Raw genomic sequence first — 144,179 nt, 5'->3', positions numbered from 1 at the left:
CTGGTCATCAGCGCAGACGAGCTCTACAGCATCCCGTCTCAGATCGTCGATAGTCCTGACATAAAGTAAGCATAAATCTGCACACACACAGAAATCTTTCTGTTGATTCTGTAAGACTGAGGATTGATCCACAACATGATCAGCCTGATCTTGATCTTCCAGATTAATCCGACTATATGAAAATCCAATAAACGGTCCGGATGAAGACATGAATACGATCATGGACGCAGAAGCTCAGGACGAATATGAGAAGGAGTTCATGAAAACATACATCGAGACTCTTCAGGACAGAGGTGAGAACGTCTCCATGCCATTTTACGTTACATTTAATTAAATCAAATATATGCATGTAAGTGTGGGTTTTGTAGTATCTGCATAAATGAAAATAGCTATAATTTAATTGTTTTTTTAGAAGTAATAAATAATGTGTTGTCACATTTTGTGACACTTCGTTTTTTTCATTCTAATTCCAAATATATGTCCCAAACAGAATGAATGACAGAATGTGGGAAAAGAGATTTGCAATGCTTCTAAAATGTTCAAATGTTCTCCTTACTCACAATATAACATTATTTGATCATTTAGTTGTAATATTCCAAAAAGGTTAATTAAGCAAATAATGAAGTTGTAAGAATCTTGTTTTCTGAACACTTTTTCTAGGGATGCACAGATATGAAAATTTTGCCAGATACCGATAACTCTTTATATTTAAAAGCCGAAAACCGATATATTGACCGGAATCTATATCCAAATTTTTATATCGTTTTTGAGAGCCTGATTACAAAAACAAAAAGCTCACCATTAAAATCCATGTTGATATGGTGGCCGATAATTATATAATTAAAAATGGTCATATATTGATACGGTGGCCGATAACATTAAAAATGATCATATATTGGTTGATACCGATATGGTGTCCAATAACAATAACATTAAAAATGATCATATATCTGCTGATACTGATATGGTGGCCGATGACATTACAAATGATCATATATCTGCTGATACTGATATGGTGGCCAATAACGATAACATTTAAAATGGTCATATATCTGCCGATACCGATATGGTGGCCGATGCCGATATGGTGGCCGATACCGATATGGTGGCCGATGACATTAAAAATGATCATATATCTGCTGATACTGATATGGTGGCCAATAACGATAACATTAAAAATGATCATATATCTGCTGATACTGATATGGTGGCCAATAACGATAACATTAAAAATGATCATATATCTGCTGATACCGATATGGTGGCCAATAACGATAACATTTAAAATGGTCATATATCTGCCGATACCGATATGGTGGCCGATACCGATATGGTGGCCGATACCGATATGGTGGCCGATACCGATATGGTGGCCGATGCCGATATGGTGGCCGATACCGATATGGTGGCCGATACCGATATGGTGGCCAATAACGATAACATTTAAAATGGTCATATATCGGCCGATACCGATATGGTGGCCAATAACGATAACATTAAAAATGAACATATATCTGCCAATACCGACATGTTGTTCGACAACATTAAAAGCGATTATAAATCGGCCGATAACATTAAAAATTATCATATATCTGCCGATATGGTGACCAATAATGATAACATTAAAAGTGAATATATATATATATATATATATATATATATATATATATATATATATATATATATATATATATATATATATATAATGCATCCCTAGTTCTCGCAACATCATGAGCCGCATATCAAATATTAAATATGTTCTATAAAATAACTTTACTTGTAACTTTAGTTACAAAACATAGTGAAGGTTGTGGAAATGTTGGGGCTGCGTTCTGGTAAACGGTTTGTTGATGATTTGCAGATATTGAGCTTTAAATGTTCCTCAAACGGCTCTTTTCAGACACTCAGCCGATGTACACCACCAAAGTGTCCCTGAGCTGCCTGCTGTAGAAGATGAAGAACCGACACCATCATCCTCAGCATGACTCCAGAGCCCAGTGTGATCCGTTTATTAGTTCTCTCATTCCGAGTGCAATCAAAATGAACATGCAGGTTACACTGCTGAGAAGCTGTTAAGAGTCTAAAAGGTTTAGATTTACTTTTTTAACAGCATTTCACTATTTTTTAAAACATGTTTCAGTTTTTTTTTCAGGCACAAATATCTAAAAAATGTTAAATCAAGACACATTTACTGGAGAAGAGAAATGGCTGAAGATATTAAGTCTTGTTTAGTGAAAGATCTGAAAAAAATTGGTTTTGCTTTAAATTAAGACTCCATTGGTTACAAACTCACTTCATTTTTCAGTCTTAATATCTTCAGTCATTTCTCTTCTCCAGTAAATGTGTCTTGATTTAAAAATATTACGATATTTGTGCTGGAAAACAAGACCGAGACACTAAATAGAAAACTATTTTTTGCAGTGTAGATCTGTAATGCTGTCAGCTAGTCAGGTTGAAGTTCACATTTTTATTTCTGACTGTATTTAGTTAAAATGCTGATGCCAAACCCATTTTGATCTGTTTTTCGCTGAAGATCTCCATTGTTTAGTTTGTTTTGATGTGACCAAATGTTTCCCAGCATGATTATAATCCTGTCGGGGTCGATGTTTGATAGAAGTCAGTGTTTTATAAGATGTGTCAGAAAAAAAGAAGTGCCATTTTAATGTATTGCAAATTAAAGCCTTTTCATCTATTTTGCCTTCTGACATTGATATATAACATGCAAACACCTGAAGTTTTTCCAACACCACTAAAAATCTTGTTCTTCCTCAGCGTTTGTTTCATTTTCCACCACAAATGTCTAAACATTCTTAAACCAAGACACATTTACTGGAGGAGAAGAAAAATTGAAATTTTTAGTCTTAAAAGTTAATTAAAATTAAGCGAAGTTGAGCCACATGCTTTCTATTTTAATTGAGTTTATATTTGCTCTTGTTAAGCACAAACTCACTTCTTTTGGATTAATTTTTTCAGACTTAATATTAACATTTTGCTTCTCCAGGACATGTGTCTTGATTTAAGAATGTTTAGATTGCAAAAATGCTTTCCTTACTTAGTATTTTTGTCTTGTTTCTAGACAAACCATCCAAAAATTCTTACATTAAGAAACTTTTACTAGACAAGTAAAAATTGTCTTGTTTTGGGGAAAAATAACTCAAAATGAAGAGAGTTTTTGCTTAAAATAAGATAAATAATCTGCCAATGGGGTGAGAGAAATAATCTTAATTCAAACAGAAAACAAGATTATTTTACTCACCCCATTGGCAGATTATTTATCTTATTTTAAGCAAAAACTCTCTTCATTTTGAGTTATTTTCCCCAAAACAAGACAATTACTTTTGCTTGTCTAGTAAATACTTCTTGTTTTAAGAATTTTTAGATGTTTGGACTAGAAACAAGACAAAAATACTGAGTAAGAAAAGCATTTTTTTGCCGTGTTGAAGACAAGACACGGAGGAGAACATCATGTTTTGAAGTGCATCAGGTTAAACCTGTCAATGGAGTTAATGGGAGAAAAGACAAATCCAATCATGGAATATGAAGTGGTTTATTGAAACATTGATCAACGAACAGCTTGTAACAAACGCCCGGTTGCAGTCATCAGCAAACGAATGATTAATAAACGTTTCAATAAAATCTCTACAAACCAAAGAGCGTCACACTGCAAAAAATGCTCTTCTTACTCAGTATTTTTGTCTTGTTTCTAGTCCAAACATCGAAAAATGATTAAAGTATTTACTAGACAAGCTAAAGTAATTGTCTTGTTTTGGGGAAAATAACTCAAAATGAAGAGAGTTTTTGCTTAAAATAAGATAAATAATCTGCCAATGGGGTGAGAGAAATAATCTTAATTCAAACAGAAAACAAGATTATTTTTCTCACCCCATTGGCAGATTATTTATCTTATTTTAAGCAAAAACTCTCTTCATTTTGAGTTATTTTTCCCCAAAACAAGACAATTTGCATTGTCTAGTAAATGTTTCTTAATGTAAGAATTGTTAGATATTTTGACTAGAAACAAGACAAAAATACTAAGTAAGAGCATTTTTTGCAGTGCACATCTGCACAGACATGAGGAATGGCACCAGTAGCCGAGACATCATTAAAAAACAAAGTGCAGTTCATTGAAAAACATCTAAAATGACTTCAGTGGGGCTACGAGCTTCTCGAGTCAATGCCATTGCATAAATATAGTCCCGTCTACACTTCATTTTCAAGTATGCATCATAATCAGGTCCCTAAGATTGGCATTAGAAATGTTTGTGTGCTGCGGAAACACATCTGTAACGCCACAGACGTGCAGATTCAGGCATGTAGTTCATGCGGTTATTGCTGCAGTATGATACATGATATAACGCAACCAATCAGATCATCTTCAGCTAATGATGCAATGAAACTCAAACTCTGCGTTTAACATGCTAAACACTGATTAAATAAATCACATAAAAGTCTGTTAGGAAGTAATGATAAATCAGTAAAGCGTGACTACTGGACATCATTAAATCAAGCAGATGTTAAATCGTGAGGTAGCAGCTCCGTGTCGAGTAGCTGGTGCATGTATAAGAGTTTAGATTCGTAATAGTTTATCCAAGCTGCATCTGACCTAAAGACAATGATTATGTCCGTTTTGTGCAGTTTCTTCTGATAAAAGATGTCGCGCTCATCACTGCAAAACAATTTTCCTGCGCAAAAATCTCAATATTCCTAAATCAAGACATTTACTGGAGGAGCAGAGAAGACTTGTTTAATGAAAAATTGATCAAAATTAGTTTGTGCTTAAAACAAGAGCAAATATCTGCCAATGGAGTCGGAAACACTTTAGATTACAGCCCGGAAAGCACTGCGTGAGTAAAGAAAATTTACAGCATAATTTTCGGTAATTATAGTGTAACTATAAATTAAGTATGAGTAGGTATAAGGAAACAATATGTAATATTGGGGAATGAACTATCAGGAAAATTAACAAATTATACTGTAAGTATTTTTTAATTAAGAGGTAATTATCCATGTAGTTACAGCGCAAGTGTGAATCTGCTGTTGTGAATTAAAGTGGTGTTTGTTCCCCTCTTGTTTCGTGTAATTACAGCGTAAGTGTGAATCTGCTGTTGTGAATTAAAGTGGTGTTTGTTCCCCTCTTGTTTCGTGTAGTTACAGCGCAAGTGTGAATCTGCTGTTGTGAATTAAAGTGGTGTTTGTTCCCCTCTTGTTTCGTGTAGTCAGGGTAAGTGTGAATCTGCTGCTGTGAATTAAAGTGGTGTTTATTCTCCTCTTGTTTCGTGTAGTCAGGGTAAGTGTGAATCTGCTGCTGTGAATTAAAGTGGTGTTTGTTCCTCTCTTGTTTCGTGTAGTTAGAGCGTAGGTGTGAATCTGCTGCTGTGAATTAAAGTGGTGTTTGTTCCCCTCTTGTTTCGTGTAGTCAGAGTAAGTGTGAATCTGCTGCTGTGAATTAAAGTGGTGTTTGTTCCTCTCTTGTTTGGTGTAGTTACAGCGCAAGTGTGAATCTGCTGCTGTGAATTAAAGTGGTGTTTGTTCCTCTCTTGTTTCGTGTATTTACAGCGTAGGTGTGAATCTGCTGCTGTGAATTAAAGTGGTGTTTATTCCCCTCTTGTTTTAGCGTAGGTGTGAATCTGCTGCTGTGAATTAAAGTGGTGTTTATTCCCCTCTTGTTTCTGCGCAAGTGTGAATCTGCTGCTGTGAATTAAAAGTGGTGTTTGTTCCCCTCTTGTTTTAGCATAAGTGTGAATCTGCTGCTGTGAATTAAAAGTGGTGTTTATTCCCCTCTTGTTTTAGCGTAAGTGTGAATCTGCTGCTGTGAATTAAAAGTGGTGTTTGTTCCCCTCTTGTTTCGTGTAGTCAGGGTAAGTGTGAATCTGCTGTTGTGAATTAAAGTGGTGTTTGTTCCCCTCTTGTTTCGTGTAATTACAGCGTAAGTGTGAATCTGCTGTTGTGAATTAAAGTGGTGTTTGTTCCCCTCTTGTTTCGTGTAGTTACAGCGTAAGTGTGAATCTGCTGTTGTGAATTAAAGTGGTGTTTGTTCCTCTCTTGTTTCGTGTAGTTACAGGGTAAGTGTGAATCTGCTGTTGTGAATTAAAGTGGTGTTTGTTCCCCTCTTGTTTCGTGTAGTCAGGGTAAGTGTGAATCTGCTGTTGTGAATTAAAGTGGTGTTTGTTCCCCTCTTTTTTCGTGTAATTACAGCATAAGTGTGAATCTGCGGCTGTGAATTAAAGTGGTGTTTGTTCCCCTCTTGTTTCGTGTAGTTACAGCGTAAATGTGAATCTGCTGTTGTGAATTAAAGTGGTGTTTGTTCCCCTCTTGTTTCGTGTAGTTACAGCGTAAGTGTGAATCTGCTGTTGTGAATTAAAGTGGTGTTTGTTCCCCTCTTGTTTCGTGTAGTTACAGCGTAAGTGTGAATCTGCTGTTGTGAATTAAAGTGGTGTTTGTTCCTCTCTTGTTTCGTGTAGTTACAGGGTAAGTGTGAATCTGCTGTTGTGAATTAAAGTGGTGTTTGTTCCCCTCTTGTTTCGTGTGGTTACAGCATAAGTGTGAATCTGCGGCTGTGAATTAAAGTGGTGTTTGTTCCTCTCTTGTTTCGTGTAGTTACAGCGTAAATGTGAATCTGCTGTTGTGAATTAAAGTGGTGTTTGTTCCCCTCTTGTTTCGTGTAGTTACAGGGTAAGTGTGAATCTGCTGTTGTGAATTAAAGTGGTGTTTGTTCCTCTCTTGTTTCGTGTAATTACAGCGTAAGTGTGAATCTGCTGTTGTGAATTAAAGTGGTTTGTTCCTCTCGTTTCGTGTAATTACAGCGTAAATGTGAATCTGCTGTTGTGAATTAAAGTGGTGTTTGTTCCTCTCGTTTCGTGTAATTACAGCGTAAATGTGAATCTGCTGTTGTGAATTAAAGTGGTTTGTTCCCCTCGTTTCGTGTAATTACAGCGTAAATGTGAATCTGCTGTTGTGAATTAAAGTGGTGTTTGTTCCTCTCGTTTCGTGTAATTACAGCGTAAATGTGAATCTGCTGTTGTGAATTAAAGTGGTTTGTTCCCCTCGTTTCGTGTAATTACAGCGTAAATGTGAATCTGCTGTTGTGAATTAAAGTGGTGTTTGTTCCCCTCGTTTCGTGTAGTTACAGCGTAAGTATGAATCTGCTGTTGTGAATTAAAGTGGTGTTTGTTCCCCTCGTTTCGTGTAGTTACAGCGTAAGTGTGAATCTGCTGTTGTGAATTAAAGTGGTTTGTTCCCCTCGTTTCGTGTAATTACAGCGTAAATGTGAATCTGCTGTTGTGAATTAAAGTGGTGTTTGTTCCCCTCGTTTCGTGTAGTTACAGCGTAAGTATGAATCTGCTGTTGTGAATTAAAGTGGTGTTTGTTCCTCTCGTTTCGTGTAATTACAGCGTAAATGTGAATCTGCTGTTGTGAATTAAAGTGGTGTTTGTTCCTCTCGTTTCGTGTAATTACAGCGTAAATGTGAATCTGCTGTTGTGAATTAAAGTGGTTTGTTCCCCTCGTTTCGTGTAATTACAGCGTAAATGTGAATCTGCTGTTGTGAATTAAAGTGGTGTTTGTTCCCCTCGTTTCGTGTAGTTACAGCGTAAGTGTGAATCTGCTGTTGTGAATTAAAGTGGTGTTTGTTCCCCTCTTGTTTCGTGTAGTTACAGCGTAAGTGTGAATCTGCTGTTGTGAATTAAAGTGGTGTTTGTTCCCCTCGTTTCGTGTAGTTACAGCGTAAGTGTGAATCTGCTGTTGTGAATTAAAGTGGTGTTTGTTCCCCTCTTGTTTCGTGTAGTTACAGCGTAAGTGTGAATCTGCTGTTGTGAATTAAAGTGGTGTTTGTTCCCCTCTTGTTTCGTGTAGTTACAGCGTAAGTGTGAATCTGCTGTTGTAAATTAAAGTGGTGTTTGTTCCCCTCGTTTCGTGTAGTTACAGCGTAAGTGTGAATCTGCTGTTGTGAATTAAAGTGGTGTTTGTTCCCCTCTTGTTTCGTGTAGTCAGGGTAAGTGTGAATCTGCTGTTGTGAATTAAAGTGGTGTTTGTTCCCCTCTTTTTTCGTGTAATTACAGCGTAAGTGTGAATCTGCTGTTGTGAATTAAAGTGGTGTTTGTTCCCCTCTTGTTTCGTGTAGTTACAGCGTAAGTGTGAATCTGCTGTTGTGAATTAAAGTGGTGTTTGTTCCTCTCTTGTTTCGTGTAGTCAGGGTAAGTGTGAATCTGCTGTTGTGAATTAAAGTGGTGTTTGTTCCCCTCTTTTTTCGTGTAGTTACAGCGTAAATGTGAATCTGCTGTTGTAAATTAAAGTGGTGTTTGTTCCCCTCGTTTCGTGTAGTTACAGGGTAAGTGTGAATCTGCTGTTGTGAATTAAAGTGGTGTTTGTTCCCCTCTTTTTTCGTGTAGTTACAGCGTAAGTGTGAATCTGCTGTTGTAAATTAAAGTGGTGTTTGTTCCCCTCGTTTCGTGTAGTTACAGGGTAAGTGTGAATCTGCTGTTGTGAATTAAAGTGGTGTTTGTTCCCCTCTTGTTTCGTGTAGTCAGGGTAAGTGTGAATCTGCTGTTGTGAATTAAAGTGGTGTTTGTTCCCCTCTTTTTTCGTGTAATTACAGCATAAGTGTGAATCTGCGGCTGTGAATTAAAGTGGTGTTTGTTCCCCTCTTGTTTCGTGTAGTTACAGCGTAAATGTGAATCTGCTGTTGTGAATTAAAGTGGTGTTTGTTCCCCTCTTGTTTCGTGTAGTTACAGCGTAAGTGTGAATCTGCTGTTGTGAATTAAAGTGGTGTTTGTTCCCCTCTTGTTTCGTGTAGTTACAGCGTAAGTGTGAATCTGCTGTTGTGAATTAAAGTGGTGTTTGTTCCTCTCTTGTTTCGTGTAGTTACAGGGTAAGTGTGAATCTGCTGTTGTGAATTAAAGTGGTGTTTGTTCCCCTCTTGTTTCGTGTGGTTACAGCATAAGTGTGAATCTGCGGCTGTGAATTAAAGTGGTGTTTGTTCCTCTCTTGTTTCGTGTAGTTACAGCGTAAATGTGAATCTGCTGTTGTGAATTAAAGTGGTGTTTGTTCCCCTCTTGTTTCGTGTAGTTACAGGGTAAGTGTGAATCTGCTGTTGTGAATTAAAGTGGTGTTTGTTCCTCTCTTGTTTCGTGTAATTACAGCGTAAGTGTGAATCTGCTGTTGTGAATTAAAGTGGTTTGTTCCTCTCGTTTCGTGTAATTACAGCGTAAATGTGAATCTGCTGTTGTGAATTAAAGTGGTGTTTGTTCCTCTCGTTTCGTGTAATTACAGCGTAAATGTGAATCTGCTGTTGTGAATTAAAGTGGTTTGTTCCCCTCGTTTCGTGTAATTACAGCGTAAATGTGAATCTGCTGTTGTGAATTAAAGTGGTGTTTGTTCCTCTCGTTTCGTGTAATTACAGCGTAAATGTGAATCTGCTGTTGTGAATTAAAGTGGTTTGTTCCCCTCGTTTCGTGTAATTACAGCGTAAATGTGAATCTGCTGTTGTGAATTAAAGTGGTGTTTGTTCCCCTCGTTTCGTGTAGTTACAGCGTAAGTATGAATCTGCTGTTGTGAATTAAAGTGGTGTTTGTTCCCCTCGTTTCGTGTAGTTACAGCGTAAGTGTGAATCTGCTGTTGTGAATTAAAGTGGTTTGTTCCCCTCGTTTCGTGTAATTACAGCGTAAATGTGAATCTGCTGTTGTGAATTAAAGTGGTGTTTGTTCCCCTCGTTTCGTGTAGTTACAGCGTAAGTATGAATCTGCTGTTGTGAATTAAAGTGGTGTTTGTTCCTCTCGTTTCGTGTAATTACAGCGTAAATGTGAATCTGCTGTTGTGAATTAAAGTGGTGTTTGTTCCTCTCGTTTCGTGTAATTACAGCGTAAATGTGAATCTGCTGTTGTGAATTAAAGTGGTTTGTTCCCCTCGTTTCGTGTAATTACAGCGTAAATGTGAATCTGCTGTTGTGAATTAAAGTGGTGTTTGTTCCCCTCGTTTCGTGTAGTTACAGCGTAAGTGTGAATCTGCTGTTGTGAATTAAAGTGGTGTTTGTTCCCCTCTTGTTTCGTGTAGTTACAGCGTAAGTGTGAATCTGCTGTTGTGAATTAAAGTGGTGTTTGTTCCCCTCGTTTCGTGTAGTTACAGCGTAAGTGTGAATCTGCTGTTGTGAATTAAAGTGGTGTTTGTTCCCCTCTTGTTTCGTGTAGTTACAGCGTAAGTGTGAATCTGCTGTTGTGAATTAAAGTGGTGTTTGTTCCCCTCTTGTTTCGTGTAGTTACAGCGTAAGTGTGAATCTGCTGTTGTAAATTAAAGTGGTGTTTGTTCCCCTCGTTTCGTGTAGTTACAGCGTAAGTGTGAATCTGCTGTTGTGAATTAAAGTGGTGTTTGTTCCCCTCTTGTTTCGTGTAGTCAGGGTAAGTGTGAATCTGCTGTTGTGAATTAAAGTGGTGTTTGTTCCCCTCTTTTTTCGTGTAATTACAGCATAAGTGTGAATCTGCGGCTGTGAATTAAAGTGGTGTTTGTTCCCCTCTTGTTTCGTGTAGTTACAGCGTAAATGTGAATCTGCTGTTGTGAATTAAAGTGGTGTTTGTTCCCCTCTTGTTTCGTGTAGTTACAGCGTAAGTGTGAATCTGCTGTTGTGAATTAAAGTGGTGTTTGTTCCTCTCTTGTTTCGTGTAGTTACAGGGTAAGTGTGAATCTGCTGTTGTGAATTAAAGTGGTGTTTGTTCCCCTCTTGTTTCGTGTAATTACAGCGTAAGTGTGAATCTGCTGTTGTGAATTAAAGTGGTGTTTGTTCCCCTCTTGTTTCGTGTAGTTACAGCGTAAGTGTGAATCTGCTGTTGTGAATTAAAGTGGTGTTTGTTCCCCTCTTGTTTCGTGTAGTTACAGGGTAAGTGTGAATCTGCTGTTGTGAATTAAAGTGGTGTTTGTTCCTCTCTTGTTTCGTGTAGTTACAGGGTAAGTGTGAATCTGCTGTTGTGAATTAAAGTGGTGTTTGTTCCCCTCTTGTTTCGTGTAGTTACAGGGTAAGTGTGAATCTGCTGTTGTGAATTAAAGTGGTGTTTGTTCCCCTCTTGTTTCGTGTAATTACAGCGTAAGTGTGAATCTGCTGTTGTGAATTAAAGTGGTGTTTGTTCCCCTCGTTTCGTGTAGTTACAGCGTAAATGTGAATCTGCTGTTGTGAATTAAAGTGGTGTTTGTTCCTCTCTTGTTTCGTGTAGTTACAGGGTAAGTGTGAATCTGCTGTTGTGAATTAAAGTGGTGTTTGTTCCCCTCTTGTTTCGTGTGGTTACAGCATAAGTGTGAATCTGCGGCTGTGAATTAAAGTGGTGTTTGTTCCTCTCTTGTTTCGTGTAGTTACAGCGTAAATGTGAATCTGCTGTTGTGAATTAAAGTGGTGTTTGTTCCCCTCTTGTTTCGTGTAGTTACAGGGTAAGTGTGAATCTGCTGTTGTGAATTAAAGTGGTGTTTGTTCCTCTCTTGTTTCGTGTAATTACAGCGTAAATGTGAATCTGCTGTTGTGAATTAAAGTGGTGTTTGTTCCTCTCGTTTCGTGTAATTACAGCGTAAATGTGAATCTGCTGTTGTGAATTAAAGTGGTTTGTTCCCCTCGTTTCGTGTAATTACAGCGTAAATGTGAATCTGCTGTTGTGAATTAAAGTGGTGTTTGTTCCTCTCGTTTCGTGTAATTACAGCGTAAATGTGAATCTGCTGTTGTGAATTAAAGTGGTTTGTTCCCCTCGTTTCGTGTAATTACAGCGTAAATGTGAATCTGCTGTTGTGAATTAAAGTGGTGTTTGTTCCCCTCGTTTCGTGTAGTTACAGCGTAAGTATGAATCTGCTGTTGTGAATTAAAGTGGTGTTTGTTCCTCTCGTTTCGTGTAATTACAGCGTAAATGTGAATCTGCTGTTGTGAATTAAAGTGGTGTTTGTTCCTCTCGTTTCGTGTAATTACAGCGTAAATGTGAATCTGCTGTTGTGAATTAAAGTGGTTTGTTCCCCTCGTTTCGTGTAATTACAGCGTAAATGTGAATCTGCTGTTGTGAATTAAAGTGGTGTTTGTTCCCCTCGTTTCGTGTAGTTACAGCGTAAGTGTGAATCTGCTGTTGTGAATTAAAGTGGTGTTTGTTCCCCTCTTGTTTCGTGTAGTTACAGCGTAAGTGTGAATCTGCTGTTGTGAATTAAAGTGGTGTTTGTTCCCCTCGTTTCGTGTAGTTACAGCGTAAGTGTGAATCTGCTGTTGTGAATTAAAGTGGTGTTTGTTCCCCTCTTGTTTCGTGTAGTTACAGCGTAAGTGTGAATCTGCTGTTGTGAATTAAAGTGGTGTTTGTTCCCCTCTTGTTTCGTGTAGTTACAGCGTAAGTGTGAATCTGCTGTTGTGAATTAAAGTGGTGTTTGTTCCCCTCGTTTCGTGTAGTTACAGCGTAAGTGTGAATCTGCTGTTGTGAATTAAAGTGGTGTTTGTTCCCCTCTTGTTTCGTGTAGTCAGGGTAAGTGTGAATCTGCTGTTGTGAATTAAAGTGGTGTTTGTTCCCCTCTTTTTTCGTGTAATTACAGCATAAGTGTGAATCTGCGGCTGTGAATTAAAGTGGTGTTTGTTCCCCTCTTGTTTCGTGTAGTTACAGCGTAAATGTGAATCTGCTGTTGTGAATTAAAGTGGTGTTTGTTCCCCTCTTGTTTCGTGTAGTTACAGCGTAAGTGTGAATCTGCTGTTGTGAATTAAAGTGGTGTTTGTTCCTCTCTTGTTTCGTGTAGTTACAGGGTAAGTGTGAATCTGCTGTTGTGAATTAAAGTGGTGTTTGTTCCCCTCTTGTTTCGTGTAATTACAGCGTAAGTGTGAATCTGCTGTTGTGAATTAAAGTGGTGTTTGTTCCCCTCTTGTTTCGTGTAGTTACAGCGTAAGTGTGAATCTGCTGTTGTGAATTAAAGTGGTGTTTGTTCCTCTCTTGTTTCGTGTAGTTACAGGGTAAGTGTGAATCTGCTGTTGTGAATTAAAGTGGTGTTTGTTCCCCTCTTGTTTCGTGTGGTTACAGCATAAGTGTGAATCTGCGGCTGTGAATTAAAGTGGTGTTTGTTCCTCTCTTGTTTCGTGTAGTTACAGCGTAAATGTGAATCTGCTGTTGTGAATTAAAGTGGTGTTTGTTCCCCTCTTGTTTCGTGTAGTTACAGGGTAAGTGTGAATCTGCTGTTGTGAATTAAAGTGGTGTTTGTTCCTCTCTTGTTTCGTGTAATTACAGCGTAAGTGTGAATCTGCTGTTGTGAATTAAAGTGGTTTGTTCCTCTCGTTTCGTGTAATTACAGCGTAAATGTGAATCTGCTGTTGTGAATTAAAGTGGTGTTTGTTCCTCTCGTTTCGTGTAATTACAGCGTAAATGTGAATCTGCTGTTGTGAATTAAAGTGGTTTGTTCCCCTCGTTTCGTGTAATTACAGCGTAAATGTGAATCTGCTGTTGTGAATTAAAGTGGTGTTTGTTCCTCTCGTTTCGTGTAATTACAGCGTAAATGTGAATCTGCTGTTGTGAATTAAAGTGGTGTTTGTTCCCCTCGTTTCGTGTAGTTACAGCGTAAATGTGAATCTGCTGTTGTGAATTAAAGTGGTGTTTGTTCCCCTCGTTTCGTGTAGTTACAGCGTAAGTGTGAATCTGCTGTTGTGAATTAAAGTGGTGTTTGTTCCCCTCTTGTTTCGTGTAGTTACAGCGTAAGTGTGAATCTGCTGTTGTGAATTAAAGTGGTGTTTGTTCCCCTCTTGTTTCGTGTAGTTACAGCGTAAGTGTGAATCTGCTGTTGTGAATTAAAGTGGTGTTTGTTCCCCTCGTTTCGTGTAGTTACAGCGTAAGTGTGAATCTGCTGTTGTGAATTAAAGTGGTGTTTGTTCCCCTCTTGTTTCGTGTAGTTACAGCGTAAGTGTGAATCTGCTGTTGTAAATTAAAGTGGTGTTTGTTCCCCTCTTGTTTCGTGTAGTTACAGCGTAAGTGTGAATCTGCTGTTGTGAATTAAAGTGGTTTGTTCCTCTCGTTTCGTGTAATTACAGCGTAAATGTGAATCTGCTGTTGTGAATTAAAGTGGTGTTTGTTCCTCTCGTTTCGTGTAATTACAGCGTAAATGTGAATCTGCTGTTGTGAATTAAAGTGGTTTGTTCCCCTCGTTTCGTGTAATTACAGCGTAAATGTGAATCTGCTGTTGTGAATTAAAGTGGTGTTTGTTCCTCTCGTTTCGTGTAATTACAGCGTAAATGTGAATCTGCTGTTGTGAATTAAAGTGGTGTTTGTTCCCCTCGTTTCGTGTAGTTACAGCGTAAGTGTGAATCTGCTGTTGTGAATTAAAGTGGTGTTTGTTCCCCTCTTGTTTCGTGTAGTTACAGCGTAAGTGTGAATCTGCTGTTGTGAATTAAAGTGGTGTTTGTTCCCCTCGTTTCGTGTAGTTACAGCGTAAGTGTGAATCTGCTGTTGTGAATTAAAGTGGTGTTTGTTCCCCTCTTGTTTCGTGTAGTTACAGCGTAAGTGTGAATCTGCTGTTGTGAATTAAAGTGGTGTTTGTTCCCCTCTTGTTTCGTGTAGTTACAGCGTAAGTGTGAATCTGCTGTTGTGAATTAAAGTGGTGTTTGTTCCCCTCGTTTCGTGTAGTTACAGCGTAAGTGTGAATCTGCTGTTGTGAATTAAAGTGGTGTTTGTTCCCCTCTTGTTTCGTGTAGTTACAGCGTAAGTGTGAATCTGCTGTTGTAAATTAAAGTGGTGTTTGTTCCCCTCTTGTTTCGTGTAGTTACAGCGTAAGTGTGAATCTGCTGTTGTGAATTAAAGTGGTGTTTGTTCCCCTCGTTTCGTGTAGTTACAGCGTAAGTGTGAATCTGCTGTTGTGAATTAAAGTGGTGTTTGTTCCCCTCTTGTTTCGTGTAGTTACAGCGTAAGTGTGAATCTGCTGTTGTGAATTAAAGTGGTGTTTGTTCCCCTCTTGTTTCGTGTAGTTACAGCGTAAGTGTGAATCTGCTGTTGTGAATTAAAGTGGTGTTTGTTCCCCTCTTGTTTCGTGTAGTTACAGCGTAAGTGTGAATCTGCTGTTGTAAATTAAAGTGGTGTTTGTTCCCCTCTTGTTTCGTGTAGTTACAGCGTAAGTGTGAATCTGCTGTTGTGAATTAAAGTGGTGTTTGTTCCCCTCGTTTCGTGTAGTTACAGCGTAAGTGTGAATCTGCTGTTGTGAATTAAAGTGGTGTTTGTTCCCCTCGTTTCGTGTAGTTACAGCGTAAGTGTGAATCTGCTGTTGTGAATTAAAGTGGTGTTTGTTCCCCTCTTGTTTCGTGTAGTTACAGCGTAAATGTGAATCTGCTGTTGTGAATTAAAGTGGTGTTTGTTCCTCTCGTTTGGTGTAGTTACAGGGTAAGTACAATAATAATAAATAAAAAAATCGTTTTTCAAATAAAGGTTTCTGAGTGATATCAGATTTTGTACGATTTTTTTATTGTAAACAAGAGGGGAACAAACACCACTTTAATTCACAGCCGCAGATTCACACTTACCCTGTAACTACACCGATAATTACCAATTAATAAAAAAAATACAGTATAAATGATTTGTTAATTTTCCTGATAGTTACCCCTTTATTCCACCAACATTACATATTGTTCACTTATACCTAAACATACTTACTTTATAGTTACACTATAATAACCAAAAGTTATGCTGTATATTCGCTTTGCTTGCGCAGTTTCCGGGCCGTAATACCAAATAAACTTAACTCAAAGGGAAAACATTATTTTATGACTCCATTGGCAGATATTTGATGTATTTTTCATTAAGCAAGACTCAATATCTTCAGTCTTTTTACTTCTTCTTCGTCTTGATTTGAGATTATTTAGATATGTGACCCTGGACCACCAAACCATTTTTTTTTTGATTGAATAAATAAGTTGAATAAATAATATTTCCATTAATGCCAAAAAAGTCAAAATATTTCGAAAATCTCCTTTAGAGTTGTCCAAATGAAGTCCTTAGCAATGCATATTACTACTAATAATAAATTTATTATATATTTACGGCAGGACATTTACTAAATATCTTCATGGAACATGATCTTAATATCCTAATGATTTTTGGCATAAAGAAAAATGTATAATTTTGACATGATGTATTAACATGATGTATTCTTGGCTATCGCCACAGATATACCAGTGAGATTATGACTGGTGTTGCGCTCAAGGGTCACATTTGTGCTGGAAAACAACAAACACTGAGGAAGAACGTCACATTTGCAGTGTTTTTAAATGCTTCCTGCCGTCAGATGAAAACTTATGACATTATTATTGCAGTCTTTACACGTTTAGCGCAGAGGTTAAAGTTCATCAGTAATATATTAAAGGACATCGGCTGACTACATTTACATTCAGATACACTGCAGCACATGAACTATATGCCAAAATATGAAGAAGGCACATTCTCTTTCAAAGACAGGATAAAAAAATAAGACATAACGACACACAGCTGGAATCAAAACCTCGCTCAGTCGTTTATAAGCTGCTGTCCTGTAAAAGAGGCTCGTTGTCCTCGTCGCTCACAGGAACGGAGCCGCTTTCAGGGTTTATTTCTCCGCTTATGGGCTCCGTCATGACCCGATTGCTGCACGTCTTCACGACCGGATCCTGTTGAGTCGGAATGAAAACCGCCACCAGAAGCGCCAGCACAACCGTACACGCGCCGAACAGGAAGGGAGGGCCTGGAATAACAGGCTTCTGGAAGACAAAAGATGGAGGAGCTGCAGGAATACTGTACACACTTTGTCTTGTTTATAGTCTAAATATATACAAATTCTTACATTAAGAAAAATGTACTAGACAAGTACAAATTATTGTCTTGATTTGGGGGAAAATAACTCAAAATGAAGAGAGTTTTTGCTTTAAATAAGATAAATAATCTGCCAATGGGGTGAGAAAAATAGTTGTTTTAAGATGATTTTGCTTATCCCATTGGCAGATTATTTATCTTATTTTAAGCAAAAACTCTCTTCATTTTGAGTTATTTTTTCCAAAAACAAGACAATTACTTTTGCAGTCTAGTAAATGTTTCTTAATGTAAGAATTTTTAGATACTTAGACTAGAAACAAGACAAAAATACTGAGTAAGAAGAGCATTTTTGCAGTGTACCAGACTGAATGACATTTAAATGCTCATAAACACTACCAAAACACACACACTGATGTCTATAAAGCGCAATAACAATCCTTTCAGACAGTTATAATTTAACTACGTGTCTTATTCATATCCGATACACATTATATAAGTAACTATACCCCTCACCCGTCACTTCCATGTATTTCGTGAGACGAGGATGAATTTACGTGATGTAAATCCGACAGATCTGGTGAGGAGGAAACTAACATGGCGCATTATAGATCAACTAACATGATCCTTGTGACAAACACATTCACTGACACATATTTGAAAATATGAATGCCAGATAGTTCATGATATAGTTAACATGTTATATCTTAAATAAAAAAGAAATAAATACATCTGTGATACAGCAGTGTCATGTGAGAAGCACGTCGCCATCGAAACAATAAGGCGATGAGTTCCTAAATATTTAGTCAGAGAATATGGTCATGTTTCAGCTAAATAAAGCTGAACCTTGAAAATGGTTTAAAAATAAAAATAAAATTGGAATAAAAAGCCATTCTCTCTCTCTCTCTCTCTCTCTCTCTCTCTCTCTCTCTCTCTCTCTCTCTCTCTTTAAAAAAAAGTAAAAGCAGCATCTCTGACCTCTTCGGTGCCGGGTGTGATGGGGTTTGGGACGGGGCTCATCTCCTTCAGCTCCACATTGAAGAGGAAGAATATGAATCCGAACATAGCCGGACCGAGTCCATTACAGAGACCTCGGATCCCGGTGATCATTCCCTGAACCGCTCCTAAAACAACACAGACTCCAATCATCAAATCACTGACGGATCCAGAGTTTGATGAACTTTTATGACGGACAGATGCACTTTTATGATGATAGATGCACTTTTATGATGATGGATGCACTTTTATGATGGACAGATGCTCTTTTATGATGGACAGATGCACTTTTATGATGGACAGATGCACTTTTATGATGGACAGATGCACTTTTATGATGGATAGATGCACTTTTATGACGGACAGATGCTCTTTTATGATGATAGATGCACTTTTATGACGGACAGATGCACTTTTATGATGATAGATGCACTTTTATGACGGATAGATGCACTTTTATGACGGACAGATGCACTTTTATGATGATAGATGCACTTTTATGATGATGGATGCACTTTTATGACGGATAGATGCACTTTTATGATGGATAGATGCTCTTTTATGATGGATAGATGCACTTTTATGACGGATAGATGCACTTTTATGACGGATAGATGCACTTTTATGATGATGGATGCACTTTTATGATGGATAGATGCACTTTTATGACAGATAGATGCACTTTTATGATGGATAGATGCACTTTTATGATGGATAGATGCACTTTTATGATGATAGATGCACTTTTATGATGGACAGATGCACTTTTATGATGGACAGATGCACTTTTATGACGGATAGATGCACTTTTATGATGGATAGATGCACTTTTATGACGGATAGATGCACTTTTATGACGGATAGATGCACTTTTATGATGATATATGCACTTTTATGATGGACTGATGCACTTTAATGACGGATAGATGCACTTTTATGATGACGGATGCACTTTTATGATGACGGATGCACTTTTATGACGGACAGATGCACTTTTATGACGGACAGATGCACTTTTATGACGGACAGATGCACTTTTATGACAGACAGATGCACTTTTATGACCGACAGATGCACTTTTATGACCGACAGATGCACTTTTATGACGGACAGATGCACTTTTATGATGATAGATGCACTTTTATGATGGATAGATGCACTTTTATGATGGATAGATGCACTTTAATGATGATAGATGCACTTTAATGCTGGACAGATGCACTTTTATGATGACGGATGCACTTTTATGACGGACAGATGCACTTTTATGACGGACAGATGCACTTTTATGACGGATAGATGCACTTTTATGACAGACAGATGCACTTTTATGACGGACAGATGCACTTTTATGACGGACAGATGCACTTTTATGACAGACAGATGCACTTTTATGATGGATAGATGCACTTTTATGATGATAGATGCACTTTTATGATGGATAGATGCACTTTTATGATGATAGATGCACTTTTATGATGGACAAATGCACTTTTATGATGGACAGATGCACTTTTATGATGGACAGATGCACTTTTATGATGATGGATGCACTTTTATGATGGATAGATGCACTTTTATGAGGGATAGATGCACTTTTATGAGGGATAGATGCACTTTTATGACGGATAGATGCACTTTTATGACGGATAGATGCACTTTTATGACGGATAGATGCACTTTTATGACGGATAGATGCACTTTTATGATGGATAGATGCACTTTTATGATGGATAGATGCACTTTTATGATGGATAGATGCACTTTTATGATGATAGATGCACTTTAATGCTGGACAGATGCACTTTTATGATGATAGATGCACTTTTATGATGATAGATGCACTTTCATGACGGACAGATGCACTTTTATGATGATAGATGCACTTTTATGATGGATAGATGCACTTTTATGATGATAGATGCACTTTAATGCTGGACAGATGCACTTTTATGATGACGGATGCACTTTTATGACGGACAGATGCACTTTTATGACGGACAGATGCACTTTTATGACGGATAGATGCACTTTTATGACGGACCGATGCACTTTTATGACAGACAGATGCACTTTTATGACGGACAGATGCACTTTTATGACGGACAGATGCACTTTTATGACGGACAGATGCACTTTTATGACGGACAGATGCACTTTTATGACAGACAGATGCACTTTTATGATGGATATATGCACTTTTATGATGATAGATGCACTTTTATGATAGATAGATGCACTTTTATGATGATAGATGCACTTTTATGATGGACAAATGCACTTTTATGATGGACAGATGCACTTTTATGATGGACAGATGCACTTTTATGATGATGGATGCACTTTTATGATGGATAGATGCACGTTTATGAGGGATAGATGCACTTTTATGACGGATAGATGCACTTTTATGACGGATAGATGCACTTTTATGAGGGATAGATGCACTTTTATGACGGATAGATGCACTTTTATGAGGGATAGATGCACTTTTATGACGGATAGATGCACTTTTATGATGGATAGATGCACTTTTATGATGGATAGATGCACTTTTATGACGGACAGATGCACTTTTATGATGATAGATGCACTTTTATGATGGATAGATGCACTTTTATGATGATAGATGCACTTTAATAGATGCACTTTAATGCTGGACAGATGCACTTTTATGATGACGGATGCACTTTTATGACGGACAGATGCACTTTTATGACGGACAGATGCACTTTTATGACGGATAGATGCACTTTTATGACGGACCGATGCACTTTTATGACAGACAGATGCACTTTTATGACGGACAGATGCACTTTTATGACGGACAGATGCACTTTTATGACGGACAGATGCACTTTTATGACAGACAGATGCACTTTTATGATGGATAGATGCACTTTTATGATGATAGATGCACTTTTATGATGGATAGATGCACTTTTATGATGATAGATGCACTTTTATGATGGACAGATGCACTTTTATGATGATAGATGCACTTTTATGATGATGGATGCACTTTTATGACGGATAGATGCACTTTTATGATGGATAGATGCTCTTTTATGATGGATAGATGCACTTTTATGACGGATAGATGCACTTTTATGACGGATAGATGCACTTTTATGATGATGGATGCACTTTTATGATGGATAGATGCACTTTTATGACGGATAGATGCACTTTTATGATGGATAGATGCACTTTTATGATGGATAGATGCACTTTTATGACGGATAGATGCACTTTTATGACGGATAGATGCACTTTTATGACGGATAGATGCACTTTTATGACGGATAGATGCACTTTTATGACGATGGATGCACTTTTATGATGGATAGATGCACTTTTATGACGGATAGATGCACTTTTATGACGGATAGATGCACTTTTATGATGATAGATGCACTTTTATGACGGATAGACGCACTTTTATGACGGATAGATGCACTTTTATGACGATGGATGCACTTTTATGATGGATAGATGCACTTTTATGATGGATAGATGCACTTTTATGATGATAGATGCACTTTTATGATGGATGGATGCACTTTTATGATGGATAGATGCACTTTTATGACAGATAGATGCACTTTTATGATGGATAGATGCACTTTTATGATGGATAGATGCACTTTTATGATGATAGATGCACTTTTATGACGGACAGATGCACTTTTATGACGGATAGATGCACTTTTATGACAGAAAGATGCACTTTTATGATGGATAGATGCACTTTTATGATGGATAGATGCACTTTTATGATGGATAGATGCACTTTTATGACGGACAGATGCACTTTTATGACAGATAGATGCACTTTTATGACGGATAGATGCACTTTTATGACAGATAGATGCACTTTTATGACGGATAGATGCACTTTTATGACGGATAGATGCACTTTTATGACGGATAGATGCACTTTTATGATGGATAGATGCACTTTTATGACGGACAGATGCACTTTTATGATGGATAGATGCACTTTTATGACGGATAGATGCACTTTTATGACGGACAGATTCACTTTTATGACGGATAGATGCACTTTTATGACGGATAGATGCACTTTTATGATGATAGATGCACTTTTATGATGACGGATGCACTTTTATGATGACGGATGCACTTTTATGACGGACAGATGCACTTTTATGACGGACAGATGCACTTTTATGACGGATAGATGCACTTTTATGATGATGGATGCACTTTTATGATGATGGATGCACTTTTATGACGGATAGATGCACTTTTATGATGATGGATGCACTTTTATGATGATGGATGCACTTTTATGATGATGGATGCACTTTTATGACAGATAGATGCACTTTTATGATGGACAGATGCACTTTTATGATGAACAGATGCACTTTTATGATGGATAGATGCACTTTTATGATGGATAGATGCACTTTTATGATGGATAGATGCACTTTTATGATGATAGATGCACTTTTATGATGGATAGATGCACTTTTATGATGATAGATGCACTTTTATGATGGACAGAAGCACTTTTATGATGATAGATGCACTTTTATGATGATGGATGCACTTTTATGACGGATAGATGCACTTTTATGACGGATAGATGCACTTTTATGATGGATATATGCTCTTTTATGATGGATAGATGCACTTTTATGACGGATAGATGCACTTTTATGACGGATAGATGCACTTTTATGATGATGGATGCACTTTTATGATGGATAGATGCACTTTTATGACGGATAGATGCACTTTTATGATGGATAGATGCACTTTTATGATGGATAGATGCACTTTTATGACGGATAGATGCACTTTTATGACGGATAGATGCACTTTTATGACGGATAGATGCACTTTTATGATGATAGATGCACTTTTATGACGGACAGATGCACTTTTATGACGGACAGATGCACTTTTATGACGGATAGATGCACTTTTATGACGATGGATGCACTTTTATGACGGATAGATGCACTTTTATGACGGATAGATGCACTTTTATGACGGATAGATGCACTTTTATGACGGATAGATGCACTTTTATGACGATGGATGCACTTTTATGATGGATAGATGCACTTTTATGAGGATAGATGCACTTTTATGATGGATAGATGCACTTTTATGATGATAGATGCACTTTTATGACAGATAGATGCACTTTTATGATGGATAGATGCACTTTTATGATGGATAGATGCACTTTTATGATGATAGATGCACTTTTATGACGGACAGATGCACTTTTATGACGGATAGATGCACTTTTATGACAGATAGATGCACTTTTATGATGGATAGATGCACTTTTATGATGGATAGATGCACTTTTATGATGGATAGATGCACTTTTATGACGGACAGATGCACTTTTATGACAGATAGATGCACTTTTATGACGGATAGATGCACTTTTATGACAGATAGATGCACTTTTATGACGGATAGATGCACTTTTATGACGGATAGATGCACTTTTATGACGGATAGATGCACTTTTATGATGGATAGATGCACTTTTATGACGGACAGATGCACTTTTATGACGGACAGATGCACTTTTATGATGGATAGATGCACTTTTATGACGGATAGATGCACTTTTATGACGGACAGATGCACTTTTATGACGGACAGATTCACTTTTATGACGGATAGATGCACTTTTATGACGGATAGATGCACTTTTATGATGATAGATGAAATTTTATGATGATGGATGCACTTTTATGATGACGGATGCACTTTTATGATGACGGATGCACTTTTATGACGGACAGATGCACTTTTATGACGGACAGATGCACTTTTATGACGGATAGATGCACTTTTATGATGATGGATGCACTTTTATGATGATGGATGCACTTTTATGACGGATAGATGCACTTTTATGATGATGGATGCACTTTTATGATGATGGATGCACTTTTATGATGATGGATGCACTTTTATGACAGATAGATGCACTTTTATGATGATAGATGCACTTTTATGATGAACAGATGCACTTTTATGATGGATAGATGCACTTTTATGATGGATAGATGCACTTTTATGATGGATAGATGCACTTTTATGAGGATAGATACACTTTTATGATGGATAGATGCACTTTTATGACAGATAGATGCACTTTTATGATGGATAGATGCACTTTTATGATGATAGATGCACTTTTATGACGGACAGATGCACTTTTATGACGGATAGATGCACTTTTATGACGGATAGATGCACTTTTATGACGGACAGATGCACTTTTATGACGGACAGATGCACTTTTATGACGGATAGATGCACTTTTATGACAGATAGATGCACTTTTATGACGGATAGATGCACTTTTATGACGGACAGATGCACTTTTATGACGGATAGATGCACTTTTATGATGGATAGATGCACTTTTATGATGATAGATGAAATTTTATGATGACGGATGCACTTTTATGATGACGGATGCACTTTTATGACGGACAGATGCACTTTTATGACGGACAGATGCACTTTTATGATGACGGATGCACTTTTATGACGGACAGATGCACTTTTATGACAGACAGATGCACTTTTATGACCGACAGATGCACTTTTATGACGGACAAATGCACTTTTATGACGGACAGATGCACTTTTATGATGGATAGATGCACTTTTATGATGATAGATGCACTTTAATGCTGGACAGATGCACTTTTATGATGACGGATGCACTTTTATGACGGACAGATGCACTTTTATGACGGACAGATGCACTTTTATGAGGGATAGATGCACTTTTATGATGGATAGATGCACTTTTATGACGGACCGATGCACTTTTATGACAGACAGATGCACTTTTATGACGGACAGATGCACTTTTATGACGGACAGATGCACTTTTATGACAGACAGATGCACTTTTATGATGGATAGATGCACTTTTATGATGATAGATGCACTTTTATGATGGATAGATGCACTTTTATGATGATAGATGCACTTTTATGATGGACAAATGCACTTTTATGATGGACAGATGCACTTTTATGATGGACAGATGCACTTTTATGATGGATAGATGAACTTTTATGAGGGATAGATGCACTTTTATGACGGATAGATGCACTTTTATGACGGATAGATGCACTTTTATGATTGATAGATGCACTTTTATGATGGACAGATGCACTTTAATGACGGACAGATGCACTTTAATGACGGATAGATGCACTTTTATGACGGATAGATGCACTTTAATGACGGATAGATAGACTTTTATGAGGGATAGATGCACTTTTATGATGATAGATGCACTTTTATGAGGGATAGATGCACTTTTATGACGGATAGATGCACTTTTATGATGGACGGATGCACTTTTATGATGGACGGATGCACTTTTATGATGGATAGATGCACTTTTATGATGGATAGATGCACTTTTATGATGATAGATGCACTTTTATGATGGACAGATGCACTTTTATGATGGACAGATGCACTTTTATGATGGATAGATGCACTTTTATGAGGATAGATGCACTTTTATGACGGACAGATGCACTTTTATGACGGATAGATGCACTTTTATGATGGATAGATGCACTTTTATGAGGGATAGATGCACTTTTATGACGGATAGATGCACTTTTATGAGGATAGATGCACTTTTATGATGGACTGATGCACTTTTATGATGGATAGATGCACTTTTATGAGGGATAGATGCACTTTTATGACGGATAGATGCACTTTTATGACGGATAGATGCACTTTTATGACGGATAGATGCACTTTTATGATGGATAGATGCACTTTTATGATGATATATGCACTTTTATGATGGACAGATGCACTTTAATGACGGATAGATGCACTTTTATGACGGATAGATGCACTTTAATGACGGATAGATAGACTTTTATGAGGGATAGATGCACTTTTATGATGATAGATGCACTTTTATGATGGATAGATGCACTTTTATGATGATAGATGCACTTTTATGATGGACAGATGCACTTTTATGATGGACAGATGCACTTTTATGACGGATAGATGCACTTTTATGATGGATAGATGCACTTTTAACGGATAGATGCACTTTTATGACGGATAGATGCACTTTTATGATGATATATGCACTTTTATGATGGACTGATGCACTTTAATGACGGATAGATGCACTTTTATGATGATAGATGAAATTTTATGATGATGGATGCACTTTTATAATGACGGATGCACTTTTATGATGACGGATGCACTTTTATGACGGACAGATGCACTTTTATGATGGACAGATGCACTTTTATGACAGACAGATGCACTTTTATGACCGACAGATGCACTTTTATGACCGACAGATGCACTTTTATGACGGACAGATGCACTTTTATGATGATAGATGCACTTTTATGATGGATAGATGCACTTTTATGATGATAGATGCACTTTAATGCTGGACAGATGCACTTTTATGATGACGGATGCACTTTTATGACGGACAGATGCACTTTTATGACGGATAGATGCACTTTTATGACGGACCGATGCACTTTTATGACAGATAGATGCACTTTTATGACGGACAGATGCACTTTTATGACGGACAGATGCACTTTTATGACAGACAGATGCACTTTTATGATGGATAGATGCACTTTTATGACAGACAGATGCACTTTTATGATGGATAGATGCACTTTTATGAAGGATAGATGCACTTTTATGATGATAGATGCACTTTTATGACGGATAGATGCACTTTTATGATGGATAGATGCACTTTTATGATGATAGATGCACTTTTATGACGGATAGATGCACTTTTATGACGGACCGATGCACTTTTATGACAGACAGATGCACTTTTATGACGGACAGATGCACTTTTATGACGGACAGATGTACTTTTATGACAGACAGATGCACTTTTATGATGGATAGATGCACTTTTATGACAGACAGATGCACTTTTATGATGGATAGATGCACTTTTATGATGATAGATGCACTTTTATGATGGATAGATGCACTTTTATGATGATAGATGCACTTTTATGATGGACAAATGCACTTTTATGATGGACAGATGCACTTTTATGATGGACAGATGCACTTTTATGATGATGGATGCACTTTTATGATGGATAGATGCACTTTTATGAGGGATAGATGCACTTTTATGACGGATAGATGCACTTTTATGACGGATAGATGCACTTTTATGACGGATAGATGCACTTTTATGATGGATAGATGCACTTTTATGATGATATATGCACTTTTATGATGGACAGATGCACTTTAATGATGGATAGATGCACTTTTATGACGGGTAGATGCACTTTAATGACGGATAGATAGACTTTTATGAGGGATAGATGCACTTTTATGATGATAGATGCACTTTTATGAGGGATAGATGCACTTTTATGACGGATAGATGCACTTTTATGATGAACAGATGCACTTTTATGATGGACAGATGCACTTTTATGATGGATAGATGCACTTTTATGATGATGGATGCACTTTTATGATGATAGATGCACTTTTATGATGATAGATGCACTTTTATGATGATGGATGCACTTTTATGATGGACAGATGCACTTTTATGATGACAGATGCACTTTTATGATGGATAGATGCACTTTTATGACGGACAGATGCACTTTTATGATGATAGATGCACTTTTATGACGGATAGATGCACTTTTATGACGGACAGATGCACTTTTATGATGATAGATGCACTTTTATGATGATGGATGCACTTTTATGACGGATAGATGCACTTTTATGATGGATAGATGCTCTTTTATGATGGATAGATGCACTTTTATGACGGATAGATGCACTTTTATGATGGATAGATGCACTTTTATGATGATGGATGCACTTTTATGATGATGGATGCACTTTTATGATGGATAGATGCACTTTTATGACGGATAGATGCACTTTTATGATGATAGATGCACTTTTATGACGGATAGATGCACTTTTATGACGGACAGATGCACTTTTATGATGATAGATGCACTTTTATGATGGATAGATGCACTTTTATGACGGATAGATGCACTTTTATGATGGATAGATGCACTTTTATGATGATAGATGCACTTTTATGACGGATAGATGCACTTTTATGACGATGGATGCACTTTTATGATGGATAGATGCACTTTTATGATGGATAGATGCACTTTTATGAGGATAGATGCACTTTTATGATGGATAGATGCACTTTTATGATGATAGATGCACTTTTATGATGGATGGATGCACTTTTATGATGGATAGATGCACTTTTATGACAGATAGATGCACTTTTATGATGGATAGATGCACTTTTATGATGGATAGATGCACTTTTATGATGATAAATGCACTTTTATGACGGACAGATGCACTTTTATGACGGATAGATGCACTTTTATGACAGATAGATGCACTTTTATGATGGATAGATGCACTTTTATGATGGATAGATGCACTTTTATGATGGATAGATGCACTTTTATGATGGACAGATGCACTTTTATGACAGATAGATGCACTTTTATGACGGATAGATGCACTTTTATGACGGATAGATGCACTTTTATGACGGATAGATGCACTTTTATGAAGGATAGATGCACTTTTATGACGGACAGATGCACTTTTATGACGGACAGATGCACTTTTATGATGGATAGATGCACTTTTATGACGGATAGATGCACTTTTATGACGGACAGATGCACTTTTATGACGGACAGATTCACTTTTATGATGATGGATGCACTTTTATGATGATGGATGCACTTTTATGACGGATAGATGCACTTTTATGATGATGGATGCACTTTTATGATGATGGATGCACTTTTATGACAGATAGATGCACTTTTATGATGATAGATGCACTTTTATGATGAACAGATGCACTTTTATGATGGATAGATGCACTTTTATGATGGATAGATGCACTTTTATGATGGATAGATGCACTTTTATGAGGATAGATGCACTTTTATGATGGATAGATGCACTTTTATGATGATAGATGCACTTTTATGATGGATGGATGCACTTTTATGATGGATAGATGCACTTTTATGACAGATAGATGCACTTTTATGATGGATAGATGCACTTTTATGATGGATAGATGCACTTTTATGATGATAGATGCACTTTTATGACGGACAGATGCACTTTTATGACGGATAGATGCACTTTTATGACGGACAGATGCACTTTTATGACGGACAGATGCACTTTTATGACGGATAGATGCACTTTTATGACGGATAGATGCACTTTTATGACGGACAGATGCACTTTTATGACGGACAGATGCACTTTTATGACGGACAGATGCACTTTTATGACGGATAGATGCACTTTTATGACGGATAGATGCACTTTTATGACGGACAGATGCACTTTTATGACGGACAGATGCACTTTTATGACGGATAGATGCACTTTTATGACGGATAGATGCACTTTTATGACGGATAGATGCACTTTTATGACGGACAGATGCACTTTTATGACGGATAGATGCACTTTTATGACGGATAGATGCACTTTTATGACGGACAGATGCACTTTTATGACGGATAGATGCACTTTTATGACGGATAGATGCACTTTTATGACGGATAGATGCACTTTTATGACGGACAGATGCACTTTTATGACGGACAGATGCACTTTTATGACGGACAGATGCACTTTTATGATGGATAGATGCACTTTTATGATGATAGATGAAATTTTATGATGACGGATGCACTTTTATGATGACGGATGCACTTTTATGACGGACAGATGCACTTTTATGACGGACAGATGCACTTTTATGACGGACAGATGCACTTTTATGACAGACAGATGCACTTTTATGACGGACAGATGCACTTTTATGACGGACAGATGCACTTTTATGATGATAGATGCACTTTTATGATGATAGAAGCACTTTTATGATGATAGATGCACTTTAATGCTGGACAGATGCACTTTTATGATGACGGATGCACTTTTATGACGGACAGATGCACTTTTATGACGGATAGATGCACTTTTATGATGGACAAATGCACTTTTATGATGGACAGATGCACTTTTATGATGGACAGATGCACTTTTATGATGGATAGATGCACTTTTATGAGGGATAGATGCACTTTTATGATGGATAGATGCACTTTTATGATGATATATGCACTTTTATGATGGACAGATGCACTTTAATGACGGATAGATGCACTTTTATGACGGATAGATGCACTTTAATGACGGACAGATGCACTTTTATGATGGATAGATGCACTTTTATGATGATAGATGCACTTTTATGATAAACAGATGCACTTTTATGATGGACAGATGCACTTTTATGATGGATAGATGCTCTTTTATGAGGATAGATGCACTTTTATGACGGACAGATGCACTTTTATGACGGATAGATGCACTTTTATGATGGATAGATGCACTTTTATGAGGGATAGATGCACTTTTATGACGGATAGATGCACTTTTATGAGGATAGATGCACTTTTATGAGGATAGATGCACTTTTATGATGGACTGATGCACTTTTATGATGGATAGATGCACATTTATGAGGGATAGATGCACTTTTATGACGGATAGATGCACTTTTATGAGGGATAGATGCACTATTATGACGGATAGATGCACTTTTATGATGGATAGATGCACTTTTATGATGATATATGCACTTTTAGGATGGACAGATGCACTTTTATGACGGACAGATGCACTTTTATGACGGACAGATGCACTTTTATGACAGATAGATGCACTTTTATGACGGATAGATGCACTTTTATGACAGATAGATGCACTTTTATGACGGATAGATGCACTTTTATGACGGATAGATGCACTTTTATGACGGATAGATGCACTTTTATGAAGGATAGATGCACTTTTATGACGGACAGATGCACTTTTATGACGGACAGATGCACTTTTATGATGGATAGATGCACTTTTATGACGGATAGATGCACTTTTATGACGGACAGATTCACTTTTATGATGATGGATGCACTTTTATGACGGATAGATGCACTTTTATGATGATGGATGCACTTTTATGATGATGGATGCACTTTTATGACAGATAGATGCACTTTTATGATGATAGATGCACTTTTATGATGAACAGATGCACTTTTATGATGGATAGATGCACTTTTATGATGGATAGATGCACTTTTATGATGGATAGATGCACTTTTATGAGGATAGATGCACTTTTATGATGGACAGATGCACTTTTATGATGGACAGATGCACTTTTATGAGGGATAGATGCACTTTTATGACGGATAGATGCACTTTTATGATGGACAGATGCACTTTTATGATGGACAGATGCACTTTTATGATGGATAGATGCACTTTTATGATGATAGATGCACTTTTATGATAAACAGATGCACTTTTATGATGGACAGATGCACTTTTATGATGGATAGATGCTCTTTTATGAGGATAGATGCACTTTTATGACGGACAGATGCACTTTTATGACGGATAGATGCACTTTTATGATGGATAGATGCACTTTTATGAGGGATAGATGCACTTTTATGACGGATAGATGCACTTTTATGAGGATAGATGCACTTTTATGAGGATAGATGCACTTTTATGATGGACTGATGCACTTTTATGATGGATAGATGCACATTTATGAGGGATAGATGCACTTTTATGACGGATAGATGCACTTTTATGAGGGATAGATGCACTATTATGACGGATAGATGCACTTTTATGATGGATAGATGCACTTTTATGATGATATATGCACTTTTAGGATGGACAGATGCACTTTTATGACGGACAGATGCACTTTTATGACGGACAGATGCACTTTTATGACAGATAGATGCACTTTTATGACGGATAGATGCACTTTTATGACAGATAGATGCACTTTTATGACGGATAGATGCACTTTTATGACGGATAGATGCACTTTTATGACGGATAGATGCACTTTTATGAAGGATAGATGCACTTTTATGACGGACAGATGCACTTTTATGACGGACAGATGCACTTTTATGATGGATAGATGCACTTTTATGACGGATAGATGCACTTTTATGACGGACAGATTCACTTTTATGATGATGGATGCACTTTTATGACGGATAGATGCACTTTTATGATGATGGATGCACTTTTATGATGATGGATGCACTTTTATGACAGATAGATGCACTTTTATGATGATAGATGCACTTTTATGATGAACAGATGCACTTTTATGATGGATAGATGCACTTTTATGATGGATAGATGCACTTTTATGATGGATAGATGCACTTTTATGAGGATAGATGCACTTTTATGATGGATAGATGCACTTTTATGATGATAGATGCACTTTTATGATGGATGGATGCACTTTTATGATGGATAGATGCACTTTTATGACAGATAGATGCACTTTTATGATGGATAGATGCACTTTTATGATGGATAGATGCACTTTTATGATGATAGATGCACTTTTATGACGGACAGATGCACTTTTATGACGGATAGATGCACTTTTATGACGGATAGATGCACTTTTATGACGGACAGATGCACTTTTATGACGGATAGATGCACTTTTATGACGGATAGATGCACTTTTATGACGGACAGATGCACTTTTATGACGGACAGATGCACTTTTATGATGGACAGATGCACTTTTATGATGGACAGATGCACTTTTATGATGGATAGATGCACTTTTATGATGGATAGATGCACTTTTATGATGATAGATGCACTTTTATGATGGACAGATGCACTTTTATGATGGATAGATGCACTTTTATGATGGATGGATGGATGCACTTTTATGATGGATAGATGCACTTTTATGATGGATAGATGCACTTTTATGACGGATAGATGCACTTTTATGACGGACAGATGCACTTTTATGACGGATAGATGCACTTTTATGACGGATAGATGCACTTTTATGACGGATAGATGCACTTTTATGACGGACAGATGCACTTTTATGACGGACAGATGCACTTTTATGACGGACAGATGCACTTTTATGATGGATAGATGCACTTTTATGATGATAGATGAAATTTTATGATGACGGATGCACTTTTATGATGACGGATGCACTTTTATGACGGACAGATGCACTTTTATGACGGACAGATGCACTTTTATGACGGACAGATGCACTTTTATGACAGACAGATGCACTTTTATGACGGACAGATGCACTTTTATGACGGACAGATGCACTTTTATGATGATAGATGCACTTTTATGATGATAGATGCACTTTTATGATGATAGATGCACTTTAATGCTGGACAGATGCACTTTTATGATGACGGATGCACTTTTATGACGGACAGATGCACTTTTATGACGGATAGATGCACTTTTATGATGGACAAATGCACTTTTATGATGGACAGATGCACTTTTATGATGGACAGATGCACTTTTATGATGGATAGATGCACTTTTATGAGGGATAGATGCACTTTTATGATGGATAGATGCACTTTTATGATGATATATGCACTTTTATGATGGACAGATGCACTTTAATGACGGATAGATGCACTTTTATGACGGATAGATGCACTTTAATGACGGATAGATAGACTTTTATGAGGGATAGATGCACTTTTATGATGATAGATGCACTTTTATGAGGGATAGATGCACTTTTATGACGGATAGATGCACTTTTATGATGGACAGATGCACTTTTATGATGGACAGATGCACTTTTATGATGGATAGATGCACTTTTATGATGATAGATGCACTTTTATGATAAACAGATGCACTTTTATGATGGACAGATGCACTTTTATGATGGATAGATGCTCTTTTATGAGGATAGATGCACTTTTATGACGGACAGATGCACTTTTATGACGGATAGATGCACTTTTATGATGGATAGATGCACTTTTATGAGGGATAGATGCACTTTTATGACGGATAGATGCACTTTTATGAGGATAGATGCACTTTTATGAGGATAGATGCACTTTTATGATGGACTGATGCACTTTTATGATGGATAGATGCACATTTATGAGGGATAGATGCACTTTTATGACGGATAGATGCACTTTTATGAGGGATAGATGCACTATTATGACGGATAGATGCACTTTTATGATGGATAGATGCACTTTTATGATGATATATGCACTTTTAGGATGGACAGATGCACTTTAATGACGGATAGATGCACTTTTATGACGGATAGATGCACTTTAATGACGGATAGATAGACTTTTATGAGGGATAGATGCACTTTTATGATGATAGATGCACTTTTATGAGGGATAGATGCACTTTTATGACGGATAGATGCACTTTTATGATGGACAGATGCACTTTTATGATGGACAGATGCACTTTTATGATGGACAGATGCACTTTTATGACGGATAGATGCACTTTTATGATGGATAGATGCACTTTTATGACGGATAGATGCACTTTTATGACGGATAGATGCACTTTTATGATGATATATGCACTTTTATGATGGACAGATGCACTTTAATGACGGATAGATGCACTTTTATGATGATAGATGAAATTTTATGATGATGGATGCACTTTTTTTTAATGACGGATGCACTTTTATGATGACGGATGCACTTTTATGATGACGGATGCACTTTTATGACGGACAGATTCACTTTTATGACAGACAGATGCACTTTTATGACGGACAGATGCACTTTTATGACAGACAGATGCACTTTTATGACCGACAGATGCACTTTTATGACCGACAGATGCACTTTTATGACGGACAGATGCACTTTTATGATGATAGATGCACTTTTATGATGGATAGATGCACTTTTATGATGATAGATGCACTTTAATGCTGGACAGATGCACTTTTATGATGACGGATGCACTTTTATGACGGACAGATGCACTTTTATGACGGACAGATGCACTTTTATGACAGATAGATGCACTTTTATGACGGACCGATGCACTTTTATGACAGACAGATGCACTTTTATGACGGACAGATGCACTTTTATGACGGACAGATGCACTTTTATGACAAACAGATGCACTTTTATGATGGATAGATGCACTTTTATGATGATAGATGCACTTTTATGATGGATAGATGCACTTTTATGATGGACAAATGCACTTTTATGATGGACAGATGCACTTTAATGATGGATAGATGCACTTTTATGACGGATAGATGCACTTTTATGATGGATAGATGCACTTTTATGATGATATATGCACTTTTATGATGGACAGATGCACTTTAATGATGGATAGATGCACTTTTATGACGGGTAGATGCACTTTAATGACGGATAGATAGACTTTTATGAGGGATAGATGCACTTTTATGATGATAGATGCACTTTTATGACGGATAGATGCACTTTTATGATGGACAGATGCACTTTTATGATGGACAGATGCACTTTTATGATGGATAGATGCACTTTTATGATGATAGATGCACTTTTATGATGGACAGATGCACTTTTATGATGGATAGATGCACTTTTATGATGGATGGATGGATGCACTTTTATGATGGATAGATGCACTTTTATGATGGATAGATGCACTTTTATGATGGATGGATGCACTTTTATGATGGATGGATGGATGCACTTTTATGATGATAGATGCACTTTTATGATGGATGGATGGATGCACTTTTATGATGATAGATGCACTTTTATGATGGATGGATGCACTTTTATGATGGATGGATGGATGCACTTTTATGATGATAGATGCACTTTTATGATGGATGGATGGATGCACTTTTATGATGATAGATGCACTTTTATGAGGATAGATGCACTTTTATGATGGACTGATGCACTTTTATGATGGATAGATGCACATTTATGAGGGATAGATGCACTTTTATGACGGATAGATGCACTTTTATGAGGGATAGATGCACTATTATGACGGATAGATGCACTTTTATGATGGATAGATGCACTTTTATGATGATATATGCACTTTTAGGATGGACAGATGCACTTTAATGACGGATAGATGCACTTTTATGACGGATAGATGCACTTTAATGACGGATAGATAGACTTTTATGAGGGATAGATGCACTTTTATGATGATAGATGCACTTTTATGAGGGATAGATGCACTTTTATGACGGATAGATGCACTTTTATGATGGACAGATGCACTTTTATGATGGACAGATGCACTTTTATGATGGACAGATGCACTTTTATGACGGATAGATGCACTTTTATGATGGATAGATGCACTTTTATGACGGATAGATGCACTTTTATGACGGATAGATGCACTTTTATGATGATATATGCACTTTTATGATGGACAGATGCACTTTAATGACGGATAGATGCACTTTTATGATGATAGATGAAATTTTATGATGATGGATGCACTTTTTTTTAATGACGGATGCACTTTTATGATGACGGATGCACTTTTATGATGACGGATGCACTTTTATGACGGACAGATTCACTTTTATGACAGACAGATGCACTTTTATGACGGACAGATGCACTTTTATGACAGACAGATGCACTTTTATGACCGACAGATGCACTTTTATGACCGACAGATGCACTTTTATGACGGACAGATGCACTTTTATGATGATAGATGCACTTTTATGATGGATAGATGCACTTTTATGATGATAGATGCACTTTAATGCTGGACAGATGCACTTTTATGATGACGGATGCACTTTTATGACGGACAGATGCACTTTTATGACGGACAGATGCACTTTTATGACAGATAGATGCACTTTTATGACGGACCGATGCACTTTTATGACAGACAGATGCACTTTTATGACGGACAGATGCACTTTTATGACGGACAGATGCACTTTTATGACAAACAGATGCACTTTTATGATGGATAGATGCACTTTTATGATGATAGATGCACTTTTATGATGGATAGATGCACTTTTATGATGGACAAATGCACTTTTATGATGGACAGATGCACTTTAATGATGGATAGATGCACTTTTATGACGGATAGATGCACTTTTATGATGGATAGATGCACTTTTATGATGATATATGCACTTTTATGATGGACAGATGCACTTTAATGATGGATAGATGCACTTTTATGACGGGTAGATGCACTTTAATGACGGATAGATAGACTTTTATGAGGGATAGATGCACTTTTATGATGATAGATGCACTTTTATGATGGATAGATGCACTTTTATGATGGACAGATGCACTTTTATGATGGACAGATGCACTTTTATGATGGATAGATGCACTTTTATGATGGATAGATGCACTTTTATGATGATAGATGCACTTTTATGATGGACAGATGCACTTTTATGATGGATAGATGCACTTTTATGATGGATGGATGGATGCACTTTTATGATGGATAGATGCACTTTTATGATGGATAGATGCACTTTTATGATGGATGGATGCACTTTTATGATGGATGGATGGATGCACTTTTATGATGATAGATGCACTTTTATGATGGATGGATGGATGCACTTTTATGATGATAGATGCACTTTTATGATGGATGGATGCACTTTTATGATGGATGGATGGATGCACTTTTATGATGGATAGATGCACTTTTATGATGGATGGATGCACTTTTATGATGGATGGATGGATGCACTTTTATGATGATAGATGCACTTTTATGATGGATGGATGCACTTTTATGATGGATGGATGGATGCACTTTTATGATGGATAGATGCACTTTTATGATGGATGGATGCACTTTTTTATGATGGATGGATGGATGCACTTTTATGATGGATGGATGGATGCACTTTTATGATGGATAGATGCACTTTTATGATGGATAGATGCACTTTTATGATGGATAGATGCACTTTTATGATGGATGGATGGATGCACTTTTATGATGATAGATGCACTTTTATGATGGATGGATGCACTTTTATGATGGATGGATGGATGCACTTTTATGATGGATAGATGCACTTTTATGATGGATGGATGCACTTTTTTATGATGGATGGATGGATGCACTTTTATGATGGATGGATGGATGCACTTTTATGATGGATAGATGCACTTTTATGATGGATGGATGCACTTTTGTGATGGACGGATGCACTTTTGTGATGGACAGATGCACTTTTATGATGGACGGATGCACTTTTGTGATGGACGGATGCACTTTTGTGATGGACGGATGCACTTTTATGATGGATAGATGCACTTTTATGATGGATGGATGCACTTTTATGATGGATGGATGCACTTTTATGATGGATGGATGCACTTTTATGATGGATGGATGCACTTTTATGATGGATAGATGCACTTTTATGATGGACGGATGCACTTTTATGATGGATAGATGCACTTTTATGATGGATAGATGCACTTTTATGAGGTGCACTTTTATGAGGGATAGATGCACTTTTATGATGGACAGATGCACTTTTATGACGGATAGATGCACTTTTATGATGGACAGATGCACTTTTATGATGGATAGATGCACTTTTACGATGATAGATGCACTTTTATGATGGACAGATGCACTTTTATGATGGACAGATGCACTTTTATGATGGACAGATGCACTTTTATGATGGACAGATGCACTTTTATGATGGATAGAGACACTTTTATGATGATAGATGCACTTTTATGACGGACAGATGCACTTTTATGATGATAGATGCACTTTTATGATGATAGATGCACTTTTATGACGGACAGATGCACTTTTATGATGATAGATGCACTTTTATGATGATAGATGCTCTTTTATGATGATAGATGCACTTTTATGACGGATAGATGCACTTTTATGATGATAGATGCACTTTTATGATGATAGATGCACTTTTATGATGATGGATGCACTTTTTTGATGGATAGATGCACTTTTATGATGATAGATCCACTTTTATGACGGATAGATGCACTTTTATGATGATGGATGCACTTTTATGATGATGGATGCACTTTTATGATGGACAGATGCACTTTTATGATGATGGATGCACTTTTATGATGGATAGATGCACTTTTATGATGGATGGATGCACTTTTATGATGGACAGATGCACTTTTATGATGGACAGATGCACATTTATGATGATGGATGCACTTTTATGATGGATGGATGCACTTTTATGATGGACAGATGCACTTTTATGATGATGGATGCACTTTTATGATGATGGATGCACTTTTATGATGGATGGATGCACTTTTATGATGGACAGATGCACTTTTATGATGATGGATGCACTTTTATGATGGATAGATGCACTTTTATGATGGATGGATGCACTTTTATGATGGACAGATGCACTTTTATGATGGACAGATGCACTTTTATGATGGACAGATGCACTTTTATGATGGACAGATGCACATTTATGATGGACAGATGCACTTTTATGACGGATAGATGCACTTTTATGAGGGATAGATGCACTTTTATGAGGGATAGATGCACTTTTATGAGGGATAGATGCACTTTTATGACGGATAGATGCACTTTTATGATGATAGATGCACTTTTATGATGATAGATGCACTTTTATGATGATGGATGCACTTTTTTGATGGATAGATGCACTTTTATGATGATAGATCCACTTTTATGACGGATAGATGCACTTTTATGATGATGGATGCACTTTTATGATGATGGATGCACTTTTATGATGGACAGATGCACTTTTATGATGGATGGATGCACTTTTATGATGGACAGATGCACTTTTATGATGATAGATGCACTTTTATGATGGATAGATGCACTTTTATGATGGATGGATGCACTTTTATGATGGACAGATGCACTTTTATGATGGACAGATGCACTTTTATGATGGACAGATGCACTTTTATGATGGACAGATGCACATTTATGATGGACAGATGCACTTTTATGACGGATAGATGCACTTTTATGAGGGATAGATGCACTTTTATGAGGGATAGATGCACTTTTATGACGGATAGATGCACTTTTATGACGGATAGATGCACTTTTATGATGGATAGATGCACTTTTATGATGATATATGCACTTTTATGATGGACAGATGCACTTTAATGATGGATAGATGCACTTTTATGACGGGTAGATGCACTTTAATGACGGATAGATAGACTTTTATGAGGGATAGATGCACTTTTATGATGATAGATGCACTTTTATGAGGGATAGATGCACTTTTATGACGGATAGATGCACTTTTATGATGGACAGATGCACTTTTATGATGGACAGATGCACTTTTATGATGGATAGATGCACTTTTATGATGGATAGATGCACTTTTATGATGATAGATGCACTTTTATGATGGACAGATGCACTTTTATGATGGATAGATGCACTTTTATGATGGATGGATGGATGCACTTTTATGATGGATAGATGCACTTTTATGATGGATAGATGCACTTTTATGATGGATGGATGCACTTTTATGATGGAAGGATGCACTTTTATGATGATAGATGCACTTTTATGATGGATGGATGGATGCACTTTTATGATGATAGATGCACTTTTATGATGGATAGATGCACTTTTATGATGATAGATGCACTTTTATGATGGACAGATGCACTTTTATGATGGATAGATGCACTTTTATGATGGATGGATGGATGCACTTTTATGATGGATAGATGCACTTTTATGATGGATAGATGCACTTTTATGATGGATGGATGCACTTTTATGATGATAGATGCACTTTTATGATGATAGATGCACTTTTATGATGGATGGATGGATGCACTTTTATGATGATAGATGCACTTTTATGATGGATGGATGCACTTTTATGATGGATGGATGGATGCACTTTTATGATGGATAGATGCACTTTTATGATGGATGGATGCACTTTTATGATGGATGGATGGATGCACTTTTATGATGATAGATGCACTTTTATGATGGATGGATGCACTTTTATGATGGATGGATGGATGCACTTTTATGATGGATAGATGCACTTTTATGATGGATGGATGCACTTTTTTATGATGGATGGATGGATGCACTTTTATGATGGATGGATGGATGCACTTTTATGATGGATAGATGCACTTTTATGATGGATAGATGCACTTTTATGATGGATAGATGCACTTTTATGATGGATGGATGGATGCACTTTTATGATGATAGATGCACTTTTATGATGGATGGATGCACTTTTATGATGGATAGATGCACTTTTATGATGGATGGATGCACTTTTTTATGATGGATGGATGGATGCACTTTTATGATGGATGGATGGATGCACTTTTATGATGGATAGATGCACTTTTATGATGGATGGATGCACTTTTGTGATGGACGGATGCACTTTTGTGATGGACAGATGCACTTTTATGATGGACGGATGCACTTTTGTGATGGACGGATGCACTTTTGTGATGGACGGATGCACTTTTATGATGGATAGATGCACTTTTATGATGGATGGATGCACTTTTATGATGGATGGATGCACTTTTATGATGGATGGATGCACTTTTATGATGGATAGATGCACTTTTATGATGGACGGATGCACTTTTATGATGGATAGATGCACTTTTATGATGTATAGATGCACTTTTATGAGGTGCACTTTTATGAGGGATAGATGCACTTTTATGATGGACAGATGCACTTTTATGACGGATAGATGCACTTTTATGATGGACAGATGCACTTTTATGATGGATAGATGCACTTTTACGATGATAGATGCACTTTTATGATGGACAGATGCACTTTTATGATGGATAGAGACACTTTTATGATGATAGATGCACTTTTATGACGGACAGATGCACTTTTATGACGGACAGATGCACTTTTATGATGATAGATGCACTTTTATGATGATAGATGCTCTTTTATGATGATAGATGCACTTTTATGACGGATAGATGCACTTTTATGATGATAGATGCACTTTTATGATGATAGATGCACTTTTATGATGATGGATGCACTTTTTTGATGGATAGATGCACTTTTATGATGATAGATCCACTTTTATGACGGATAGATGCACTTTTATGATGATGGATGCACTTTTATGATGATGGATGCACTTTTATGATGGACAGATGCACTTTTATGATGGATGGATGCACTTTTATGATGGACAGATGCACTTTTATGATGATGGATGCACTTTTATGATGGATAGATGCACTTTTATGATGGATGGATGCACTTTTATGATGGACAGATGCACTTTTATGATGATAGATGCACTTTTATGATGGACAGATGCACTTTTATGATGGACAGATGCACATTTATGATGGACAGATGCACTTTTATGATGATAGATGCACTTTTATGATGGACAGATGCACTTTTATGATGATGGATGCACTTTTATGATGGACAGATGCACTTTTATGATGGATAGATGCACTTTTATGATGAATAGATGCACTTTTATGATGGATAGATGCACTTTTATGATGGATAGATGCACTTTTATGAGGGATAGATGCACTTTTATGATGGATAGATGCACTTTTATGATGATAGATGCACTTTTATGATGGATAGATGCACTTTTATGAGGATAGATGCACTTTTATGAGGATAGATGCACTTTTATGACGGAGAGATGCACTTTTATGACGGATAGATGCACTTTTATGACGGATAGATGCACTTTTATGATGGATAGATGCACTTTTATGACGGAGAGATGCACTTTTATGACGGATAGATGCACTTTTATGACGGACAGATGCACTTTTATGACGGATAGATGCACTTTTATGATGGATAGATGCACTTTTATGACGGAGAGATGCACTTTTATGACGGATAGATGCACTTTTATGACGGACAGATGCACTTTTATGACGGATAGATGCACTTTTATGACGGACAGATGCACTTTTATGACGGATAGATGCACTTTTATGATGGATAGATGCACTTTTATGACGGATAGATGCACTTTAATGACGGATAGATGCACTTTTATGACGGATAGATGCACTTTTATGACGGACAGATGCACTTTTATGACGGATAGATGCACTTTTATGATGGATAGATGCACTTTTATGACGGAGAGATGCACTTTTATGACGGATAGATGCACTTTTATGACGGACAGATGCACTTTTATGACGGATAGATGCACTTTTATGATGGATAGATGCACTTTTATGACGGATAGATGCACTTTAATGACGGATAGATGCACTTTTATGACGGATAGATGCACTTTTATGACGGACAGATGCACTTTTATGACGGATAGATGCACTTTTATGATGGATAGATGCACTTTTATGACGGAGAGATGCACTTTTATGACGGATAGATGCACTTTTATGACGGACAGATGCACTTTTATGACGGATAGATGCACTTTTATGACGGACAGATGCACTTTTATGACGGATAGATGCACTTTTATGATGGATAGATGCACTTTTATGACGGATAGATGCACTTTAATGACGGATAGATGCACTTTTATGACGGATAGATGCACTTTTATGAGGGATAGATGCACTTTTATGACGGATAGATGCACTTTTATGACGGATAGATGCACTTTTATGATGGATAGATGCACTTTTATGATGATATATGCACTTTTATGATGGACAGATGCACTTTAATGATGGATAGATGCACTTTTATGACGGGTAGATGCACTTTAATGACGGATAGATAGACTTTTATGAGGGATAGATGCACTTTTATGATGATAGATGCACTTTTATGAGGGATAGATGCACTTTTATGACGGATAGATGCACTTTTATGATGGACAGATGCACTTTTATGATGGACAGATGCACTTTTATGATGGATAGATGCACTTTTATGATGGATAGATGCACTTTTATGATGATAGATGCACTTTTATGATGGACAGATGCACTTTTATGATGGATAGATGCACTTTTATGATGGATGGATGGATGCACTTTTATGATGGATAGATGCACTTTTATGATGGATGGATGCACTTTTATGATGGATGGATGGATGCACTTTTATGATGATAGATGCACTTTTATGATGGATGGATGGATGCACTTTTATGATGATAGATGCACTTTTATGATGGATGGATGCACTTTTATGATGGATGGATGGATGCACTTTTATGATGGATAGATGCACTTTTATGATGGATGGATGCACTTTTATGATGGATGGATGGATGCACTTTTATGATGATAGATGCACTTTTATGATGGATGGATGCACTTTTATGATGGATGGATGGATGCACTTTTATGATGGATAGATGCACTTTTATGATGGATGGATGCACTTTTTTATGATGGATGGATGGATGCACTTTTATGATGGATGGATGGATGCACTTTTATGATGGATAGATGCACTTTTATGATGGATAGATGCACTTTTATGATGGATGGATGGATGCACTTTTATGATGATAGATGCACTTTTATGATGGATGGATGCACTTTTATGATGGATGGATGGATGCACTTTTATGATGGATAGATGCACTTTTATGATGGATGGATGCACTTTTTTATGATGGATGGATGGATGCACTTTTATGATGGATGGATGGATGCACTTTTATGATGGATAGATGCACTTTTATGATGGATGGATGCACTTTTGTGATGGACGGATACACTTTTGTGATGGACAGATGCACTTTTATGATGGACGGATGCACTTTTGTGATGGACGGATGCACTTTTGTGATGGACGGATGCACTTTTATGATGGATAGATGCACTTTTATGATGGATGGATGCACTTTTATGATGGATGGATGCACTTTTATGATGGATAGATGCACTTTTATGATGGACGGATGCACTTTTATGATGGATAGATGCACTTTTATGATGTATAGATGCACTTTTATGAGGTGCACTTTTATGAGGGATAGATGCACTTTTATGATGGACAGATGCACTTTTATGACGGATAGATGCACTTTTATGATGGACAGATGCACTTTTATGATGGATAGATGCACTTTTACGATGATAGATGCACTTTTATGATGGACAGATGCACTTTTATGATGGATAGAGACACTTTTATGATGATAGATGCACTTTTATGACGGACAGATGCACTTTTATGACGGACAGATGCACTTTTATGATGATAGATGCACTTTTATGATGATAGATGCTCTTTTATGATGATAGATGCACTTTTATGACGGATAGATGCACTTTTATGATGATAGATGCACTTTTATGATGATAGATGCACTTTTATGATGATGGATGCACTTTTTTGATGGATAGATGCACTTTTATGATGATAGATCCACTTTTATGACGGATAGATGCACTTTTATGATGATGGATGCACTTTTATGATGATGGATGCACTTTTATGATGGACAGATGCACTTTTATGATGGATGGATGCACTTTTATGATGGACAGATGCACTTTTATGATGATGGATGCACTTTTATGATGGATAGATGCACTTTTATGATGGATGGATGCACTTTTATGATGGACAGATGCACTTTTATGATGGACAGATGCACTTTTATGATGATAGATGCACTTTTATGATGGACAGATGCACTTTTATGATGGACAGATGCACATTTATGATGGACAGATGCACTTTTATGATGATAGATGCACTTTTATGATGGACAGATGCACTTTTATGATGATGGATGCACTTTTATGATGGACAGATGCACTTTTATGATGGATAGATGCACTTTTATGATGAATAGATGCACTTTTATGATGGATAGATGCACTTTTATGATGGATAGATGCACTTTTATGAGGGATAGATGCACTTTTATGATGGATAGATGCACTTTTATGATGATAGATGCACTTTTATGATGGATAGATGCACTTTTATGAGGATAGATGCACTTTTATGAGGATAGATGCACTTTTATGACGGAGAGATGCACTTTTATGACGGATAGATGCACTTTTATGACGGATAGATGCACTTTTATGATGGATAGATGCACTTTTATGACGGAGAGATGCACTTTTATGACGGATAGATGCACTTTTATGACGGACAGATGCACTTTTATGACGGATAGATGCACTTTTATGATGGATAGATGCACTTTTATGACGGAGAGATGCACTTTTATGACGGATATATGCACTTTTATGACGGATAGATGCACTTTTATGATGATAGATGCACTTTTATGACGGATATATGCACTTTTATGACGGATAGATGCACTTTTATGATGATAGATGCACTTTTATGATGGATAGATGCACTTTTATGACGGACAGATGCACTTTTATGACGGATAGATGCACTTTTATGACGGACAGATGCACTTTTATGACGGATAGATGCACTTTTATGATGGATAGATGCACTTTTATGACGGATAGATGCACTTTAATGACGGATAGATGCACTTTTATGATGGACAGATGCACTTTTATGATGGACAGATGCACTTTTATGACGGATAGATGCACTTTTATGATGGATAGATGCACTTTTATGACGGATAGATGCACTTTAATGACGGATAGATGCACTTTTATGATGGACAGATGCACTTTTATGATGATAGATGCACTTTTATGAGGGATAGATGCACTTTTATGATGGATAGATGCACTTTTATGATGGATGGATGCACTTTTATGAGGGATAGATGCACTTTTATGATGGACAGATGCACGTTTGTGGACTTCAAAACAGAAACAGCCATTCACTGCCATTATATAGCTTGGAAGAGCTAGGAGATCTTTTTTTAATAAAACGAATTGAAATCGTCTGAAAGAAGAGTGTCATATGCCCCTAGTATGACTTGAGGGTGAGTAAACCATAGGCTAACCTTCAATTGTGTGAACTATCCCTTTAAGACAAAAGCAATCTTCTTCAACAGCAGGATGGACGGTATCGTCGATGCTTTAATGTCCTTTTAACGCCCATAATGTTATTAGTTTTATTTTTCACTAAAACTATAACACTAAAATGAATCCAAGTTATTCAACTAAACAAATAAAATTAATTAATTAGGTCTTATTTAATTCTATAAACTATAATACTGATCTGCCAACATTGTGGCTCTATGACAAATTAAAGGGGCGGTGAAATGCTGTCTCATGCATTCTGAGCTTTACACTGTTAAAGACTTGGATTCCCATCCTAAGCATAGACAAAGTTTCAAAAACTAATGTTGGACGTTTGATGGAGTATTTCTGTGTTAAAAATACTCCTTCCGGTTTCTCACAAGTTTCGGAGAGTTTTTTTCGAGTATGGGTCGGCTTGACGTTAATAGAGCGGAAGGTCCTTGTATGGGCCGTACGGGCTCTTCTCCCGGTAGGGCGCGCGCGCGTGACTAGAGCGAGAGAGGAAATGCACGCCCATACACACTCTCAGCTGCAGATCCAGTCGTCCGTGAACACTTCTGTCGTTATAGTCCGCGCCGCGCTCCACTTTATTCCTATGGGTGACGTCGAGCGACTTCAACGCTTCAGCACAGCAGTCCGGGAAGGCAGCGCTGCATTTGAACCGATTTGAACGCAGAAATGCTTCAGTCGCATCGCAAAGTGGATCTCCACACTCCAAGAAGTGTGTTTCTGACGGAGCGGTCCCAGCGATAAAGGTTCGGTCCTGCTTTGGAAGCAGCCGGTGAGTTAAACTGCTTCAGATGTCTGTGCTGTCGGCTATCGTCGCGTGAGTAAACATCAGTAAACGACACGATCGCGTGCTTCGTCATTCATATGCGCTAACGGACTCCATTGTTGTTCTCTGTATGACGTTACACTAGTCTGACGTGCAAAACCGTTTTGCTTGCTACTAAGGTTTGGTCGCATTCAATAGTCCATAAACCGAATCATGTCCTCATAAACTGAGAGTAAAGACACACAAATGTTGACAGGCCACTAAATACAGTCCATACCACAGAGACGGACGTCCTGCTGCTGCTGTTTCTATTTCAGCCTCCGAATAAGATTCTGGATCATATCTATTAGCTGAGATCGATAGCATGGGCTTCTCCACGCTTGAGGACGTCACCGCTTTGCGCATTCGTCGTTCTTTAGCTCCGCCCACACGATACGCCTCCAGCCGCTCGTTTTTTTCCGGAAAGACTCGGTACAGCCCATATTTCTTTTACAAATATAATAAAACTAAAGACTTTTCGGAGATATGAAGGATGCAATACTACTCTATAGGTACTCAAGATTGACATTAGATTGACTGAAACTGAGTTTTTCACCCCCCCTTTAAAATAAGCTGATAACATCACTGTTTACTCCAGAACGACTGTACAGCCAAATCTAATTCTGCTGCAGTATTATCCTGTTTAACACTGAAGCTGCTCTGACACAATCGGCATTGGAGAAGAGCGATATAAATAAAGTAGCTTGATTGATTGTTGTGGATTGTGTCTTACCCTGCTGGTCGTGATCCGTGCAGCGGGACACTAGCGCGCTAACGGCGGGAAACGTGATACTGGACATGGCAGCGACGGCTCCGGCCGCCCACATCATCCTGCCATCCAGAAACACAAACGCTATTTTAAACCCACACTGCAAAAATACTAAGTAAGAAAAGCATTTTTTTGTCTTATTTCTAGTCAAAATATCAAAAAAATCTTACATTAAGAAACATTTCCTAGACAAGTACAAATTGTTGTCTTGTTTTGGGGAAAAATAACTCAAAATGAAGAGAGTTTTTGCTTAAAATAAGATAAATAATCTGCCAATGGGGTGAGAATAATAATCTTGTTTTCTGTTTGAATTAAGATTATTTTTCTCACCCCATTGGCAGATTATTTATCTTATTTTAAGCAAAAACTCTCTTCATTTGGAGTTATTTTTTCCCAAAACAAGACAATATTTTTTTCTTGTCTAGTAAATGCTTCTTGTTTTAAGAATTTTTTGATGTTTTGACTAGAAACAAGACAAAAATACTGAGTAAGAAAAGCATTTTTTGCAGAGCAGCGACTCGCACTCCGCTAATCCCTTTACAATAGTGCTGACGTCACGTTCAATCTCTTTTCCATTACAGACAACGCCAGACTATACAGATCAAAATAAACCTCCATCATGGGAAAAACTCACCATGGTTCTGACCCAAAGCCATACCAGGCCAGCTGGAACAGCTGAAATCCAAGTCCCAGTAGCACTGTGCTTTTATTCCCAATTTTCTTCATTAGAACGCTTAACAGTAACGTCTGCAAAGAGACAGTAATGGTTTCAAGATTGTCAACGGAGGGACAGAAATCTCTTCGAAGATGAACGAAAGTCTTACAGGTTTAGAGGCAATGACAACAATTTACATTTTCGAGTGAACTTTAAATGTTGAATTTGCCTCAGGAAAGTTATACAATGCTCACAGTTCATTAGTTAGCTATTAACAAACACTGGAGAGGAGCTGATTTACTGTTACTTATACACCGATCAGGCATATCATTATGACCACTGACAGATGAAGTGAATAACACTGATGGATCTCTTCAACACCTGTTAGTGGGTGGGATATATTAGGCAGCAAGTGAACATTTTGTCCTCAAACAGCATCTCCAAAACTGCAGCTCTTGTGGGCTGTTCCCGGTCTGCAGTGGTCAGTCTCTATAAAAAGTGCTCAAAGGAAGGACCAGTGGAGAACCGGCCACAGGGTCATGGGCGGCCAAGGCTCATTGATGCACGTGGGGAGCGAAGGCTGGCCCGTGGGGTCCGATCAAACAGACCAGCTACTGGAGCTCAAACTGCTCCAGAAGTTAATGCTGGTTCTGATAGAAAGCTGTCAGAATACACAGAGCAGCTCAGTTTGTTGTGTATGGGGCGGCATAGCCGCTGACCAGTAAGGGTGCCCATGCTGACCCCTGACCCCGCCGAAAGCACCAACAGTGGCACGTGAGCATCAGAACCGGACCACGGAGCAATGGAAGAAGGTGGTCTGAGGAATCACGTGTTCTTCTACATCACGTGGATGGCCGGGTGTGTGTGTGTGGCTTACCTGGGGAACACATGGCCCCAGGATGCACTATGGGAAGAAGGCGAGCCGGCGGAGGCAGTGTGATGCTTTGGCCAATGTTCTGCTGGGAAACCTTGGGTCCTCCATCCATGTGGATGTTACTTTGACACGCTCCACCTACCTAAGCATTGCTGAGACCATGTTAAGCCTTTCATGGAAACGGTATTCTGGTGGCTGTGGCTCTTCCAGCAGGATAATGCTCCTGACACAAAGCACAAATGCTTCAGGAATGGTTTGAGGAGCACAACAACCAGTTAGAGGCGTCGACTCGGCCTCAAGATTCCCCAGATCTCAATCCAATCGAGCATCTGTGGGATGAGCTGAACAAACAAGTCCGATCCGTGGAGGCCCCACCTCGCAACTTACAGGACTTAAAGGATCTGCTGCTAACAATTTGGTGCCAGATACCACAGCACACCTTCAGGGGTCTAGAGGAGTCCATGCCTCGACGGGTCAGGGGGACCAACACAATATTAGGTCATAATGTTATGCCTGATTGGTGTATAAGCATAATACAGTTGAATACATTTTTCATGAATACAAGGGTTTGTGAAAAATGTGCAAGCTGAAGGTCTTTACCTGTGCAATGATGGACAGGATTCCCACCATCGCAATAAACCCTGCAATTGCTTGTGATGAGAAGTTAATGACCTGAAACATCAACACACAACACACAACAAACGGGAACACAAGGTTATGAACATTTACTTAAAGGAATTGTATGTAAGATTGTGGCCAAAACTGGTACTGCAATCCCTCTCAAATGACTGTAGAGCGGTGTTTAATTTATTTGTTGTTTTATATCCAGTTCCATTCGGTCAGACGCCACATTGTGGAAGTAAATTGGGTAGAAATCAAAGCGTTACGCACCTGGCCCAGGTAGAGGAAGAAGCTGGAATACTGTCCGGCCTCCGGCAGATACGACAGGAACACTGTGACGCAGATGAGGAGCACTGTGGAGTCTTTCCCAACCTTCCTCAGAGACTGAAACACACACACACACACACACACACACACACACACACACACACACACACACACACACACACACACACACACACCTCAAAGTATTGATTCATATTCATCAGGGAATCTTGAATTCATAACTGAAGGAAAGCATCTATCATTCACTATGACAGGGACAGGTGTGAAACGCTACACAAAACTGACAGCAGGGGAGAGAAAACTACATATAAAATTGTGTTTTATTTATTTTTATTAAACATTGGATTACTGAACAAATTGTCTGACATAAAATTAATTCAATTATACAAAAAAGTTTCTTAAAGATAATGCTGTAAGCTATAGGGAGCCCTTACTATATTAAAGGTCAACAACACAGCCAAATTAGCCTACATTTAGGAGCGATTTATCTTCAGATATAATAATCAACACTCACATAACACATTGTGTGCAAACGTGAACTTCACATAAGGCAGTTTTTGCATTAACTTCTAAAGCTAATTATAGAATTATGGTTATACTCCAATTTGCTGAAATATAATAATTTATACACAGTGGCAGAATTACTTAAACACCCATTAATAACCCAGACATCTGAAACAGGTTCAGTAGAATATAATGAATATATAGGCTAATATAGCGAATATATAGGGTAACGTAATGAATATATAGGCTAATATAGCGAATATATAGGGTAACGTAATGAATATATAGGCTAACGTAATGAATATATAGGCTAACGTAATGAATATATAGGGTAACGTAATGAATATATAGGGTAACGTAATGAATATATAGGCTAATATGGTGAATATATAGGCTAACGTAATGAATATATAGGCTAATATAGCGAATATATAGGGTAACGTAATGAATATATAGGCTAACGTAATGAATATATAGGCTAATATGGTGAATATATAGGCTAAAGCCCCGTTTCCACCACAGGAACTTTACCCAGGAACTTTGGGTGGTACTCGGTGTGTTTAGACCGCATGAACCAGGGTCGAAATAAAGTTCCGGGTAAATATTTCCCCCTCCAAACGGCCCTGCTCGCGAGGTAGTACGTTTTCAAAGTTCATGAACTTTTGAGGGCGGGACTTGGGCGCTGAGCATGCTGATTGGTTTAGCTCACGCAGCCTTTTATTTCAACTCGGCATTTTTAAAAGTCTTTTGCGAGGTTCGGTGGGTCTACGTTCAGTAAATAAGCACTCTTGCTCTCTGTCTGATGGCACCAATTCGTCTCAGCCATCTCACGTGCAATGTCCGTAATAGCTGATAATAATATACATTGTCATTTTAAATCTAGCTTTACAAGCTTTCTGAATATGCTGCATGCTGCTGAATCTCCATATTAGTGCTCTTTTCTGTCGTTGTTAATTACCTTAGTAAACCTATACATAACCAGCAAAAGCAGCACAGCTTGAATCTCTTCCATACTTGTTATTAATTTTTTTTCACCATGTAACTTAAACGACCTGACCGATTACTTTTAAGTGTGCGTCCTTACATGTGACAGCGCGCGCCGCGCTCATGTTGACAAGAGAGGAAAGCTCATTTTTCTGAGGGGTTATCTTTTTATTTCGTACAATGCCGTCATCTCCAACAGCTGGAATGTGTTTACGGATGCCAAAGCAACTCTCAACGGCCACCAGGACTTACGGTTTTATAAAAGCTAATCATTTGTTGTAAAGTGTAATAATAATCATCTCAGAAAAAATACATTCTAATGTCAGGCGCAGTTAAAGTTGATTGTTTGCTTACATAGGCTTAGGGACAGTGTCATTATTCCAACATTATCTTCATAACTTCTTATGAAATAAAAAGTTTATCCCTCAGAAAAATGTATTTTCCTCTCTTGTCAACATGCTTGGAGCATGAGCGCGACGTGTGCTCTTCAGTGGTGGAGGCGCGCGCTGTGTACATCACATAAGGACGCACACTCAAAAGTAATCCGGTCAGGTCATTTACATGGTGAAATGTTTAGTTTGATCGATTCATGAAAAGGTTTATCCACCCATCTCAAAACGATTACAATTTCATTCAGTTTGGGCTTTTTTATTACGACTGAGGTGTTAATATGGAGCATTTTCCTTCAGATTGTACTTTTAAACCGATTACAGCTAACGTTAGTGCTCCATGTAAACGCACCGACAGTAAAAAATTGCGCTACATGGCACTTTAAAAACCGGATAGTATATTTATAGTTCGATTACGGATATTTCACGTCTTCTTAAAATGCATATTCGAATATCAAATATAAAGTGACAGCCCTACTGTCCGTCACTTGGAGGATCAGTCGAGCGCAGTCCTACATCACCGGACTAATTTGCCCAATCTTCTCGGAACTTTATCGCGGTGGAAACGCAGACAGCTGCAGGTCTGGGGGGGAGAAAAGTTCCTGTAAAAAAGTTCCTGGTACAAATTGTTCCGGGTAATTTTGGTGGAAACGGGGCTTAATATAGCGAATATATAGGGTAACGTAATGAATATATAGGGTAATGTAATGAATATATAGGCTAACGTAATGAATATATAGGCTAATATAGTGAATATATAGGCTAATATGGTGAATATATAGGCTAACGTAATGAATATATAGGCTAATATAGTGAATATATAGGCTAATATGGTGAATATATAGGCTAATATAACGAATATATAGGGTAACGTAATGAATATATAGGCTAACGTAATGAATATATAGGCTAATATAGAGAATATATAGGCTAATATGGTGAATATATAGGCTAACGTAATGAATATATAGGCTAATATAGCGAAAAATATAGGGTAACGTAATGAATATATAGGCTAACGTAATGAATATATAGGCTAATATAGTGAATATATAGGCTAATATAATGAATATATAGGCTAATATGGTGAATATATAGGCTAATATAGCGAATATATAGGGTAACGTAATGAATATATAGGGTAACGTAATGAATATATAGGATAACATAATGAATATCTAGGCTAACGTAATGAATATATAGGCTAATATAACGAATATATAGGCTAATATAGTGAATATATAGGCTAATATGGTGAATATATAGGCTAAAATAACGAATATATAGGGTAACGTAATGAATATATAGGCTAACGTAATGAATATATAGGCTAATATAGCGAATATATAGGGTAACGTAATGAATATATAGGCTAATATAGTGAATATATAGGCTAACGTAATGAATATATAGGGTAACGTAATGAATATATAGGCTAACGTAATGAATATATAGGGTAACGTAATGAATATATAGGCTAATATAGCGAATATATAGGCTAACGTAATGAATATATAGGCTAACGTAATGAATAAATAGGCTAACGTAATGAATATATAGGGTAACGTAATGAATATATAGGCTAATATAGCGAATATATAGGCTAACGTAATGAATATATAGGCTAACGTAATGAATATATAGGCTAATATAACGAATATATAGGGTAACGTAATGAATATATAGGCTAATATAGTGAATATATAGGCTAACGTAATGAATATATAGGGTAACGTAATGAATATATAGGCTAACATAATGAATATATAGGGTAACGTAATGAATATATAGGCTAACGTAATGAATATATAGGGTAACGTAATGAATATATAGGCTAACGTAATGAATATATAGGCTAACGTAATGAATATATAGGCTAATATAGCGAATATATAGGCTAACATAATGAATATATAGGGTAATGTAATGAATATATAGGCTAACGTAATGAATATATAGGCTAATATAGTGAATATATAGGCTAATATGGTGAATATATAGGCTAACATAATGAATATATAGGCTAATATAGTGAATATATAGGCTAATATGGTGAATATATAGGCTAATATAGCGAATATATAGGGTAACGTAATGAATATATAGGCTAACGTAATGAATATATAGGCTAATATAGAGAATATATAGGCTAATATGGTGAATATATAGGCTAACGTAATGAATATATAGGCTGATATAACGAAAAATATAGGGTAACGTAATGAATATATAGGCTAACGTAATGAATATATAGGCTAATATAGTGAATATATAGGCTAATATGGTGAATATATAGGCTAATATAGCGAATATATAGGGTAACGTAATGAATATATAGGGTAACGTAATGAATATATAGGGTAACGTAATGAATATCTAGGCTAACGTAATGAATATATAGGCTAATATAGCGAATATATAGGCTAATATAGTGAATATATAGGCTAATATGGTGAATATATAGGCTAATATAACAAATATATAGGGTAACGTAATGAATATATAGGCTAACGTAATGAATATATAGGCTAATATAGTGAATATATAGGGTAACGTAATGAATATATAGGCTAATATAGTGAATATATAGGCTAACGTAATGAATATATAGGGTAACGTAATGAATATATAGGCTAACGTAATGAATATATAGGGTAACGTAATGAATATATAGGCTAATATAGCGAATATATAGGCTAACGTAATGAATATATAGGCTAACGTAATGAATAAATAGGCTAACGTAATGAATATATAGGGTAACGTAATGAATATATAGGCTAATATAACGAATATATAGGCTAACGTAATGAATATATAGGCTAACGTAATGAATATATAGGGTAATATAGCGAATATATAGGGTAACGTAATGAATATATAGGCTAATATAGTGAATATATAGGTTAACGTAATGAATATATAGGGTAACGTAATGAATATATAGGCTAACGTAATGAATATATAGGCTAACGTAATGAATATATAGGCTAATATAGCGAATATATAGGCTAACGTAATGAATATATAGGCTAACGTAATGAATATATAGGCTAACGTAATGAATATATAGGCTAATATAGCGAATATATAGGGTAACGTAATGAATATATAGGCTAATATAGTGAATATACAGGCTAACGTAATGAATATATAGGCTAACGTAATGAATGTATAGGCTAACGTAATGAATATATAGGCTAACGTAATGAATATATAGGCTAACGTAATGAATATATAGGCTAATATAACGAATATATAGGCTAACGTAATGAATATATAGGCTAACGTAACGAATATATAGGCTAATATAGCGAATATATAGGGTAACGTAATGAATATATAGGCTAATATAGTGAATATATAGGCTAATATAGTGAATATATAGGCTAACGTAATGTATAGGGTAACGTAATGAATATATAGGCTAACGTAATGAATATATAGGGTAACGTAATGAATATATAGGCTAACGTAATGAATATATAGGCTAACGTAATGAATATATAGGCTAATATAACGAATATATAGGCTAACGTAATGAATATATAGGCTAACGTAATGAATATATAGGCTAATATAGTGAATATATAGGCTAACGTAATGAATATATAAGCTAATATAGTGAATATACAGGCTAACGTTATGAATATATAGGCTAACGTAATGAATATATAGGCTAACATTATGAATATATAGGCTAATATAGGGTGCGTTCACACTTGTCATGTTTGGTTCGATTAAAACGAACCCTGGTGCGGTTGCTCGGTTAGTGCGGTTCATTTGAACATATGTGAACGCTGCCATCCGAACCCTGGTGCGCACCAAACAAGCGGACCAAGACCGCTAAAAAGATGGGTCTCGGTCCGCTTCCAAACGAACTCTGGTGCGGTTCGATTGATATATGAACGCAACACGGACCAAAGACATGACCAAAAACCGGACGTATAATGTCACAAGATGTGACCCATGAGTAACTTTAACGTTAGAGGGCAAACGTGGAGCAACGAGGAAGTGCCTAATCAATATTTGGTCATACGAGCATGTTTCGAAAATGCTAGAAAAAACACACAAAAAGCATACCTGGCTCTCATCAAAGTTCCTGTGTTGCCCATTATTAGCAGGTACAGACGACAGAACGGCCGTCTCTTTTCTGCACAACGGAGGAAATCCTGCTGCTGTTTTGGATGTTTTGAACATTTTTTGAGCTCTTCATGAGTTCTCAGCTGGTAAAACTAATGCCACATGTACACGCATAAAATGATCGCGTTTAATCCAGCACACAGCGTTGTTTTGAGCATTTCATGAGCTCTTCATGAGTTCTCTGGTAAAAAAATAATGCCATATGTACACGCATAAAATGCCCGCGCGTGTAATCCGCACACAGCATTGTTTTGAATGTTCGGTAAGCGAGCTCCTACGTCATATAAGCCGACCAATCAGGTTGTGAGCGTCTCCCTATGCCTTTGGTTCGGTAACTTTAGGCTCGTTGTTAAAAATGCCCGTGTGAACGTTAAGCGGACCAGGACTATGTTTTGTTTTTGTTTTTTGGTCCGGACCAAAGGAACCAAACTAACCGAACTACAAGTGTGAACGCACCCATAGTGAATATATAGGCTAATATAGTGAATATATGTTTAATACACGGATTGAAGTGTTTCTCGCACATAAAACAAGCCGACTGTTAAAGATTCCATTTGTCCATTCACACATGCACCGTACCAGAGCAGTTCGGTAGGAATACGTGTACCGTTACACCCTTAGATGGAGTAAATAAAAACATAAAATATGTTACTTACAGCGAAAGGATCCGCCTGCTCCCAGGAAATAGGAAAACCCCATGAAGACAGTCTCATTTTGTCTGGCAGAGACTCGGGGACCACCAGCAGGACGAACAGAATATCAGCCACGGCGATGATGGTGGCGAGCAGAACCACCAGACTGTCTCCGTACTGGGCGGACAGGAACGCTCCTATAGCCGGACTCGTCACCAAACTCGCAGCGAAAGTTGCAGACACCTGAAAGCAAAGACAAACAGGACAGTCTTGAAACAAGTTCCTCCACACCAAACTCCTCATCCATGTCTTTATGGACCGATGCTTTGAGCACTGGAGCGCAGTCATGCTGGGACAGGAAGGGGCCGTCCACAAACTGATCCCACAAAGTTGGGATTATGACATTGTCCAAAATGTCTTGGTGAAGCATTAAGAGTTCCTTTCACTGAAACTAAGGGGCCAACCCCTGAAAAACATCCCCACCCCATAATCCCCCCTCCACCAAACTTTACACTTGGCACTATGCAGTCAGACAAGTCCCGTTCTCCTGGCGACGGCCAAACCCAGACTCGTCCATGGGATTGTCAGACTGAAGCGTGATTGGTCGCTCAGAGAACACGTCTCACTGCTCTAGAGTCCAGTGGCGGCTGCTTTACTCCACTGCATCCCACGCTTTGCATTGCTCTTGGTGATGTAAGGCTTGGATGAGCTGCTCGGCCATGGAAACCCATTCCATGAAGCTCTCTCCGCTGTTCTTGAGCTCATCTGAAGGCCACAGAAGTCTGGAGGTCTGGAGCTGTTGACTCTGCAGAAAGTTGGAGACTTCTGCACACTGTGACCCTCAGCATGCGCTGACCCCACTCTGGGATTGAACACTTCGTGGCTGAGTTGCTGTTGTTCCCAATGGCTTCCACTTTGTTATAATCCCACTAACAGTTGAGCGTGGAATATTTAGTAGTGAGGAAATGTCAGGAATGGATTTATTGCACAGGTGTCAGCCTATCACGGCCCCACGCTTGAGTTCACTGAGCTCCTGAGAGCGCGCCATTCTTTCACTAAAGTGTGTAGAAGCGTCTGCAGGCCTAGAGCTGGAGTTATACACCTGTGGCCACGAAGGGATTGAACACCTGAACTGACACATCTAAATAGTTTTGGCAAAATAATATTTTTGTAAAACATTTATATTTCATGCAAGCATTTGTTATAAATAACTTTTTTACTGTAATGCATTTCAACATATGTAGATTAGAACCAATCAAATTTAGGCTAAAATGTGTTTGTCATAAAATTTAAAAATCAAAATGCTTTTAATTTAATATTATTTTGGGGTCAGATGTGTTTTGTGTGTGTGTGTGTGTGTGTGTGTGTCAGGTGTTCTCACCAGTCCATATGCTGTGCTTCTTTCATGCTCTTCTGTAACATCAGCCACATACGCAAATATCACAGAAAATGTAACAGAGAAAAGTCCAGATACTGACATCAGAGCAAAAAACCACCTGATGAAGAGAGACAGACATACACAAACATCACTTATGCATGTAAGAATCAATCAATCTATCAATCAATCAATCAATCAATAACAGAAACATTAGCAGGTCTAACAGCAGAGCTCAAACTCTAAAACAATCACTGCCCGTGTGTGGATCAATGCATTTCCTCAGAGGCTCGTCTCTCATGAGTGCAGAGACATGGCTGGAGATTTGGTCACTTGAGAGTCATGTGATAGAGCTCTTACACACACACACTCGCACACACCATGGGCTGATCCTCATCAGTGGGATGGGTGCGCAGGTGAAGAACACAGTGACCAACAGGAAGCTCTCTCTCTCTCTTTCACACACACACACACACACACACACACACACACACACACACACACACACACACACACACACACACACCGTACCATGGGCTGATCCTCATCAGTGGGATGGGTGCGCAGGTGAAGAACACAGTGACCAATAGGAAGCTCTTTCTGCCCCAAACATCAGACAAGGCCCCAATCAGAGGAGCGCTCATGAACGACAGCAGACCCTGCAAACACACTCCAGTTACAACACACACACTGCAGCAGAATCTGCATAGAGCTCTCAATGCACAGCAAACACTGACCTTGACGCCCTGGATGAGGCCGTTCATGAGGAAGGTGTGCTGAGGAAACGTTTTATGCAGGACCTGGAACGGAGAAAGCATTAAAGAACGAAACCGTACATCTCACACACACTCACCGTCAGCATGGGTACCTCTCACACACACACACACACACACCCCTCCCTCTCACTCTCTCTCTCTCACACACACAGACAGACACGCATGCACACACACTCAAACACTCACCGTCAGCATGGGCGTGGTCAGCAGACCCCAAGAGAAGAACTCCAGGAAGATCACCACGACTGCATGGGCCACCCTCGCCTGGCCGACACTGCGCTGCTACACACACACACAAACACACACACACACACACACACACACACACACACACACACACACACACACACACACACACACACACACACACACACACACACACACACACACACACACACACACCATGTAACACAAACACCTATTAGAGTTACATCAACATCAGCCGGACAGATAAGGGGCCGGTTTCAGAAAGGAGATTAAGTGGGAGGAAGTCAAAACCGATGAAGCAGGATAAGTCAGGCCTGTTCCAGAGAGAGGTAATTTACACTCAGAGTCAGTGGCCATGGTAAGTTACACGCAGAGTCAGTGGCCAAGGTAACTTACACTCAGAGTCAGTTGACCATGGTAACTTACACTCAGAGTCAGTGGCCAAGGTAACTTACACTCAGAGTCAGTGGCCAAGGTAACTCACACGCAGAGTCAGTGGCCAAGGTAACTCACACTCAGAGTCAGTGGCCAAGGTAACTCACACTCAGAGTCAGTGGCCATGGTAACTTACACTCAGAGTCAGTGGCCATGGTAACTTACACTCAGAGTCAGTGGCCATGGTAACTTACACTCAGAGTCAGTGGCCATGGTAACTTACACTCAGAGTCAGTGGCCATGGTAACTTACACTCAGAGTCAGTGGCCATGGTAACTTACACTCAGAGTCAGTGGCCATGGTAACTTACACTCAGAGTCAGTGGCCAAGGTAACTTACACTCAGAGTCAGTGGCCATGGTAACTTACACTCAGAGTCAGTGGCCATGGTAACTTACACTCAGAGTCAGTGGCCATGGTAACTTACACTCAGAGTCAGTGGCCATGGTAACTTACACTCAGAGTCAGTGGCCATGGTAACTTACACTCAGAGTCAGTGGCCATGGTAAGTTACACTCAGAGTCAGTGGCCATGGTAACTTACACTCAGAGTCAGTGGCCATGGTAAGTTACACTCAGAGTCAGTGGCCATGGTAAGTTACACTCAGAGTCAGTGGCCATGGTAACTTACACTCAGAGTCAGTTGACCATGGTAACTTACACTCAGAGTCAGTGGTCATGGTAAGTTACACGCAGAGTCAGTTGCCATGGTAAGTTACACTCAGAGTCAGTGGCCATGGTAACTTACACTCAGAGTCAGTGGTCATGGTAAGTTACACGCAGAGTCAGTTGCCATGGTAAGTTACACTCAGAGTCAGTGGCCATGGTAACTTACACTCAGAGTCAGTTGACCATGGTAACTTACACTCAGAGTCAGTTGACCATGGTAACTTACACTCAGAGTCAGTTGACCATGTTAACTTACACTCAGAGTCAGTTGACCATGGTAAGTTACACTCAGAGTCAGTGGCCATGGTAACTTACACTCAGAGTCAGTGGCCATGGTAACTTACACTCAGAGTCAGTGGCCATGGTAACTTACACTCAGAGTCAGTGGCCATGGTAACTTACACTCAGAGTCAGTGGCCAAGGTAACTTACACTCAGAGTCAGTGGCCATGGTAAGTTACACTCAGAGTCAGTGGCCATGGTAAGTTACACTCAGAGTCAGTGGCCATGGTAACTTACACTCAGAGTCAGTTGACCATGGTAAGTTACACTCAGAGTCAGTGGCCATGGTAACTTACACTCAGAGTCAGCGGCCATGGTAACTTACACTCAGAGTCAGTGGTCATGGTAACTTACACTCAGAGTCAGTGGTCATGGTAACTTACACTCAGAGTCAGTTGACCATGATAAGTTACACTCAGAGTCAGTGGCCATGGTAACTTACACTCAGAGTCAGTTGACCATGGTAACTTACACTCAGAGTCAGTTGACCATGGTAACTTACACTCAGAGTCAGTGGCCATGGTAACTTACACTCAGAGTCAGTTGCCATGGTAAGTTACACTCAGAGTCAGTTGACCATGGTAACTTACACTCAGAGTCAGTGGCCATGGTAAGTTACACTCAGAGTCAGTGGCCATGGTAAGTTACACTCAGAGTCAGTGGCCATGGTAACTTACACTCAGAGTCAGTTGACCATGGTAACTTACACTCAGAGTCAGTGGCCATGGTAACTCACATGCAGAGTCAGTGGCCATGGTAACTTACACTCAGAGTCAGTGGCCATGGTAACTTACACTCAGAGTCAGTGGCCATGGTTACTTACTATGGATTAATTGCCTCACTGACTCTGAGTGTAAGTTACCATGGCCACTGACTCTGAGTGTAATCTCGGCAAGGTTTTAATCTCTTGGCAAGGCTTCAAAATTAAATATTTTATTGCCATTTTCGGAGCTCCATTGATCATGGCTTTTCATAGTCAAGGTTGTTGCGCTTAACTAAGAGTTTCCCATCTCAGGGCAAGGCATCGCTGAACCTCCTTACTGAAAAAGGCCCTGGACGAGTGTGTTTGTGTGAGTGAGTGTGTGTGTGAGAGTGAGTGTAAGTTTGTGACAGTCGGTGTGTGTCTAAGTGTGTGTGTGTGTCTGTGAGAGTATGTTTGTGACAGTGTATGTGTGTGTGTGTGAGAGTGAGTGTAAGTTTGTGACAGTCGGTGTGTGTCTAGTCTAAGTGTGTGTGTGTGTGTGTGTGTGTCTGTGAGAGTATGTTTGTGACAGTGTATGTATGTGTGTGTGTGTGTGTGTGTGAGTGTGAGTAAGTTTGTGTGTGACAGTGGTGAGTGAGTGTGTCTGACAGTGTGTGTTTGTAAGTGTGTGAGTGTAAGTGTCTGACTGTGTGTGTGTGTCTGTGAGTGTGAGAGGGAGTATAAGTTTGTGACAGTGCGTGTATGTTAGTGTGTGTGTGTGTGTGTGTGTGTGTGTGTGTGTGTGTGTGTGTGTGTGTGTGTGTGTGTGTGTGTGTGTGTGTGTGTGTGTGTGTGTGTGTGTGTGTGTGTGTGTGTGTGTGTGTGTGTGTGTGTAAAACCCTGAACATGAATCCGTCAAGGACCGTCATTTTAGACAATCTGAGTCATGTGACAGATCCAAACACACAGAAACCGCTCCGTCCATCATCATCAATAAAGCGCAGTGACGTCACTCACCCTGATGTGTTTGATCAGCATGATGTATTCCGTCCCAGTCTCACATTCCGCGCGAGATCTCCGTCATCCTGATCGGTTTAATCGATCGAGTTCTCGTTAACGGGCTGCTCTTTCACTTTCTAACATCAACATTCCTGAGCATCAACTTCCGGCTTCCGGCGCGAGTGCGAGTGCGCGTCCCTTCTGAGGCAACTTCAAAATTAAAGTTTTAAATATTAAAACTAAATCGTAAATCTGAAAGTAGGCGCAAATATCGAGTCTTCTTTCACAATATAATATATTTAGTGTTTGGACGTGCAAATGGAGTCTTAATTCCGCTACAGAAGAAAAAAGAAAAAAAATATATGACAAAAATCATTTTCATTTTATTTTAAGCTACTTTTGACGTCAAAATTTCGTTTTTTTAATATAATAATAATAATAATAATAATAATAATAATAATAATAATAATTTTGATTTATCTCAATAAATATTGTTGTCATTATGATGAGAAAGACAGCTTTTCAAATTTAAATTCGGCCGTAACGACTTTATTTTGGTAAACCAACTGATGTTTTATTTTTTTATTTTTTTTATTCGACACGAGTGAAATGCAACCGATGGAAAATAAACATGTATTTATTTAGAAAATAATGTCCCTTTTTAAACTTTTCTGTCTCGTGTAAGTTTTATTGCATTGAGGCGCGCTCACGTCAGCTCGTGCCCGCGCTGTGCAGTCGACACGCGCTCTCGAGTTTGTTTGTAAGAATCGTGCAGAAGCCAAAACAGTGTAAAGCGCGACAGAGGCATGCGTTTGCAATGAAAACCGGACAGTGAGGTGTGTATGTTTGAATTGTTTGTGTGTGTGTGTGTGTGTGTGTGTGTGTGTGTGTGTGTGTGAGAGAGAGAGAGAGAGAGAGAGAGAGAGAGAGAGAGAGAGAGAGAGAGAGAGAGAGAGAGAGAGAGAGAGAGAGAGAGAGAGAGAGAGAGACAGACAGACGGGGGGTGTGCGCGTGTTTACATTGTGTTGTTGGAGCAGAAGCAGCTTTTCCCACTTAATTCCCACCTTCTTAATTTAATGCAATGCCTCATTAATTAATTTAGTAATTCTTAAGAACAGCAGCACAAAAACATCTATACTTTAGGTACAAGCGCATTAAAAATGCCGCGGTACACGCCCCAAATCGCGGTTATACCGCGGTACATGCTAGGTGTGCAAATGTATAAAGACCCAATTTGTACAGTGAAATATTGTTTCTATTGTTATAATACATTTTTTTCTACTCACTGTAGTACCGTCATATGCATTTAGATCAAATGTATAGTATTTGTATTTTAAAAACATTTTCTTATTATTTGAATCTAATCTAATTAAATAATTTATTAATTATTATTATATTTTTTCATGGTTTTCCTCTAATCTTCTCTGGTTTGAAAACCTCTGATTTAATGGATCTAAGCTGACATGAAATGCATAAAGAAAGACACAATTGTCTGTTTTTATTTTATTAACTTTCTATTACGTTTTTCCTACTCACTGAAGTTCTGTTTAAATCAAGTCAGTTTTTATGAATGTATTTTATTTTAATCCAATTCATTTCTTATTATTATTTAATAATTTGTTTATATTTTTAAATATTTAAATCATATTTATATTGTTTATTATTATTTAATTAATTGTTTAACATGCTTTTCTCTAAACTTCCCTAGTTGGTCTTATTGCAGACATGAACTAACAATGAACACCTGTAAAAATCACTCAATAATTGTATTAATTATCATAAATAAATGCTGTAACCAATGTATTGCTCATGATAACTAAATGCATTAACTAAAGTTAACTGTAAAGTGTGTCTGATGTCTTCAAGCAGGACGACCATCAGTGAGTGATTTGATTGGAGCCGAAGGTCAGCGAGTGATTTGATTGGAGCAGAAGGTCAGCGAGTGATTTGATTGGAGCAAATGGAGGGTCCGTGCAGAAGCCGCTCCAGAGACACTGCAGGTCAGATGTCGTCTTAATAGTGTGCAAAATAAACCTGCATTAAATTCGTTACAGATCTGGTGCTTTTCTTCTTTAAAAGGTGTTTGGGTTTTTGCAGAAAGCCTTTCAGGAATCACTCTTGTAGAGTCTCGTGAAGTTCAATGATTTCACAGCATTTATTAAACACTGATTTATAGTTTAGAGCAAAATGGAAGAAGACGGATGTCCAAATGCTCATTTAGTGGAGGATTCACATAAACAAAGTTGATTCTGTCTTCAGTGAAGGTGAACAGTGTGAGAATATCAGATGTGTATCAGTGTATTGGATCCGTGCATTCGGCCTTAATGTGACAGCAGCTTTATAAAGAGCTTTGTAACTTTTCTACAAGTATTTAAATGAGTTTAAGTTAGTCGTCTGCTAGTGTGTCAGATGGAGCGTCACTGACTGGCTTAAACCATGATGGCATAATGTGCATTTATACAACTATAATACAATAATGCACTGACATAAAAAAGGAAATATCTGTCATTAACTCCTCTCCCTAATGTCGCTCCACACCCGTAAGACCTCCGTTCATCTTCACACACAGTTTAAGATATTTTATATTTAGTCCGAGAGCGTATGCAAGTGTATGAACACTATACTGTCCATGTCCAGAAAGGGAATAAAAACATCATCACAGTAGTCCATATGAGACATCAGTGGGTTAATTAGAGTCTCTTGAAGCATCCAAAATACATTTGGGTCCAAAAATAACAAAAACTACGACTTTATTCAGCATCGTCTTCTCTTCCGCGTTTGTGTTCAATCCGCGTTCAATGGAGAGACAGAAAGCTCTCAGACTAAAAAATAATACTCCAGTAAAGCACAGAGACTCAAAAAGTGAACTTAAGTACAAGACTCGAGGTAATGAGCTGAGCTACTGTCCAGCTCTGCTTTCTGGACATGGACAGTATAGTGTGCATACACTTGCATACGCTCTCGGACTAAATATAAAATATCTTAAACTGTGTGTGAAGATGAACGGAGGTCTTACGGGTGTGGAGCGACATTAGGGAGAGGAGTTAATGACAGACATTTCATTTTTGAGTGAACTAACCCTTTAAGTACTTTTAAAAATAAATACTTCTGTAGTTTTACTTCAGTAAAAATCAGTTTTTACAACTTTCACTTGTAACGGAGTAATATTTGACTTTTACTCAAGTAATGAAGTTGTGTACTTTGTTCACCTCTGGTTTTGCTCAGGAGTGTCGGGCAGCCGCTGCGTAATGAAGAAGAAGAGCTCGCAAAGGTCAGTATCGCTTAAAGGGGTGGTTGCATGCGATTTGACTTGTTTAACTTTAGTTAGTGTGTAATGTCGCTGCTTGAGCATAAACAGTCTCTGCAAAGTTACAGCGCTGAAAGTTCACTGCAAACGGAGATATTGTCTTTTAAAGTTACGGCAGTTTATTGCCTACAAAAATGGCCGGTTTGGACTACAACGAGCTTCCTCCTGGGTTGGTGACATCATAAACCCTCGCTAGTCTCCGCAGATGTGACTTCTGCCCGTAATGGGAAGGGGCGTGGCCTTAACCTGTGCTTGACACTTCAGCCAATAAAAATACAGGAAACTACATTTGGCCATCTGACCAATCTAAGACCATTGCGTTTTTCAGAGGGAGGGGCTTCATAGAAGCAGGAAGCAAACGAGCCGTTCAAAGCACAGACAGCGGTGCGGAATAAAGGGAGAATAGAAGAAAAATACGCCATAAAAAAAAGAACAAGTATTAAGATATGTTATACCGCGCCCCATAAACACAACACAGCCTAGAAAAAAACACGGAACCACTGCTTTAAAGGGTTAGTTCACCCAAAAATGAAAATTGTCATTAATTATTCGCCCTCATGTGGTTGGACACCCGTCAGACCTTCGCTCATCTTCAGAACACAAATGAAGATATTTTAGTGTAAAGCTGAGAGAGGCTTCAGATAGGCCTCCATTGGCATTCAGTCCATTCCCACTCACAAGACCCATAAAGGCCCTAAACACATCGACACACAGCCCATCTCACTACAGCGGCTGGACAATCATGTTACAATGTGTCGAAAATAGTTATTGTGCACAAAATCTAAATAACGACTTTATCCGCTGAGTTATTGGCGTGAACTCGTCGCATGCACGAGAATATGACGCAGGTCCGCCGTTCATGACCCAGAAGAGGAGGAGCGAGACCGACACCGAAGACAATAACTCGGCGGATAAACTCATTATTTAGATTTTTTTGCTCACAAAAACTATTGTCGTCGCTTCGTAAAATGATTGTCCAGCCGCTGTAGTGAGATGGGCTGTGTGTCGATGTGTTTAGGGCCTTTATGGGTCTTGTGAGTGGGAATGGACTGAATGCCAATGGAGGCCTATCTGAAGCCTTTCTCAGCTTTACACTAAAATATCTTCATTTGTGTTCTGAAGATGAACGAAGGTCTTACGGGTGTCATGAGGGCGAGTAATTAATTAAATGATTTTCATTTTTGGGTGAACTAACCCTTTAAGGTCTTGTGTTCGATTGAACTTGCTCCGGTCTGTCGTCTGCAGGAACACACACACACATCCTGGCGGACAAACAAAAGGCATTGTGGGCTGTCGGATCCAGCACCGATGGAAGGAAGACGTGTCCAGGCCGGTGTCCTGGTGGATGGGGACTGTTCTGGTCCAGGTGCCGGTCAACTCCTCTCTCTACCTCATCAAGTATGACGGTGTGGACTGTGTGTATGGCCTGGAGATCTTCACAGACCCGCGGGTTCAGGATCTGGAGGTTCTGCCCGGTCCGATCGCCTCGTTTCGGGTCAGTGAGGCTCGTCTGGCGGACCGGCTGCTGGGCCGGCCCGTGGTTCACCTGTTTGAGACGGACGGCGGGTCCAAAGACGAGTGGAAGGGTTTGGTGCTGTCCAGAGCGCCCAGCATGCCGGCCTGGTTCTTCATCACGTATGAGAAGGACCCCATGCTGTACATGTACCAGCTGATGCAGGATTATAAAGACGGAGACCTGCGGATCCTTCCAGACTCCGGTGAGAGAGAGTTACAGTCGTACCTTACAAACTCTTTTAAATATACTTGCGATCTTTTCACAAAACCAGTCATGTGTCTCACTGGTGTATTTGTGGCAATAGCCAACAATACACTGTATCGGTCAAAATGATAAAAATGTTCTAAAATTATCAATCAATCTCTCTCTCTCTCTCTCTCTCTCTCTCTCTCTCTCTCTCTCTCTCTCTCTATATATATATATATATATAATTTACCATGATTCTAACAGGATTTACCATAGTTTACCATGATTCTACCATGATTTACCATAGTTTACCATGATTCTACCATGATTTACCATAGTTTACCATGCTTTACCATAGTTTACCATGATTTAACATAGTTTACCATGTTTTTAACACGATTTACCATAGTTTACCATGATTTACCATAGTTTACCATGTTTTTAACATGATTTACCATAGTTTACCATGATTCTACCATGATTCTAACATGATTTACCATAGTTTACCAGGATTCTAACATGATTTACCATAGTTTACCATGTTTTTAACACGATTTACCATAGTTTACCATGATTTACCATAGTTTACCATGTTTTTAACATGATTTACCATAGTTTACCAACATTCTAACATGATTTACCATAGTTTACCATGATTCTACCATAGTTGACCATGATTTACCATAGTTTACCATGATTCTAACATGATTTACCATAGTTTACCAGGATTCTAACATGATTTACCATAGTTTACCATGATTCTACCATAGTTGACCATGATTTACCATAGTTTACCATGATTCTACCATGATTTACCATAGTTTACCATGATTTACCATAGTTTACCATGATTCTACCATGATTTACCATAGTTTACCATGATTCTACCATGATTCTACCATAGTTGACCAAGATTCTACCATGATTTACCATAGTTTACCATGATTTACCATAGTTTACCATGTTTTTAACACGATTTACCATAGTTTACCATGATTCTACCATAGTTGACCAAGATTCTACCATGATTTACCATAGTTTACCATGATTTACCATAGTTTACCATGTTTTTAACATGATTTACCATAGTTTACCATGATTCTACCATGATTTAACATAGTTTACCATGATTTACCATGTTTCTAACATGATTTACCATAGTTTACCATGTTTCTAACATGATTACCATAGTTTACCATGATTTACCATGTTTCTAACATGATTTACTATAGTTTACCATGATTCTAACATGATATACCATAGTTTACCATGATTTACCATGTTTCTAACATGATTTACTATAGTTTACCATGATTCTAACATGATATACCATAGTTTACCATGATTCTAACATGATTTACCATATTGATTTACCATATACATATCAGTATCTCAGAAAATTAGAATAAGTGATGAGCCTGTGATTGTGAGGCTGAACGCTGGTCATTAAAGCGGTCCTCCGTGTTTCCCTCCGGCAGACGATCCGCCGGAGCTCCGGGAGTCGGGAGAGGTCAGTGATTCGCTAGTGGGGAAGCAGGTGGAGTGTCAGAGCCAGGAAGGCACGCAGAAGATGGGCACGATCATCCAGCAGGTCCAGGCCAAACCCTCCGTCTACTTCATCAAGTTTGATGACGACTATCACATCTACGTCTACGACATGGTGGCGTCGTGAGCCCAACCGATGGACAGATGTGGAGAGCGCCGGACGTCTGTTTCCTGCCGGCCAGTTCAACTCTCTAAGTTTTGGTTGTTTATCGTTGTTTTCTTGCATTGTACAGTCTCATGAGATCTTTAGGTTGTGTGTATTGATTAAAAACATTCCTTCTTCACGTCACTGTTCGATTAAATACTCAAGTGTTTGACTCGACTAACCTGTCCATTTATTGTGATGTGTGCATTCGAATGATTTACCACAGTTCACCATGATTTTAACATGATTTACCACAGTTCAACATGATTTTAACATGATTTACCATAGTTTACCATGATTTACCATAGTTCACCCTGATTTTAACATGATTTACCACAGTTCAACATGATTTTAACATGATTTACCACAGTTCACCATGATTTTAACATGATTTACCATAGTTTACCATGATTTACCATAGTTCACCCTGATTTTAACATGATTTACCATGATTTACCATAGTTTACCATGATTTACCATAGTTCACCATGATTCTAACATGATTTACCATAGTTTACCATGATTTACCATAGTTCACCATGATTTTAACATGATTTACCATAGTTTACCATGATTCTAACATGATTTACCATAGTTTACCATGATTCTAACATGATTTACCATAGTTCACCATGATTTTAACATGATTTACCATAGTTCACCATGATTTTAACATGATTTACCATAGTTCACCATGATTTTAACATGATTTACCATAGTTTACCATGATTCTAACATGATTTACCATAGTTTACCATGATTTTAACATGATTTACCATAGTTCACCATGATTTTAACATGATTTACCATAGTTCACCATGATTCTAACATGATTTACCATAGTTCACCATGATTCTAACATGATTTACCATAGTTCACCATGATTTTAACATGATTTACCATAGTTTACCATGATTCTAACATGATTTACCATAGTTTACCATGATTTACCACAGTTCACCATGATTTTAACATGATTTACCATAGTTTACCATGATTTTAACATGATTTACCATAGTTTACCATGATTTTACCATGATTTACCATAGTTTACCATGATTTTAACATGATTTACCATAGTTCACCATGATTTTAACATGATTTACCATAGTTTACCATGATTTACCACAGTTCACCATGATTTTAACATGATTTACCATAGTTTACCATGATTTTAACATGATTTACCATAGTTTACCATGATTTTACCATGATTTACCATAGTTTACCATGATTTTAACATGATTTACCATAGTTTACCCTGATTTTAACATGATTTACCACAGTTTACCATGATTTACCATAGTTTACCATGATTTTACCATAGTTCACCATGATTTTAACATGATTTACCATAGTTCACCATGATTTTAACATGATTTACCATAGTTTACCATGATTTTAACATGATTTACCATAGTTTACCCTGATTTTAACATGATTTACCATAGTTTACCATGATTTTAACATGATTTACCATAGTTTACCATGATTTTAACATGATTTACCATAGTTTACCATGATTTTACCATAGTTCACCATGATTTTAACATGATTTACCATAGTTTACCCTGATTTTAACATGATTTACCACAGTTTACCATGATTTACCATAGTTTACCATGATTTTACCATAGTTTACCATGATTCTAACATGATTTACCATGATTTACCATAGTTTACCATGATTTTAACATGATTTACCATAGTTTACCATGATTTACCATAGTTTACCATGATTTTAACATGATTTACCATAGTTTACCATGATTTTACCATGATTTACCATAGTTTACCCTGATTTTAACATGATTTACCATGATTTTAACATGATTTACCATAGTTTACCATGATTTTAACATGATTTACCATAGTTTACCATGATTTACCAGTTTACCATGATTTTACCGTAGTTTACCATGATTTACCAGTTTACCATGATTTTACCATGATTTACCATAGTTTACCATGATTTTAACATGATTTACCATAGTTTACCATGATTTTAACATGATTTACCATAGTTTACCCTGATTTTAACATGATTTACCATAGTTTACCCTGATTTTAACATGATTTACCATAGTTTACCCCGATTTTAACATGATTTACCATAGTTTACCATGATTTTAACATGATTTACCATAGTTTACCCTGATTTTAACATGATTTACCATAGTTTACCCTGATTTTAACATGATTTACCATAGTTTACCATGAATCTAACATGATTTACCATAGTTTACCATGATTTACCATAGTTTACCATGAATCTAACATGATTTACCATAGTTTACCATGAATCTAACATGATTTACCATAGTTTACCATGATTTACCATAGTTTACCATGAATCTAACATGATTTACCATAGTTCACCATGATTTACCATAGTTTACCATGAATCTAACATGATTTACCATAGTTTACCATGATTTTAACATGATTTACCATAGTTTACCCTGATTTTAACATGATTTACCATAGTTTACCATGATTTCAACATGATTTACCATAGTTTACCATGATTTACCATAGTTTACCATGAATCTAACATGATTTACCATAGTTTACCATGATTTTACCATAGTTTACCATGATTCTAACATGATTTACCATAGTTTACCATGATTTTAACATGATTTACCATAGTTTACCATGATTTACCATAGTTTACCATGATTTTAACATGATTTACCATAGTTTACCATGATTTTAACATGATTTACCATAGTTTACCATGATTTTACCATGATTTACCATAGTTTACCCTGATTTTAACATGATTTACCATGATTTTAACATGATTTACCATAGTTTACCATGATTTACCAGTTTACCATGATTTTACCGTAGTTTACCATGATTTACCAGTTTACCATGATTTTACCATGATTTACCATAGTTTACCATGATTTTAACATGATTTACCATAGTTTACCATGATTTTAACATGATTTACCATAGTTTACCCTGATTTTAACATGATTTACCATAGTTTACCCTGATTTTAACATGATTTACCATAGTTTACCATGATTTTAACATGATTTACCATAGTTTACCCTGATTTTAACATGATTTACCATAGTTTACCATGAATCTAACATGATTTACCATAGTTTACCATGATTTACCATAGTTTACCATGAATCTAACATGATTTACCATAGTTTACCATGAATCTAACATGATTTACCATAGTTTACCATGATTTACCATAGTTTACCATGAATCTAACATGATTTACCATAGTTCACCATGATTTACCATAGTTTACCATGAATCTAACATGATTTACCATAGTTTACCATGATTTTAACATGATTTACCATAGTTTACCCTGATTTTAACATGATTTACCATAGTTTACCATGATTTCAACATGATTTACCATAGTTTACCATGATTTACCATAGTTTACCATGAATCTAACATGATTTACCATAGTTTACCATGATTTACCATAGTTTACCATGAATCTAACATGATTTACCATAGTTCACCATGATTTATCATAGTTTACCATGATTCTAACATGATTTACCATAGTTCACCATGATTTATCATAGTTTACCATGATTCTAACATGATTTACCATGATTCTAACATGATTTACCATAATTTACCATGTTTCTAACATGAATTACCATAGTTTACCATGATTTACCATAGTTTACCATGATTTTAACATGATTTACCATGATTCTAACATGATTTACCATAGTTCACCATGATTTATCATAGTTTACCATGATTCTAACATGATTTACCATGATTCTAACATGATTTACCATAATTTACCATGTTTCTAACATGAATTACCATAGTTTACCATGATTTACCATAGTTTACCATGATTTTAACATGATTTACCATGATTCTAACATGATTTACCATGATTCTAACATGATTACCATAGTTTACCATGAATCTAACATGATTTACCATAGTTTACCATGATTTACCATAGTTCACCCTGATTTTAACATGATTTACCACAGTTCACCATGATTTTAACATGATTTACCATAGTTTACCATGATTTACCATAGTTTACCATGAATCTAACATGATTTACCATAGTTCACCATGATTTATCATAGTTTACCATGATTCTAACATGATTTACCATAGTTCACCATGATTTATCATAGTTTACCATGATTCTAACATGATTTACCATGATTCTAACATGATTTACCATAATTTACCATGTTTCTAACATGAATTACCATAGTTTACCATGATTTACCATAGTTTACCATGATTTTAACATGATTTACCATGATTCTAACATGATTTACCATGATTCTAACATGATTACCATAGTTTACCATGAATCTAACATGATTTACCATAGTTCACCATGATTTTAACATGATTTACCATAGTTTACCATGAATCTAACATGATTTACCATAGTTCACCATGATTTACCATAGTTTACCATGATTTTAACATGATTTACCATAGTTTACCATGAATCTAACATGATTTACCATAGTTCACCATGATTTACCATAGTTTACCATGATTTTAACATGATTTACCATGATTCTAACATGATTACCATAGTTTACCATGATTTACCTTAGTTTACCATGATTCTAAAATTATTTACCATTGACGTGTGTGTGTCATTCGATCAGGAAGAAGTTCTCTCTCCTGCTGAAACACTCAGTGTGTATGTGGAAGCTCACATAACAGCCCGTCATTGAGTGTGTGTGACGGGAGGAGCCGTGTGTGTGTGTGTGTGTGTGTGTGTGTGTGTGTGTGTGTGTGTGTGTGTGTGTGTGTGTGTGTGTGTGAGCCCAACAGAGCGCTGGTTCATGAGCCACTCTCTGAATGACCCGTTCACACACAGGATAAACATCTCATGAGCTCAAGCTGTACTGTGAGTATACACCTCGCATTTTTTCAGCAAATTATTTAAAACACCATTAACTAATAAATGGAACATCATAAAATTGCTCATTCGGTGCTTTTATGAGTATTTCTGTCTGGTTTTCTAAATATTCAAATCAAGAGACATTTATTGGAACGACGTTAGGAGATAAAATTAATCATAATGAAGTGAGTTTGATCTTAAAATCTGCCAATAAGGTAGCGTTTTAAGCATGAGCTCACTACATTTGTTTTCACTGTAATATATTTTGATTTGGCACACTGATAGAGGACTGCATGGCCAACATGATCTACACCAGTTTTGGAGTCTCTAACCCAATCCCTCTAGCCCCACCAACTGTCCAAAGTTTGACTGTGCTAATAACTTTTAAAGGGGGGGTGAAACACTCAGTTTCAGTCAGTGTCATGTCAATCTTGAGTACCTATAGAGTAGCATTGCATCCTGCATATCTCCGAAAAGTCTTTATTTTTTTTATAATTATATAAGAAAGATGCGCTGTTCCGAGTCTTCCGAAAAAAGCCGAGCGGGTGGGGGCGTGTCGTGTGAGCGGAGCTAAATAATGACGTGTGCGCGCCGCTGCTATTGTGTTGAGTCGAGTGCGTCGTAAAGCTGTCATCCCTAACAGCGGGAAAAAACTTTATTCAAAATAAAAATATGGCTTTTAATCAGATACAGCCATACATCTATGATCCGGAATCAGACCCAGAGGCTGCAGTTGAACAGGAGCAGCAGCAAAAACGACTAGAGCAGGACGTCTCTATGTGCTACAAGTTATACACTAACTATATAATATGCTGAGCGGCTTGTGTTATTTACATATTTATACTTGAATTATATCGTCGTATTTTTGTCTTTGAAGGTGTACATGTGGGAAGTGCAGTTGTGTGTGTGTGTGTGTGTTTACGCGTGGTTTGTGTAGACAGTAAGCGGACTAAAAAAAACAGACATTTGAAGCAGTCTTACTCACAGCCTGCGGTTCTAACGTTGGGACCTTTATCGTTGGGACTGCTCCATCCTTCAGCATTAGGCGATCGGGAAAATCCGGCGTCGAGCTGGGCCTTGTTTATGAAACAGTCGGCACCGAAATGCAGCGAACAGATATAAACATTCGCGCAACTCAGTTGCTGATCCGGAAAAGCAAATTCCATCCACTGTTGCCTTAACGCGGGGTTTTGGGGAATCTGTGCAGGACTGTCTTGGTCTGGCAACCAAAAACGCACTTTTTTTGGTGACATTGTTATGTGGACATCACCTGTGCAGCGCAGCCTACGAGCCAGCGCTTTGATGGGCGTAGCCTGTTACTTTCGCTCTCTCCCTCTCTCTCTCTCTCTCTCTCGCTCTCTCTCTCTCTCTCTCTCTCTCTCTCTCTCTCTCTCTCTCTCTCTCTCTCTCTCTCTCTCTCTCTCTCACGCGCTTCCGGTAGAATTGTCCGTAAGGCCCATACAAGGAAATTCCGCCCCCATTAACGTCAAAGGGGACGCATGATCTCAAAAAACTTGCCGAAACTTATGACTAACCGGAAGTAGTATTTTTGACAAAGAAATACTCCCATCAAACGTCCACCTTAACTTTTGAAACTTTGTCTATGTTTAGTATGGGATTCCAAGTCTTTAACAGTGTAAAAAGATCAGTATGCATGAAACAGCATTTCACCCCCCCTTTAAAGGGTCATGAAACCCCAAAACACTTTTTTTGAGATGTAAACAGATATGTATAGGCTCCACATCATTGAAAACACTAAGGGTACTCATTAATGGTATGCATATGTGAAAATAGTTATTTTTGCATTTTTCAGAGCGATTTCTGTCTTCCGGTTTGAAAAGCTTAGTCGGAGCAACGTCACAAATGCTGACGTCCGCTCCGAGCGATTCTCGATATATATTCATGACATAAAGCTCATTCAGTCCAATCCCTGCGCTGTAGTATGCATACAAGATAATTTAGTTAATATGCATGAGACAGCCACTTCTGTCAGGCTCGTCTTCCATCATTATTGTAGAGATATGGTGGGGAAGTTTTGGAAGCAGCGTGCGGAAAAGTCACGGAGGAAAGCTAGGCGTTGTGCTGATACGAAGTAACGTAAAGGGTGCCGAGCGAGCTGTAACCGGCGCCGTCTGTGGAAGCCTTTGTTACAAAGGCTCGGTAAAGTAAAATTCACCTGAGGAATCGCACGCCGAACCTGCAAGCGTTGACTATCTATGTCAGGAGTGCAAAATAACCGATCTGTAATCTGTAGGCTAATGAACAAAAGCCACATCCTCTCCGTTTTATTTGTGGTCACAGCCATGCACTAAACCGCATGTGTTCGGGCTCTTAGTGAAACAGTGTGCTGCATATTTGGACAAATATAGATTTAGCTGCCGAGTGATAGATAGCGGCAGTGGCTCAGTGGTTCATGTAGGTTGTCTACAAACCAGAAGGTTGGTGGTTCAATCCCCGGTTCCACCTGACCAAGTGTCGAAGTGTCCATGAGCAAGACACCTAACCCCAGCTGCTCCCGACGAGCTGGATGGCGCCTAACATGGCTGACATCGCCGTCGGTGTATGAATGGGTGAATGTGAGGCAAAAATGTAAAGCGCTTTGGATAAAAGCGCTATATAAATGCAGTCCATTTACCATTTACCAGATAGCGCGGATGGTCACGGCAACCCAGCGCGCGTCGCTCTGTGCTTCAGATGCGCGGTCGAGACTATGAAGCCTCAAACCCCTTCGCTTTTACCCCGATCTAGAATTACACATCTCTATCACATCGCATGTTGGGTGGTTCACGTTCTCTTATCACGTCGGCGCGTTGTTCATCTTGCCAAACAGCGTGCATATTTGGACAAATATAGTTTTATCACGTTTGCAAAATATTTCGTCATGCAGAATAACCTTTATTTTCATTTCTCACTGAATTATGCTGGTTTGAACTTTGAAGAGCTGAATGATTTGCGATCTCTGCTGCACTCATAGCTCTCTCATTCGCTGTACTCATCCCTCATTTAATCTCACTGTGGTAAACAATGCCAACGTGAACCAAGAACATGTCTCAGAACCGCTGTAACTGCTGCTGTTGGTATCGCTAATCTTAATGCACCTACTGACAGACACTCCCCTATTTATGCAAACATTCCCTCTTTCCACACAATACCATCCCACCTTTTCACAGTCGACCACTCCCCTTTTAACAAGCTTTTTCAAATCGAAGGTGTGAAAAAACACCGCTGCAGCAGGGGGGTTTCATGACCCTTTAACCCATAAGGGACAATTTTCCCGCCAAAAAAAAAACAACTTTTTGAACTCCTTGCACGGAAATTTAACCAGATCATCTTCAGACAATGCCAACAAAATGTTATCGAATTTAAGGACAACTCCGGTGAGAAATGACCGTAGGGGTAATTAACAGATGGTTAGCGAGTAGATCGTTCTCTGGGGTGCGTTTTCATGAAATCGAATGTAAAGAGTTTAGCTTATAACGCGAGTGTATGGTGCATATAATGAGGGAAATGAGGGGATGCGTCACGACACCACGCCCCGCCCCCTTCCGCCATTTTGGGAGGATGGTCCGCCAAGTATTGGATTCGGACAGAGACTGGAGAAGAGATATTCTGATGATTACCATGTACATAATTTTCAAAACTCAATGGACCATGAAGTTTTAATCCACCCCAGCCGATCTGAGAAAGAAGCTGCTGGTAAACATACGCCATTATTTCACCACAGGGTGTCAGTCATCGTCTTACTATAGTGTGTTGACACCATAGACTGTAAAAAAATAGGTTGACACCTGATGAACACGAGCCTTTAAACATTTTGAAAACTATTCTGTAATTTTTCATTGTCAATAATTTTATTGTATGTAATTTACATGTTAATGCCAAAATGATTAATATTCAAAGTAACTTAGGCCTATAGCTAGTTGACTGTCATTTTCCTCTAACGTTATGTACGTACTGTGCATTTAGTCTACTTAAGACTGGACTAAAAGCGCTGGTGCTTTTAGTCCAGTCTTAAGTAGACTACTAAATGTACTATACAAGCGTTCCTTTTTAATAGTAGTTAAATTCATTTAGAAATGTAAACTTGTCATCAGGTATAAAATATGAGAAAAACACTGTTAATGAGAGGATGAGCACTAGACTGTTGCAGGATAGTGGGGAGATATATTTATTTATTATTCAGAATGCACAAAAAATATATAGAAACATTTCAGGAACGTGCAAGGTAGTTAAAGCGTCTAACGTTAGGTCTCTGTTCCATTCTGCTGCAGGCAGCTCGTATGGATTGACGTTGTTGATATCATCCAGCTCCTCTAAATACCTCTTGCTGGCGCTGGTAGCAATTTCTCCCTGTATTTAACCTCCATTTATTTTTATTTTCCATTTTTAAATTTCTTTGTTTAAACGACGTGATAATTCCTCGAGCCGTCTTTCCTGCTCTGATCTCTAGACGGGCCCAAACACCGCCCAATTTGTCACGTGACAGCAAGCTACCATGATAGCTTGTACCATGTATGTCCTCATTCTCAATACCAGATACCACTAACAAGGCTCAAAATAGCCTCACACTAACACGGCAGCATAATGAGGGTCCCTACATGCAAACCGAAGCATTGAGAACTTTGTAAGAGTACAAACAGTTTAATAAGAAGATACTTTATAAAGACAGAACATTACGCGTTTACAGACGGCGGCCATCCTGGAAAACAGTCTCGACGAGTCGAGCCACGAACGCTGTGCTAAGAGAGCTGGTCGATAGGAATTAAGTTTCTGAAATCTAATTACAAAAGCATGAATTAAACCTGTTTATTAAAATATATGGTTGACTAACTACAAGAGAAGAAGGCGTCACATATGAGATTCCAAGACACATTTCGTCACTTAGCACAGCAATCGTCGCTCGACTCATCCTTTTTTTTTTTATTAGTACCACTGCTGCTATTATTATTAATCTTATCTATTAAAGATATTACTATTGCCGTCAACACAACTGATCACCATCTTTAGTATCGTTATCATCAAAAACCTTAATTTCTTTTCCACTGAAGAAAGAAAGAAATGGACATCTTGGATGACATGCGGGTGAGGAAACTATCAGCAAAAGATTATTAAAAAGTGAACTAATCCTTTAACGTATAAATCACTCGCGCAGAGTCGCGCTCAGCGCTTCATTCGTGTCTGGTGTGAACGCACCATAAGCAGTGTGCTTAGACGTTTACATCTAGAGAACATGTATTCCCTTTAATTTATTCTTTAATCAGTCTTAAATTTACCTGTAGAAACCCTGCTTCAGAAATCTTTCTAATATGCTGATTTGCTGCTTTGATTATTAGCCGTTCATATTTCCCCTAGGGGTAATTAACAGATGGTTAGCGAGTAGATCGTTCTCTGGGATGCGTTTTCACGAAAATCGAATGTAAAGAGTTTTATCTCTAAAAACAGATTAGCTTATAACGCGAGTATATGGGGCATGGGATAAGTCAAATTATTACACGGCTCTGTGAAAAACTTGATTCTGATTGGTCAATCGCGCATTCCAGTGGTGTGTTATCTCCAGGTAACACACACCGCTCATCCGGGTACTGCGAGTTATCTTGACCGGTTCTACTTCTGTGCTTAACGCTGGCGCCATCTTGTGGCTTAAACAGCCGTGGGTTACAACGGAAGACTTCAAGGCGGGTTTCCTTTATAAAGTTTTAAATATGGATATTTTTCTGACACAAACGCATCGATTGGAATCAGAAGGCTCTATTAACCCATCGGAGTCGTGTGGAGCACGTTATTTGACGGACAGCTGCATTTAATGGACTTCAGAAACAGCTCCAACTACTGCTGGGATTAACGTTAGCCTGGACTTTTTAAATATAACTCTGATTGTATTTGTCTGACAGAAGAATGTCATAAACACCTATAATGACCTGAGGGTGAGTAAATCATAGGCTTGGGTTCATTTTTGGCTGAACTAACCCTTTCAGCATTCATTCTCAACATTTAGCAGCAATAGATAAAGGCTTAAAGCAGTCTGGAACTGTTTTCCTTCGCGGAAGCTTTGCGTAAGAGCTAATAAAATATTTAATCTCGAGACAATATTTTGTGTCTAATAATTATTTATTTGAGACTAGTAGCCGTGTAATAAGCGGGATAATGTCCACCCAGCCGGTTGTTATCGCAGAATAAACCCCTTCAGTAGTCTGTAGAGTGTAACATGATTTTATTTTTACGATAATAATCCTGACGCACTGTAAAAAAAATGTCCAGTGTGCAGATTTATCTTCGTTTTTATAATTAGCAGTGGGTTTTTTTCTGTTTTTTTCTGTCAACACAAATATTATGATCACCCCTTCTTTTTTTGTATTAGTGCCACTACTGTTATTATTATAATTATTATTAATGTTATCTATTATTGATATTACTATTGCCATCAGCACAACTGATCACCATCTTTAGTATTATTATTGTTACTTTTATATATAAATATTGACAATTATTATTATACATGCTATTACTATTTAAATACTTCTACTATTACTACTATTATTTGTCAGTTCTGCTTGTTTGTTTTTTATTGCTGTTACTATTACTGCTGTTTTATTTTTTATTTATTTTTATTTTGTTGTGTTCTGTGTCTACTCTTTAGTTTTGCACGCCGTAATTTTTTTTAGCAGTGGTTAAATTTGTGTTTATTGTTGTTGTGTCTCATCAAAATCATTGTTTTTTGTGATTTCATGTGCACTTGAATTATCAAGAAAAGAACCAAAGCAATGGATGAAGTCACATGACGCTGTTACGGTCTTCCTGAAAAAGTGTCGTCACAAGTCTGAATTATTAGAGCAGGATTGAGTCATGCTGAAGAAAGCCCGGCTAAAGGTCGCGGCTATGCTGCTGACCTTCAGCTTCACTCTGCTGCTGTACCGCCTATCCTGCAGGACTCGAACCTCACAAGGTCAGAGGTCAGAGAGGCCATTCGAGGCTCTCCTGCAGCAGCACGAACAACAATATCTGCAATACACCGCCAACCTCACCCAACAGATCTGCCAGCTGAAAAAAAAACTGCATGAGCACCATGAGGACCGCGAGGAAAAAAGCCATTCGGAGCTGGAGGAGTTCATGCAGGACAAGATGAGACAGGCCGAAAGCGAATTAGGAGATCAGCAGCAGAATGAGTTTGCAGTTATGCCATTCGACAGCTTCACTCTACACAGGGTTTATCAGCTGGAGACCGGCCTAATGGGACAGCCTGTCGAAACCACATCGCTCCGATTGGACCGTAATAACGAGATTAATGGAGCATTAGAGGCGGCGCTACATCTGCTGAACCAACCACAGGCCGGAGACTCACGGCACCGCAGGGCATACTCGCCAAAACACTTCTGTGAAGGTCAGATCACACAAACGCTTCTGTGAAGGTCAGATCACTCAAAACACTTCTGTGAAGGTCAGATCACACAAACGCTTCTGTGAAGGTCAGATCACTCAAAACGCTTCTGCGAAGGTCAGATCACCCAAAACGCTTCTGCGAAGGTCAGATCACCCAAAACGCTTCTGCGAAGGTCAGATCACCCAAAACGCTTCTGTGAAGGTCAGATCACCCGAAACGCTTCTGTGAAGGTCAGATCACCCGAAACGCTTCTGTGAAGGTCAGATCACCCGAAACGCTTCTGTGAAGGTCAGATCACTCGAAACGCTTCTGTGAAGGTCAGATCACCCAAAACGCTTCTGTGAAGGTCAGATCACCCAAAACGCTTCTGTGAAGGTCAGATCACACAAACGCTTCTGTGAAGGTCAGATCACTCAAAATGCTTCTGCGAAGGTCAGATCACCCAAAACGCTTCTGCGAAGGTCAGATCACCCGAAACGCTTCTGTGAAGGTCAGATCACCCGAAACGCTTCTGCGAAGGTCAGATCACCCGAAACGCTTCTGCGAAGGTCAGATCACCCGAAACGCTTCTGCGAAGGTCAGATCACTCAAAATGCTTCTGTGAAGGTCAGATTACCCAAAACGCTTCTGCGAAGGTCAGATCACCTGAAACGCTTCTGCGAAGGTCAGAGGACCCGAAACGCTTCTACGAAGGTCAGATCACACAAACGCTTCTGTGAAGGTCAGATCACTCAAAACGCTTCTGCAAAGGTCAGATGACCCGAAACGCTTCTGCGAAGGTCAGATGACCCGAAACGCTTCTGCGAAGGTCAGATCACCCGAAACGCTTCTGCGAAGGTCAGATGACCCGAAACGCTTCTGCGAAGGTCAGATCACCCGAAACGCTTCTGCGAAGGTCAGATCACCCGAAACGCTTCTGCGAAGGTCAGATCACCCGAAACGCTTCTGCGAAGGTCAGATCACCCAAACGCTTCTGCGAAGGTCAGATCACCCAAACGCTTCTGCGAAGGTCAGATCACTCAAAACGCTTCTGCGAAGGTCAGATGACCCGAAACGCTTCTGCGAAGGTCAGATCACCCAAAACGCTTCTGCGAAGGTCAGATCACCCAAAACGCTTCTGCGAAGGTCAGATCACCCGAAACGCTTCTGCGAAGGTCAGATCACCCAAACGCTTCTGCGAAGGTCAGATCACCCGAAACGCTTCTGCGAAGGTCAGATCACACAAACGCTTCTGCGAAGGTCAGATCACGTGGGGCGTGGCCAGCGAGGTATTAAAAGCCTCGTGTGTTTGTTAGCAGCTGGTTAGAGGTGAAGCATTGATTGACTGATAGACAACTACTGTGTAAGTGTTTGTAACTTTTCTCATTTTTGATTGTTTGTTCATTTGTTGTTGGATAAGTGTGTCTGTGTGGTGCAGTGGTGTGTATTAGTAGTTTTGGTGTATTGTGGTGGTGTGTGTGGGAGTTAGCATTTGTTGAGTTAGCATTTGTTTGGTCTTTGCCACGTTGGGAGTCAGTTTGTTGGGGGCGTTCCCAGCTGCTTTCAATAACGATACTCAAGTGAGTATAAATAGCGTGATAGTCCGCGGAAGCGGCAGTGTGAAGCCCTCCTTGTGTGAAGACCGACGAGTGTAAAGACTTCAACTCTTCCCTGTGCAACTCCTCGCGAGCAAGGACCTCGACAAGCCACTTGAGTATCATCTTCCTTTCATTATTTGTGTTCGGCTCTTTTCTAATTCCGATCTGGCCTTTTCTCTGATCTGTATTCACCATGTGCTTCCAAATCTCAACTATAACTACTAGCACTCGTAATTCACGCTCTGTACGCATGAGACGCCGCAATCCTAATAATTTGCGCTATATCCTAACATCCTCTGCTACTTTACTCTCTATTCCAATTGGTCTCTGGAATTGTCAGTCTGCTGTAAACAAAGCAGACTTCATTTCATCTATTGGGACTCATTCTCAGCTCAGCCTCATGGCCCTAACTGAGACCTGGATCAAACCAGAGGACACTGCCACTCCTGCAGCCCTCTCAAGCAATTATACTTTTTCACACACTCCTCGGCCTATTGGGAGGGGTGGGGGTACTGGTTTGCTTATTTCAAATGATTGGAAATTTGATCCATTACCATCTCTACCGGCCAGTTCATTTGAATCGCACTCAATCACTGTTACTCACCCTGTTAAAATCCATGGGGTAGTGGTCTATCGTCCTCCAGGTCACCTCGGTAACTTTGTGGAGGAGTTGGATGTGTTACTTTCTAGCTTCCCTGAGGATGGCACTCCACTGATTCTGCTTGGTGACTTCAACATCCATCTTGATAAACACCTAGCTGCAGACTTCAGCACTCTACTGACTTCATTTGACCTTAAGTTAGTATCTACTACGGCTACTCACAGATCAGGTAACCAATTAGACCTTGTATACACACGCAACTGCTCCACGGACAACACTTTAGTTACTCCATTACACACCTCAGACCACTTTCTCATCACTCTTAACCTCATACTGACTCCTGATACAACACGCACTCCTACACAGATCACCTTTCGGCGTAATCTACGCTCCCTCTCTCCCTCTTGCCTATCCACTATGGTATCATCTTCACTCCCTCCACCTGCTCAGTTCTCAGCACTGGACACTAACAGTGCTACCAACACTCTTTGCTCCACTCTAACATCCTCCTTAGACAGTTTTTGCCCCCTCTCATCCAGACCAGCCCGCCCCACCCCATCTGCCCCCTGGCTGTCTGATGTTCTCCGTGAACATCGCTCTGGACTCAGGGCGGCAGAGAGGAAATGGCGGAAATCTAAAAACTATACTGACCTTACCTTGTATCAGTCGCTTCTCTCTTCTTTCTCTACAAATGTCTCCACTGCTAAAACAACATACTACCACAACAAAATCAACAAATGCTCTGACTCTCGCAAACTCTTTAAAACATTCTCCTCTCTCCTTTGTCCTCCTCCTCCCCCTCCTTCATCAACTCTTACAGCTGATGACTTTGCATCATTTTTTACAAACAAAACATCCCTCATCAGCAAACAGTTCTCCTCATCACAAACTGACAAGCACATCTCAACAACTAACACGAACACGCTTCCATCCTTCTCTCCGCTCTCCGAGGCAGATATTTCTAAACTCATCCTTTCCAATCACCCTACTACCTGTCCACTTGATCCTATTCCCACTCACCTCCTTCAGGCCATTTCTTCTTCAATCACTCCTGCACTCACTCGCATTGTCAACACTTCTCTTCATACGGGAACCTTTCCCACAGCATTTAAGCAGGCTCGGGTAACCCCACTGCTTAAGAAACCCTCTCTGAATCCAGCACTTTTAGAAAACTACCGACCGGTATCCCTTCTGCCTTTCATTGCAAAGACCCTTGAGCGAGTTGTGTTCAATCAACTCTCTATGTTTCTTGAAAGGGACAACCTCCTAGACAACAACCAATCCGGCTTCAAAAGCGGCCATTCGACTGAGACTGCCTTGCTCTCGGTAACTGAGGCACTGAGACTGGCAAAAGCAGCTTCCAAATCCTCAGTGCTCATTCTGCTGGATCTGTCTGCTGCTTTTGACACAGTTAACCACCAGATCCTCCTGTCAACACTTAAGACGATGGGTATCTCAGGAACTGCACTCCAGTGGTTCAGGTCTTACCTCTCTGGTAGGTCCTACAGGGTGTCATGGAGAGGTGTAGTGTCTAAGTCACATCATCTAGCTACTGGGGTTCCCCAGGGCTCAGTCCTTGGACCACTTCTCTTCTCCATCTACATGTCATCATTAGGTTCCGTCATTCAGAAACACGGCTTTTCCTATCACTGCTATGCTGATGACACTCAACTCTACTTCTCATTTCAACCAGATGATCCTACAGTCAGTGTTCGTATCGCTGCCTGTCTGACAGACATTTCTGACTGGATGAAAGAGCATCATCTTAAACTAAATCTTGCAAAGACAGAATTACTTGTTTTCTCAACCAACCCAGCACTTCATCAAAATTTCTCCATTCAGCTTGGTTCATCGACCATAACTCCATCAAGGACAGCCAGGAACCTTGGAGTTGTGATTGATGACCAGTTAAACTTCACTGACCACATTACTGCAACAACCCGGTCCTGCAGATTTGCTTTATACAACATTAGAAAGATTAGACCCTTCCTATCAGAACAGGCTGCACAACTCCTGGTTCAAGCTCTTGTTCTCTCCAGACTGGATTATTGTAATGCTCTTCTGGCTGGGCTTCCAGCATGCACTATCAAACCCTTGCAGCTGATCCAGAATGCAGCGGCGAGAGTGGTCTTTAATGAGCCGAAGAGAACGCATGTTACGCCTCTCTTCATCAAACTGCACTGGTTGCCAATGGCTGCTCGCATCAAATTCAAGGGTCTAGTTCTCGCCTACAAAACAACCACTGGTTCTGCACCATTATACCTAAACTCAATTGTTCAGACTTACACACCCTCCAGAAGCTTGCGTTCTGCGAATGAGCGGCGCCTCGTGGTTCCTTCCCAAAGAGGCATGAAATCGCTCTCACGGACATTTTCCTGGACCGTTCCCACCTGGTGGAATGACCTGCCGATCTCAATTCGTGCTGCCGAGTCTGTAGCCATTTTTAAAAAACATCTTAAGACACATCTTTTCCAATTGCACTTTTCCTATTGCACTTGACCAATACAGAATAGCACTTACTGATCATATCTACGTCTCTCATCCGGATTTGTGCCTTCAGGCGGGTATGTTACATAGTTATCATAGCTACCAAAACCCAGTGTTCTGTATTTTGTGTACGTGAGTTTTTGCTGTCGATGGCTATTGCTGCGCGTTTAGCTAGAATGCCATACAAAACCAACCCATTGGGCCACTGAATCCGCATTAACGACAACAGCTGGGGCAACAGCCTTGGTCCTAATGGGTTGTTATCTTATCTTAGCTATCCAAATCCTGTGTTCTGTATTTTCCGTACGTGAGTATTTGTTGTAGCTGGCTATAAAAAAATAAATAAAAAAATAAATAAAAAAAAAAAGTTGTGTACTCTGCTAATTAATTGAGATTTCTTACAGCTCTTACAGGTTGTTGGCTTTGTTTGTTTCGTTGCTTCTATTGCTCTACCCTTTTTTTGTAAGTCGCTTTGGATAAAAGCGTCTGCTAAATGATTAAATGTAAATGTAAATGTAAATCACGAAGGTCAGATCACAAAACGCTTCTGCGAAGGTCAGATCACAAAACGCTTCTGTGAAGGTCAGATCACCCGAAACGCTTCTGTGAAGGTCAGATCACAAAACGCTTCTGTGAAGGTCAGATCACCCGAAACGCTTCTGCGAAGGTCAGATCGCCCGAAACGCTTCTGCGAAGGTCAGATCACCCGAAACGCTTCTGCGAAGGTCAGATGACCCGAAATGCTTCTGTGAAGGTCAGATCACCCAAAACGCTTCTGTGAAGGTCAGATCACACAAACGCTTCTGTGAAGGTCAGATCACTCAAAATGCTTCTGCGAAGGTCAGATCACCCAAAACGCTTCTGTGAAGGTCAGATCACTCGAAACGCTTCTGCGAAGGTCAGATCACCCGAAACGCTTCTGCGAAGGTCAGATCACCCGAAACGCTTCTGCGAAGGTCAGATCACCCGAAACGCTTCTGTGAAGGTCAGATCACTCAAAATGCTTCTGTGAAGGTCAGATTACCCAAAACGCTTCTGCGAAGGTCAGATCACCTGAAACGCTTCTGCGAAGGTCAGAGGACCCGAAACGCTTCTACGAAGGTCAGATCACACAAACGCTTCTGCGAAGGTCAGATCACTCAAAACGCTTCTGCAAAGGTCAGATGACCCGAAACGCTTCTGCGAAGGTCAGATGACCCGAAACGCTTCTGCGAAGGTCAGATCACCCGAAACGCTTCTGCGAAGGTCAGATCACCCAAACGCTTCTGCGAAGGTCAGATCACCCAAACGCTTCTGCGAAGGTCAGATCACCCGAAACGCTTCTGCGAAGGTCAGATCACCCGAAACGCTTCTGCGAAGGTCAGATGACCCGAAACGCTTCTGCGAAGGTCAGATCACCCAAAACGCTTCTGCGAAGGTCAGATCACCCAAAACGCTTCTGCGAAGGTCAGATCACCCGAAACGCTTCTGCGAAGGTCAGATCACCCAAACGCTTCTGCGAAGGTCAGATCACCCGAAACGCTTCTGCGAAGGTCAGATCACACAAACGCTTCTGCGAAGGTCAGATCACGAAGGTCAGATCACAAAACGCTTCTGCGAAGGTCAGATCACAAAACGCTTCTGTGAAGGTCAGATCACCCGAAACGCTTCTGTGAAGGTCAGATCACAAAACGCTTCTGTGAAGGTCAGATCACCCGAAACGCTTCTGCGAAGGTCAGATCGCCCGAAACGCTTCTGCGAAGGTCAGATCACCCGAAACGCTTCTGCGAAGGTCAGATGACCCGAAATGCTTCTGTGAAGGTCAGATCACTCAAAACGCTTCTGCGAAGGTCAGATGACCCGAAATGCTTCTGTGAAGGTCAGATCACAAAACGCTTCTGTGAAGGTCAGATCACCCGAAACGCTTCTGCGAAGGTCAGATGACCCGAAATGCTTCTGTGAAGGTCAGATCACACAAAACGCTTCTGTGAAGGTCAGATCACCCGAAACGCTTCTGTGAAGGTCAGATCACCCGAAACGCTTCTGCGAAGGTCAGATCACACAAAACGCTTCTGTGAAGGTCAGATCACCCGAAACGCTTCTGTGAAGGTCAGATCACTCAAAACGCTTCTGCGAAGGTCAGATGACCCGAAACGCTTCTGTGAAGGTCAGATCACTCGAAACGCTTCTGCGAAGGTCAGATCACCCGAAACGCTTCTGCGAAGGTCAGATCACCCGAAACGCTTCTGCGAAGGTCAGATCACCCGAAACGTTTCTGTGAAGGTCAGATCACCCGAAACGCTTCTGCGAAGGTCAGATCACCCGAAACGCTTCTGCGAAGGTCAGATCACCCGAAACGTTTCTGCGAAGGTCAGATCACCCAACTGATGTTGATGTCATGTTGTGTTTTGGCCTGAAGCTCCGCCCTTCACCTATCGACCAATCACGAAGTCAGTAGTGTTTCAGGTTGACAGATCTGCTCTAGTTACCACAGCTGCAGATCTACAAAGGTTCTGCTGATCCTGCAGCCAATCTGGCAACCTCGAGTCAGGGAGTGGGAGGGGGATACACCGCTCTACAGTCATTTGAGTGTTATTGCAGTACTAGTATTGGCAACAATCTTACTCACACTTCCTTTAAGTAAGTAAGTGTAAAGAGAATGGGCGTCTGTAGAAAAACAGATTGTTTCTCTGTGATGGCAGGTATCTTCCGCACAGAGAAGGACAAAGGAACGTTATATGATCTGGCCTTCAGAGAAAACAGCGCTCCAGACTTCAGGAGGCTAGTCTTCTTCCGGCCATTCGCTCCACTGATGACAGTCAGAGAGGAGTTTATGGACACGTCTCAGATCCTCATCAACATTATCCTGCCACTGGCCGAGAGACTGGACGCTTTCAGGCAGTTCCTGCAGCGCTTCAGGTGACACACACACACACACACACACACACACACACACACACACACACACACACACACACACACACACACACACATGTTTGTTTTTGTGACATATGGGGACATTCCATAGGCATAATGGTTTTTATACTGTTCAAACCGTATTTTCTATCCCCCTAAACTGTCCCTAAACCTACCCATCATTCTCACACACACACACACACACACACACACACACACACACACACACACACAGCCCCTAAACCTACCTATCACAGGAAACATTCTGCATTTTTACTTTCTCATAAAAACTCCTCCTGTGTGATTTATAAGCCTTTTGTAAAGTGGGGACATGAGTAATGTCCTCATATTTCACCCTCTCCTGTAATACCTGTGTCATACCCATGTATGGGTATTTGTATATGTATTTGTGTCCTTATATGTCACAAAAACATGCCCACACACACACACACCTCTTCTTTCCCTCGCTGAATCTGTGTTTCATTCGTCTGCTTCTGCCTCAGTGAAGCTTGTGTTGGTCAGGACGGGAGGACGCATCTCACCGTGGTGCTTTTCGGCTCAAAGATCGAGGAAGTCAAAGTAATTCTGGATCAGATGTCAAGGTAGAGTAAACATCTTAACACAAATTAAAAATGAATGCAATACATATACCAAATACACTCTCACTGCTTCACAACAACAAGGTATGAAAGCCCATTTCTGCCACTTTTAAGATAACTTAAGACACTGTCATATTTATCACATGAAAAGTCGAAATTCTAAGACGAAACTATGATAGATGCCGTTAATTATAACTTAAATCATAATTTTGACTTTTATAGTATTTCATAATTATGGTAAATGGTAATGGATGTCTGTAATTATGACTGTTTAAGATGAAAAACATGACATAAGTTTAAAAAATGAGTCATATTTATAAGATGAAAAGTCAAAATTCTGACGTACTGTCATATTTATAAAATGAAGTAAATTTGTGACATTCTATAAAAAGTAAAAATTGAATGACAAAAATTTGAAATTATGACAGTTAATTATGTATAGTATAAATAAGTATAAATATGGCATACATTTCAAAATTATGACATACTAAGTCAAAATAATGAGATGTAAAGTCAGCTGAGATGATACTTTGACATGTCAAAATGATGACATTCATGACATTTATGAGATGAAACGTCAAAAACATCACACTAAAATTAAATTGACAAAACTGTGAAGGTTTGAGTCATATTTATGTGATTCTGAGATGAGTGTGTGAGCTGTGATTCTGAGCTGAGTGTGTGAGCTGTGATTCTGAGATGAGTGTGTGAGCTGTGATTCTGAGATGAGTGTGTGAGCTGTGATTCTGAGATGAGTGTGTGAGCTGTGATTCTGAGCTGAGTGTGTGAGCTGTGATTCTGAGATGAGTGTGTGAGCTGTGATTCTGAGATGAGTGTGTGAGCTGTGATTCTGAGATGAGTGTGTGAGCTGTGATTCTGAGCTGAGTGTGTGAGCTGTGATTCTGAGATGAGTGTGTGAGCTGTGATTCTGAGATGAGTGTGTGAGCTGTGATTCTGAGATGAGTGTGTGAGCTGTGATTCTGAGCTGAGTGTGTGAGCTGTGATTCTGAGATGAGTGTGTGAGCTGTGATTCTGAGATGAGTGTGTGAGCTGTGATTCTGAGCTGAGTGTGTGAGCTGTGATTCTGAGATGAGTGTGTGAGCTGTGATTCTGAGATGAGTGTGTGAGCTGTGATTCTGAGCTGAGTGTGTGAGCTGTGATTCTGAGATGAGTGTGTGAGCTGTGATTCTGAGATGAGTGTGTGAGCTGTGATTCTGAGATGAGTGTGTGAGCTGTGATTCTGAGATGAGTGTGTGAGTTGTGATTCTGAGATGAGTGTGTGAGTTGTGATTCTGAGATGAGTGTGTCAGTTGTGATTGTGAGATGAGTGTGTCAGCTGTGATTGTGAGATGAGTGTGTCAGTTGTGATTGTGAGATGAGTGTGTGTCAGTTGTGATTCTGAGATGAGTGTGTCAGTTGTGATTGTGAGATGAGTGTGTCAGTTGTGATTGTGAGATGAGTGTGTCAGTTGTGATTGTGAGATGAGTGTGTCAGTTGTGATTGTGAGATGAGTGTGTCAGTTGTGATTGTGAGATGAGTGTGTCAGTTGTGATTGTGAGATGAGTGTGTCAGTTGTGATTCTGAGATGAGTGTGTGAGTTGTGATTCTGAGATGAGTGTGTGAGTTGTGATTCTGAGATGAGTGTGTCAGTTGTGATTCTGAGATGAGTGTGTCAGTTGTGATTGTGAGATGAGTGTGTGAGTTGTGATTGTGAGATGAGTGTGTCAGCTGTGATTCTGAGATGAGTGTGTCAGCTGTGATTCTGAGATGAGTGTGTCAGTTGTGATTCTGAGATGAGTGTGTCAGTTGTGATTCTTAGATGAGTGTGTGAGCTGTGATTCTGAGATGAGTGTGTCAGTTGTGATTCTGAGATGAGTGTGTGAGCTGTGATTCTGAGATGAGTGTGTGAGCTGTGATTCTGAGACGAGTGTGTGAGTTGTAATTCTGAGATGAGTGTGTGAGTTGTGATTCTGAGATGAGTGTGTGAGCTGTGATTGTGAGATGAGTGTGTCAGTTGTGATTCTGAGATGAGTGTGTGAGTTGTGATTCTGAGACGAGTGTGTGAGTTGTAATTCTGAGATGAGTGTGTGAGTTGTGATTCTGAGATGAGTGTGTGAGTTGTGATTCTGAGACGAGTGTGTCAGTTGTGATTCTGAGACGAGTGTGTGAGTTGTGATTGTGAGATGAGTGTGTGTCAGTTGTGATTCTGAGATGAGTGTGTCAGTTGTGATTGTGAGATGAGTGTGTCAGTTGTGATTGTGAGATGAGTGTGTGTCAGTTGTGATTCTGAGATGAGTGTGTCAGTTGTGATTCTGAGATGAGTGTGTGTCAGTTGTGATTCTGTGATGAGTGTGTCAGTTGTGATTCTGAGATGAGTGTGTGTCAGTTGTGATTCTGAGATGAGTGTGTCAGTTGTGATTGTGAGATGAGTGTGTGTCAGTTGTGATTCTGTGATGAGTGTGTCAGTTGTGATTCTGAGATGAGTGTGTGTCAGTTGTGATTCTGAGATGAGTGTGTCAGTTGTGATTCTGAGATGAGTGTGTGTCAGTTGTGATTCTGAGATGAGTGTGTGTCAGTTGTGATTGTGAGATGAGTGTGTGTCAGTTGTGATTCTGAGATGAGTGTGTCAGTTGTGATTCTGAGATGAGTGTGTGTCAGTTGTGATTCTGTGATGAGTGTGTCAGTTGTGATTCTGAGATGAGTGTGTGTCAGTTGTGATTCTGAGATGAGTGTGTCAGTTGTGATTCTGAGATGAGTGTGTGTCAGTTGTGATTCTGAGATGAGTGTGTGTCAGTTGTGATTGTGAGATGAGTGTGTCAGTTGTGATTGTGAGATGAGTGTGTGTCAGTTGTGATTCTGAGATGAGTGTGTCAGTTGTGATTGTGAGATGAGCGTGTCAGTTGTGATTGTGAGATGAGCGTGTCAGTTGTGATTGTGAGATGAGCGTGTCAGTTGTGATTCTGAGATGAGTGTGTCAGTTGTGATTCTGAGATGAGTGTGTGAGCTGTGATTCTGAGATGAGTGTGTCATTTGTGATTCTGAGAGGAGTGTGTGAGTTGTGATTCTGAGATGAGTGTGTGAGCTGTGATTCTGAGAGAGTGTGTGTCAGTTGTGATTCTGAGATGAGTGTGTCAGTTCTGATTCTGAGACGAGTGTGTGAGCTGTGATTGTGAGATGAGTGTGTCAGTTGTGATTCTGAGATGAGTGTGTGAGCTGTGATTCTGAGATGAGTGTGTGAGTTGTGATTCTGAGATGAGTGTGTGAGTTGTGATTCTGAGATGAGTGTGTGAGTTGTGATTCTGAGAAGAGTGTGTCAGTTGTGATTGTGAGATGAGTGTGTCAGTTGTGATTCTGAGATGAGTGTGTGAGCTGTGATTCTGAGATGAGTGTGTCAGTTGTGATTCTGATGAGTGTGTCAGTTGTGATTCTGAAATGAGTGTGTCAGTTGTGATTGTGAGATGAGTGTGTCAGTTGTGATTGTGAGATGAGTGTGTGTCAGTTGTGATTCCGAGATGAGTGTGTCAGTTGTGATTCTGAGATGAGTGTGTCAGTTGTGATTCTGAGATGAGTGTGTGTCAGTTGTGATTCTGAGATGAGTGTGTCAGTTGTGATTGTGAGATGAGTGTGTCAGTTGTGATTCTGAGATGAGTGTGTGAGCTGTGATTCTGAGATGAGTGTGTCAGTTGTGATTCTGAGATGAGTGTGTGAGCTGTGATTCTGAGATGAGTGTGTCAGTTGTGATTCTGATGAGTGTGTCAGTTGTGATTCTGAGATGAGTGTGTCAGTTGTGATTGTGAGATGAGTGTGTCAGTTGTGATTCTGAGATGAGTGTGTGTCAGTTGTGATTGTGAGATGAGTGTGTCAGTTGTGATTCTGAGATGAGTGTGTCAGTTGTGATTCTGAAATGAGTGTGTCAGTTGTGATTGTGAGATGAGTGTGTCAGTTGTGATTGTGAGATGAGTGTGTGTCAGTTGTGATTCCGAGATGAGTGTGTCAGTTGTGATTCCGAGATGAGTGTGTGTCAGTTGTGATTCTGAGATGAGTGTGTCAGTTGTGATTCCGAGATGAGTGTTTCAGTTGTGATTCTGAGATGAGTGTGTCAGTTGTGATTCTGAGATGAGTGTGTGTCAGTTGTGATTCTGAGATGAGTGTGTCAGTTGTGATTGTGAGATGAGTGTGTGAGTTGTGATTGTGAGATGAGTGTGTGTCAGTTGTGATTCTGAGATGAGTGTGTCAGTTGTGATTGTGAGATGAGTGTGTGAGCTGTGATTGTGAGATGAGTGTGTCAGTTGTGATTGTGAGATGAGTGTGCCAGTTGTGATTCTGATGAGTGTGTCAGTTGTGATTGTGAGAGGAGTGTGTCAGTTGTGATTCTGAGATGAGTGTGTCAGTTCTGATTGTGAGATGAGTGTGTCAGTTGTGATTGTGAGATGAGTGTGTGTCAGTTGTGATTGTGAGATGAGTGTGTCAGTTGTGATTGTGAGATGAGTGTTTCAGTTGTGATTCTGAGATGAGTGTGTCAGTTGTGATTGTGAGATGAGTGTGTGTCAGTTGTGATTGTGAGATGAGTGTGTCAGTTGTGATTCTGAGATGAGTGTGTCAGTTGTGATTCTGAGATGAGTGTGTCAGTTGTGATTCTGAGATAAGTGTGTCAGTTGTGATTCTGAGATGAGTGTGTGTCAGTTGTGATTGTGAGATGAGTGTGTCAGTTGTGATTGTGAGATGAGTGTGTCAGTTGTGATTCTGAGACGAGTGTGTCAGTTGTGATTCTGAGCTGAGTGTGTCAGTTGTGATTCTGAGATGAGTGTGTGTCAGTTGTGATTCTGAGATGAGTGTGTCAGTTGTGATTCTGAGATGAGTGTGTCAGTTGTGATTCTGAGATGAGTGTGTCAGTTGTGATTGTGAGATGAGTGTGTGTCAGTTGTGATTCTGAGATGAGTGTGTGTCAGTTGTGATTCTGAGATGAGTGTGTGTCAGTTGTGATTCTGAGATGAGTGTGTGTCAGTTGTGATTCTGAGATGAGTGTGTCAGTTGTGATTCTGAGATGAGTGTGTCAGTTGTGATTCTGAGATGAGTGTGTGTCAGTTGTGATTGTGAGATGAGTGTGTCAGTTGTGATTCTGAGATGAGTGTGTCAGTTGTGATTCTGAGATGAGTGTGTCAGTTGTGATTCTGAGATGAGTGTGTGTCAGTTGTGATTCTGAGATGAGTGTGTCAGTTGTGATTCTGAGATGAGTGTGTGTCAGTTGTGATTCTGAGATGAGTGTGTGTCAGTTGTGATTCTGAGATGAGTGTGTGTCAGTTGTGATTCTGAGATGAGTGTGTCAGTTGTGATTCTGAGATGAATGTGTCAGTTGTGATTCTGAGATGAGTGTGTCAGTTGTGATTCTGAGATGAGTGTGTCAGTTGTGATTCTGAGATGAGTGTGTCAGTTGTGATTCTGAGATGAGTGTGTGTCAGTTGTGATTCTGAGATGAGTGTGTGTCAGTTGTGATTCTGAGATGAGTGTGTCAGTTGTGATTCTGAGATGAGTGTGTCAGTTGTGATTCTGAGAGAAGATGTGTGAGTTGTGACTCTGAGATGAGTGTGTGAGCTGTGATTCTGAGTGTGTGTGTGTGTCCTGCAGGAGAACGCAGTACAGGAACGTGACTCTTATCCGTGTGGATGAAGAGTTCTCCAGAGCTCGAGGGCTGGACATCGGGGCTCGGGCCTGGAAGCGGAGCGACGTCCTCCTGCTCTTCTGTGATGTGGATGTTCACTTCACCGCAGACTTCCTCAGCTCCTGCCGCATGAACACACAGCCTGGTACAGAGAGAGAGTTAGAGACAGAGATCAGACTGAGAGAACACACACGCTGTCAAAGCTTTCCTTTGCTTTACTCAGTGATAAAAGGCGATATAGAGCAGTGAAAAACAACTGATCCTCTGGATTTAGGTCTAGAAACAGATATTGTGTTTATAGTGTTGTCCAGCACACCTGAGCGGTCAAAGCAGACAGACGGATAGATGGAGAGACAGACAGACGGATAGATGGAGAGACAGACGGAGAGACAGACAGACGGATAGATGGACAGACAGACGGAGAGACAGACAGGCGGATAGATGGAGATACAGACAGACGAATAGATGGAGAGACAGACAGACGGATAGATGGAGAGACAGACAGACGGATAGATGGAGAGACAGACAGACGGATAGATGGACAGACAGACAGACGGATAGATGGAGAGATAGACAGACAGATAGATTGAGAGACAGACAGACGGATAGATGGAGAGACAGACAGACGGAGAGACGGACAGACGGATAGATGGAGAGACAGACAGATGGATAGATGGAGAGACAGACAGACGGATAGATGGAGAGAGAGACAGATAGATGGAGAAACAGACAGACGGATAGATGGACAGACAAACAGACAGACGGATAGATGGAGAGACAGACAGACGGATAGATAGAGAGATGGACAGATGGAGAGAGAGACAGATGGATAGATGGAGAGACAGACTGAAAGATAGATAGATAGATAGATAGATAGATAGATAGATAGATAGATAGATAGATAGATAGATAGATAGATAGATAGATAGATAGATAGATGGAGAGACAGACAGACAGATAGATGGAGAGACAGACAGACAGATAGATGGAGAGAGACAGACGGATAGATGGAGAGACAGACAGACGGATGGAGAGACATACAGACGGATAGATGGAGAGACAGACAGACGGATAGATGGACAGACAGACGGATAGATGGAGAGACAGACAGACGGATAGATGGAGAGACAGACAGATGGAGACACAGACAGACGGATAGATAGACAGAAAGACAGATAGATAGATGGAGAGACAGACAGACGGATAGATGGAGAGACGGATAGATGGAGAGACAGACAGACGGATGGAGAGACAGACAGACGGATAGATGGAGAGACAGCCAGACGGATAGATGGAGAGACAGACAGATGGATAGAGAGATGGACAGATAGATAGATAGATAGATAGATAGATAGATAGATAGATAGATAGATAGATAGATAGATAGATAGATAGATAGATAGATAGATAGATAGATAGATAGATAGATAGATAGATAGATAGATAGATAGATGGAGAGAGACAGATGGATAGATGGAGAGACAGACAGGCGGATAGATGGAGAGACAGACAGATGGATAGATGGAGAGACAGACAGACGGATAGATGAGAGAGACAGACGGATAGATGGAGATACAGACAGACGGATAGAGAGACAGACAGATGGAGAGAGAGACAGATGGAGAGAGAGAGACAGACAGATAGATGGAGAGACAGACAGACAGATGGAGAGACAGACAGATGGAGAGAGAGAGACAGATGGATAGATGGAGAGACAGACAGTGGGATAGATGGAGAGACAGACAGACAGATAGATGGAGAGACAGACATACGGATAGATGGAGAGATAGATAGACGGATAGATGGAGAGACAGACAGAAAGATAGATGGAGAGACAGACAGACGGATAGATGGAGAGACAGACAGACGGATAGATGGAGAGAGACAGATAGATGCAGAGACAGACAGATGGAGAGAGACAGACGGATAGATGGAGAGACAGACAGACGGATAGATGGAGAGACAGACAGACAGACAGATGGAGAGACAGACAGACAGATAGATGGACAGACAGACAGACGGATAGATGGAGAGACAGACAGACAGACAGATGGAGAGACAGACAGACAGATAGATGGACAGACAGACGGATAGATGGAGAGACAGACAGATGGATAGATGGAGAGACAGACAGACGGATAGATGGAGAGACAGACAGAAAGATAGATGGAGAGACAGACAGACGGATAGATGGAGAGACAGACAGACGGATAGATGGAGAGAGACAGATAGATGCAGAGACAGACAGATGGACAGATGGAGAGAGACAGACGGATAGATGGAGAGACAGACAGACGGATAGATGGAGAGACAGACAGACAGACAGATGGAGAGACAGACAGACAGATAGATGGACAGACAGACAGACGGATAGATGGAGAGACAGACAGACAGACAGATGGAGAGACAGACAGACAGATAGATGGACAGACAGATGGATAGATGGAGAGACAGACAGATGGATAGATGGAGAGACAGACGGATAGATGGAGAGACAGACAGACGGATAGATGGAGAGACAGATGGACAGAGGAATGGACAGAGAGATGGACAGATGGACGGACAGATAGACTATAATATGCTGAGATTGAAGTTCTGACCTGCTGGTGTTCTCGCAGGTAAGAAGGTCTTCTATCCGGTGATGTTCAGCCAGTATAACCCAGAGGTCATCTATGGTCAACATGTCCCTTCTGCTGAAGATCAGCTGGTCAGATCTCTTTTATTCTAGATCAGTAGTTATACAACTTCACAAAGACATCATGACAACAAACATAAATCTGTGTTTCATTGGCAGGTGATCAGGAAAGATTCTGGATACTGGAAGGACTCTGATTTTGGGATGACGTGCCAGTACAGATCAGACTTCATGAACATCGGTAATAACATTACATGTGGTTTCGTTTTGAAGCTCCATCTTAAATATCTAAACATTCCCAAATCAAGACACATTTACTGGAGAAGAGAAACGACTGAAGATATGGGGTTTCATTTCTCAGTCTTAATATCTTCAGTCATTTCTCCTCTCCAGTAACGTATTTTTTTCTTCTTTTAAAGGTGTTTGGGTTTTTGCAGAAAGCCTTTCAGGAATCACTCTTGTAGAGTCTCGTGAAGTTCAATGATTTCACAGCATTTATTAAACACTGATTTATAGTTTAGAGCAAAATGGAAGAAGACGGATGTCCAAATGCTCATTTAGTGGAGGATTCACATAAACAAAGTTGATTCTGTCTTCAGTGAAGGTGAACAGTGTGAGAATATCAGATGTGTATCAGTGTATTGGATCCGTGCATTCGGCCTTAAAGTGACAGCAGCTTTATAAAGAGCTTTGTAACTTTTCTACAAGTATTTAAATGAGTTTAAGTTAGTCGTATGCTAGTATGTCAGATTAGGGATGGGTATCGTTAAGGTTTTAACGGTATTACTACTCTTACCGATACTGCTTATCGGTCCGGTACTTTAACGGTAATCTTATCGGTACTTTTTGAGATCGTATATTATATATATATATATATATATATATATATATATATATATATATATATATATATATATATATATATATATATATATATATATATATATATATATATATATATATATATATATATATACACACACACACACACACACACACACACACACACAATTAACAAAAATACACAGCCTACACATGCAGTGCTTTCATTTCAGGAAGAATTCTACTAATCAAATGTATAATAACACTGTTCATCATAAATAGCCAAATTAATGCTTATTAACGCTGAAGTTATTCATGCAAGAGCTGTGAGTGATTTTCTCTCTTTGCATTTGGTTGTTTAATTCGCAGTACTTCATCAGCATGTTTATTTACACCGCTGCCTCTTTAAGACAGATGTGCAGATGACTGGTAATAGGCAGATGGACTATATTTTCTCCTGACTATATCCATAATAACTACGTCCATTTTAGACACAAACAGTTTTGTGTTTAAGAGACTCTCCAAGCCGGTCATTTTGACATAAATGTTTGTGTACATTTGATCGTTTAGTCAAGTGAGTGTGAAACCGAAAGTGTAATTTGCTCGTCTCGTTGCGGCCGTTTCAGAGCGCGCCGACTTGGGAACAATCTCTTGCGCACATTTTTGTGCTTTTAATCGCTCTTTTTATTATTAAACGCGTCCCACAATTTACCAACAGTAGCTAGACTGTATTTTACAACAATCACTGATCGTGCGGATTCTGTCATTACCAGGGCTCTCAAGTTTTGACCTGAGTTCAGAGTGAGATTTCGGCCGTGGGTTTGGCTGGGTACGGGGGTCTGATATGAAAAATGACAAATTCGTACAAATAAAATAAATATGTATTTAATTAGTGTGTTTGAGAGAGAGAGAGAGAGAGAGAGAGAGAGAGAGAGAGAGAGAGAGAGAGAGAGAGAGAGAGAGAGAGAGAGAGAGAGAGAGAGAGAGAGAGAGAGAGAGAGAGAGAGAGAGAGAGAGAGAGAGAGAGAGAGAGAGAGAGAGAGGTTAGTGTTGTTTATTGGTGTTGGTAGCAGGTTTTTGAGGCCTTCAGCCCAGGAGTTGGTGGCACTTTAACATGAGCACGGTCACGCTGAAGTGAGCTGTGGTTTACAACAGAGATTATTTTACTCTCAAATAATCTTAGACAAGCTGCCTATGATTATTGTTTGCTATATCAGTATGGTTGTATTTTTTCCTCTCTTTATGACAACGGAAACAACTCCCACACCAATACACCATCATTTTTTAGCCATACAGATAGGCTAAGTACAAGACATAATTATAAACTGTCTACTTTTATTTGTGTACACACTCAAAATAACAACAAAGACTGTGGATTCAGGGGACGGAGCACCCAACTCCAAACAGTCTTTATTTCAAATATGTATTTTGTTTATTAAAAGCAAAGTTTTTAATTTCAAAAGCATTTCTGAATTCAGTTAAAATAACAAAATGTAAAAAAAAAATTTTTTGCCACCATGCACAATTTAATTAATGGTTGAATAACACCTATGTCTCCTTTCTATTAAAAATAATGGCTAGTGCGGTGATGTGGCATAATTTTTGGAATTGCTTGAACATGTTAAACACATCTATTTATTTCTGTAAGACATTTTAATTTTAGTTTTGCAACTAATATAAAGTATTACAATATACAATTTATGTTTAAATTTTATGTTAAAACTAGTGTAGGAAATAGCAAATGTAAATTATATTATTCAATTTGAATTATTTTTTTGCTCCAAATGTTGCACACATGGTATGGAAAATGTAAATGTAAATTTTGAAATGCATTGCCATTTTACATATTGCATTGCAAATTGTATATCGCTACACTTCAGCTTCCATAAATAGGGGTGAGCACGAATATATTTGATATGTAATTATTGTTCGAAAAATAAAAATAATATTGAAATTTTACTATATTGCTTCGCTGGCCTAAATGCAGTGACTCCATTATAAATCCCTCTAAATCTCGCAGTTATAACTAAATCCACTGGGTGGTGCTGTGGAGCGTGTTAATAACTCGACTGTATTTGATCACTAATGTCGTCTGCCTCGTGATGTTTGGAATTACTTAAATGAAAATGATCTTACAGAATGGAGTTACTTTTAATAAATTAATTAATGAAAGTGAGTTTAAAAAAAAATTCACATCCAAAACACCAGTCGAATGAGGACAGCTGTCCATCACCGCATTCACAAGTGCAGAAGAGATGTTCACTGAGTGAGAGCGCAATAACATACGATAGCAAAATGCATTTCACGCAAATCATGATTGCGACAAGGCTTCCTTTAAGTTTTGTTGAGGGATTAAGAAAAGAAAACAAAGTGCTGTCAGAAACTTAACTTGACACCGTTATCTTTGTGTCTCTGCGTCTGTCATCGGGGTTTGTAGTTGCTCATTTGATTCAATGAGCGAGGCCGTGCGTGTGGGTGGAGGGAATATCTATATCTTACCCAGATACAGCAAATCTATTTTATGATTGGCTGTTCGGTCTCTATTTTTATTAGATTAACTGGTGCGTGGCAGGGCCGTCAGAACTCTATGGGGAACTCGCTTGATTGATTCCTCTAATAGCGCGTGTGTTACCCTGGCGATTTCTCTGCGTGAGAAATACAAGGTGTGGCGTGTGAGCGTGTGAACGGGTTGAAATGCGTGTGTCTCACGCCCAATGCGTGAGACTTGAGAGCCCTGCATTACGTTTGAGTTTTATGGCGAAATGACAGCTTAGGCTACTGCTGCAAAGGGAATTAAGTTGGGCTAGACATAAATATTATTATTATAATCTTTGGAAGACAAAATCTAAAATAAAAGCAGACTATCACAGATCTAAAGTGTAACCAGGCTATGTTTGAATGTTTGGTTCTGTCCTCGGCTGTCGTTTGCGGAGCTCTCTCTCTCTCTCTCTCTCTCTCTCTCTCTCTCTCTCTCTCTCTCTCTCTCTCTCTCTCTCTCGTCACGTGTATTTTCAAAAGTACCGACAGCAGAACCGATAACGTCCGAGCTTATCGATACAACGGTCTTTCAAAATTCAGCCCGGGGGCCGTTTAATACCGGTTTTCGGTACCCATCCCTATATGTCAGATGGAGCGTCACTGACTGGCTTAAACCATGATGGCATAATGTGCATTTATACAACTATAATACAATAATGCACTGACATAAAACTTAAATAGGAAATTTACTTTTGATACTTAAGTACTTTTGAAAGTACTTTTTACTCAAGTAAAAATCAGTTTTTACAACTTTCACTTGTAACGGAGTAATATTTGACCAGTAGTACTTTTACTTTTACTCAAGTAATGAACTTGTCGTGTACTTTGTCCACCTCTAGGAATGTTAAGAGATTTAGGCTGGAAAACGAGACAGAGACTCTGAGGAAGAGCATGATTTGTTTGCCTTGTTTGATCTTCTGCATGTTCTCAAAGGTGGATTTGGAGCGTCTGTGACAGGAAGTGCTCCAGAAGATTTGCATCTCTACAGGAAGTTCCTGCGCAGTCGTCTGATGGTGGTTCGAGCGCCGTCTCGTGGCCTTTTTCACATTTGGCATCAGACGCGCTGTCAGGCTCATTTATCCAGCGAGACGTTTAAACTGTGCTTGCAGTCCAAAGCTCTGAACGAAGCGTCTCACGGTCAGCTGGGACGGATGATCTTCCACCAGAACATCCACAATCACCTGCTCAAATACAAGCAGCGCGATATAAAGCCACGAGCCCTTCCGGATGGTCAGGAACGATGAGATTATATCGATATATATCGTCCTTAAGGTTCCAGTAACGTTAATAGAACGTTCGTTCAACGTTATCGAGACCGATGTTCTCAGAACATGTTATTCAGTCATTTTTGGAAACATTTTAGTAGGACGTTAGCGTTTTTTTAAACGTCCAGATGGTTCAGAGAACATTTAAAAAGCATCTCTTTATACTTGCAAAATGATAAAATAAAGAAAACATTCCCTTAATGATTTCTCTAGCGTTCACATTTCCAAGAAAAAAAAAGTTTAAAAAATGGGGGTTGGGCTTTTGACTTATTTAGCAACCAAACATAACCACCTAGCAACCGCCTAGCAATCCACCCAGAATACCTTAGCAACTGCCTTGCAACCTCTCAGAATACCCTAGCAAATGCTTAGCAACACTCTAGCAACCACTCAGAATACCTTAGTAACCGCCTAGCAATGCCCCACAACCACCCAGAACACCTTAGCAATTGCCTAGCAATCACCCAGAATACCCTAGCAACCGCCTAGCAACCACCCAGAATACCTTAGAAACTGCCCAGCAATGCCCTATCAACCACCCAGAATACTTTAGCAACCCCTAGCAACCACCCATAATACCCTAGCAACCGAATAGCAATGCCATAGCAATCACCTTGAACACCCTAGCAACCGTACAAACACATGAATAAGCCATATCTCAGCTCCACAACATCGTACAGACATGGGGGTTGGCTCTTTTGCGGTCACTTGCATCACTGGGTCCTGAGTTTTGCCACTGCAAGCACCACTCACATTTTCTTCAGGAAATGTACATTCTAGGGAACTGCTTTCAGATGAACTGAACTGGTTTCATAATCAAGGGCGTGCGTTTGGTTTTGAAATTGGTGGGGACATCCCCGGAAGTTGAGGATTCAGGAAATGCATAGGATAACGTTTTAAGGTTTTTAGTCTTTACTTAACCATATGTTAAAGAATTAATTATTTAATGTTACAGAAAATGAATAAAGACAAGGAGGCAGTTACACAGAGATTTTACTTTACTCTATTCATAGTGCAATGCAATACGCTACAAAAAAGCTTTTCTTACTTAGTATTTTTGTCCTGTTTCTAGTCCAAACATCTAAAAATTCTTACAACAAGATGCTTTATCTAGATAAGTAAATTACTCAAGATATTTTTTCTTGTTTTCTCGGGGTTGGGGAATCAAAATTAAGTGAGTTTTTGCTTAAAACAAGCAGACAGAAAAATAGTAGAGCAATATCAGAAAGGAGTTTCTCAGAGAAAAATTGCAGAGTTTGAAGTTATCATCATCTCCAGAGCATAATATCATCCAAAGATTCAGAGAATCTGGAGCAATCTCTGTGTGTAAGGGTCAAGGCCGGAAAACCAAACTGGATGCCCGTGATCTTCAAGTTTACATTTTACATTTAATCATTTAGCAGACGCTTTTATCCAAAGCGACTTACAAAAAAGGGTAGAGTAATAGAAGCAACGAAACAAACAAGGCCAACAACCTGTAAGAGCTGTAAGAAGTCTCAGTTAATTAGCACAGTACACAATTTTTTTTTATTATTATTTTTTTTATAGCCATCTACAATAGCCACCTACAACAAAAACTCATGTACGCAAAATACAGAACACTGGATTTTGATAGCTATGATAACAACCCATTAGGACTAAGGCTGTTGCCCCAGCTGTTGTCGTTAATGCAGATCCAGTGGCCCAATGGGTTGGTTTTGTATGGCATTCTAGCTAAACGCGCAGCAATAACCATCGACAACAAAAACTCACGTACGCACAATACAGAACACTGGATTCTGATAGTTATGATAACTATGTAACACACCTGCTTGAAGGCACAAATCCGGATGAGAGACGTAGATATGATCCGGGAGTGTGCGCTTTTTGGTCGTTGCTGTGGTGATCAGTAAGTGCTATTCTGTATCGATCAAGTGCAATTGGAAAAGATGCGTCTTAAGATGTTTTTTAAGAATGGCTACAGACTCGGCAGCACGAATTGAGATCGGCAGGTCATTCCACCAGGTGGGAACGGTCCAGGAAAATGTCCGTGAGAGCGATTTCATGCCTCTTTGGGATGGAACCACGAGGCGCCGCTCGCTCGCAGAACGCAAGCTTCTGGAGGGTGTGTAAGTCTGAACAAGTGAATTTAGGTATATTGGTGCAGAGCCAGTGGTTGTTTTGTAGGCGAGAACTAGTGCCTTGAATTTGATGCGAGCAGCCATTGGCAACCAGTGCAGTCTGATGAAGAGAGGCGTAACATGCGCTCTCTTCGGCTCATTAAAGACCACTCTCGCCGCTGCATTCTGGATCAGCTGCAAGGGTTTGATAGTGCATGCTGGAAGCCCAGCCAGAAGAGCATTACAATAGTCCAATAGTTGTAGTTCTAGAACAACATATGCTCCCATCCAGACGTCATCTCTTTCAGGGAAGACCTTGCATTCTCCAACATGACGATGCCAGACCACACACTGCATCAATTACAACATCATGGCTGTGTAGAAGAAGGATCTGGCACTGAAATGGCCAGCCTGCAGTCCAGATCTTTCACCAATAGAAAACATTTGGCGCATCATAAAGAGGAAGATGCGATAAAGAAGACCTAAGACAGTTGAGCAGCTAGAAGCCTGTATTAGACAAGAATGGGCCAACACTCCTATTCCTAAACTTTAGCAGCTCGTCTCCTCAGTGCCCAGACGTTTGCAGACTGATATAAAAAGAAGAGGGGATGACACACAGGGGGAAACATGGCCACGGCACAACTTTTTTGAGATGTGTTGATGCCATGAAATTTTAAACTTATTTTCCCTTAAAATTATACATTTTCTGTATTATGTTGTATTCTGAATAAAATATTGAAATTTGAAACTTCCACATCATTGCATTGTTTTTATTCACAGTTTGTACACACAATGTGTCCCAACTTTTTTGGAATCGGGTTTGTATTTAAATCGTTCTAGGTATATTTATTTATGTATATGGGTGGATGACGGCTAAGGATTTACACTTCTTTTTTTTTTAATAAAACTTGGTGGAAAAAATCTAATTTTAGGATTTTCTATACTTATTAGTATTATGTCTGTAATGTAATCAATGACATGTACTCGTTTTGAGAATGTAATGAACCATTTTGACATCTTTTTCCCTATGGAAATGTCATTCCTGGGTATGGTAATGAATTTGTAAATGAAATGAATTACATTTCCACCATTGTTGGCATATATAAATGTACTGATATCCATAACTGAAACAACCAGTGCTCGGAAAACTACATTTTAATCCCAATTAATACAACCAATTTGGGATTTCATATCGATATGGGCTCATACTTGGAAATTCAGAACCAGAAAAAAGCTGTAAAACAAATGTTTTTCAATTAAGTAAATAATACTTGCTCTATCCTTAACTCAACAAAAAAACTGATTTATGTAATCTAACATATAAATATGGGTTAAATTATATATATAAACACTCCTTTATATATTTAAGAAATGTTTGAATGTACTGTAAATATATTTTTATATACTTATATATAAACATAACATATTTTTCTTAAATATATATCCATGTATGAGTATCACATCCCTATAGGCCTACATTCGCAACACGGACAAATGCGCATTGCTTAGAGTTTGTCAGAGATAAGGACAAGAGCGTACAAATAATCAAATGCAACCTTTGTCTAAAACCCATGTTGAAACAAAAATGCGCATATTATCATATTAGAGTTTACACACAGTTCTGTTGTGTCTATAAACAGACCTTAGTTGTTCCCAGATATTGCCAGATAATCACTTTACATCTACAATACTTATAACAGAATTGGATCATTTGTGATTCTGTCTGTCATTCTTGCATTGTCTTGAGCCTTCACTTTGCCAATTCTCTATTGTTAGCCTGGATAGCCCACAGTCACTATGCTTCATCAAATTGCCTTCTACTGGATGTAAAATGCTCTGTGGTAGCCTACATTTTAGAATGTTAAAAGCTACTTCTGTAGTTTTTTAGTGAAAGTAATTCAAAAGTAATACAGGAGTAATGTCGAGCATTACAATTCTGAGACAGTATTTTGTAGGCTAATGTAAATAATTACTTTTAAACAGCAGTAATAAGTAATCTGGAAGTAACTTGCACAACATTGTTCGAGTGTAATAAAGAGGGCCTGAGAAAGCAGAAGTTCTGCTCTGTTAATCTTCAGTGAGGAAGAGGAAGCGGTGGGCGGGGCTTGTGTGTGATTGACAGACGGAGAGATTGACCTCACCATCATACGATATGAAGTAACCGGAGATGTAACGGCGACATTCATCGGACCACTGCCTTAAAACTCATCTCATTCATGCTCGGTAATAACGACAAGGACGGAAAACTCGGCCAGCTTCGTATTTTATTCGCTTGAGGATCATATAATCCGGTTTAACGGATGTGTTCGTGGTAATAAGTGACGAGCTTCGCACATCCTGCATTGTTTGATCTGATCTGATGAGAATAAATGCTCGACTGTAAGTTCTCCAAAGCCTCCAGTGTTTGTGCGGAACTGAGAATGTTCGAGACGAGAGGACTCTGGAGCATTAGTGTGGACGTCAGCTGTCTGCTGCTCGGTAAGAGTTGCCTTTACTAGCGGATTATTCTGTTCATGTCATCGGCGTTATTTAAGGCACTGTCTCGCATTCCTATAGATCTGATTAATGTATTAATGTTTCACAGCCGCGTGACATCGCTGCAATATTGCAGCTCCACACAGTAAATATGAATGAAACGATCCATATATACATTACAAACATGCAGATCCATATGTTCATACTCAATATATTCATACGTAAGTCCTTAGATACAATACATCATTATCATACTCAGAAAAGCGCATTCGTTTGCATAGAGGTAGAGTTCTTTCATGAGGGGAGATAAGAGTGTGCTCACAGATAGTTGCGTTTACCTTCACACATCCAGAGATGTTTAGAGGAAAGAAACTCAAAGTTATGAACAAACGTTCTTCCAGAAATGATATTAGAATGTTCAAAGTTATCTGGTCTGTAAAAATGTTCTCAAAACGTTTGTAAAAAAATATTATTTACATCGTTCATGGAACGTTTTAGTTGGACGTATGTTTAAAAAAAATTAAAAGTTACTACTTGTTTCAGAATGCTCAGAGAACACTCAAGAGTAACGCTCGGAGAACGCTCTAGAGTAACGCTCGGAGAACACTCTAGAGTAACGCTCAGAGAACACTCTAGAGTAACGCTCAGAGAACACTCTAGAGTAACGCTCAGAGAACATTCGAGAGTAACGCTCAGAGAACGCTCTAGAGTAACGCTCGGAGAACACTCTAGAGTAACGCTCGGAGAACACTCTAGAGTAACGCTCGGAGAACACTCTAGAGTAACGCTCGGAGAACTCTAGAGTAACGCTCGGAGAACACTCTAGAGTAACGCTCGGAGAACACTCTAGAGTAACGCTCGGAGAACACTCTAGAGTAACGCTCGGAGAACACTCTAGAGTAACGCTCGGAGAACACTCTAGAGTAACGCTCGGAGAACACTCTAGAGTAACGCTCGGAGAACACTAGAGTAACGCTCAGAGAACATTCGAGAGTATCGCTCGGAGAACACTCTAGAGTAACGCTCGGAGAACACTCTAGAGTAACGCTCGGAGAACACTCTAGAGTAACGATCGGAGAACACTCTAGAGTAACCCTCGGAGAACACTCTAGAGTAACGCTCAGAGAACACTCTAGAGTAACGCTCGGAGAACACTCTAGAGTAACGCTCGGAGAACACTCTAGAGTAACGCTCGGAGAACACTCTAGAGTAACGCTCAGAGGACACTAGAGTAACGCTCAGAGAACACTCTAGAGTAACGCTCAGAGAACACTCTAGAGTAACGCTCGGAGAACACTAGAGTAACGCTCGGAGAACACTCTAGAGTAACGCTCGGAGAACTCTAGAGTAACGCTCGGAGAACACTCTAGAGTAACGCTCGGAGAACACTCTAGAGTAACGCTCGGAGAACACTCTAGAGTAACGCTCGGAGAACACTCTAGAGTAACGCTCGGAGAACACTCTAGAGTAACGCTCGGAGAACACTCTAGAGTAATGCTCGGAGAACACTAGAGTAACGCTCGGAGAACACTCTAGAGTAACGTCCGGAGAACACTCTAGAGTAACGCTCGGAGAACACTAGAGTAACGCTCGGAGAACACTCTAGAGTAACGCTCAGAGAACACTCTAGAGTAACGCTCAGAGAACACTAGAGTAACGCTCAGAGAACATTCGAGAGTATCGCTCAGAGAACACTCTAGAGTAACGCTCAGAGAACATTCGAGAGTATCGCTCAGAGAACACTCTAGAGTAACACTCAGAGAAAACTCTGGAGTAACGCTCGGAGAACACTCTAGAGTAAGGCTCAGAGAACACTCTAGAGTAATGCTCAGAGAACACTCTAGAGTAACGCTCAGAGAACACTCGAGAGCAACGCTCAGAGAACACTCGAGAGCAACGCTCAGAGAACACTCGAGAGCAACGCTCAGAGAACACTCTAGAGTAATGCTCGGAGAACACTCTAGAGTAACGCTCGGAGAACACTCTAGAGTAACGCTCGGAGAACACTCTAGAGTAACGCTCGGAGAACACTAGAGTAACGCTCGGAGAACACTAGAGTAACGCTCAGAGAACACTCTAGAGTAACGCTCAGAGAACACTCTAGAGTAACGCTCGGAGAACGCTCTAGAGTAACGCTCGGAGAACACTCTAGAGTAACGCTCAGAGAACACTCTAGAGTAACGCTCGGAGAACGCTCTAGAGTAACGCTCGGAGAACGCTCTAGAGTAACGCTCAGAGAACACTCTAGAGTAACGCTCAGAGAACACTCTAGAGTAACGCTCGGAGAACGCTCTAGAGTAACGCTCGGAGAACGCTCTAGAGTAACGCTCGGAGAACGCTCTAGAGTAACGCTCGGAGAACGCTCTAGAGTAACGCTCGGAGAACGCTCTAGAGTAACGCTCGGAGAACGCTCTAGAGTAACGCTCGGAGAACACTCTAGAGTAACGCTCAGAGAACACTCTAGAGTAACGCTCAGAGAACACTAGAGTAACACTCAGAGAACACTAGAGTAACGCTCAGAGAACACTCTAGAGTAACGCTCAGAGAACGCTCTAGAGTAACGCTCGGAGAACGCTCTAGAGTAACGCTCGGAGAACGCTCTAGAGTAACGCTCGGAGAACGCTCTAGAGTAACGCTCGGAGAACGCTCTAGAGTAACGCTCAGAGAACACTCTAGAGTAACGCTCAGAGAACACTCTAGAGTAACGCTCAGAGAACACTAGAGTAACACTCAGAGAACACTAGAGTAACGCTCAGAGAACACTGTAGAGTAACGCTCAGAGAACACTCTAGAGTAACGCTCAGAGAACACTCTAGAGTAACGCTCAGAGAACACTAGAGTAACGCTCAGAGAACACTAGAGTAACGCTCAGAGAACACTAGAGTAACGCTCAGAGAACACTCTAGAGTAACGCTCAGAGAACACTCTAGAGTAACGCTCAGAGAACACTCTAGAGTAACGCTCAGAGAACACTCTAGAGTAACGCTCAGAGAACACTCTAGAGTAACGCTCAGAGAACACTAGAGTAACGCTCAGAGAACACTAGAGTAACGCTCAGAGAACACTAGAGTAACGCTCAGAGAACACTCTAGAGTAATGCTCAGAGAACGCTATAGAGTAACGCTCTGAGAACACTCTAGAGTAACGCTCGGAGAACACTCAAGAGTAACGCTCGGAGAACACTCAAGAGTAACGCTCGGAGAACACTCAAGAGTAACGCTCAGAGAACACTCTAGAGTAACGCTCAGAGAACACTAGAGTAACACTCAGAGAACACTAGAGTAACGCTCAGAGAACACTAGAGTAACGCTCAGAGAACACTCTAGAGTAACGCTCAGAGAACACTCTAGTGTAACGCTCAGAGAACACTCTAGTGTAACGCTCAGAGAACACTAGAGTAACACTCAGAGAACACTAGAGTAACGCTCAGAGAACACTAGAGTAACGCTCAGAGAACACTCTAGAGTAACGCTCAGAGAACACTCTAGAGTAACGCTCGGAGAACACTCTAGAGTAATGTTCCCATGATGTTTGAAGAATGAAAAACTAACCTTTAGAAGTAACATTTTCATAACTTAATGGGAGCGTTAGCAAAATGTTTGAGTTTTTTTTTACTGCCTAGTAACAGCAACTTCACTATTAGCTCATTGTCCATTATTAGATCTTGAATAGAAATGCATAGAATGTTTGTAGGAGATGGAATTCCTCAATGGAGAGACTGTGATTCCCAATAAAAGTGACTGGCCTCAGTGAGGAATTGACTGTATTGGATGTAAAGGAATGGCAGAATAATAAGAATATAGTCTGAGACAGAATACAGAGCCGTTGTTTAACCTCTATTATTGGACAATTGATTTAAATAAAGTGGAGTGATTTGATTATTAAGAGTAATGGTCAGTGTGCCCTGAAACTCGCTTTGTTCCTCTATAATATACTACTCTCAACAACATGCCTAACATACAATACAATTCACCACAGAAAGGACATTTAATAGTCTGACACACACACACACACACACACACACACACACACACACACACACACACACACACACACACACACACACACACACACGTATCAGCTGGAGCGCTGATATAAACAAGCCTGTAAATCTTGTCATCTCTCTATAGCTGGGCTTCCATTCGCGGTGTTGAACCTTCAGCACACACCCTTCAAACGAGGCTTTTTCTGCAGCGATGACACCATCAAGTACCCGTTTAAAGAAGACACCATATCATACCAGTTACTGATGGGAGTCATGATTCCATTCGCTCTGCTGCTAGTAAGCTCTCAGTTGCTTTCTTAACCAGCATTGCTTCATTTGCCTATTGCTCCAGGTCCGAACTGTGAGATATAAACTCACAATGACCTTGTGTAATTTTGACTCCACACATCTGTAATCTGCTCTCTTCACCCAGATCATCTGCGGCGAGTGTTTCTCAGTCTACCTGCGGTCCAGAGCCTCTCTCAGTTATCAGTATATAGCGTGTGTGTACAAGGCCGTGGGATCGTTCGTGTTTGGAGCAGCTCTGAGCCAGTCGCTGACCGACATTGCCAAATATACTATCGGCCGCCTACGGCCACACTTCCTGACCGTCTGCAGACCGCACTGGAGCCTCATCGACTGTAAGGCCGGTTATATTGAGAACTTCACCTGCACTGGAGATCCAGCCATCACTAATGAAGGCCGGTGAGTGAATGAGCCAATCACAGAGTAGCATTCCTTCATTATGTTGTCTAGAGAAAGCATCCTGAAATACTATTTACTACTTCTACTTCTGAGACTTATGCTGTCTTCACGTGCTATGGGAATTATCGTAAATACGAGTTTCCTAGGTAAAAATTGCACATGAACGCTAGGGGTGTAACGATATATCGCGATTTAAAAATATGACGATATGTATCGTTGATGGAAACGATATGATTCGCGATGTATAGTTGTTTTATCCAAGGCTCAACTTGCTGTAGCCGGCCTATTTATAAGGTATAATTCACCCAAACACAAATGAACAAATGTAGGCTACCACAAATTCTCTGTCATCATGTACTCACCATCATGTCGTTTTTTTTTTTTAAATTTAAATTTAAATTTAAATTTTTAAATGAAGATATTCTTTATGAAACCTGAGGGATTTATGTCCCTCCATTTTTACACTCAATTCCTCTCAAACTTAAGATGCAAAGAATGTCATAAAGGCTTGTAAAAATAACTAATCGAGTGTCTAATCCAAATCTTCTTTAGTCTTCAAGTCTTCTGAAGAGAGACAATGGCTTTATGTGATGAATTTAACACGACGCACAGACTGTAGTAAACACGGACGTTCAAATGATTGCGTGACGCGCGATAACAACATGAGAGAATAAATGCGCTAGTCTCAAAATGAACTAAACGTTGACAGTTTGAGACTAGCGGTCATTCTGAGGAGCTTTCTTGCGATTAGAGTGACGGATTGCATTGATCATCTGAAGCGCTGGCGGAACGGCGCTCCTCAGAGTCAAGAGCGCAAACACCATTTAAAGCGACACTCCTTAGTGAAAGCGCAATCATCATTTAAATACCCAGATCACATTACGTTTTAGTAGTATGGTTATTCAAAGCATTTCAGATGGTTCATTCTTACATACTGCATTAATATTAGGAGAGGCAGGGTATTGCAGGCATGGGAGAGTTTCAGTGACATTATTACATTAATAATCTTATTACATAGAATCATACAATAACTATACATAATGTTGAATATAATGTATAATAATGCAATGGGGGAATATTTGTGGGTCCTGAAAATAAAACAAATAATAATATGTAATAATAAAAAAGTACAAAAAAAAACTTTATGTTGGCTTAAAATATCGGGATACATATCGTATCGTGAGTTCAGTATCGAGATACATATCGAATCGTGACGAGTGTATCGTTACACCCCTAATGAACGCCCTTCCCATTTCAAAATTTGAATGCGATAAGCTCTTAATTGCGACTTCAGAAGTGGGAATTATCACATTTCCGATAGCACGTGAAGGTGGCACTGTTCTGACTGTATCTCCTCCTGGAGTTTTAAAGCTAGACCCATCCGCTCAGACCTTCACACTGTCTGACCCTCATTAATGTATATTTTCTAATTACAGTTTCCCTAAAAATCTTAAAACTCAGAAAAAAACCCATAGACTTACATTTACTGAATGTTCAAATACCCCAAGACTGTTCAAAATCTATCTATTTTTACAACATCTTACTGTATATCCATCCATCCATCCTCCATCCCTTCACCCACCACCCATTCATCCATACAAACCTCCACCCATCCATCCACTCATCCACTTTTTCATCCACCATTACTGTATATTTTCTAATTGATCGGAATTACAGTTTTCCTAAAAATCCTAAAACTCAGAAAAAACCCATAAGCCCCGTTTCCACCAGGGTCTAAATGAAGTTTCGGGTAAATATTTCCCCCTCCAAACGGCCCTGCTCGCGAGGTAGTACTTTTCAAAGTTCAGGAACTTTCGAGGGCGGGACTTGGGCGCTGAACGTGCTGATTGGTTGAGCTCACACAGCCTTTAATTTCAACCGGCATTTTTAAAAGTCTTGTGCGAGGTTCGGTCTGCGTTCAGTAAATATCAGTCTTGCTCTCTGTCTGATGGCGCGCGTTCGTCTCAGCCATCTCACGTGCAATGTCCGTCATAGCTGATAATAATAAACATTGTCATTTTAAATCTAGCTTTACAAGCTTTCTGAATATGCTGCTGAATCTGCCTATTAGTGCTCTTTTCTGTCGTTGTTAATTCCCTCTTTAGTAAACCTAACGTTATACATAACCAGCAAAAGCAGCACAGCTTGAATCTCTTCCATACTCGTTATTCATTTTTTTTTCACCATGTAAACGACCTGACCGATTACTATAAGTGTGCGTCCTTACATGACGGGACAGCGCGCGCCGTGCTCATGTTGACAAGAGAGGAAAGCTCATTTTTCTGAGGGGTAAACTTTTTATTTCGTAAGTTATGAAGATAATGTTGGAGTAATGACACAGCGTATATTGCCCCAGGCAGTTTTTACTTTAACTGCGCCTGACAGAAGAATTTATTTTTCTGAGATGATTATTACACTTTACAACAAATAGCTATAAATAATACTGTATTAGTCCTGGTGGCCGTTAAGAGTTGCTATGCTCCAGTTAACACACTCAGCTACTGGAGAAAACAGCGGAGACGTTTTGATGCGGCAGACAAACTGCTTATGTGACAAAATGATTGAAAGTCATCACATGTAAACACCAGATCGGTTTAGATAACGTCTCATGTAAACACCAGATCGGTTTAGATAACGGCTCATGTAAACACCAGATCGGTTTAGATAACGTCTCATGTAAACACCAGATCGGTTTAGATAACGGCTCATGTAAACACCAGATCGGTTTAGATAACGTCTCATGTAAACACCAGATCGGTTTAGATAACGTCTCATGTAAACACCAGATCGGTTTAGATAACGTCTCATGTAAACACCAGATCGGTTTAGATAACGTCTCATGTAAACACCAGATCGGTTTAGATAACGTCTCATGTAAACACCAGATCGGTTTAGATAACGTCTCATGTAAACACCAGATCGGTTTAGATAACGTCTCATGTAAACACCAGATCGGTTTAGATAACGTCTCATGTAAACACCAGATCGGTTTAGATAATGTCTCATGTAAACACCAGATCGGTTTAGATAACGGCTCATGTAAACACCAGATCGGTTTAGATAACGGCTCATGTAAACACCAGATCGGTTTAGATAACGTCTCATGTAAACACCAGATCGGTTTAGATAACGTCTCATGTAAACACCAGATCGGTTTAGATAACGTCTCATGTAAACACCAGATCGGTTTAGATAACGTCTCATGTAAACACCAGATCGGTTTAGATAACGTCTCATGTAAACACCAGATCGGTTTAGATAACGTCTCATGTAAACAGTCCACTAAATCTTTCAATCGGTACACACACAAATGATTACTGTCCGTCAGTGACTTGGAGGAGCAGTCGTGCGCAGTCCTACATCACCGGACTAATCTGCCTAATCTTCACGGAACTTTATTTAGCGGTGGAAACGCAGACAGCTGCAGGTCTGGGGGGAGAAAAGTTCCTGTAAAAAAGTTCCTGGTACAAAATGTTCCGGGTAATTTTGGTGGAAACGGAGCTACTTACATTGACTGAATGTTCAAATGGACCAAGACTGTTCAAACTCTATCCATCCACCGATCCATCCATCGATACACCCATCCCTCCAGCCCACCCTCCAGCCATCCCTCCAGCCCACCCTCCACCCCTCCATCCATCCGTTTTGATGCTAAGGTGCAATATGACCTAGATTGAAGCACTCACATTCAGACAACATCGCCATCAAGTGCATTGTTCGATTTATCAGATAAAATGTACTAATAACGATGTACGATCTTCTACTGACAGGCTTTCCTTTTACTCTGGCCACTCGTCGTTCTCCATGTACTGTATGCTGTTCCTCGCTGTAAGTGTGTGTTTATGACAATATCTAATCAAATTTAAGGTGAGGCACTACAAACCAATCGTAATTTTTTTTCCCATAACTTTCATTCCGACTAGTAGAAAGAAAACTAACCTTTTAAAGGCACAATATGTAACCAAGAACCACTAGAACAGTGTTATATCTTTTGTTGACTTGTGTACATTATCCCAAATGTTTCCAAGAATGTTTAAATCCAGAGAAATAAGCGATTTTAATCAGGACACGGCCCGTGTGTGTGTGTGTGTCGCCTATCTATGACATCATCATCCCCGCGTTACCCTCCGGTGTTATTGTGTAGTAACCATGGCAACACTATCGCCGCTTTAAAGTTCAAGTTCATTTATTTATATAGCACATTTAAACAGCCGCAAGACAGACCAAAGTGCTTTACAGAGCAATCATATAAAAATAAAAGCAGCAAAACATACATAAGAACATAGATGTGTAAAATCTGATGTGTTTTATTAGACACTGTTTGGATCATTGATGGACAGAAACTAATGATTGTTCTCCAGCTCAACACAGTTAGTCTTATTGTTTAAATCTGCTGTTGTTGATTTACCGCTCAGAGTGCCGTGTTTTACCAACTAATATGATCTCGCTCACCGCAGTGTGAACAAGAGTCTCATAGTAGCGTTATAACATCACTTCTTTAACACACACACACACACGAGCGGAAGAAGCAGAAGCACTCGCGGCAGAATAAAAGCTCCGACCAATCAAGAGTTAAGTGTGTTGAATGAGAGACGAAAAATTACATATTGTGCCTTTAAGTGTTTATATTGCACTTTTAATGTGTGTATAGATATCAATTATTAAAAACGAAGTGTGAGTTTGAGTCAGAAATCACATTTAGCACCTTCACACACACCAAGTATGTTAATTTAGTAATGAGTATGGGGAAGTATGGTATTAATATCTATTTGTTTGTAGTACTGTCTCGCCTTAAGTGACTCATATATAAATATTATATTATAATATGTTTCCTCTTTTAAGCTGTATCTCCAGTCCAGACTGAGGACAGGATGGTCACGACTGGTGCGGCCGACTCTCCAGTTCTTGTTCATCGCTGCTTCTCTATACGTGGGTCTGTCCCGTGTCTCTGATTATAAACACCACTGGAGTGACGTTCTCACTGGACTCATACAGGGAGCCGTCGTGGCGCTGTTCACCGTAAGTGATTTCATGAACGTGTGCCTTAAAGGGTTAATTCACTGTCATTAACTCCTCACCCTAATGTCGCTCCACACCCGTAAGACCTCCGCTCATCTTCACACACAGTTTAAGATATTTTATATTTAGCCTGAGAGCGTATGCAAGTGTATGCACACTATACTGTCCATGTCCAGAAAGGGAATAAATACATCATCAAAGTAGTCCATATGAGACATCAGTGGGTTAATTAGAGTCTCTTGAAGCATCCAAAATACATTTGGGTCCAAAAATAACAAAAACTACGACTTTATTCAGCATTGACTTCTCTTCCGCGTTTGTGTTCAATCCTCAAATAAAGATTCAAACGGTTATGATTCAGTGAATCGATTCATGATTCGGATCGCCAATGTCTCGTGATTTCAGCAGTTTGACACGCGATCCGAATCATGAATCAATTCACTGAATCATAACCGTTTGAATCTTTATCTGAGGACTGAACACAAACCCGGAAGAGAAGCCAATGCTGAATAAAGTCGTAGTTTTTGTTATTTTTGGACCCAAATGTATTTTGGATGCTTCAAGAGACTCTAATTAACCCACTGATGTCTCATATGGACTACTTTGATGATGTTTTTATTCCCTTTCTGGACATGGACAGTATAGTGTGCATACACTTGCATACGCTCTCAGACTAAATATAAAATATCTTAAACTGTGTGTGAAGATGAACGGAGGTCTTACGGGTGTGGAGCGACATTAGGGAGAGGAGTTAATGACAGACATTTCATTTTTGGCTGAACTAACCCTTTAAAGGGATAGTTCACCCAAAAAGGACAATTCTCTCATCATTTACTTGCCCTTATGTCGTTCCAAACGTGTATGAGTTTCTTTCTTCTGCTGAACACAAAAGAAGATATTTTGAAGAATGTTTGTAACCAAGCAGATAGAGCAACCATTGACTACCATAGTCGGGGGAAAAAATACTATGGTAGTCAATGGTTGCTCTATCTGCTTGGTTACAAACATTCTTCAAAATATCTTCTTTTGTGTTCAGCAGAAGAAAGAAACTCATACACTGCAAAAAAAAAAAAATGCTTTTCTTACTTAGTATTCTTGTCTTTTGTATTGCTTCTAGTCTAAACATCTAAAAATTCTTAAGACAAGAAGTATTTACTAGACAAGTACAAATTATTGTCTTGTTTTGGGGAAAAATAACTCAAAATTAAAAGAGTTTTTGCCTCAAATGAGCAAAATAATCTGCCAGTGGGTTAAGCAGAATAATCTTAAAACAAGATTATTTCTCTCACCCCATTGGCAGATTATTTATCTTATTTTAAGCAAAAACTCTCTTCATTTTGAGTTATTTGTTTGCAAAACAAGACAATAATTTGTACTTCTCTGGTAAATGTTACTTAATGTAAGAATTTTTAGAAATTTTGACTAAAAACGAGAAAAAAATACTAAGTAAGAAATTGATTTTTTTTGCAGTGTACAGGTTTTGAACATGAGGGTGAGTAAATGAGGACAAAATTTTCCTTTTTGGGTGAACTATCCCTTTAAGGCCATTAATATATAACCAGCACAAACACGCAGTTTAATCATATTTTACTTTCACATCGCAGGTGTACTTTGTGTCGGACCTTTTCAACGCTAAGTGCAAGTCAGATCAAGACGAGGAGATTTCCCACACGAGCCTTCAGGAGACGTCAGATTCGCCAAATCATTACGGCAGCACAGAGTGAGACAGAGCCGGCTGTACATGGAAGGAGTTTTTCCATTCTCAGAGTAACAAGCAAACATTCCACCACGCTATAGGCAACAAAGATGGGTTTGAAGAAATCACTTCTGTCATGCCGCTAAAAGTTAAGAAAATATGCACCAATTGATTTCCGAATGACGCGCTCTTTCAACCCTCTCAAACCTGAGCCTTTGCATCCCTATCCGTCAAACAATCATCCTTTTGATCTGATTAATAGTGCGGTAACATACACCAATCAGGCATAACATTATGACGGTGAAGTGAGTAACACTGATGATTTCTTCATCACCTGTTAGTGGGTGGGATTTATTAGGCAGCAAGTGAACATTTTTGTCCTCAGAGTTGATGTGTTAGAATCAGGAAAAATGGGCAAGTGTAAGGATTTGAGTGAGTTTGACAAGGGCCAAATTTTGACGGCTAGACGACTGGGTCAGAGCATCTCCAAAACTGCAGCTCTTGTGGGCCGCTGACCAGTCAGAGTGACCTTTGACCCCTGACCCCACCGAAAGCACCAAAAGTGGCACGTGAGCATCAGAACTGGACCACGGAGCAATGGAAGAAGGTGGCCTGGTCTGAGGAATCACGTGTTCTTTTCCATCACGTGGATGGCCGGGTGTGTGTGTGTGGCTTACCTGGGGAACACATGGCCCCAGGATGCACTATGGGAAGAAGGCGAGCCGGCGGAGGCAGTGTGATGCTTTGGCCAATGTTCTGCTGGGAAACCTTGGGTCCTCCATCCATGTGGATGTTACTTTGACACGCTCCACCTACCTAAGCATTGCTGAGACCATGTTCAGCCTTTGATGGAAACGGTATTCTGGTGGCTGTGGCTCTTCCAGCAGGATAATGCTCCTGACACAAAGCACAAACGCTTCAGGAATGGTTTGAGGAGCACAACAACCAGTTTGAGGCTTCGACTCGGCCTCCAGATTCCCCAGATCTCAATCCAATCGAGCATCTGTGGGATGAGCCGAACAAACAAGTCCGATCCATGGAGGACCCACCTCACAAATTACAGGATTTAAATGATCTGCTGCTAACATCTTGGTACCAGGTATCACACCTTCAGGGGTCTAGTGGAGTCCATGCCTCGACGGGTTTGGCAGCAAAAGTGGGACCAACACAATTTAGGAAGGCGGTCATAATGTTCATAATGTTCTGCCTGATCGGTGTATGCCAGCAACGTTATATTATTTCTTATTCCTTATTTCTGAAGTTTAAGGCCCGTTCACACCAAGAATGATAACTATAGTAGCGTTTACACAAACGCACAATATCTTCGTTTATTGTTAGCACTGCAGTTTTGTCGTCTGTCTCTTTAAAGGCACAATATGTAATTTTTCGTCTCTTACTCAACACAAAGGCGTGTCTTGACTCTTGAGTGGGCGGAGATTTCATTCTGCCGCGAGCGCTTCCACTTCTTACACTCGTGTGTGTGTGTTTGTGTAATGCAGCGCTGTTTTATCATATTACACATGTGTGTTAAAGTGATATTATAATGCTACTCTCGGCGCTACTATGAGACACTTGTCCACACGAGCGAGATCATATTAGGCAGAGCCATAGAGAAAGAGAGTCGCGACAACGGAAGTTCAAATCGCTTGATAGTCACGTAGACCTCGAATAGTTTCAGGAAGTGCTTTGGTGGGCAATTCAAATTGTTAGTCACAGTGACAGAACTGCGATTTCTAGTAATTAATAGTCAATAAATGCATTGATTTTCAATAATTTTATTACACATCGACATGTTATATTTAACTAATATGTAACTTTCCATACCTTGCAAAAAAAAAAAAAAAAAGTATAATTATTTTCTCTAATTCCATAACGATGGATGAAACGGAATTAAGATGTGCTGATAATTTAAGATCTTACTGATTAAACATCTTACCTTTTAAAAGTGCATCCCAAACGGTCTGTTCTGCTGTAACTCTATGGCGTGGCTGCCACTTCCGGGAACTATTGAGAGTCTCCACGAGCCGCCATTGCTGTAAAAAAAAAACGTTCCATTGGAGTCTATGGAGTTGTCGCAACTCTCTCTCTCTATGGCTCTGATAATAGGCATGGTAAATGTTCATGCTTTTTAAAGCAGGAAGGATTCTGATTGGGTGTCAGTGTTTTTATCCTTTATCAGCTGGAAGATAAAAAAAATTGCTCTGTCGCTATTGCTATTTAAAATAATTTTCAAAAGCATATCATTGTAGTTATCATCCATGATGTGAATGGGCCTGTCTGACAAAGTTTTTGTTGTGTGTCAAATTGTCATAAGAACTAGTTAAGCATGCCTGGGCCAAATATGAATTGCCAAAGTGTAAATTAATTGTACGTAGTTGTTTTTAATGCAAATGTTAAGCACACGCTGTAAATATCAAAGCACTTGTATAACAAGCACTATTTGTAACTTAAATGTCATGCATAAAATATTTATTTTGCTGTTTACATTTGATTTCATTGGTCAACGTGCTATTGAGAACCATTACTGTAAAATATTTTTTGCAATTAAAGCTCAACTGGACCAACTGTGGTGTAGTTATTGACAAATCACCCTAATCATTTTGTCCTCACTGCATACATTTATTTTTCCTGCATCCATGCTGTGGAGTAGCCTACATGTAATGCATGTTTAGGGTTCAAATTACAGAACTTTTAGAATCTAAAATCGGTTTGGATTTTATTCACACTTCGTGCATGTAAACACACCTAGTGATGGCAGTGGCGCCTCTAGTGGTCAGATTAAGTCATCGCTTCAACGGCAAGCTGCCTCTTTCGAGCTTCGGACAGTCCGATTCATTCCAACCGAACGCGATGCGCAGATTCATTTGGAGCGATACAAACGCCCTGTGAATCGGTTCGCTCGAATCATTCAGAGGAACCGATTCAGTAGAACGACTTTTTGGCGAATCAAGCACCGCCGCCACTCTTCTTTGTCCTCGCGGTGACTGACTGCATATGATCCCGCTGAATGTACATTATTTATTCACCCGTTTACACTCTGTATTCATCAAACAGACGATCTGAAGGATGGTGTTAGTTCATGTCGGATATTTGGTTCTTCCTGTCTTTGGCTCAGTGAGAAATAGAGGTATTTATAACACATTATTTCACGATCAGATCACATCTAAGGCCTTTTGCTTGTTTAATGCATGATTATTAAACTCTTTATGCTGCTGTAGGTACACACTGAGGGGATATTCATTAAAATAACAGGTGATTTGTTGTTTATTAAGCGAATCAATGAGGTTTGATTCGGATCCTGAGGTAACGTTAATCTGTTAGCTAGCGAAACTAACGGACGCGCTCCGCTTCAGATTTCACTTTAAAATCTTTTAAATTCAACTGTTTGGCTTTTGTGAGGGATATTCTGTGTATTTGATAGATTGTCTATTCGTTTTATCGTGTACTTGAGCGCGGTATGTATTTGTAGAGGTTTATTTGTGAGGTTTGGTTTTACCTCAGAATGCTAACGATGCTAATTCAGGGCCCGAGCTCAACGGACAACAAATACAACAGTTCAATCATTTACTAGAGTAATTTAATGTGCATTTGAATTAATTAAGAGTTTGTATTGAAGCCCCAGATTGACATTATATGCATTTCATCAGGGAAAACGCTGCTTTGTTTATTTTGGATCAATTAACGGCTGCACTTCATGAACTTAATCATTTACGCCTATGTCTAATGAGGGAAAACACCAAAGTTGTGTTTGTGTTGTTGAGCTGCTAACTTTACCTCCATCACTGATTTCATGAAGCTTTTTTGATTTCTGTTTCTGATCTTCTGTCTCAGTTTGATTTCATGTGCTTTATTTCTGTTCTTATCTCCTGTCTCATAGTCTATGGAGGCTGAATCTACATTCTGCATTATCAGATCATTGTGTTTTAATGATCATCTGTGTTCTGATCCCTCCTCATTTCCTATTTCCATCAGAAGACGACAAACATCTCAGATCTGCTCCCTTCCTGAGAACAAACACTAAAACCAGAGCTAACACATTTAGAGCGTGAACTACTGTCTGTATGTCAAGTGCTGTAGTTTAACCCACATCAGTAGCTCTAGAAGAGTGACTCATGTATGTCCCATCCAGCTTTGGTAGTCAACATGTATGTAAATTCCTGTTAAATGGATGCATTTTGTGCTTGGATGATCACCAAACCAACACACCTATAGCTGTCACCTATGGAAGCTTGTTTACGCCATGGAATATAAAAATAAAAAGCTAGTTTCCGGCACTGGGAATTTTTTTTCCAATTTTTCTCAGTTACGCTAACGTGACATTAACCTTGTATTGTCTCGCAATTACGTTATAAACTCGTACTGTTCTCACTAAGGCTGGTTTTCGATTCAAATTTCAAGATTCGATTCCGATTCTCAAGATCTTGAATCGATTATCATTATTTAATTCGATCCGATCCGATCTTCGAGATTTAGAAAAGTGTTTTTGAAGAAAGCATTTTTTTCCAGCTGTTACCTGAATTACAGGACTGTAGTTATGCAACATATTGATACTAATACTATTATTATAGACAATAAACTGCAAATTAATGGAGTATTGATGGTTGTAAAAAACAATCCCCCTTCCAGAGTGCTCTAGTCAGCAAACGCGCACTGTGGAGCTGTGCTGTCGCGCACCGTCATGACAACGCAGCCATTACAACTTCCTTGGGAGTAAGAGCGCGCTGCAGTGAGAACGGCTGTGTTCTTCAGCACGGTGACGGCGGTATAACGTTAGGCTGTGTGTCCACCAAAGCGTTTTTATCTAGCTGAAAACGTTAGGCGCTCAGCTGAAAACTCCCCGTTGTGAGCGCTTGAGAGCGTTTTGGCAGGTAGCGTTTTTTCTCCTCAGTTGCCATGTTCGTTGTGTTAACGTCCTTCCACCTCGCGCGCATGCGTGAATTCAATGACACGGCAAATTTAAAATTCAATGTAGGCCTATTATTAAATCGATCCTCTGAGTTACGGCTCGATCTTTAGAAATTAATATGAAAATCGATTCAGAATTGGTGAATCGATTTTTTTCAACACAGCCCTAGTTCTCACAATTTTGTGATATAAACTCGCAACTTTTCTCACAAATGCGTTAAATAAACTCGCAACTTCTCACAATTACGTTAAATAAACGTGCAATTTTGAGTTGGTCAGACTTGCATGATAAACTCGCAATTGCAAGTTATAAAGTCAGAATTGTGTGAAACTTTTTAATACGTTTAAATCACGTAATTCTGACTTTGACTCAATTTCAAAAGTTTATTTAACAAAATTGTAAGTTTATCATGCAATTCTGACTTTATAACAACAAAGTAACGAGTTTATTTAACGTAATTGTGAGAAGTTATGAGTTTATATAACATAATTGTGAGAAGTTATGAGTTTATATAACATAATTGTGAGAAGTTATGAGTTTATATAACAATTGTGAGAGGTTACGAGTTTATATAACGTAATTGTGAGAAGTTATGAGTTTATATAATATAATTGTGAGAAGTTACGAGTTTATATGGGGTAATTGTGAGAAGTTACGAGTTTAAATAACGTAATTTTGGGAAGTTACGAGTTTATATAAAATAATTGTGACAAGTTATGAGTTTATATAACGTAATTGTGAGAAGTTACGAGTTCATATAACAATTGAGAGTTGCGAGAGAAGTTGGAAGTTTGTCACACAATTCTGACTATAACTCAATTGTGAGTTTTTTTTCAATTGTGAAAATGTAAGGCTGAATTGCAATAGCGAGAGTCTGAATTGTGAGAATTTTTTTTTTTTTTTTTAATCGAAATTACTGTTTTTTTTTTATTGGGTGGCGGAAACGAGCTTCCATAGTCACCTGCATAACATGTGCTTCATTCATCGCCTTCTGATTTTACACAATCATTCACAATCATGTTTAGAGGAAAAGCAAAAAACAACAGACAAAAACGCCCAACGATTGGCTTCCAAATTGTCCAAATTGACAGCGTCCAAAATGCCATCCATTTGGCAGGGATGTGGATTTCCTGCACTGCTACTGAGATCCTCTATTAGAGCAATGCAAATGTCTATTGTTTGGTTGTGGTTTCTCTACCTTTTGTTCTGGTAATAGACTTGAGTGCATGAATCACATTATTATTATTATTTTGATTCTACATTGAATAGACTCCAATGTAATCTTTCTGTAGTAAAGATGTACCCTGCTGTACTGTAATGTGCTGTAGCCGATGCATCTGCTCATTGGATGTTGCTTTTGTTCTGTTAACCCTGTACTGAGCATGGTGGGCCTTGCTATTGGTCAATGTTGTTTTATTTGTTGCATGGACTTATTATTATGACACAAATCCACATATACTAATATTTTTCAATAAAGAATATAGTATTTTTCCTAACCTCCAGTGTGCTTCTTGCTGATTTCCATTTATTGTCTCCCCCTCCACCTCCTCCCTCTGCTGTGACCGATAGACAGATTTCCTGGCTTTTTCCATCATGAGACCTCCGTCTGTGGTCATTTACGCTCGTCATCAGGGCACTTGAAGGTGCAGTGTGCATTCCCGACCAAATTAGATCCATTTCCAAACAGTCTTGGCTCAAAAAAAGGACGTAACGCTGCACTTTCAAGTCTTCTCACAGTAAATGATCCGGATGCAATGTAAACGTGGTGTGTCCAGGTATATCCACACATTTCATTTCTGTTATCAAGTCTTCCACGAACACATCTCTCTGTGATCAAGAGCACATCATACATGATTTCATCTGGTGATTAAGGCTCTGGAGTGGAGAGATGGGCAATTCTGCTTTTCTGGCTCTTTTTGTCCATTTCCACCATCTTGTTTATTTGGCGTTTTCAAGAATTCTCATGTGTTTGAAACCCATAAATTGGTGCATTGATTAATTTGCCCATTCTGTTGTTGTCTTGTAAGTAGCCAGCCGATTCCAACATCACAACTCCACAAACTCAGTTAAGATTATTCACTAGTCTCATTAATAATCTAGTGACCTAGATCACCTATTGTGTCCATTGGCATTCCTATTACTATTCTTGTTCTTCCGTTCTTGAGTCTATGGCCGCCCATAGAACCACTTTTGGAAAAGTTGTGAAATTTGGCACTCAGATTAAAGGACAGTCCACACATTCACCATAGCAAATTTGGAGTCTCTAAATCAATCCGTCTAGCACCACCACCGGTCCAAAGTTTGGCATGTTTGTGCACATAGTAACGTTGGGCTAGAAGCAAAATTCCGTCAAGAAAATTTTCCCGCCGTTTTAAATTTTCCCAAAAAACCTACTTTTTCGAACTCCTCCTAGGCCGTTGCTCCACTTTCCATGAAAATGTAACCAGATCATCTTAAGACCATGTTGACAAAACATCAGATTCAAAAGGATTCGTCTAATCGTTCTCAAATAACGCACCAACAAATTGCCTGCCAAAATGAACTCGAGGCTATATCTGCAATGCTTTGGCTTATTCTGACCAAACTTGGTGTGTTATGCCAACAATGACTTGAGGCTACCTGCAGTGTTTCGGAGCAGTGCCACCTAGTGGTCCGGAGATACAAAAATGGGCTATTTTTGCTTATAACATTTTAACGCTTTGGCTGAAACGGGTCTCTTTAGATTAACAGGAGGACACATTGGCGTATTGTTATGAAACTCGCTATGTCTTGACACCAAGCCCTGACAGTATTCAAAAAGTTGAGGCAGCGCCACCTTGTGGTCAAAAGTTATAATGGAATTTTTAAAAATTCCAATGACTTCTGATGAAATTTGCCTATTGTAATTAAAACTGGTCTTAACATATTCCCTGGGTCATGCTGAGAACATAGAAACCAATTTTGCCACATTTGGCCAAACGTCCTGTCTGCCATTTTGATTTTCTTTAAAACCCCACTTTTTCAAATTTGTCCTAGACCCTTTGTCTGATTTTCACCAAAATCGAATCGTATCATCTTCAGACCATGACAGCAAAAATTAGTTGATTTCATGTCCACCAGCGATAAAGTTGAAGCATGATGTCAAATTTACACTTGAGGCTGTATCTCTGCAATACTTTGACATAATGACAGCAAACTTTGGATGTCATTGTCACCTCACTCTGACCACACCACAGCAATTTAGTCACAGCGCCTATTGTCAAAAGTGATAAGCCATTCAATCATAATATTAGTGACTGTATTTATGATTTTGCAGCCATTTTGCCTTAAATCATTTTAAAATGCCTTTAATTGCTCATTGTTGCAGGTGGTCTGACACTCCCAGCCATTTTGACATCCTATTGTCTTCTTTGTGCTTGGTCCCATTAACTGCTGCTCGCAGCTATATTATTCACAGTGCATTTGTTGCTCTATCATTAAATATTCACGTAAAGTCATAATAAAGCATGCATGTCTCTAACCAGCAAAAGCTGCAATTTCTGAGGTAATTTTTGCTCAATAGACCAAGTTGAGGCGTTACTCTACATCTACAGAGATGATAATCTTGGATAAATCTCATGTTTCTTAAGAGGAGTGCCCAACATCCCAATCAACCAATCAGATTTAAGACTTAAGAGCTTTGACATGTTCTTAACCCACAGTCATTTGGAGGTTGGGATAAGGTTAGGATTGTTTTCCCAGTAGCAATAGAGGATGTTGATTCAGGAAGACGTCCTACTTTAGCCAAATCACGTCCACAGAGATGTCAATGGTTTTTAAGAGACCATGTTGCGAGCACATGGATATTGCTTTGGAAAATGGTTCTCACACACGTCTCCAAAGTTCTGTCATTAGAAAACGCAAAGCCCTTCACTGATAATGCATGACAGGCTAACAGCTCGCGTAAAAATACATCTAAATCCAGACGTTTACTGCATGCTCAGACATTTGGCTGAGAACTTGAAGCAGCTGTGGATTCCTTCAGCTGTCCCGGAGCTCCGTCTCACAGACTCTTGTCTGCTTTTATTATTCACGAAATAACTCTAGACTGTCCAGATCTGCTGGAACGAGGTGAGGAGACGCTTCTGTTCACACAGCTGTAGAACATAGTTGTCAATTCAGTTTGAACCATGATATACACTCACTCAGTTCATTTCTTTGGTTAATTTATTTACAAATATACAACTGCATCAGGATGTTCTACTAACGCTTTACTAAGGTTAAGTTAAGAGTAAGTGGTCAGTATTTGTTTAGCGCTGTGTATGCAATGAACTTCACCGATTGAATCTGGTTTGGGTAAAAAAATAAAATTAAAATTAAAAATCACGTCTGCTAGACGATTCACTCACAGTTTGGTTCTGAAAGAACAACAACCGTATTCTACAATGAATGTGACTATCAGAAAAGTTCAGTGGCCGGATGCATACATTGCTTAGACTAATTAGTAGGGTTGCAAATTTTCCGGAAACTTTTCAGGATTTTTGTAAACTTCGTAAAAATCTTGGAAGATTTCCAGGATATTTTTGAAATTTTTTTGAAATTCTTGGGAAAATGTCCAGGATAATTTTGTAAACTTTTCAAAATTTATGGAAACTTTCCAGGATTTTTGGAAACTTCAAGATTTTTGGAGGATTTTATTGGAAAATGTTTTCTTTTTTTTTGGAAACTTTTCAGAATTTATGTAAACTGTCCAAGATTTTTTTGGAAACTCCAGGATTATTATTATTATTATTATTATTATTGTGGAAACTTTCAATGATTTTTTTAGGAAACTTTCCAGGACTATTTTGGAAACTTTTGAGGATTTTATTGGAAAACGTTTTGAGATTTCTTTTTTGGAAACTTTCCAGATTTTTTTTTTTTTTAACTTTCCAGGATTTTTTGAAAACTTTTTCATTTTTGGAAACTTTCCAAGATTTTTTGAAAACTTTCCAGGATTTTGGGGAAACTCCAGGATTTTTTGGAAACTTTCCAGATTTTTTTTTTTTTACTTTCCAAGATTTTTGGGAAACTCCAGGATTTTTTAGACACTTTTTTTACATTTCTGGAAAGGTTCAGTCCCTTTGCAACCGTACTAAATAGTCATCAAATTTTGTGTCTTGAATTTTTAAAGTAGGACTGATTACTGCTAGTTGGTCAAGGTAGTTCTTAAGAAAGTTACCATATTGGATGTGTTTATGCAACAGGTCACAGGACTAGAGACAGTGCCATGTGAACTAGACTTCTCAGAATATTTCAGGTGGATGAAAAATATTGTGTTATTGTAGAGCAGGGGTCGGCAACCAATGTCACGCGGAGGGTTAATCTCTGACACGTGATAACTAAAGAGACTTATGCATTTAATGTAAAGTCCCTCAAACTTGTATACAAACTTACACTGAGGTAATAATTCCACACAGCCTGTTTTATTAAGTTATGAATAATAAATAGTGTGAGAATTTTATCCATTGCTTCAGTGATTATCCTTCAATAATCCGCTGTCGTTAAGTGACAGTAAGTGTTTAGGTAGGGAAAAACAAGCTAAACTGGACGACTAAACCAATGTTTTAAAGGGTTAGTTCAGCCAGTAATGTAAATTGTGTGATTAATTCCTCCTGTGGTTGGCCAGCCGTCAGACCTCCGCTCATCTTCACACACAGATGAAGATATTAGTGTTGAAATCCGATGGCTCAGAAAGGCCTTCATTGACACCAATGTCATTTCCTCTCTCAAGACCCATAAAGGCACTAAAGACGTCGTTACAAAGCCCATCTCACTACAGCGGCTCTACAATCATTGATGAAGAGGCCAGAATAGAGTTAGTGCGCAAAAAACACTAAATAACGACTTATATAGTGATGGCCGATTTCAGAACAAAGCTTCAAACCGTTATGAGTCAGTGAATCGATTCATGATTCGAACCGTTATGAGTCAGTGAATCGATTCATGATTCGAACCGTTATGAGTCAGTGAATCGATTCATGATTCGGATCACCAAAGTCACGTGATTTCAGCAGTTTGACCCGCAAGCCGAATAATTAATCAATTCACTGAATCATAACGGTTCAAAGCTTTGTTTTAAAGTCGGCCATCACTATACAAGTCAATATTTTGTTATCTCTTCATAAAATGATTGTAGAGCCGCTGTAGTGAGATGGGCTTTGTAACGACGTCTTTAGTGCCTTTATGGGTCTTGAGAGAGGAAATGACATTGGTGTCAATGAAGGCCTTTCTGAGCCATCGGATTTCAACACTAATATCTTCATCTGTGTGTGAAGATGAGCGGAGGTCTGACGGCTGGCCAACCACAGGAGGAATTAATCACACAATTTACATTTCTGGCTGAACTAACCCTTTAACCACAATCTGATGAGGTTGAACTAAAGTTGCAAGTCTTAATATTTACTCATTTGTCAAAATGGTTGCAGGCATTTCTCTTGAATTAGTGAAGGGGTTTGACTTCAGTTGCCTTGTCATACTGAGGGTAAATTCGATTTACAATCCCAAACACTGACTGGATGAATGTAGCGACCCAAACCGAACCACATTCGCAGCTAAGGCCGTGTGTCCACCAGGGCGTTTTTCAATTGTTTTCAATGGGAGCGCCGCGTTTTTAGAACGCCTGGAGCGCAATGAGCGAGTATTTCACGCTCAAGCGGTGAACGCTCAACATTTTTTACTGGTCGCTGAGAGTTGACGACTGTTCAACTTTGAGTAAAACGCAGCGCTCATCACTGTCACTTTTCACCCAGCCGTCCAATCACGGTAGAGAAGGGGCGGGACAAATACTACATAGACCAACCAGACAACAAGCAATAACAACGGAACAAAATGATTTAAAACGAGCCAGAACAAATGCTTTACATTGTATCTGCAATTTTATATAGAATCAATACAGAAACAAACTACCTGTGAAATTAGAAAGACTTCCGTTGATTTTCCATATCATAACAAACAAAGAGTCTCAACTGAGGAAAAAAGAGGTGCCTTCCAAAACGCTCTCAAGCGCTCACAGCGAGGCGTTTTCAGCTGGTTAAAAACACTTTGGTGGGCACTAACAGACTAAGTTCACTCACCTTCACTCTTCATTTCCCATCACACCCCACGATTAATTTCTTCTGGAAGTTCACGCAGGAGACGATGATGGCCAAGCCTTCAGCCACGGTTCAATCCCACTCATAATTTGCTGTGATGTTATTGTTCTTGCAGGATCTCATTTTAACAGGCATCAGCACAGTCATGCTACCTCTTGCCGGCATTTCCACGTAGGCCCGCAGGCCCAGATCCCTGTTGATTTCCCAATGCCCCATCCAGGACAATCTCAGACGGGAATGAGCCATCATCTCGGCCCCGCGCATCAGCCAGCCGCGGCCTTGCATCCTTCTCTCAACCACATACCAGCTTCACCGTTCCAGGATATCCCGGCCCCGCCCTTCCTACCTCAGGCTTTACACCAGCAATACCTCATTCAGCAGCAGATCCTGGAGGCCCAGCACAGGAGGATACTTCCACAGCCCAGGTATGCTTTAAACTCAACGAGAAACCAAAGTCAACCATGGTTAGTTTACCAAAAAATTAAACCTCTCATTAATTACTCACCCTAATGTGGTTGGCCAGCCGTCAGACCTCTGTTCATCTTCACACACAGATGAAGATATTAGTGTTGAAATCCGATGGCTCAGAAAGGCCTTCATTGACACCAATGTCATTTCCTCTCTCAAGACCCATAAAGGCACTAAAGACGTCGTTACAAAGCCCATCTCACTACAGCGGCTTTACAATCATTGATGAAGGCACCAGAGTTTTTGTGAGCAAAAAAACTAAATAACGACTTGAATAGTTATGATTCCATGAATCGATTCATGATTCGGATCGCGTGTCAAACTGCTGAAATCATGTGATGTTGGCGATCCGAATCATGAATCGATTCACTGACTCATAACGGTTCAAAGCTTTGTTCTGAAATCGGCCATCACTATATAAGTCGTTATTTAGTTTTTTTTGCGCACAAAAACTATTCTGGCGTGTTCATAAATGATTGTAAAGCCGCTGTAGTGAGATGGGCTTTGTAACGACGTCTTTAGTGCCTTTATGGGTCTTGAGAGAGGAAATGACATTGGTGTCAATGAAGGCCTTTCTGAGCCATCGGATTTCAACACTAATATCTTCATCTGTGTGTGAAGATGAGCGGAGGTCTGACGGCTGGCCAACCACAGGAGGGTGAGTAATTATTGACAGAATTTTCATTTTTGGGTGAACTATCCCTTTAAAGATTTAGTTCACTTCAAAGTGTTCCTGGTAATCCTGAATTAGAAGAACTTGCCCTCCCTCCTGCATGATTTAGATGGGGGCGGGGCAACCTGTCACTCACAGGAGATCAGTCAATAGAAAACCCCACCCATCCAATCAATTCCCCACAGACAGAATAAAGCCCCGCCCTACATTTGTTCTTGTTTGAGAAGCGATTCACTTGGAATGACGTAAGATGCTTCCCTGTCATGCGGACTTTAAAGGATTAGTTCACTTCAGAATGAACATTTTCTGATGATTTCTTCGCCCCCATCTCATCCAAGATGTTTATGTCTGTCTTTAATCAGTCGGAAAATAAATTTAGTTTTTTGAGGAAAACATTCCAGGATTTTTCTCCTCATAATGGCCTTCAATGGGAACCAACGCCTGAAGGTCCAAATCAATGAGGAAGAGCTTCAGAGACTCTGATGATCCAGAGGAATAGAGTCTGATCCAGACAAACCATCACACATTTACTGCACAAATACACATTTAAACACTTTTTAACCTCAAATGCGCGACTTCTGTGTTGTTGTTTTCACAGTGTATGATGTCATCACATCGGAAAGGTCGTGTGACGCAGGTGAAAGTGCCGAGTCAGTGTTAAAACGAATTTGCAAAGACTAAATCAAACGCCTTTACACAAATAGAGGTGAAACAACGATGGCGGATGATTTTAAAGTTGGAGGAGAACATGAGATGGAGTTTTTCTGCACTTCCATCTGCGTCACGTGACCTTTCCAACGTGATGACATCATACACCGCGAAGAAGAACAACACAGAAGTCGCGCATTTGAGGTTAAAGTATATAAATGTGTATTAGTGTAGTAAATGTGTGATGGTTAGTCTGGATCAGACTCTATTCCTCTGGATCATCAGAGTCTCTGAAGCTCTTCCTCATTGATTTGGACCTTCAGCCGTTGGTTCCCATTGAAGGCCATTATGAGGAGAAAAATCCTGGAATGTTTTCCTCAAAAAACGTCATTCCGACTGAAGAAAGAAAGACATGAACATCTTGGATGAGATGGGGATGAGGAAACCATCAGATGTTGTTAATTTTGAAATGAACTAATCCTTTAAAGTCCGCATGAAAGGAACGTTTTATTCGTCTGATGTAATTTCAAGCGAATCGCTTCTCAAACAACAGCAAATGTAGGGCGATAATTTAGAATAATAAAACATCCATAATACACATAAGTGTTTATTTTATTGCACTTTATCTGTTTGCGTCTGTAGATTTCAATTACAATATGAGTGATTCTATAATTGGTGATACATTTCGCATTTCAAAACTGTACAAATTCTTTCAAGCATCTTATTGAAAACATCAATTTTAATAATTCAGTGCTTGCCGAACTCAAGTTACTTCCTTTTTTACTTTTAACAGAAAAACAGATTTCTTTATAGTATTGTTTGTCAACTCTGTTACTGTCAACATTGCTACTTTACTCATATTTTGAACTTTTTAGCCAAAAACTCCACTTGCTAGCATAAATGCTAAGAGCACATGGCACTGATGAAATCATGATTAAAAGACTTTTAAACAACCCACCATGTGATCAGCGATAAACTCTGTTTTCCCTTTGATATTGTGGTAACAATTTTGTCATTCTACAAAATAATTCTTGGTGTAAGAACTTTATAGATTAAAGAGAGCACACATACCTTTCAGTGCTTGAGAGCTTATCAGTGAGGGAAAGTGACATCATTTCCTGTATAGTTGTTGGAGACAATTCCACCAATTTAAAGGCAAAGTAACAGAGTTGACACGAGATTTATGAACACATTTTTATAAGAGAAAAGTAATTTTGAAACCATTTAATGTTGTATAATTAGGAAAATTACTATTTAGAGCTTTTATAAATAAAATAAATCACATTTACCCCCCCCCCCAAAAAAAAAAAAAAAAAATATTTTTTAAAAATCAAAATAAATTAAAATAAAATGTTGACTAATTCTGATAATTTGGACAAATAACAAATAAAGACACTTTTTTTTTTACAGATTTAGCATGGCCTGTAACATCTTGTGATCCAGGACAATGAGTAAATTATTAAATTAATGAAAAATTTAACCCTTTGGACCCCAAATGTACATGCAAATATAGAATCACCCATATACCGTTAAAGGCTAAATGAGTTATCTCCACTTCAGCAGCACTTCTATACACCAAAACTTAGAGTTTTATTCCTAACTATATTCTAAAGCTTTTTACTGAGGGGTTTGTTCATTTATTATTATTTGAGTGATTTTATACAACATTTCATTCTTAAACACATGGTGAAAATAGATTTGTTTTTTGATTTATGGAATGATAAAGAGACATTTATGCAAATTGGCACATATTTAAAGAATATCGAAATGTGAATATTATTATGAAAGATTGTATCACATAATCAAGCAATCAAAGCTGGTGATTTTTTGTTTTTTTCTGGGATATACACCGATCAGGCATGACATTATGACCTAATATTGTGTTGGTCCCCCTGACCTCTTAAGGCATGGACTCCACTAGACCCATGAACGTGTGATGTGGTATCTGGAACCAAGATGTTAGCAGCAGATCCTTTAAGTCCTGTAAATTGTGAGGTGGGTCCTCCATGGATCAGACTTGTTTGTTCGGCTCATCCCACAGATGTTCGATTGGATTGAGATCTGGGGAATCTGGAGGCCGAGTCGACGCCTCAAACTGGTTGTTGTGCTCCTCAAACCATTCCTGAAGCGTTTGTGCTTTGTGTCAGGAGCATTATCCTGCTGGAAGAGCCACAGCCACCAGAATACCGTTTCCATGAAAGGCTGAACATGGTCTCAGCAATGCTTAGGTAGGTGGAGCGTGTCAAAGTAACATCCACATGGATGATCGGACCCCACGGGCCAGCCTTCGCTCCCCACGTGCATCAATGAGCCTTGGCCGCCCATGACCCTGTGGCCGGTTCTCCACTGGTCCTTCCTTGGAGCACTTTTGATAGATACTGACCACTGCAGACCGGGAACAGCCCACAAGAGCTGCAGTTTTGGAGATGCTCTGACCCAGTCGTCTAGCCGTCACAATCTGGCCAAACTCGCTCAAATCCTTACGCTTGCCTATTTTTCCTTTGAGGACAGAATGTTCACTTGCAGCCTAATATATCCCACCCACTAACAGGTAATCAGTGTGATTCAGGTCATAATGTTATGCCTGATTGGTGTATTTTATTGACAGATCTTTGGTTGAGGCTCTAACCATTTTGCTCTGATTTCCTCAGCAGACACGCTCCAGACAGAACCCTTCCCCATCCGCAGACGCTGCGGCCGCCGTATGAATATCCTCCATCCTTCCACATCCCCGCTCCGCCGGTCCCGCAGCAGCCACGCTACCTTGCTGAAGGAACAGACTGGTATTAATAATAATACATTTTATTTGTGCATCTGCATTTAGATACTATATAATCTAGCACTCTAGTAGCTCTGGGCCGTATTCTCAAAACATTTTCTCACCACTAAGAGTTCTCCTAAATGGCAGAAAGTTCTTAGTTACAAATTTTCTCTTAAAACATTCACAAAGCTGCTGAGAGGTTAGCATTGCGCATCCTGGTGCCATGTGTTCCCCAGGTAATAGTGTGCGATGCGCTATGCTAACCTAAAACAACTGTTACTAAGGAATAGAGAGGAGGGCGGGGTTGACCTCTGTGGATGATGTCATCACGCTTACTAACTATGACCACAGTGATTGGCTGATAGGGGAGGAGTCTCTGTCAGTAATTTAATTATAGAAATATTTAGTTGAACAAGGTTTCATGCTGCCATATTTAAATAAAGATTTTAAAAAGTAGGCTAAGTGTCACTAACTAAACTAGTATATGTTCAGCTAGTTGTCAGACTCTAACGTGTGTGTGTCTTGAGAGATTGCAGAATTCAAGCGAAAATTATGCTGGGCTAAATTCCCAGCTCAGAGCCCTCGATCGCTTCGCACAGCATGTCAAAGACGCTTATATTGTTTTACTTTATTCATTCATTTGTAAGTGTGACCTTGTAAAAACAACTACCACAGGTAATCTGACTTTTTAAAAAAAATTAAAGATACATTTATTATCACTATTTCCTCAATGTTTAGTGTCTTTTGGGCGGATCAGCCATTAGGATTGTGTTGTGATTTGGTCTTAGTGACTTACTGTTGGAGTCCTCTTGACTACTCCTAGCGTTTCATGGATTTAGGAGCTAGTTTTAACGCTAAAATGCTTTGTGAAATACTCTTACACTGCAAAAAATGCTCTTCTTACTCAGTATTTTTGTCTTGTTTCTAGTCCAAACATCTAAAAATTCTTAAAACAAGAAGTATTTACTAGACAAGCAAAAGTAATTGTCTTGTTTTGGGAAAAAAAACTCAAAATGAAGAGAGTTTTTGCTTAAAATAAGATGAATAATCTGCCAATGGGGTGAGAAAAATAATCTTAAAACAACATTAAATTTATTTTGTTTTAAGATTATTTCCCTCCCCCCATTGGCAGATTATTTATCTTATTTTAAGCAAAAACTCTCTTCATTTTGTGTTATTTTTTCCTAAAACACAGCAATAATTTTTACTTGTCTAGTAAATGTTTCTTAATGTAAGAATTTTTAGAAATTTTGACTAGACACAGGACAACAAGACACTAAGTAAGAAAAATGTAAGAGTCCTAAAATTACACACCCATTTTTTTTAAGTTTCTCCTAAATCGGCAAGTTAGGAGCTACTTTTAGCCTTAAGATGTTTGTGAATTCGGCCCCTGATCTATTGACATGTGTCCTGTGTTTGTGTTCAGGGATCTGAGTGTGGATCCAGGCCTGGCGCAGTACCACGTTTCTCCGCTCACTCAGCATTATCAGCATTACCTAACCTCCCCACGCCTGCATCACTTCCCCAGGAACGCCACCTCGGCACAAGTGGTCAGTCTGACCCTCTGAACCTACTGCACTCACACTTATATTTATGAATCTGGCAGACGCCACTTGCATCGCATTAAAGGGATAGTTCAGCCCTAAATGAGCCTGTGATGTTCATCTGCAGGGCGTCTGAGATGTCGGTGTGTTTGTTTCTTCAGGAGAACACAGATGAAGATGTTTAACTCAGCCGTTGCTCGTATAATGCGTGTCAATGGGGTGTATTTCTATGAGAGTAAAAAACACACAGACATACGAATCCATATTAAACCCTGAGGCTCGCGGAGACACACTGATGTCTGAAGACACGAAACGATCGCTTTCTGCCAGAAACACAACAGTATTTGTGTTATTTTACCTCATATCAGACGAATCTCATCTAGTGTTCCCAACACCATTACAAAGTGTTCAGTTTACACTTCAAAAAGGTGTAAACTGAATGTAATCTTTTAACATTACTGTACATTAAGGCTCGTGGGTTGCACTAATAATAATTCTTTAGCCTGCCGTGGTTCACCCCAATCAGCCCTGTAATTCTAACGCTCTTTCTACAGTTCACAACACAACTCGATTTAAAATAAAACCCAAATCGTTGATTAGCGTTAAACTTTGCTTAATTTAATCCTTATTGGTGCAACTCACCCTAAAAGTGTTTTTCACTGTTTAGTGACTGAAACACTGCAGCAGGTGCTGTATATGATCAACAAGTGCCAAAAACATGCATCTTGTTCACATTGTTAACTCTTTCCCCGCCAGCATTTTTAAAAAAAGTTGCCAGCCACCACCAGGGTTTTTGACCATTTTCACCAAAAATATAATAGCCTATAGAATATTTAGTTTCATTAAAATCTGAGCATGCAAAACATCGAAAGAAAGAGCTTCTTTTAAACAAAAAACAAACAAAAATCTATTATTCTAGCTTCATGCATTCCTTTTTTATCAACACTTGAATATGGATAAGTTTCATAAAAAAGCAACATTTTGAACAAAAAGCTGAGAAAATCATGTGTCTGTGAAAGACTGACTCCAGATCATACTCAGAGATGATCAAACACAGATGAGGAGATCGAGTCCATCTACACCTCTAATGCTTCAGTCCTGGAGCTCATCCTGCTCCTCATCTCATTAAGGAACATTAGATCATTTTGATTTATATGATGTTTAATGTTGATGATCACGTTATTTTACATATGCATCTGCGTACATACGATAGCTTGGTTTACTGCGTCTTCCTAACGTGTGTTTCGATCAGGATATTCTGTACTCGACTTGACTTAGAAACAGACTTGAATTAGAAACAGACTTGACTTGACTTATAAACAGACTTGACTTAGAAACAGACTTGACTTGTCTTAGAAACAGACTTGACTTAGAAACAGACTTGACTTGTCTTAGAAACAGACTTGACTTAGAAACAGACTTGACTTGTCTTAGAAACAGACTTGACTTAGAAACAGACTTGACTTGTCTTAGAAACAGACTTGACTTAGAAACAGACTTGACTTGTCTTAGAAACAGACTGGTCTTAGAAACAGACTTGACTTAGAAACAGACTTGACTTGACTTAGAAACAGACTTGACTTAGAAACAGACTTGACTTGTCTTAGAAACAGACTTGTCTTAGAAACAGACTTGACTTAGAAACAGACTTGACTTGACTTAGAAACAGACTTGACTTAGAAACAGACTTGACTTGACTTAGAAACAGACTTGACTTAGAAACAGACTTGACTTGTCTTAGAAACAGACTTGACTTAGAAACAGACTTGACTTGTCTTAGAAACAGACTTGACTTAGAAACAGACTTGACTTGTCTTAGAAACAGACTGGTCTTAGAAACAGACTTGACTTAGAAACAGACTTGACTTGACTTAGAAACAGACTTGACTTAGAAACAGACTTGACTTGTCTTAGAAACAGACTTGACTTAGAAACAGACTTGACTTAGAAACAGACTTGACTTGTCTTAGAAACAGACTTGTCTTAGAAACAGACTTGACTTAGAAACAGACTTGACTTGTCTTAGAAACAGACTTGACTTAGAAACAGACTTGACTTGTCTTAGAAACAGACTTGACTTAGAAACAGACTTGACTTAGAAACAGACTTGACTTGACTTAGAAACAGACTTGACTTAGAAACAGACTTGACTTGACTTAGAAACAGACTTGACTTAGAAACAGACTTGACTTGACTTAGAAACAGACTTGACTTGTCTTAGAAACAGACTTGACTTAGAAACAGACTTGACTTGACTTAGAAACAGACTTGACTTGTCTTAGAAACAGACTTGACTTAGAAACAGACTTGACTTGACTTAGAAACAGACTTGACTTGACTTAGAAACAGACTTGACTTAGAAACAGACTTGACTTGACTTAGAAACAGACTTGACTTGTCTTAGAAACAGACTTGACTTGACTTAGAAACAGACTTGACTTGACTTAGAAACAGACTTGACTTAGAAACAGACTTGACTTGACTTAGAAACAGACTTGACTTGTCTTAGAAACAGACTTGACTTAGAAACAGACTTGACTTGACTTAGAAACAGACTTGACTTGTCTTAGAAACAGACTTGACTTAGAAACAGACTTGACTTGACTTAGAAACAGACTTGACTTGTCTTAGAAACAGACTTGACTTAGAAACAGACTTGACTTAGAAACAGACTTGACTTGACTTAGAAACAGACTTGACTTAGAAACAGAGGGTCAATTGGATGGAAACAGACGGCAAACTTTTTGTTACGCATAATCACGCTTTGTTGAAACAGTGGATGGAGACGTGGCTATTGTTGTGTGTTAATGAATGGTGTTGTTCTGCACAGGTGGTCCATGAGATCAGAAATTACCCGTATCCTCAGTTACACCTGCTGGCTCTTCAAGGCCTCAGTCCGTCTCGTCACGCGTCTGCGGTGCGGGAAAGCTACGAGGTCAGCCGATGCTCTTCATCATGCGTGTTCTGATGCTCTTCATCACGTGTGTCTCATGTCTCCGTGCGCTTTTGCTTCCAGGAGCTCCTGCAGTTGGAGGACAGACTGGGCAATGTGAACAGAGGAGCGGTGCAAACCACCATCGAGAGGTTCACCTTTCCTCACAAGTATAAAAAGGTAAAACCACAACATTACTAAAATGTACAGTCGTAGTCAAAAGATATTTTACATAAAAGATGTTTACATATATTATACATAAACATCTATGTAAAATATCTTATTCAGGACTGCACTAAATAAAAGATAACATGCATTTGGTATGATCCCTCTTATGGTGTTAAAATCATTTACATTTTTACAGATTCTGCAAGGAGTGTATGTAAACTTTTGACCACGACTGTATGTTAAATTCCACATTTTTTATTTATATATTATATATGTATGGATCTTACACCGATCAGGCATAACATTATGACAGGTAAAGTGAATCACACTGATGATCTCTTCATCTCCTCTTAGTGGGTGGGATGTATTAGGCAGCAAGTGAACATGTTGTCCTCAGAGTTGATGTGTGTGAAGCAGGAGAAATGGGCAAGCGTAAGGATTTGAGCGAGTTTGGCCAGATTGTGACGGCTAGACGACTGGGTCAGAGCATCTCCAAAACTGCAGCTCTTGTGGGCTGTTCCCGGTCTGCAGTGGTCAGTATCTATCAAAAGTGCTCCAAGGAAGGACCAGTGGAGAACCGGCCACAGGGTCATGGGCGGCCAAGGCTCATTGATGCACGTGGGGAGCGAAGGCTGGCCCGTGGGGTCCGATCAAACAGACGAGCTACTGGAGCTCAAACTGCTCCAGAAGTTAATGCTGGCTCTGATAGAAAGCTGTCAGAATACACAGAGCAGCTCAGTTTGTTTTTCTTTTACATCACGTGGATGGCCGGGTGTGTGTGTGTGTGTGGCTTACCTGGGGAACACATGGCCCCAGGATGCACTATGGGAAGAAGGCGAGCCGGCGGAGGCAGTGTGATGCTTTGGCCAATGTTCTGCTGGGAAACCTTGGGTCCTCCATCCATGTGGATGTTACTTTGACACGCTCCACCTACCTAAGCATTGCTGAGACCATGTTCAGCCTTTGATGGAAACGGTATTCTGGTGGCTGTGGCTCTTCCAGCAGGATAATGCTCCTGACACAAAGCACAAATGCTTCAGGAATGGTTTGAGGAGCACAACAACCAGTTTGAGGCGTTGACTCGGCCTCCAGAATCCCCAGATCTCAATCCAATCGAGCATCTGTGGGATGAGCCGAACAAACAAGCCTGATCCATGGAGGACCCACCTCACAACTTACAGGACTTAAAGGATCTGCTGCTAACATCTTAGTGCCAGATACCACAGCACATCTTCAGGGGTCTAATGGAGTCCATGCCTCGATGGGTCAGGGGGACCAACACAATATTAGTCATAATGTTTGCCTGATCAGTGTGTATATACAGTATACACTGCAAAAAGTGCTTTTCTTATTTAGTTTTTTTGCTTGTTTCTAGTCAAAGTATCTAAAAATTCACACATTAAGAAACATTTATGAGACAAGTAAAAATTATTGTCTTGTTTTGGGGAAAAATAACTCAAAATGAAGAGAGTTTTTGCTTAAAAGAAGCTAAATAATCTGCCAATGGGGTGGGAAAAATAATCTTGTTTTCTGTTTGAATTAAGATAATTTTGTAATTTATTGAGTGTAAATTGCTTTTGGATTAATAAAAGCATGTGACAAAAGACTATCATGTGATCCGTAGAGAAGACCTCTAGAGCTAAAGATCGGCATGGATGAAGAGGAGCTCGACACCGATGAGAAATGCACAATATGCCTCTCGATGCTTGAAGACGGAGAAGACGTCAGGTAATATAACGCTCCATTTCGCACTATCCTTCGTCTCCTTTGCGGCGTCCCAATTGAATGCAGAGACTCTCCTCGTGTGTTTGCAGTTTAAATATAATGATTCATATAAAAGTTAACGGCCAAACGTGTCATTTTAAAAGTTCTCAATGCTTCTGCAGGTTAAATATACTGTGGAAAACACTGAATAAATATCTTTAGTCAGGTTAAACACTGATAATTGATCACTCAAACCCCTTTATCTAAACTTCTCTACTTAACCGTCAGACTCACACATCCGTCATGCTTGTAGTTTTTTAACGCTTCTTATCCGCGTTTGTAGTTCTAATCGAAATCTCGTCTAACTCGCAATGGGTTGTGGGCAATATCAGCCGTTAGAGAGCGCATCGATTCACACTTCGGATTCTGACCGGAAATAGTAAACCATCCGGGTATCTTTGGAATACTATTTTCAGCATACTACGATTTGGGACATATTCATTCTTATTTCGAATACTATTTAGTATGGATAGTATGCGAATTGGGACGCAAGGCTAGTGAAAACGATGACGATTATCTTTTCTTTTGTCTTTCTGTTGTTTCAGGAGATTACCCTGCATGCACCTCTTCCATCAGGCTTGTGTTGACCAGTGGCTGGCAACCAATAAGAAGTGTCCCATCTGCAGGGTAGACATTGAGACGCAGTTGTCCCCCGATAGCTGATGTCTCGAGTAGCATTAGCGAGAATGTTGTCTTTCTTCGTCCCCTCGTGGGCACTTTTGCCAAAATGTGTGTCATCTCCATCACCACTCTCACCTCTGACCTTTGCCTTCTGAGCCAATTGACGATGTAGAAGATGGAAAGCACGTGGAGAAGAACGAGTCTGCCGACGAAGATGGTTTCAGTCAAAGTGTTCTGTATGTTTAGGATGGGGAGCGACGACGAAGACCAACCAAATGTTCTCAGTGTTTAGTAGGTCACAGATCACAGCATATCATGGTTGGTCATGAACTTTCAAAGTAGTAAAAAAAACCATCATCAGCGAATGAGAGACGAATCCGTCGTCGTGTCTAATTATCGGAGGTGATGCTTGACGTATGTAATTGTAAGGCCAGGCTTGATATGAACTGTGACAGTCCGCATTTTGTCCAAACGCTTAGAAACGAATCCACTAAATGCATGTTGAAGTGAGAGTTCGGGGTTCTTCTGGGAAACATTAGGAAGTTTCCCGCACGAAATTCAGCTAATCCTGAAGACACTGTGTTCTCGAAAGCGTCTCCGAAGTCACCACGAGTGAAACATGTACCTTAATGCCTGTAGCAAAAGCACACGTCGAATAGTAACGGCATAACTCTGTGTTTCCATTCGCTCTGTGACTCGTGGTCTCGCTTGTAGAGTCATAATGTGCATGAAACCTGTTTGCTGCCATTTCTAGAGGACAAGGGAGTAAAGCCATTTGTTTTATAGAAACCAAACATAACTTTTCTAAGGCTGTTCTTCATGATCACTCGTTTGATTTCTTCTTTTGCCAACCTGTGTGTGTGGGGCTGGTACAGCTTCTCAACATAAGTAGCTGCGATGCTGGAAAAAAAAACAAACAAGTTATTTATTGTTGTCTTAATGTAGTCAGTGGTTATTTTTGTAAATGCACTCACTTTCTGATGAGGTCGTGTGATCGTTTTCCTGCTTTTGCATTTGCACTCAAGTAAGCTGTTTCCTTGCGTATCGTGCACTCCACCCCCCCCCCCCCCCCCAAAAAAAAAAAAAAACGAACTAAACAAAACAAGGGAGCAGACTTTTTAGCAGCACAGTCTCTTTGTATGGGAGCTTGTGTCCGCTGCGGAATACAACTATTAAAAAGGTAATTGAGACTTTTTCATCTCACATTTCTGACTTTTTCCTCACAATTCAAGATATGATGTCACAAAAGCGTGTTATAAAGTCGCAAATTGCTGTATACAGTCAGAATTACGATATATAAAGTCAGAATTATGAGATATAAAGTCAGAATTACAAGATATAAAGTCAGAATTACAAGATATAAAGTCAGAATTACAAGATATAAAGTCAGAATTACAAGATATAAAGTCAGAATTACGAGATATAAAGTCAGAATTATGAGATATAAAGTCAGAATTACAAGACATAAAGTCAGAATTACAAGATATAAAGTCAGAATTACAAGATATAAAGTCAGAATTACAAGATATAAAGTAAGAATTACAAGATATAAAGTCAGAATTACAAGATATAAAGTCAGAATTACAAGATATAAAGTCAGAATTACAAGATGTAAAGTCAGAATTACAAGATGTAAAGTCAGAATTACAAGATATAAAGTCAGAATTACAAGATATAAAGTCAGAATTATGAGATATAAAGTCAGAATTACAAGATGTAAAGTCAGAATTACAAGATATAAAGTCAGAATTACAAGATATAAAGTCAGAATT

General features: G+C 39.4%; 6 protein-coding genes across 10 annotated transcripts in view; 5 read left to right on the top strand and 1 right to left on the bottom strand.

The window, feature by feature from the left end:
* lrrc2 (leucine rich repeat containing 2) overlaps positions 1-2,692 on the top strand; it is a 10,912-nt gene extending 8,220 nt beyond the window's left edge. The window contains exons 7-9 of the mRNA XM_067414602.1: positions 1-65; positions 163-293; positions 1,901-2,692. The exon at positions 1-65 is cut by the window's left edge and continues 88 nt beyond it. Of these exons, the coding sequence (XP_067270703.1) occupies positions 1-65; positions 163-293; positions 1,901-1,950 (246 nt within the window). The 3' untranslated portion in view covers positions 1,951-2,692. The remainder of the gene's footprint in view (positions 66-162; positions 294-1,900) is intronic.
* Positions 2,693-15,328: 12,636 nt separating this feature from the next.
* Positions 15,329-62,994, bottom strand: mfsd14bb (major facilitator superfamily domain containing 14Bb). 2 transcript variants are annotated; one of them, XM_067412831.1, is made up of 12 exons: positions 62,825-62,994; positions 59,722-59,814; positions 59,497-59,559; positions 59,291-59,418; positions 58,766-58,880; positions 57,409-57,627; positions 50,718-50,831; positions 50,427-50,498; positions 48,932-49,044; positions 48,262-48,359; positions 17,721-17,866; positions 15,329-16,693 (listed from the first exon to the last, which is right to left on the bottom strand). In XM_067412831.1, exons 1-12 carry the CDS (start codon positions 62,843-62,845, stop codon positions 16,472-16,474), a joined length of 1,404 nt encoding a protein of 467 aa, XP_067268932.1. In that variant the 5' UTR covers positions 62,846-62,994; the 3' UTR covers positions 15,329-16,471. The 2 variants fall into 2 exon arrangements, with proteins under 2 accessions (XP_067268932.1, XP_067268931.1); XM_067412830.1 differs by having other exon boundaries at positions 15,330-16,693; positions 59,722-59,817.
* A 436-nt stretch (positions 62,995-63,430) lies between these two features.
* On the top strand, positions 63,431-69,682 carry spinb (spindlin b). 2 transcript variants are annotated; one of them, XM_067412828.1, is made up of 5 exons: positions 63,431-63,642; positions 64,676-64,806; positions 66,032-66,077; positions 67,359-67,831; positions 69,294-69,682. In XM_067412828.1, exons 2-5 carry the CDS (start codon positions 64,767-64,769, stop codon positions 69,485-69,487), a joined length of 753 nt encoding a protein of 250 aa, XP_067268929.1. In that variant the 5' UTR covers positions 63,431-63,642; positions 64,676-64,766; the 3' UTR covers positions 69,488-69,682. The 2 variants fall into 2 exon arrangements, with proteins under 2 accessions (XP_067268929.1, XP_067268930.1); XM_067412829.1 differs by having other exon boundaries at positions 64,673-64,806.
* Positions 69,683-73,874: 4,192 nt separating this feature from the next.
* On the top strand, positions 73,875-105,703 carry csgalnact1b (chondroitin sulfate N-acetylgalactosaminyltransferase 1b). Of its 2 annotated transcripts, XM_067414584.1 has the most exons (8): positions 73,875-74,402; positions 81,143-81,774; positions 89,121-89,337; positions 89,838-89,936; positions 95,559-95,737; positions 98,211-98,299; positions 98,387-98,468; positions 102,521-105,703. In XM_067414584.1, the coding sequence occupies exons 2-8, from the start codon at positions 81,240-81,242 to the stop codon at positions 102,829-102,831; spliced, it is 1,512 nt and encodes a 503-aa protein (XP_067270685.1). In that variant the 5' UTR covers positions 73,875-74,402; positions 81,143-81,239; the 3' UTR covers positions 102,832-105,703. The 2 variants fall into 2 exon arrangements, with proteins under 2 accessions (XP_067270685.1, XP_067270686.1); XM_067414585.1 differs by lacking the exon at positions 73,875-74,402 and having other exon boundaries at positions 80,080-81,774.
* A 1,374-nt stretch (positions 105,704-107,077) lies between these two features.
* Positions 107,078-120,020, top strand: LOC137039251 (phospholipid phosphatase 1). The gene is made up of 6 exons (XM_067414583.1): positions 107,078-107,429; positions 111,557-111,708; positions 111,845-112,116; positions 115,887-115,944; positions 116,959-117,135; positions 118,740-120,020. Exons 1-6 carry the CDS (start codon positions 107,321-107,323, stop codon positions 118,857-118,859), a joined length of 888 nt encoding a protein of 295 aa, XP_067270684.1. The 5' UTR covers positions 107,078-107,320; the 3' UTR covers positions 118,860-120,020.
* Positions 120,021-120,027: 7 nt separating this feature from the next.
* On the top strand, positions 120,028-143,478 carry ark2cb (arkadia (RNF111) C-terminal like ring finger ubiquitin ligase 2Cb). 2 transcript variants are annotated; one of them, XM_067414582.1, is made up of 8 exons: positions 120,028-121,958; positions 130,944-131,253; positions 135,272-135,400; positions 136,805-136,928; positions 139,753-139,857; positions 139,939-140,034; positions 141,647-141,750; positions 142,332-143,478. In XM_067414582.1, exons 1-8 carry the CDS (start codon positions 121,898-121,900, stop codon positions 142,447-142,449), a joined length of 1,047 nt encoding a protein of 348 aa, XP_067270683.1. In that variant the 5' UTR covers positions 120,028-121,897; the 3' UTR covers positions 142,450-143,478. The 2 variants fall into 2 exon arrangements, with proteins under 2 accessions (XP_067270683.1, XP_067270682.1); XM_067414581.1 differs by having other exon boundaries at positions 135,269-135,400; positions 142,332-143,476.
* Positions 143,479-144,179: the final 701 nt, after the last annotated feature.

Source organism: Pseudorasbora parva, chromosome 13 (genome assembly GCF_024679245.1).
Source record: "Pseudorasbora parva isolate DD20220531a chromosome 13, ASM2467924v1, whole genome shotgun sequence".
NCBI lineage: Eukaryota > Metazoa > Chordata > Actinopteri > Cypriniformes > Gobionidae > Pseudorasbora > Pseudorasbora parva.
Note: the sequence above shows the minus strand (reverse complement) of the source record. Positions and strands in the feature narration are given on the sequence as shown.

Coding starts and splice junctions, on each gene's coding strand:
- mfsd14bb (XM_067412830.1), bottom strand. CDS start 62,845: ATGCTGATCAAACACATCAGG. Junction 59,818..62,824: donor TGCTGATCAAACACATCAGG/GTGAGTGACGTC, acceptor GTGTGTGTGTAG/CAGCGCAGTGTCGGCCAGGC. Junction 59,419..59,496: donor GCCTCATCCAGGGCGTCAAG/GTCAGTGTTTGC, acceptor GTGTGTTTGCAG/GGTCTGCTGTCGTTCATGAG.
- spinb (XM_067412828.1), top strand. CDS start 64,767: ATGGAGGGTCCGTGCAGAAGCCGCTCCAGAGACACTGCAG. Junction 66,078..67,358: donor AAGAAGAAGAGCTCGCAAAG/GTCAGTATCGCT, acceptor TGTCGTCTGCAG/GAACACACACACACATCCTG. Junction 67,832..69,293: donor GCGGATCCTTCCAGACTCCG/GTGAGAGAGAGT, acceptor TCCCTCCGGCAG/ACGATCCGCCGGAGCTCCGG.
- csgalnact1b (XM_067414584.1), top strand. CDS start 81,240: ATGCTGAAGAAAGCCCGGCTAAAGGTCGCGGCTATGCTGCTGACCTTC. Junction 89,338..89,837: donor CAGTTCCTGCAGCGCTTCAG/GTGACACACACA, acceptor CTTCTGCCTCAG/TGAAGCTTGTGTTGGTCAGG. Junction 98,300..98,386: donor CTTCTGCTGAAGATCAGCTG/GTCAGATCTCTT, acceptor TTTCATTGGCAG/GTGATCAGGAAAGATTCTGG.
- LOC137039251 (XM_067414583.1), top strand. CDS start 107,321: ATGCTCGACTGTAAGTTCTCCAAAGCCTCCAGTGTTTGTGCGGAACTG. Junction 111,709..111,844: donor TTCCATTCGCTCTGCTGCTA/GTAAGCTCTCAG, acceptor CTCTTCACCCAG/ATCATCTGCGGCGAGTGTTT. Junction 117,136..118,739: donor CCGTCGTGGCGCTGTTCACC/GTAAGTGATTTC, acceptor TTCACATCGCAG/GTGTACTTTGTGTCGGACCT.
- ark2cb (XM_067414581.1), top strand. CDS start 121,898: ATGGTGTTAGTTCATGTCGGATATTTGGTTCTTCCTGTCTTTGGCTCA. Junction 121,959..130,943: donor TGGCTCAGTGAGAAATAGAG/GTATTTATAACA, acceptor TTGTTCTTGCAG/GATCTCATTTTAACAGGCAT. Junction 139,858..139,938: donor CGGTGCGGGAAAGCTACGAG/GTCAGCCGATGC, acceptor TTTTGCTTCCAG/GAGCTCCTGCAGTTGGAGGA.